At 45.4% G+C, this 144,179-nt stretch overlaps 3 protein-coding genes across 10 annotated transcripts in view; 1 reads left to right on the top strand and 2 right to left on the bottom strand.

Annotated features, from left to right (window-relative positions):
- specc1 (sperm antigen with calponin homology and coiled-coil domains 1) overlaps positions 1 to 20,472 on the bottom strand; it is a 64,511-nt gene extending 44,039 nt beyond the window's left edge. For 2 of the 5 annotated variants that reach the window (XM_034549569.1, XM_034549573.1), the window contains exons 1-3: positions 20,350 to 20,472; positions 7,321 to 7,505; positions 7,040 to 7,175 (exon numbers count right to left, since the gene is read on the bottom strand). In XM_034549569.1, the coding sequence (XP_034405460.1) occupies positions 7,040 to 7,175; positions 7,321 to 7,482 (298 nt within the window). In that variant the 5' untranslated portion in view covers positions 7,483 to 7,505; positions 20,350 to 20,472. Of the gene's footprint in view, positions 1 to 7,039; positions 7,176 to 7,320; positions 7,506 to 11,713; positions 11,931 to 13,480; positions 13,591 to 17,916; positions 18,214 to 20,349 lie in introns of those variants that run through there. The other 3 variants (XM_034549572.1, XM_034549571.1, XM_034549570.1) reach the window with 3 other exon arrangements.
- Positions 20,473 to 21,060: 588 nt separating this feature from the next.
- Positions 21,061 to 24,369, top strand: timm22 (translocase of inner mitochondrial membrane 22 homolog (yeast)). Its single transcript, XM_034550224.1, has 4 exons — positions 21,061 to 21,328; positions 21,815 to 22,011; positions 23,839 to 23,911; positions 24,008 to 24,369. The coding sequence occupies exons 1-4, from the start codon at positions 21,070 to 21,072 to the stop codon at positions 24,082 to 24,084; spliced, it is 606 nt and encodes a 201-aa protein (XP_034406115.1). The 5' UTR covers positions 21,061 to 21,069; the 3' UTR covers positions 24,085 to 24,369.
- An 11,805-nt stretch (positions 24,370 to 36,174) lies between these two features.
- On the bottom strand, positions 36,175 to 133,623 carry abr (ABR activator of RhoGEF and GTPase). 4 transcript variants are annotated; one of them, XM_034549560.1, is made up of 24 exons: positions 111,394 to 111,474; positions 111,258 to 111,300; positions 99,511 to 99,692; positions 92,635 to 92,733; positions 90,261 to 90,446; positions 85,800 to 85,907; positions 84,688 to 84,748; positions 81,033 to 81,085; positions 80,127 to 80,267; positions 79,244 to 79,365; positions 77,372 to 77,540; positions 75,445 to 75,564; positions 75,090 to 75,165; positions 74,826 to 74,930; positions 71,833 to 71,907; positions 67,057 to 67,154; positions 66,831 to 66,962; positions 41,261 to 41,320; positions 40,782 to 40,891; positions 40,478 to 40,617; positions 39,799 to 39,933; positions 39,562 to 39,667; positions 38,685 to 38,838; positions 36,175 to 37,683 (listed from the first exon to the last, which is right to left on the bottom strand). In XM_034549560.1, the coding sequence occupies exons 1-24, from the start codon at positions 111,436 to 111,438 to the stop codon at positions 37,594 to 37,596; spliced, it is 2,610 nt and encodes an 869-aa protein (XP_034405451.1). In that variant the 5' UTR covers positions 111,439 to 111,474; the 3' UTR covers positions 36,175 to 37,593. The 4 variants fall into 4 exon arrangements, with proteins under 4 accessions (XP_034405451.1, XP_034405450.1, XP_034405452.1 ...); XM_034549559.1 differs by lacking the exons at positions 111,258 to 111,300; positions 111,394 to 111,474 and adding an exon at positions 132,529 to 133,623; XM_034549561.1 differs by lacking the exons at positions 99,511 to 99,692; positions 111,258 to 111,300; positions 111,394 to 111,474 and adding an exon at positions 95,652 to 96,020.
- Between the last annotated feature and the right edge of the window lie 10,556 nt (positions 133,624 to 144,179).

Genomic DNA, 144,179 nt, shown 5'->3' with positions numbered 1-144,179 from the left:
TGTTGCGCCGACACATTATCGCTAAAAACCAGCATGCAACCAAAACAACGTAAAAACTGGCAGCTGCTCGTGTTTCTAAATCTGCAAGCTCTTATCAAAAGCTGAACATGTTTGTTCTCAACTTGAAGGCAGAAAGTGATACTAAAAACATACACAAGAGGAACAAGGATACATTATGATATAAGGCTAAAGAAAATATGATTAGAGCAAAGAAGATTTCTTTCTGGCTCAACCAGAAAATACAGAAAGTCCAGTTTAAGACATTAAAAATGGTCCCTTTTAGGTTCCAATTGAATTTAGTATGATACACTTTGGTCCTTTATTATGGTTTTGTATTCTATATGCGATGATGGGCTCAAAATGTATCACATAGATGCTGTAAAGCTTGACATCATCATAGTCATTCAAATATATCATTTGAGGTACAACTACTGAAATAACAAGTAGCATTATAAGTCCCACAAATTCAGGCCGTGAGGGATATTTTAAACACGTCAGTTAAAGATCTTGGGAATCACAAATGTGAAAAAGGTTCTTCAAAACCTTTTGTTGCTGAAGAGGGAGCTAAACAATCTCTGGTACATTTACTTAAGTGATGTCACTTGAGTCAGCGGTGGGAGCTGAAGAACTTAAAAATGTGGGTGTGTGGAGAAAGAAAGAAATTAATGTTACCAGACATCTGTAGCCTGCTCCTCCTCTCTGCTTGAGGCTCGTGGCTCGAGGCTACATTAGCTGCTACTAGCATACCCCAATCTCCATCAAGAGTTTGACGATGTTATACTAATGCGATGCTAAATCTGTAGAGCAGAATTAATGCTAAAGCAGTCCTTTAGTGAATCAGACAAGGAAAAGACTCACTGGAAGACACTTATGTGAAACCCAACTCCCCTCACCGAAACGTTATCGATCAATGTGAGCGCATTGAAGTGCCCATTTGTAAAGTTATGCCCTGCAGTCACCCCCACCTACCAGGCTTGTTATTTATAGAGCAGGACAGTGTTACCTCCTTCTGTCTCTACGCCTTGCACACCCCACAGGGACTCCTCTCCAAGTGAAAGCTTTACTGAATTATTGATGAGACGTTTTAAATAAGTCATCAGGAGGAGGCTGGGTTTTAACCCGTTGTCTGGCAGCACGGTAGAGTTGGTTAAGTGCCAAGTGGGATAGGGGGAAAGACTCCATTAGCAAAAATAACAGTTTTGACTCATTAGCACGGCCTGCTGTGAGGGCAGACAAGGGTGGGGTCAAACGGTCAGCCAGCTGACCCTTTTAGCCAATACTGTGTGTGTGTGTGTGTGTGTGTGTGTGTGTGTGTGTGTGTGTGTGTGTGTGTGTGTGTGTGTGTGTGTGTGTGTGTGTGTGTGTGTGTGTGTGTGTGTGTGTCATGAACGTTATTTTCCAAGGGACCCTTGCTGGTTTACAGCCTTTATGCCTACTGTGATCCGAATGCAATCTACTAACGCCTAATAAATATATAGCTACCGGGCTTGTATCTAGTGTGAAATGATATTAGAGATCATAGTAATTACTGTGGCTGTCTTGGTTGATTACATCCAGGTGAAATCCAATTTCATGACTGATGACAGACTGTTGCTTCTTCTTCTCATGTCTGTTCCCGTAAGGCAGACCTGGGCATAGCACGTTGACCGGCCCCTCAACTTCGCTTTATTACTGAACTGCGACTGGTTACTGCCGGCCCTAACCACGGCAACAGAAATAATATATGCATTCCGCTTAACCCAGCTCTCCACGCCATCCGTTCTGACACGGACACAATCACGACATGCGTGTCCTTCACCACATGCCTGACTCAGTTCTGAAACACATTCAATGTCACACGAACAGTAGGGAATTACAGGCATCTGCACAGTACAGCAGAGTTGTTATGTTAGTCTACTTTTTTTATTTTTTATTTAGACGTTTTCTTAAGCGTATCGAATGACACGATATGTATCGTAAGTCATTTTGTGATGAGACGAGTGATTGACGTTACCTGACATTACCTTGTCACAAGATAGCCAAAAATGTCCGCTCATGCTAAAAAAAGAAAGGTTGATGCCGAATGCAACAAAACATGGACTGTGAAGTATTTATTTACTGAAATCAGAGGTAAAGTCGTGTGTTTAGTTTGCGGAGAGCAGATTGCCGTTTTTAAGGAATACAATTTGAATCGACATTACGATACGAAACATGTGGGGAAATACAAAAACTTGGACATCAGAAGCTTTGCTAGTTAAGCTACAGAGGCAACAAGGCTGTTTTACCAAGCTTCACACATCCAGTGATGCAGCAACCAAGACCAGCTTTGTGATATCCCACAAAATCGCTAAAATCAGCAAGTCATTCTCGGAGGGGGAGTTCATTAAAGAGTGCTTGTTGGACTCTGCGGTGCTAATATGCCCCGAAAAAAAAAAGAAGCATTTCAGAAAGTCCCACTTTCCAGGCGAACCGTGACGAGAAAGATCGAGGACATGGCGGGGAATCTGGAGCTTCAGCTGCAACGTGAGGTGGCACATTTTGACTTTCTCCTTAGCTTTGGACGAGAGCTGTGATGTCCGTGACCCAGTTACTTTTTCCGTGGGATAACGAAAGACTTCAAGATTATAGAGGAGCTGGCAGCACTGCGGCCAATGAGAGGGACGACGACAGGGAGCGATCGGTTTACGGAGGTAACTGCAGGGACGAGCTGGGATCGTAAGGGATCGCCACAGCGGATCATCTATTTCCATCTAGTTGGCATCCTAGGCCTCGACAATACAAAATGGAAATCAGATTTTTAGATCGCCATATTTTGATTTGCTTTCACGCCAGATGAGAAGGGGGAAACGCCCTTACACAAGGATGCTATATTGCTGGTGTATTTGCTTTTCCCTGTATGCACAGTTTATCAGGCACATCTGACCCAGTTCTGATTAAAAAAACTAATATATTATGCATGTAGCCACTGCGGTCCTCCTTCCTACAATTAATCAGCAATGATTTGCTAAATGAATTGTACAATTACAGTTTGAAACAAGATACAAAACTAAAATACAAATGATGGTGCATTCCTTAACAACCTATACGAGTCCATGCAACTAAAGTAAAACTAAAGTAAAAGTATGTCCACTAGTCACAAACTGTACTACTGCGGCCCGAGAAAAGACTGAATTAGTGCCTGACAGGTACGATGACAGTTCTGCTGCAGTGTCCCTGAGAACCGAGTCAGTCCCGATTGCATCTCGTCAGTGTGTAATGTCACACATCGACGAGGAAGAGCCCGATCTGTGTACGAGCGACCAGACGACACTGATGGGAGACAATATTACTAAGAAAAGCCTGAAGACACGTCTCCGTATTCGAGTGAATGTGTTTATCCCAAAATGTCAGAGCAAACTCTGAATTTTTGTTATCTTCTCTTCACCCAAAAACAGATTTCACTTCAGAGACTTCCTGTCCACATTAACCAATGCAAACACTCAAGACATTTGAGAGCATTACATCAATATCAATGAGTTAAAAATACCACAGATCACCACCCCAATCTATATTCAAATCATGGCATTTCCCCATGTGTGGATATTTCAGCATAACTCTCAGTTCAAGCTCAGTGACTTGCGATTGAGAGCAGGAGGCTAAACGATGGTTTTCAGGGCATGCATGAATAGTTAACCATTGCTGCTCTTTCAGGTGTCAGATTTGATTTTCCACTTGCTGATTAGCTTGATTTTTTAGACCTGTTTGACGTGTCTGTCGTCATATGTCTTGACGTGCACCGATGTGAGGCCCAGCCCAGGTGCAGAACAATAAAGCGTGCCTTATGAGAACATTATTTAAATTAACCATCTTTAATTGAGCGCATAAAACAAAATAAAGTTGGTTTCTTTTGAAGCTAAAAAGCAGAGAACTGTCGGACTGATAAGTTTATTTTACATAAAGGATAAAGGATGCCACTCTCGCCGATGCAAATGGCAGCAACATAATAACATCACGACTCTGCCCTATTTCATTTTTTTACCAAGAATGTTATAAATTATTAATATTCTCTGGTTGGCTAGCGGAGATTGGCTAGTACAACTAGTGCAAAAGAAGTATGTGTAAAGTAAAGAATGTATCATGAATATGTTCTTGTCCTTGTGTGTGAAAACACTTAGAGCCCAATCCAATGAAAGCTGGGTGAAATCAGGGTCTAATTGTGTTTGAAGAACCGAGAGCGTCACTTGGCCTTGGTTTCTGAGCTCCTCTGGAGCCATTTGTAAAGTAGAAAATCAATTATCTTTCCTTTAGTCCAACAACCCTTTGAAGGAGGATTTCACGGAAGCACAGCATCTACACAATGTGTAGGTGGGCCACCAAAACAAAGACAGCTATCTCCTCTCAGGGGATTTTTCAATGATGTGCTGGGAACAACATTAATTACGACAAACAAATCCCTGTCATAATCCACCACCATATTCCTCCTGTGTAATACATGTTTTGTTTTATCAGGTTTATTTGTTGTTGCTGTGCTTATCCAGTGACACGCCCCAAAGTACAATACCGACACACAATTTAAAAGATAATAAAAATGCCTTAGACACAGAGTTTATCCTGTTGATAATGTAGCCAACACTATTTCCAGTGACTAGGAAAGCTGATTAAAATACAGTGTGTGATTCACTCGCAGGAAATGAAAATGGATGGCATGGACAACGAATCTACGACAACAGCAGTGTGTTCAAAAACAAGAGGCGGCAGTATCTATACCATATGTTTCTAACCATCAGCATCTGAGGAAATCATCAAACAGCTTAAGACTGTCCGGTATCTCAACAATTCTTCTGGCGTTCTCATCCGAAACCAGAGCCGCAACAGAGCTACGTGCATGCATATCGTTACTTGGGATGTTTGCTGGATTCATTTACATGTTTACTGTGGACCTGCATTTACAAATTGCTTTGTGAACTGCATTTGTGTGTGGATTATTGAGAATCCCCTGACGTCACTCAATTCACTAAGGTTTTTTGTCGCCAGTCATATCTCTCCTTCCTTTTCATCCAATCACATGAGCGTCCCCCAACAAGGGTATGATTTACGCCATGGTGAGCGGTGTGGAAAGGAATCTCCCGGGAACTAGTCAGACAGCTAGCTTCGGCGAAGTGGTGCAAACATTGACAGATACATCTGTAAGGACACCCAAAATAATCCAAACAATGGGATACAGAAACTGGATTGAAGGTTACGTCCACAATGTTAAAGGAAAGACAACTTGCACCCAGCGTTGGCTATGGTTAGCTAACGTTGGTAATGCTAGCTGGCAGACACTAACTAACTATGTGTTTCTTTGCCAAGTGTTGTAAGAGAAGCGTAGGTCATCTGGAGAATAGTAGAGAGAGTGCATAGTGTTTGGGTGTGGTCGGGAAGTGAGTGATGAAGAGAGAGAGAGAGAGAGAGAGAGAGAGAGAGAGAGAGAGAGAGAGAGAGAGAGAGAGAGAGAGAGGGAGTAATGTAAGACACATTCAAATTCCTTCTTTTGTGAAGAAGAGCCAGTTAACATGAGGCAGGGAGTGATTCAAGTGGCATAGGAGGCCACCTGGCAGAGTTTTTTTAAGGACAAACCCAATTGTTGATGCTGATAGGGAAAGCTACTATTTGCAAGACAGAGTGCTCGGCATAGAGAGCAGAGACCAAGGCAGCCATGAGCATAACCACCAAACTCATTAACCAATAAGGATGCGAAACACGGTTATGCCACTGGCTGTTGAAACATTGCAACAACCCATGCAAACACTTTTTCCTAGAACACACCAGTCCCCTGTTATCACCCATATGCTGGCACCACGGGTTGGAAAGATTGTATACACCGGTTTGAGAGCTGTGCTAAAGCTAATAGCTGGTCAGAAAAGACAAAGGCAGTCCAGTTCAGGTTATGCTTGGTTGGTACAGCAAGGGCAAGCATCCACAGAAAATCCACGGTCTTCTCAGTGAGACTACTGCTGCCTGGGGGAGGAGATGGAGATGCCGCAGTGGCCATTAAACTGAGGCAGAGGGTGCACAAATTGGGTGAGGCTCTTCATGTTTTTTGGACGACATTTATGGAAAAGGTGTCAGTAGCCTGCAGCGACAAAACTATAGGGAATGCAGACATTTGACAGAATCTGCTAGAACAGCACTCTGCACACTGTCTCAAGCTTATGACACCATCCGTCATCATGAAAGCTCCAAGGGGGCAGCGTCATACGTCAACAGATTCATGCACTCTCAACTTCGTGATGTTGGGCAGGGAAGTGAGTGAGACAGTGGACCCGGTAGCCGGCCTGCTTCTGGACTCTGCCACAGTTCCTTTGGCCCATGAGCACGTTCAGCATCTCAAGTAGTGAAGTTACATTTGCTACAGATTGCCACATTAGAGGTCAGATTAAGTCTGCCACTCGACGTAACAATAACAATAAACATAGTTCAATTGTAACGTGCAAGCCAAGGCATGGATTTCTTATGACAACTTAAGCCAGTAAGTAAGCTACTTGTCCACTTAAGCTGGTGTTAAATAGCAACAAGCCAGGTGCCTTTGGTCTTTCCTCTCTCTTGTCTTTTTTAATTTTTCCTAATTTGTCAACTAACACATAGCCTGCTGTTCACACGGCTGAGCAGATGTTGTGTGAGAGGCAGACTATGAGTGAGCCCAGTGTCTCAGTTTTGGATGAAAATCCTGAGAACCGTATTCCTCAGCCACCTGCATCCTATCAATGCCAACCAGACAAGACTAAAGAGACACATGAAATACTTAGAGGGGTGTCACAATACAGCAAAGAGCAGCATTTCTCAAGCTTTCTTCGAGTTACAACCAGCAGCCTTGGAGCTGAGACAGGCAGCTTCAGTGGTGTGCTGTGGCCCTCTAGTGGTCATATGTGGTTAGTTACACTACTTTCATACTGAAATGTGATGATCTCTGAAAGACAGATCACATCCATAAATTGTGACGATAACATCTTTCAAGCATCATATTGCTTTTGTTGTACATTAAACCAAGTCTCTGAAATTAGTTATTTCAAGATATCTGATAAGAGTGGTAGTTTCTTACCAGACAGGCTGCGAGGGCGGGCCTCCGTGAGATCTGAGATGGCTCCAGTGGTCACAGTCTTCTTCATCCGGGAGCCAGAGGCAGCAGCTCCCAGGGTAGGCTTTGTCAAGGCATCATCGCTGCTGGCTCTTTTCAGCTAGAAACACATCTGCTGTTAGTATCAACAATATAGGTTGAATGATGTTACAATAAAGTTCTGAAATGTTTTAGTCTGTTTCATCCCTTGTGTAAAGGTATCATCATGTTAGCTTGTGGTAAATTGTAGTATGCTTGTGACCCACCCGGCTGTGGCGTTGGTCTGAGGCCAGCGTATTAGAGGATCTGGAGGTCTTCATGGCTGTGGAGGTGGTGGTGGAGGAAGATGGGGCCATGGAGGCTGGCTTGGTCCGCTCCTGGAGTCCCGACTTGGGCAGCCCCACCTTCGTGGCGCCCGATTTCATCATGGCTGTGCGTCAGCTAACTAGACCTGAGAGAGAGATCCAGAGAAGGAAGTTGTTCGGTAACAAACTCCTTGAATGATTTATCCTCAAGCATTAATGTGCCTGTGTATTCAGCTCCCCTGGAGCTGGTGGGGAGATTCTTACAGATCAGATGCTCAGTAGGCTTTTGTCTCATTGAAGGTTACTCTCCTCAACCACTATGCCAAAGGCACCAGAAAGCACTGCTGAAATATGAACACATGATCTTCCATTCACTAAAAAAGCACTTTGAACAAACAACAAACAAACAAAAGTCTCTAAAAACAACACAAGTGACACTGTGCGAAACTGGCCTTTGACTTGTAACATTGCTGTTTTTGACCGCAACCAACATATAATAAAAATGTATAACTTTATAAATACTTTGTTGGTAACTTGATTTTTTGCCTTAACTACATGTAATTTGCAGAGTACAATCTATCCATTAATTAAAACTACATATCAATATTGGAATTGCAAATTATTCATTTTAAATAAAGCTGTTTTGTCTGCCCCTTTCCGTTATCTGGCAGTAACTAAATCTACTTAAGGAATTACCACTACTGCAGAAGAAAATATACAAAACAAATATATCAACATCAGCAAAAATCCTGTGATGAATAAAAACAGTTTTAGCAATGCACTAGCTATAGATGTGAGTCAAAATTAGAATTTCTCCGAGACAGATGCATACAATTTAATATGTCCACAACAGTCAATATGTTCAAATAGAAAGACAATAATGGCTTCAAAGGTGTGCATTTGATGTCCAGAATGAAATGACTCATCTGGGCGAAGACGAGCTGTAGGAAATGGAAGGAGGTAGGAGTGCACTTAACCAAGGAGAGTGTGAACTGGTAAAGAGCTCTGAGTCATTGATCTGGGTTGTGGTAACCTGATCCTCTGCCTCCGAGAGGAACATTGCCGTTAATGGGGATAGCCTCTAATCTAGGGAAGCGAGGGAAGACAGTTTCCCCCTCTGCTCCAAGCTGATATACATATTTAATTTACTGCAGCAACTGAATTGATGCATGTGCCGCACAAAAAGAGTGATGCTGCAAAAAAAAATTATTCTGCAGTAACTGTCCTATATATACACTGTATATATATATATATATATATATAAATGATATGATGCGTAATAGGAGCAGTGCACACTAACCACTAGAGACAGTAACAATACAGGGGATCCACATCAGTAAAATGTTCAGACATCCAATTTGGTAGATTTTACTTTGCTTTTTTATTAAGGGATGTTTCTGGGTGCTTAGAGACATATTTGACGAGGAACACATTGCATGTACTTTTTTATGTTTTTGCCCATATAATAACTTGTCTATCCCCCTGCTGGCCCATCATATGATACTAAGACCTCTCTAGGCAAGATCTTGTGACTAACTCCTGCCTGGCCTGGTAATCTAACATCTCACCTCATTTTAGAGCAGTTTACAAGGATAGGGCACCACTCATTGCCCAGCACACATTGATATGCTGCCTGTGTAGGATTAATGAGGAAGTGAGGCAAATTGAGGATGTTCCCCCTCAAGGTTATATCAGTTTATTCTTTTTTTTCTTCTTTTTATGAGGGGGAAATAAGCAACAAGCAACCAAATAAATCAGGCAATTGTGAAACAATAATGTAATGTTTGAAAACTGCAAAACATTGGTACAGCAAAATCCTGTCCAGTTTAAGTTGAATATACTTAGTTTTCACCTTCTTTGGACCACTGCAGGACTCATTACTGCAAATATGACCTCCCCATATTTCTGTGCAGAGATCTGATCCTCAGGAGCCAGAACGGTGTCCCACTTACTTTACAATGGCCTAGTTAGGAACAGGAGACCTAAATGTCTTTGAGGGACAGACAGCGGGTTGCAAATCTGAACATGAGCCAAGAGTGTGAGTTGGGCATCTTCCTGTAAAAGCAACCACGCCAACAAAGATGGCTACAGTTTGCACGGTCTGACAGAACAAACACGTAGGATGATGACATCGTGGCTTATACAAGGCTGGTAAAAAGCTAAATATGGACCAAATCAGAAAACCAAGTATAACTTGTAGTCACCACACAGTCATAAGTAATGGGTTGTCATCTGCCTTAATTATATTGCTTCCAAAAACAGGAAGATGAATGTCAAGGCTTAAATATGGGACAACGTGGTGTCGGAGCCTCTCAAGTTATTTCTGACAGTTGCTGTTGGACTGGACTGCTAAAAGGAGATAAAGAGAAAGCTCCAGCTGTTATCAGCCTGGTCCTGCTGTCCCCATCTCTCACACATTATCTGATCTGATACAAACCTGAGGGAGTAAACAGGGTGCTTTAATCACACAAGCAAGATCCACACTATGTAAATAGCTCACCAAATCAAATCAAAACAAGATAGGTCAACAAATGATTGTACATTTACAAGCTATTACAGCAGCTATTCTCAACCACAACAATCGTCAGGTAGAGACCAACGTGTGATGCCACTTTTAGCAGAATATTCATTGTTGTCATTGCATCATAGTTAAAGGCCGATTTATTTATGTTGTGTTCCTTTTTTGTCCCGTGTCATGTTTATTTGGGCAAGTGGTCCTCTTTTTAACAATCAGAAAGAAAAAAGGTAAACCCTGCATTACAACACACTCTTAATTGCTTCATCAATATATCAGTATGTCATTTGAGTTTCTCCACGGCTCAATCCCCTATATTCAGCCCATTCGTTTGGCAAAAGTGAATATCTCATACATTAAGATCACATTCATAAAGCATCTTGCAATGGGATCACACCGGCAGCGACGCCAAATCAGTCCAGTGGTGTAAAGTCGGGGAGCCACTGACCCCGTCCCCACTACCTACCCGGCTTCCTTATTTATCCTTATATTTATGTATACGCATAAATACAGATCCAGCATTTAGAATCCACGTTATTTATATTGTTAATTAAAAACATCCACTTGTATAAACATTTTAAAGGTGCAACCAGCAGTAGAACTGCTGTTCAGCAAAAATAGGGCAGCTGTTGAGACATAACCAATAATTACCCTCTACTGCACTGACACAATGCTATGTAACAGTTACCGAGGAAATCCCTTCTTGCATGCACACATTCATGCACATATTCATGCACACATTCATGCACACGTGTGTAACTAGGCTGACGAGGGAAATCCGAGCTAACCAGTCCTAACCATACTGTGACACTAAATGCAGGTCGACCTGGTACGGTGCAGGACAGACCACGTGAACTACACTTCAATTATTCAGTCTGTGTGTTTGTCTAGAAGAGAGTGACACGCTTCGTCCCATCACCAGGAACTGTGCATAAGTGCGAACATCCTGTCACGGATACTTTTTTTAAACGTCTGTTTAAATGGTGATCAACAAACCGCCGTGCTGCAGAGATGTGGCGGAAAAACCTGCTGCCTGCTTGTGGTGGCCTTTAATTGGGCAACGTGCATTCAGGTGGACTGTGCTGCTTTGCTTCAATCAATATCATTTATTCTATTCCATCTACAGAGAATAACTTTTAAAAGATTCAAGCATTGTAACACTCAACAAAGCATAACTGAACAACGTTGAACTGAGGAATTGCTTTACCATCATGTCGGTTTTATCACATATTTATGCTGACCTACACCGGACATTCAAAAGCAGCATTGTGAGTGATCTAACTAATATGCATCTTATATGCTCCTAACTGCATTTGGAAACATAAAAAAGGTATTTAAGATGCTAGGTTGAACGTGGTTCCTCCTGCCTGACTCATTGGGTAGCTTTTAAAAGGCCAGCATAAACCTCAATATAACATGCTAAGCATAACATAGGCTTACAAATAGCAAGCTCTGGTTAGCTACGGTTGTAAAAACGTGAATAAATACTACTCCTGCATAGACGCAGAGTTTAGCCCTGGCCACATTTCCCTTTGAGCAATTTACTTTCAGTGGTTGACAGAAATGTGATAAACCTGGCAGAAGAAATATTGGCAGCAGATGTTCCCACTTTACTTTCTTCCTAACTTATCATACAAAATTACTTTTTCCTATTCAAAACTTTTCGACACTAATCACATCTTCAGGCCCAAGCAAACGCGATTGTCCCTTTAAAGCTGTAAAACAGTGCCGAAAGATTTTTTTTTTTTTTAAAAACATGTCCAAATATTGTCTCAGAGCTTTAAAAAAGTGAGTCAAGAAAAAGAGGGTGGCGTCAAACAAGTGGTGCAGTTCACTCACGTGTTCGGTTCTCGACGCTGTCCTAGAGCCTGCCCTCTGCCAGGGAGCCCCGAAGCAAAACAGACCAAAATATTGGTCCTTTGCTGAGCTCTTCGAAGAGACTCTGAGTGCCAGTTCGAAGGGTCACGAGCAACGGCTGTATGCCTCAACGCGGCAGACAGGATGAGGAAGTACCGCAGGCTGCCAACCGCTGTGCTGTGTGTGCCGTTGCCTCTTTCACTCTCGCTCATAGAAAGAGGAGGAGATGGACAGACTCTCAGCCATGGGCATGTTTTTCTCCTCTCACCGGTTGCTCCAGACTTTTTCTTACTTGAGAAGAACACACGGCAGGAAAGGGATGGCTTTGAGCCTACTGGGCCATGAATCAGGGAAACAGCTTTTTATTATGATCACACAGCCCAAACCGCTGTTGTTAGAAATGCAGGTGTCTGCACTTTGTTCTCAGGGCAGTGGCTTGTAATTTGATTTAACATGGGACCATGTGTGTTTGTGGTTTGTGGGTTACACACAACTGTTTCATTGTATTCTTAAATGAAAGAAAAAAAACAGCCGTGTAAAGCAAGTACTTGTGGTACCACAGTAACATTTCTGTGCACAATGTCCAACTCATGTCTCTTTGCAATAGAGTGTGAACAATATTATTCATGACATTGTTATGAGCTTGTACTTTCCTAAGTGAACCGTGGGCTGTTAGCGGCTGCCGACACTGACAAAGCCAATCTCTGTGTGAGAAACGCTTCCTAATGTGAGGGTGGATCATTTACGGAGGGGTCTGCATTTCACGCTCTACCATACTGGTCAGATTTGGATCCCACAACGTACGGCATGCCAACGCCGTGAAGCATGTGGGTAGAAAGTGTACTGCACTCCGGGATGAAACAGGCTTCAGTTTTGTGGCAAGTGGTAAACGGAGGAACTCGGTCTGACCACACCCCTACACCACCACAAAAACAGCGCTTTAAAAAAGGATGCTGCAAAGGGTTGAGAGTTCAGAAGTTTTTTCTGAGGCACTGCAGGCTGCTGTGCTGCTGCAGATATAGATGTCGAGAGTGATTTGACATATGCTGCATGCTTTCGACGACACTGATTCTGTAGTGTTGCGGCTGGCAGTGGTCACATATGTCTTTGTGGCAACTGTGGATGGCCACGGAAAATACTTTCTAATGTTTAGAAGTTGTCTTTTAAAATGACGTATCATGACACGTACATATTAGCTCTAATAAAGTCATCTGTCGAGATATAGTGCAAATAGGACTTTGTATGCTCTTGCAGTGTACCGTTTATGGATGGCACCTTATTGAACAAACATGCCTGAGGGCATATCATTATTAATGTGTGGAGAGCCTGCTGAAGCAATGCAATAGCTGTGGAGACATTTCACCCAAAAGCACGCTACATGACATTTCCAGTGCCGTGAGGTTGGCGCTAAAAGAAAAGTCCCGACCAACTTGTAGGAGTGCAGCCGACAGTACATCACTTTTCCATTGGTAAGTGTCCATAGTTTAAGAACAATAACACAGTCCAAGGTGTCCCAATATAGGACATGAACTTGGAGGAAAAGCTTACCACTAGAAACTCATAATTTCCAGTAACTGGACCATTTTTCAAAAACCTGAAATACACTTCCTTACTGCCAGGTTCCTTTGTGTGAATTAAAGCCGAACACTTACAGAAAGGAAACAGGAAATAGCAAAGCCCCAGAGTATGAAACTGGCCAAACATTAATAAATAATGTTGGAACATAGAGCGATGTGACTGGATACTCACTAGATGAGGTGGCAGGAGACACCGAAGAGCCGCCTGCTTCTCATTCTCTTCCTTTTTCCTCCCTCCGTCCACAGGAAAAAGCCCTGAGTCAGACTCTCTACATAGACACAACACTGTCGCAAAGGATGTGAAAACAAATGTATAATGCAGTGGTGGCGAGTGTATGTTTAAAATATTGCTTTTTCCAAGATCATTGAAAGTAAAGTCAAATTCTAAACACAAACTAACTTTGTGTTTAGTTACTGACATACATCTTTGCTTCTTCTATGTCATATTTTCCTCTTTTTAACCGACTTATAACTGCATACTTTCTTAACTCAAAATATGAGGTGACTAAAAAAGGCAACCATTCAATCACAAGCAGATATTGCCGTTGCTTCCGTTTCTGTTGGTGTGATATTGACATGTTGCTACTGCTGCTGCTCATACCAGGAAGCAGCTGCACATCTAACATCAGCACTAGAGATAATGAAGCAGAACAGAGCACTTGCTGTACAAATATATCCTGTATGATAATTAACTTTGTGTGCTTACATACATGCATTAATGTATTAATTGACCACGTCGGCAGCTCTGAAGCATCTGTACAGCACCTGGGCTGAAGGAAGCGGTGTGTGCAAAGTCAGCTAAAGTGAAACAGGAAGTGAGTGTGGGATTTGTCTGAATCTCATGCTGTGATACGGTCTCTGCTCTCCCTCTGGGTTTCCCCTGTAGTCTGAAGGGATCTGAAACTAGTACGTGACAGAACGCAAACCTCCTTCCCAAAAGCACTACATGGGGAGTGGAAGCCTAGTTTTTACACAAAACAGCGCCTCAAATGTGAGACATTTTCTGCAGTCGCACTTTGTGAGAGTTTAACGTGGAGCAAAACCAAGACGCCAAACACACTAGAAATCCTACAGCTGTAAAAATATTAACACACATTAAATGGTTCAAATTGCACTCCTGGGAATGGAGCCCTGAACCTTCGCCCAGGAAGCAACGGTTCACAAGTGGTATGCATGCATGTATGTATGCGTTTGAGGCAACTGATTACTGAGCCAACAGCCTTTGTGTGGAGACTTTGATGTGAATTATTGCTAGAAAGAGTAAATAGCTAGAAAGAGTAAAGCCTTCCAGTATGATACTATAATTTCTCGACCAAAGCACAGAACTCCTCTACTTTGAAATAGTACTACTTTGAGCTGCTGCTTAAATCAGCATCATTTAGTTCAAGAAGAGATGAGATGAAAGCAGTGCTGAGTTGATGATTTCCTTTGATATGGATATAAATCAATAGGTTGTTGGGCTGGCTTTTGGGCCTCGACAACACGGGTTCCCAAACTTTTAAAATATGAAGTGCTTACTATGGGATCCTGGCTCTTTACTTGTGACAGTTCATACCCAAGAGGAGGGGCTTCTTTACATCCTGAACTCAAATTTAACTTTTAAAAATGTATTTCCTCAATGCTAGCTTATATAGAAATTCTGCTATTATTTCATAATAAGAAATAACTTTAATTAATAAATTAATAAATGCCAATTAATTAGAAAGCACCAACTCCAACAGAATAGATATGAAGAATAAGTATTTTTAGGTAAGGCTGCAACTGATTATTTGAATTAAGTTAGTTTGCCAATTATTTGATCAATTCAATGTTTTGTCTTTGAAATGAACAGTGATGTATAAACATCCTGTATACCAAATAAACACAGCATCTTCAAATGTAGTAATATTTCTGTGATATCGCTGAATCTTGAGGAATTCTCTTAACTTAACGGACGCAAACAAAAGGAATCAATAAAGAATTGGATAAAGCATGCACAGCTGAACTGTGCCACCTTGCAGCAGTTACAGCCATTCATTAGCTGAATTCACCAGGCATAAAGTAGTAGGAGTTGATAAAGTTACAGTCATCTTGCATAATTCATCTACTTCATCTTCCGTTTCTTCTCCCTCGAGGGTTAAACTTCCTGCTCTGATAGTGTCAAAGTTCTTGTCTGATAAACAGTCAGCCAGAGCCCCCCTGCAGAAACCTCTGGCCGGCTGGCTCCATGTACAGCGAGTGGGCGGGTTCCATAGAAACACAGCATAGCATCCACGAGGGAATAAAAACACAACCACTCAACAGAGCTCAGTGGTTTTCCACAATGGAACATCACGGTATGAGTGCCACTGAGTATAATTACTGTCCAACCTAAAAGGGCCGATCCCTGCTCCATCTTTTGAGTTTAAGACAGCACACAGACTGGTGGCATGCGAGCTATTTGATGTGCACTGTGGGTGTGTTCAATGTGACCTGTATAAGAGACTTCAAAGAGACAACAATGGGGCGGACCTCTTTCAGCTTCCAAGCAAACATTTTAAAAGACGACGACACTCCCCATGCAAGTCACACTTGTAAACCTGCATAACCTGTTTTTTTTTGGATTGGATAACTCAATAAGTTATCAAATCATCTGTCTAATTACCTCCTGCAAGACACTGTTCTATAGTGGAGGCAAAAGAAAGCCATATATTTGACCTCAGATGTGGCCCAGATGACCCATTTACAGAAACGCTAGCATTCCTTAGAGCCAGTGAGTTAGACTGTGATGCTTGTCAAGTATGCAGACTGTTTCCTGGACGTCCTTGAACTAAAAAGAGAGCCAGAGGAAGAAGATGCTTGGCCGATACCTTCCTTGACAGCTTATGCAGCTAATATATAGTATACCTCTCAGAAAGAAAACATTGCTGCGCCAGTGCAATGTTTTTCTCCCCTAGCCTTTTGGCAGAAGAAGCTTGAGAAGAAACTGAGAAAAGGAAGCCTGGCAAATACTGTGGAGGCTGGGAGCCATCTGTGTCTTTGCAAGGCAAAAGCACAGAGTTAAAATATATTATGCTAAATATTTGTAACCTGCTGACAGCATACTGAGCAGCCTCACATTCTCTCAGGGTGCTTTTATTTATCCAACTGACCAAATGCCAGATCCGTGTTCATTCCTCCACCAATCAGTCCATCTCCTCTTATCTCCTCAATTAAAGCCCCCTCCACCGCAGTAAAGGACGTGCCACTCCAACTGTATGCAGACCAGACCTCGCCTCTCGAGGACAGATTACAACTCTTTCCTCTCAGATTACACTGAGTTATTTCCCCTGAATGTGTGTGGAAGAGAGTGTTTCTGGCCGTGTTAGTTTCAGTTGTGTTTCATGAACTATTCCCCGTCAGCCCCTCTCTCTGGTACCACATCTACAACCAACCAGGCTCGGGCATATTGACGTATTATCTATTCACCGCTCACTTTTTATCCGCACACTAAATCTTGGGCTTCATTTATATTTTAATCTTAAATACAATAGCTCATTTCAAGAAAGCAACTCGCCTTCTAAGCAACACACTGCACTCAACCGCATATTCCTAATGGCTTTACCTGATAATATATGCCGGGGAAATTGTTGTCATGTTGATCCGTTTCTGAACCAGGACACAGTGTGCACTTGCTGACCTGCACATGCTTCCAAAACTGCTCTGCTCTGACAAAGCCAGCAGGAAATCCACCATCTGGTCATGAATTTGTTGAGATATAGAAGTTTTACCTCAAACTTACGCTGCCCCCTTTTAGTCGATTTCAACTATGATGCTTGTTTACACGATTAATCACTAATTTCCAAGAAACGTATGCGTACATCGCTGGTGAACACAATACTTATCTTGGTGCTTATGTGTGATTATTTGTGGGGAACTCAGTTTTAAAGATACATCAGTTAAATCAACAGATTATCCAAATTGGTCCAAGTCGACAAATTGTTTGAGTGTCAGTCGACATTGATGTTTCTTTGGTTGAGGGCAACCCTACCTCAAACTACATTTCTGAAAATAGTGCTCGTCATTACTAAAGATGAAATCTCACAAACACATTTGCCATAAATATATCGGGGTTGCTGGATGCTTGATAAGGGGGCATATTAGTTTAGTTAGCTGACGCCTTAGCGGCCGCTAATCTTCCTGGGGTCCACAGAAAGGACAACATGTAATACATACAAAACGTGCAAATGTGAAACAGATACATAGTGCAGTCGAGGACCATGATGTATATTGTGCAGTACATCAGTAATTTATACAAAGAAGGATCAGATGACTACAAAAGTGATTTCAAGTAGTTAATGTCAAGTGGTTAATGGCCCGAGGTGCACCTTTAATTGTTTTTTTTAAATGACACCTGTATGAGATATATGACGAGGTAGTAAATTCCAAGCAGTAATTGCACAAAAAAAATAACTGCACATTTGAGGAGGTTTGTTCTTGGGGTTGGAGGTATCAAGTGAACACGACTACATCACTGCAGTATCTGCCTTTCTTCCCACAGCTGGACAAGGTCATGATAAATGCTGTTACCCAACCCCCACCCTTACTCACATATGTCAGTTACAGCGTGTCGGTGAAAGAAGCCGGTGCCGCTGCTAATTTTCTACTCACATTTCCTTTGGTGTTAACACAAATGAATCCAGGACACCAGCACTAGAATAACTCAATTGATGTTCCTGAGTGTGTGGGACAGCAATGAGAGGAGAACATGAATTTCCTTCAGAGCGTCACACATTGAATTCTTCCCATCGAGCGAAGGAGATCACCGGGTATCGTTTTCTGTCTAACAAAACAAGCCACACCGCAACGCTGTGCCAGCGGTGCTCCCCACATAACCCCTGGCTATAAATAGCAATCCAATGACAGGAACTGCATGGATAATGCGTTGAACAGAGGATGTGAGCAGTTCTAGAAGAAAGAAAAAAAAACAAACAGGGAGATTCAGTGTTTCAGGCTCTACAACGACAACAGATCCTTCTACCTCCATCAATGACAAGAAGGTCATGAAATCAATAAGAAATCTAAATACACATTGACAGATGTGTTCATGCAGTTTCCCTCTGACACCAGACATCACTGCAGTCAGTGCTACCTTATGAATAGCCATCATTACATTGACACAAGCCTCATTTGGTGATTTCTGTGTCCAGCACCGCCTGTCCTGAACACAACACAGACACCAAAGACCAACTATTTCCCCTTCTTGGATGGTTAACCATGAGGAAAACAAAGGGTATAATTACCAACAAACAACATTCACATTGACCGCCTCATAAATGACTGGTGCACCGCTCATGTTTGAACTCTCCTTTCTCCCGGCATAATCAAAAGGAACAGAGGAAAGTGAAAGCTGTCATTTGTTGCCCATTTGGTTTTCCCAAAAGAACACATACCCATTTCATCGCAAGGCTGGCCTCTTCTATAAACACAAGACTGCAACGTAAGCTCTGCAATTAGGATATCTTACAACTTTACTTTCCCTTTTGTCATTTTTTTAGATGTCCAATTTTGCCGCACAATAAGCCATGATCAAAATAGAAAAAGGTTTATTATTCAAACGTCACTCATTTACACAGTGACCTGATGTTTCTGGAACACTCTGGTAATGTAGGTCACAGGTGTAATGTTACGTGGTGGGAATTACACACATGAGTTTAATCAGAATAGTTTGCTAGAATTAAGGTGCTATTAAAGACATCAACCACCTAACTTTTTTCACAACAGGGCCTTGTTTGACTGCTTTACATGGCACCGATCTAATGAGGAACAAATGGCTGACTGATCACGGGAAGAGAAACGGCTTGCAGCGCACAAGTGGTTCCAAAGGAAACTCGCCATTGGCAGGAACAATTTAAAATGTACATAAAAACACAGGAATACCTAAGCAGTACAGCTACTTTGGTAAATTAATTTGTATTTTAGGAAGCAAAGTATGATAACCCCGTGAAAAAAGCAGGTGCTAAACAGTCCCTTGCTACCATTAGCTAACTTTAGTTGACTAAAATCCTTGAACTTGAATGATGAAAGACAATAGTTGTATTATTAAAGCACTTGAGTTCAGGGCACTGTCCTCTGTATTTCTGGGGAGAAGTTGAAGGTTTTATCAACCCGAGGCGACTTTACATTTTAAAAACATACACATGGGTAGTCTAAAAACCAATTCCAACATTTTAAATTTAAAGTTTAGGCCCAAAGAAATAAACAAATCAGTAAAAGCCACAGCATCTCTCCGGCATACATTAGAGGCTATTTCTGGCTGTGTGGGGCTTTGAAGCAATATTTAGACTTCCACGTCTTCTTACTCTTTAAATACGATTTAAAGAAAATATAGCAACGCATCTTAATGTTATTTCTTAACAACTTATGTTGTTTCTGAATTTTACAAGGATGGTATGTGTATCTTCAATGGCATGTCAGATAGATACAATAACGGATACGTCCCTGCACGGGACAGCACAGCGTGACAGTAGACGGGTAAACACGACACCAGCATCCCCGTGGGATGACTTCTACTGACGCGGATGAAGAACCGAGCCAACAGACAGCGGGTGAAGCAGATGTGGTATCGATCCGGTCCCCCGCTGAGCCCGCGTCGTCGCGCTTGTGCGGCGGTGGCGAGAGAACCGGACCCGGTAACGAGGAGCCCCGTCACGGCGTCACGTCCCGTGTGTCCGTCGGTGTGTTTGACGAGCGGCGCAGTCGTACGGTGACACGTTCAATTAGCCAGGCGACAACCTGTCCTGCGGCTATTATGTGACGGTCGTCGTCGCACAGGAAAGACTCGTCTGCTCCGGTCGTTAAAGGAACGGACCCGGTGGCGCTGCTAACAGACAGCTGCCATCGGGTCCGGTTGGCGTCGCTCTCAACTGACACCGAGCGGCTCTCAACTGACACCGAGCGGCTCTCAACTGACACCGAGCGGCTCTCTTTGACCGCTTCGTGTCCACCGACCACCGCGTCCACGAGGAAGTTTACACATTTTAACTCAAGAAGAGATGCTGTCATTCAGAAGTTAATGAGTACGAGCCATTAGCTTAAACTCACCTGTTCAGTATTGCGGCTGCTGTCGTTTGGTCGGGATGATGATGCCGCCGCCGCCGCCTCGCGCACGCGAGTCATTAAAGTGTCCCCTCCAGCTCGCGCTGGAGCCAGTAGGTGGAGCGCGTGAAGCGAGTTTGGCGCAGTGCTCGGGTAGATTTCTGGGACATGTAGTCTTTTCCACTCAACGCCTATCGGACACAGTTTCAACAATAATGTTCAATTCAAGCTGTATAAATAGGATTCATCGTCGGGATGAGATGTATTAAAAACTGTAATATTTCTGGAAAAATACTTATTTTAGTCTACCCTTATTAATATAGCTAAGTGAGGTGGAACACATGGCAGAAGCGCACGTGTCACACAATACAGTTGAACAACAGAAGCTACTGCCTTCATAATAACCACCAGGTGTCAACAAAAACCTTGTTTTAACTTCAATGGAGGTATAATTCACTGCAGGGCTGAAGTCTTGTGTCGAAAGTGCTGACACGAATTTAGATCAATCGGTAAAATTGTTTTAGCTTTTCAATATATATATAAATATGACTTCACTGCTTCTAATTAATGTACATAAAAGAAATATATGCTTAAACTGTGTCCATATTATTTATATTTCCCGACATCAGCCACAGACTGCATCAGCAGGCGTTACAAAAGTGACGAATCTGCAAACCCCTCGTCGTCGACTTCATTTACCAACACCGCTGCCTGTCATTGAGAAACATGGCTGCCTCCACGGGTGCTGCAAACGCCGCTGGCTCCGACTTACAAGGTCCAGCTTCGGCTGGCTCGAGTATGGAGGCCCCGCCGATTCAGTACAGCATGATTCTGGAGCATCTCGTCGGGGACAAGAGGCCCGTGAAGGACCTGAGCCCCGGCGTCATGGGGGGACTGCCGGTGCCTGCTAAAAGCGACGAGCAGAAGATGATCGAGAGGGGAATGGAGAGCTGCGCCTTCAAGTCGGTTCTGGCCTGTGTGGGAGGTAAGCCACGACACTGACATCCCAGTGTCAGTGAGCGTCTCTTTGCCCGTCCAGCTTCAGGTGACAGGCGGAGATCGCAGCACAGCAACAGAAAACAGAACCGGTGTCAGAGCTCCGAGCTCTCCTGCTTATGTGGAAGTGGATTTGAAGGGGTCACTGGGTTTGGGATTGTAGTCTTTGGTTTCCGTCATGTAGGGCGATTAACTGACAGAAAGCAACATTCCTCTGAAGCAATTTAAAGATGACACCTTGGGCATCTGTTGGGAATCTGCGATAATGATGATTGTGATTAATTATTCACTGTAAACTTGTCCGTTTGCAGTGGTTCCCTTACCTCAGTGTTACCTGTGCATTACACATGCATGATCGATAGTACTTATGAGACCCCAGGAGAGCTGTGTCTTGGATTCATCTTTTAGCTTGTCAATATTGTTGAGATTTCTTGTGCAGGCACTCAGGTGTTTTTGTTGTTGTTGTTCTCCGCAGGGTTCGTCCTAGGAGGAGCTTTTGGTATTTTCACAGCAGGCATCGATACCAATGTTGGCTTCGACCCAAAAGACCCACTGAAAACTCCATCGGCACGGGAAGTCCTCAAAGACATGGGCCAGAGGGGGATGTCATACGCCAAGAACTTCGCCATCGTGGGCGCCATGTTCTCCTGCTCAGAGTGCATCATTGAATCAGTAGGTCACCATCAGACATTGTGTGAATATGTTGAATATGTCAGCTTTTGGAATTTGACTCTGGTAACACGTACGCACATTTAAATTACATATTTAAATGACAAATGACAGGATAAATATAAAAAATACATTAAATACAACTGAGTAGCAACATGTATGTTCAATATATAAACAACAACAGTGAAATGGGGATGTAGTGCAGAAAGTGGTGATGGAGCAGATGGAGGTGTCTGATTAATTGTTCATCAGAGTGACGGCCAGAGGGAAGAAGCTGTTCCCGTGGTTTTGGCGTACAGTGCTCTGTAGCGCCTACCAGAGGGGAGGAGTTGGAACAGCTTGTGTCCAGGGTGTGAAGGTCTGCAGTGATCTTACCAGCCCGCTTTCTGACTCTGGAGGTGTACAAGTCCAGGATGGAGAGCAGGCTGGAACCAATAGTTCTCTCTGTAGACCTGATTATCCGTTGTAGTCTGTCTCGGTCCTGTTTGGTGGCCGATCCAAACCACACAGTGATGGAAGAACAGAGAACAGACTGGATGATGGCGGAGTAGAACAGTATCAGCAGCTCCTGAGGCAGGTTGTACTTCCTGAGCTGGCACAGGAAGTACAACCTCTGCTGGGCCTTTTTCCAGATGGTGTTAATGTTGGAGGCCCACTTCAGGTCCTGGGAGATTGTGGATCCCAGACACCTGAAGGTCTCCATCGCAGACACAGTGCTGTTGAGTATGATGAGGGGGGGTATTGTGTTGGGGAGCTCCTCCTAGTCCATTGTCATCTCCACAGTGTTGGGCTTGTTCAGCTCCAGGATGTTCTGACCACACCAGAGGACCAGCTGTTCAACCTCCCGTCTGTACGCAGACTCATCACCGTTCCTGATGAGGCCGATGACCGTTGAGTCGTCTGCGAACTTCAAATAATTAAATCACATTGCATTATATTTAAGACAAGGTAACTAAATTGAACGGATTAACTGGCAGGAGCTCGAAACAAATAAATAAATCAGTTCCCAGTTGTCTGTAGCAAAACAGGGAATAGACAAAATAATGTGAATGCTTTAGTGAACACAGATTTAATCTCCAACTTTATTACTCACGTGTGTTTTTGTTTTTTTACAATCACAAACACAGCCGGGTCACATTAGGTGTGATGAGTTTTATTTTACATTTTTTACTTAATAGTTGCACGATTTTACTAACACAGCACCCATTACGAACCACCTTCACTTACTCGCTCATCTTTCAGGAATTGTTTCATAGCCGGGTTTCAAACCCTCTCTAATGGCGAGTCGACCGAACAATTATTTTAGTTATTGTATTGATCGTTCAACATCCCTGTGTAGAGTGTTTGAGATATTTTGGGAACCTCATGGTATTAGAGTTTAACAATAATTGATTTATTACAATTGCATATATTTGAATAGTGCAAAGTCTTTGGCGATTGGACTCCATCCTGAATTAGGATAAGCAAGGGGTAGTGATGCTGATATCTGCGAAGGCAGAATCCCCTGTGATTGGCTTACAGAAACTGCGCCGAATCCGATTGGTTCATTCATCGTACACGGCCCCATTCAGCTGATGGCAAGTAATCCCTGCAAGACGTAGACTGCTTATAAATGAACAGGGGTGTAAAGAGTGTCTTCCTCACTGAACTTCCACTTGAGCTTCATTTGTGTTCCACTTCCTCTTCAAAATGGTGCAACAGCGCCCTCTAGTGCTCAACGGGGATCTCTGCTCGCTCATCATTCTTAATTGGAAACTCTTCCCCCCCCCCCCCCCCCAACTCTGGCTCAATTTACTAACTTCTGTCTTGTGTCTTTTTTTTCATCCGCAGCACCGAGGTGTATCTGACTGGAAGAACGCGGTGTACAGCGGCTGTGTTACGGGCGGCGCCATTGGATTTCGTGGTATGTCAACTGGTAGATTGAACTTTTGACGTTTCTTTTGACGTTTCTTTTGACGTTTCTTTTGTCCTCACGCGTGTTGCTTGTTCTGTTTTGTAGCTGGTCTGAAGGCCGGGGTGCTGGGATGTGGAGGCTTCGCCGCATTCTCCGCTGCCATCGAATATTATTTACGGTGAACCACAGAAGAGGGATTCTATTAGGACTTTGTGGATGCGCCCTGTGGGAAATCCAAACTGGTCCATATTTACCTGCACATGGAGGATTGCTGATGTTTTCCGGTGGAAGAAGTGATGGGTTCCTATTTGTGTACAGCGGGCGGAGACTCATTACTTTTGCCAGATGGACAGTTTGAGCAGAGTGGATCTGCGTCTGTGTTGAATGATGATTACATGAAACATGTTCTTGTTAATAGAATATTAATGTGTCTAAATAATTTTTATTAAACGTGTTTTTTTTGTTAACTTGTTCAGAACTTTTCTTCTTTAAGTTTACAAGTGTCCATGACAATAACATCTTGAACTGCCTTTTTAATATTATTCTTGGCCAATTGAAGTCCAAAGTACCTGAATAGTAGAGATGAGTTGAGTGCCAGTGAGCCTTATGTGCTGGAACATCTTGGTTAGAAGATATATCAACACACTGTTGTCTGAGGTGCAGAGAAATGTGTCAAAAATACACCACACTGTTGTATGAGGATATTAAAAAATAGCGGTTATCCCAGTTTTAAGTCTCCACATTAGTGTTTTTGCTCAAGACTTTCAGGTGTGAAAGAACATCACAGTGAATGAGAGCTACAATGTTTTTTTTAGCATATACATTAATCAAAATTATATAAATACATGAACAACAAAGTGACTATATATCCTGCCTGGATCACATTCTTGTAAAGATTAAAATATTAATTTCCACTGATATTAGTAAAAATCACCACAAATATGAATAAAAAACACTTGTAATTCTAACTGCTGTGGTAGATAATTATGGTCGACAGTAGGGTTTAAAGTTGAGGGGAATTTTATTCACAATTTATGTCAGAAAAAGTACATTCAGCATTTCTCAAAGATACAATAATGTAAACATTTCAACTTTAAAATAGATGAGCACTCACACACAGTTGTGACCGTGGCCCCTCACACACACACAGTTGTGACCGTGGCCCCTCACACACACAGTTGTGACCGTGACTCCTCACACACACAGTTGTGACCGTGACTCCTCACACACACAGTTGTGACCGTGGCCCCTCACACACACAGTTGTGACCGTGGCCCCTCACACACACACAGTTGTGACCGTGGCCCCTCACACACACACACACAGTTGTGACCGTGGCCCCTCACACACACACAGTTGTGACCGTGGCCCCTCACACACACACAGTTGTGACCGTGGCCCCTCACACACACAGTTGTGACCGTGGCCCCTCACACACAGACAGTTGTGACCGTGGCCCCTCACACACACACAGTTGTGACCGTGGCCCCTCACACACAGACAGTTGTGACCGTGGCCCCTCACACACACACAGTTGTGACCGTGGCCCCTCACACACAGTTGTGACCGTGGCCCCTCACACACACACAGTTGTGACCGTGGCCCCTCACACACAAACAGTTGTGACCGTGACTCCTCACACACACACACAGTTGTGACCGTGGCCCCTCACACACACAGTTGTGACCGTGACTCCTCACACACACACACAGTTGTGACCGTGGCCCCTCACACACAGTTGTGACCGTGGCCCCTCACACACACACAGTTGTGACCGTGACTCCTCACACACACACAGTTGTGACCGTGGCCCCTCACACACAGTTGTGACCGTGGCCCCTCACACACACACAGTTGTGACCGTGACTCCTCACACACACAGTTGTGACCGTGACTCCTCACACACACACACACAGTTGTGACCGTGGCCCCTCACACACACACAGTTGTGACCGTGGCCCCTCACACACACAGTTGTGACCGTGGCCCCTCACACACAGACAGTTGTGACCGTGGCCCCTCACACACACAGACAGTTGTGACCGTGGCCCCTCACACACACAGTTGTGACCGTGGCCCCTCACACACAGACAGTTGTGACCGTGGCCCCTCACACACACAGTTGTGACCGTGGCCCCTCACACACACAGTTGTGACCGTGACTCCTCACACACACACACAGACAGTTGTGAACGTGGCCCCTCACACACACAGTTGTGACCGTGGCCCCTCACACACACAATTGTGACCGTGACTCCTCACACACACACACACACACAGTTGTGACCGTGGCCCCTCACACACACACAGTTGTGACCGTGACTCCTCACACACACAGTTGTGACCGTGACTCCTCACACACACACACAGTTGTGACCGTGGCCCCTCACACACACACAGTTGTGACCGTGGCCCCTCACACACAAACAGTTGTGACCGTGACTCCTCACACACACACACAGTTGTGACCGTGGCCCCTCACACACACACAGTTGTGACCGTGGCCCCTCACACACAAACAGTTGTGACCGTGACTCCTCACACACACACACAGTTGTGACCGTGGCCCCTCACACACACAGTTGTGACCGTGACTCCTCACACACACACACAGTTGTGACCGTGGCCCCTCACACACAGTTGTGACCGTGGCCCCTCACACACACACAGTTGTGACCGTGACTCCTCACACACACACACAGTTGTGACCGTGACTCCTCACACACACAGTTGTGACCGTGGCCCCTCACACACACACAGTTGTGACCGTGGCCCCTCACACACAGACAGTTGTGACCGTGACTCCTCACACACACACAGTTGTGACCGTGACTCCTCACACACACAGTTGTGACCGTGACTCCTCACACACACACACACAGTTGTGACCGTGGCCCCTCACACACACAGTTGTGAACGTGGCCCCTCACACACACACAGTTGTGAACGTGGCCCCTAACACACACAGTTGTGACCGTGGCCCCTCACACACACACAGTTGTGAACGTGGCCCCTAACACACACAGTTGTGATCGTGGCCCCTCACCCACACAGTTGTGACCTTGGCCCCTCACACACACACAGTTGTGAACGTGGCCCCTAACACACACACAGTTGTGACCGTGGCCCCTCACACACACACAGTTGTGACCGTGGCCCCTCACACACACAGTTGTGAACGTGGCCCCTCACACACACAGTTGTGAACGTGGCCCCTCACACACACACAGTTGTGAACGTGGCCCCTAACACACACAGTTGTGACCGTGGCCCCTCACCCACACAGTTGTGACCTTGGCCCCTCACACACACACACACAGTTGTGAACGTGGCCCCTAACACACACAGTTGTGACCGTGGCCCCTCACCCACACAGTTGTGACCTTGGCCCCTCACACACACACACACAGTTGTGACCGTGGCCCCTCACACACACACAGTTGTGACCGTGGCCCCTCACACACAAACAGTTGTGACCGTGACTCCTCACACACACACACAGTTGTGACCGTGGCCCCTCACACACACAGTTGTGACCGTGGCCCCTCACACACACAGTTGTGACCGTGGCCCCTCACACACAGACAGTTGTGACCGTGGCCCCTCACACACACACAGTTGTGACCGTGGCCCCTCACACACAGACAGTTGTGACCGTGGCCCCTCACACACACACAGTTGTGACCGTGGCCCCTCACACACAGACAGTTGTGACCGTGGCCCCTCACACACACACAGTTGTGACCGTGACTCCTCACACACAGACAGTTGTGACCGTGGCCCCTCACACACACAGTTGTGACCGTGGCCCCTCACACACACACAGTTGTGACCGTGACTCCTCACACACACAGTTGTGACCGTGACTCCTCACACACACACACAGTTGTGACCGTGGCCCCTCACACACACACAGTTGTGACCGTGGCCCCTCACACACAAACAGTTGTGACCGTGACTCCTCACACACACACACAGTTGTGACCGTGGCCCCTCACACACACAGTTGTGACCGTGACTCCTCACACACACACACAGTTGTGACCGTGGCCCCTCACACACAGTTGTGACCGTGGCCCCTCACACACACACAGTTGTGACCGTGACTCCTCACACACACACAGTTGTGACCGTGGCCCCTCACACACAGTTGTGACCGTGGCCCCTCACACACACACAGTTGTGACCGTGACTCCTCACACACACAGTTGTGACCGTGACTCCTCACACACACACACACAGTTGTGACCGTGGCCCCTCACACACACACAGTTGTGACCGTGGCCCCTCACACACACAGTTGTGACCGTGGCCCCTCACACACAGACAGTTGTGACCGTGGCCCCTCACACACACAGACAGTTGTGACCGTGGCCCCTCACACACACAGTTGTGACCGTGGCCCCTCACACACAGACAGTTGTGACCGTGGCCCCTCACACACACAGTTGTGACCGTGGCCCCTCACACACACAGTTGTGACCGTGACTCCTCACACACACACACAGACAGTTGTGAACGTGGCCCCTCACACACACAGTTGTGACCGTGGCCCCTCACACACACAATTGTGACCGTGACTCCTCACACACACACACACACACAGTTGTGACCGTGGCCCCTCACACACACACAGTTGTGACCGTGACTCCTCACACACACAGTTGTGACCGTGACTCCTCACACACACACACAGTTGTGACCGTGGCCCCTCACACACACACAGTTGTGACCGTGGCCCCTCACACACAAACAGTTGTGACCGTGACTCCTCACACACACACACAGTTGTGACCGTGGCCCCTCACACACACACAGTTGTGACCGTGGCCCCTCACACACAAACAGTTGTGACCGTGACTCCTCACACACACACACAGTTGTGACCGTGGCCCCTCACACACACAGTTGTGACCGTGACTCCTCACACACACACACAGTTGTGACTGTGGCCCCTTACACACAGTTGTGACCGTGGCCCCTCACACACACACAGTTGTGACCGTGACTCCTCACACACACACACAGTTGTGACCGTGACTCCTCACACACACAGTTGTGACCGTGACTCCTCACACACACACACAGTTGTGACCGTGGCCCCTCACACACACACAGTTGTGACCGTGGCCCCTCACACACAGACAGTTGTGACCGTGACTCCTCACACACACACAGTTGTGACCGTGACTCCTCACACACACAGTTGTGACCGTGACTCCTCACACACACACACAGTTGTGACCGTGGCCCCTCACACACACAGTTGTGAACGTGGCCCCTCACACACACACAGTTGTGAACGTGGCCCCTAACACACACAGTTGTGACCGTGGCCCCTCACACACACACAGTTGTGAACGTGGCCCCTAACACACACAGTTGTGACCGTGGCCCCTCACCCACACAGTTGTGACCTTGGCCCCTCACACACACACAGTTGTGAACGTGGCCCCTAACACACACACAGTTGTGACCGTGGCCCCTCACACACACACAGTTGTGAACGTGGCCCCTCACACACACAGTTGTGAACGTGGCCCCTCACACACACAGTTGTGAACGTGGCCCCTCACACACACACAGTTGTGAACGTGGCCCCTAACACACACAGTTGTGACCGTGGCCCCTCACCCACACAGTTGTGACCTTGGCCCCTCACACACACACACACACAGTTGTGACCGTGGCCCCTCACACACACACAGTTGTGACCGTGACTCCTCACACACACACACAGTTGTGACCGTGGCCCCTCACACACAAACAGTTGTGACCGTGACTCCTCACACACACACACAGTTGTGACCGTGGCCCCTCACACACACAGTTGTGACCGTGACTCCTCACACACACACACAGTTGTGACCGTGGCCCCTCACACACAGTTGTGACCGTGGCCCCTCACACACACACAGTTGTGACCGTGACTCCTCACACACACACAGTTGTGACCGTGACTCCTCACACACACAGTTGTGACCGTGACTCCTCACACACACACACAGTTGTGACCGTGGCCCCTCACACACACACAGTTGTGACCGTGGCCCCTCACACACAGACAGTTGTGACCGTGACTCCTCACACACACACAGTTGTGACCGTGACTCCTCACACACACAGTTGTGACCGTGACTCCTCACACACACACACAGTTGTGACCGTGGCCCCTCACACACACAGTTGTGAACGTGGCCCCTCACACACACACAGTTGTGAACGTGGCCCCTAACACACACAGTTGTGACCGTGGCCCCTCACACACACACAGTTGTGAACGTGGCCCCTAACACACACAGTTGTGACCGTGGCCCCTCACCCACACAGTTGTGACCTTGGCCCCTCACACACACACAGTTGTGAACGTGGCCCCTAACACACACAGTTGTGACCGTGGCCCCTCACACACACACAGTTGTGAACGTGGCCCCTCACACACACAGTTGTGAACGTGGCCCCTCACACACACACAGTTGTGAACGTGGCCCCTAACACACACAGTTGTGACCGTGGCCCCTCACCCACACAGTTGTGACCGTGGCCCCTCACCCACACAGTTGTGAACGTGGCCCCTAACACACACAGTTGTGACCGTGGCCCCTCACACACACAGTTGTGAACGTGGCCCCTCACACACACACACACAGTTGTGAACGTGGCCCCTAACACACACAGTTGTGACCGTGGCCCCTCACCCACACAGTTGTGACCTTGGCCCCTCACACACACACACACAGTTGTGAACGTGGCCCCTAACACACACAGTTGTGACCGTGGCCCCTCACCTACACAGTTGTGACCTTGGCCCCTCACACACACACACACAGTTGTGAACGTGGCCCCTCACACACACAGTTGTGAACGTGGCCCCTCACACACACAGTTGTGACCGTGGAGATGCCTGACACCTTTGATGGGTTGTTTGGATAACTGCTGGGCTCATCAGGACAAACAAAATGAATTATTTTTCATGCCATTGTCCATCACATTTGATCCTTTACAGAAGTAATATGCAACTCCTCACTCCTCATATCCTCTATTCTTTGCAATCTTGTAGTTAAACCCAGAATATTACTAAATACAATCCTCCTTGACATTCCTAGATAGTTTAGCTTATTGAAAGATGCAACAAACCTTTCTGAAACAAACTTTCTTATCTCGGCTCGCCAACAGAATTATGAACATTTATACAGACACAAAAACGTTGTTTCATAATGCAATTTTTGGACGGTCCAAGTTAATTTCTTATTGTCATCATATATTCTGGAAACGGATGTGGTAATTTTTTAGGCTGTACATTTGAGACGCATCACGTAATCAATACATGATAATCATTCAAGACGCATCACTCATGTGTTGACAGGAAGTCCAACAATGACACGTGCGTGAGCAACAACACACACTGGGAGCTGCGCGGAGACCCTGGATTCAGTAAAATGGACTTTCCCGTGTTGAGGTGACCTCTGGATCGAACCAAACCTCTTCACGACAACTTCTCATCAAGAGGGAAGTATGAAACCGCTGAGACCAGCCCCCAAGTGTCCTGACCTGCTCAACACGGACTTCCTGCTTCCTCTTTCAGGACTGAAGCAGAGCGTATAAAACATCTGTTGGCTTTGTTTCTTCTTTTTAGGGCACATTTTTCTCTTATTGTCATAACTGTAATTAACAAAGTGTCAGTGTAAAGCATCATATCATGTTCTGTTGTATCTCATCATTTACCAACGTGCCTTTTTATTGCAGTGCCTCACCCCATCAACTGCTGTAGCAGTTACGCAAAAACACTTTTATTCTAGAGACTTTAAAAACTTGTTTGGATGATGTTCATAAGATATGTTGACTTCACTGGAGAGGAGAGGATCGCAGTTGGAAGTGAACGTGTTGAAAAGGATTTTGATCAGATGTTCTGAGCTTGTTATAAGTCATAAAGTCATAGGGATGTGGATAATGTTTATCAATGAGGAAAATGACTAATACTCCCATGTTCAAAGAGATAATAAACTGTACGATGGATGGACAAGTTATGGTATGTCTCACTTTGTTTTTAGCATAAGGCACAATTAAGTTTGCTTGTTTCACTCACTGCCACAAAGGAGTTTCTCCCAAAGCTCATTAAAAAGTGTCCCTCTTTTAAGACCATTCTAAGTGAAAGAGCGTTAGTGGTGTAAGGAATTTAGTTCACGTTAAAGCAACACAGGAAACCAGCAAACCTTCCCAAAACTGTTTGCTGTTGAAATAATGTTTGTGATGTATAATATGTTGGACACCAATCAAGACGATTAAAAGCACATAGGACAGTAATATTTTTTTTGAAATTAATTTTGTATTTTATTTGTTATATTTAATTTCCCAATTATCCAGTCGATTATTATTGTTATTATTACGGTTATCTTTTCACAACTGTCAAGACCGGCGAGACGGACAAAGAAAAGTGTTTGTTTTTTTCAAGCCGAATCTCCACAAAGAAGACGACCAGGACCGAAGATACTGGAACCAGAGCCGGAGATGGAAGAATAAGAATCCAACAAACTACTTTCAGACAACTAGATCCAAGATGCAGAGATACAGAGAAACTGCGGCCACAATATGATTCTTGTTTTTCGTTTTTATGTGGACCATAGTTATTCACTCTTCATCATAGTCTTAATTAATTCCATTAATTTAGTTTATGTTATTGTCTTCTTCATTTATTTTCTGTTCAGTAGTTTAGTTGTGCAGTTCGTCCAATAAATATGTTGTCTATAAAGAACTTGAATCTTTATTTGATTTGTCTGTATATGAAATAATGTCACTGTACACCTTGACAAGAACTCTGTAGGAACCAATATTTAGATTGAGATTTTTATTTGTCTCAAGTTCTCCCTCATCACCTCTGCATCTACTGCCTCATCTTCCTCAAGATCTTCTCTAAGGGAGGCAGGTATTTCTCTGGGATGAGCCGCCCTCTGCTGGGCAAGTCCCTGGATCATCACCCGTCCATAGTGTCCGTACAAAAAACATTTCCCATTTAGAAATGTAGTGTACAAGCGCAATGCCAAGAAGGTTATGGAGTTCTATCTAAAATTGAAGAAACAAATATCAATTTTCCCAGACGTCTCATACTATGAGACTCTGTAGAACTCGCCAACCCAATCCAACTGCCATCCTGCTGACGGCAGTGAGGAACCGCTCTGTGAACATCTTCCCTGACGTCAAGAGGTGACTGCGGAAAGACAAACGCACGAGAATGTGAGACGCATTCCTATGACTCTGTCTCATTTAAGTTCATGTACTTTAATGCCCGCTGCCACTACACTGAGTTCTTACCGTAGCCCTGTATTGAATAGGACGCTCATGACTCCTCCAGGGCAGCAGAGCTCCACCAGTGCATCCAGGGCTGAGGTTAGCCCGCTGGTGAATGAAGATATTGGTTGTTGTAGCCAACTTCTGCAGCAGGGCCCGGCCCGTCCACTCTGCCTTGGTGTCCATGGCTCTCCCCAAGTGAACATGGAGCTCTCTTATGTAGTCCAATGCAGAACAGGCTACAGGAGAGCGCAGGTTATTCACCTATAGGTGGTAAATAAGAACATCATTCAATACTTCAGTACAGTTACACAAGTAGGCAAACGAGAACTTCATGCAACATACAGACAACAAGAAAGAGGAAAACGTCCACAATACCCCTTTTATTAGAAGCAGGCAGACTTCATGAAGCTTGGTCTTCAGGAGTGCTGGATGATGTCGTGCCAGAGCTTGAACAGATTTCAAGCCATCCAGTTTTTTTCTCCCTGTGTTTAGATGACAACATGATTGAATTATGTTGGCCACTACGTTGGAGAAAAAACAGAGTGCCGTGTCCCTGTGTGTTGATGTCTTACCATTCATCTGAGGGACAGACTCTCTGCAGGGTTGACCAAGGCCTGGAGGTCTTCCTGACCTGCTGTTGCAGCGCAGAGTTTTGGCCCAATGTGAAGTCCTCTTTTGTTGGGTGGGACAGGAGGGGCTGGAACCTTGGGTTTCACCTCCAGGAACCCACGGTGACGTTGTCCTATGTAGGGTAGGGAGGGAGGGGCTTGGACCTTGGCTGTCCCTGCCTGGGCCCTCCTTCTGGCTGCTAGTGGTGGAGGATGGTGGAGGAGATGGAACTTGTCCAGTCTTTCCACAAAGTTATCCACCTTACTCTGAGCTGTCTGGAGCTTGCATCCATCAGCTACATATTTTTCTGTTCATATTAACAGGAGAAGCATGCTTAGACATAGTTCTTGTTAACTGTATTCCCATCTCCACCAATGTCAGTTCAAGTTCTCATAGATAAAGTCATCATCACTCAACGGTACATACCTGCTTGTCCATGCTTTACATCCAACACTGGGAGACGAGTCGGTCTTCTGGTTGCTGCTGTTGGAGGAGTACTAGGGAGGAATTGGCCGATGGCCCTCAGCTCTCTGGGAGTTTGCATGTCTACCGAGCTGAGGAAGGAATCTGGACTTGAGCTCCTGTATGCTTCTGTAAACTTAGCCAATTTACAGGTAATTATCGCCATCTGACTGCCCAGATGCAGCTTCTTCTCAAAGAAGGGCTCCTCTTCTTGCAAAGTCTGGTTGGTCCTGGACTTCCAATCCCCTTTGTCGTCCTCTGAAATGGGCCTGATCCTCCTTCGTCGCAGAGAAGGTCTAGGGCTCTTTTTGGGAAAAGCTTGATGCTGAGGTGAAGGTCCAGTGTCATCTGGGACGTTGAATCCCAGTCTCTTCAGAACAGCGTCGGTTTGGGCTTTCTGGGTAGCACAGAACCTCTCTGTGTGTTGCCCATTTAGCACGTTCAGCTCTCTCAATGTCCAGGATCCTGAGCTGCCAGCTGGAGGCACGGTGGCTCTCTGGTGGCTGTAACAAAGACACATTTGAATTTTCTTCGTTGTTATTTTTGAACTTCATGTAGTATGATTTGAAAGAGGACTGGACGATATGGTGAAAAACTAATTTCATGATTGCACACTGCATTATTGGCAAAATGCGGTTATTTATAAATAATAATACTAATCAGTGGTCTAGATTTAATGAATAAGTGGGTGGATGCAAATAATACAACAGCTTGAACAGTCTGGCAAATTCAGAACATTTTAACTTCTAACTTAAAAGGAAAGTCAGCACTCGCCATATTACGATTTAATTTACGACGATATCTAGTCTTACATCACAAAATCAATACCTATGTATTGCTTAGCAGTAATTTTGAAATGTTTTTGCTCATATCCAACAGTAGGTTGATAGTTATTTACTCACATCAATGTCTCCATTGAAGTTTGTCTTTTTCCGTTTCAGGAATTTACTTAATGCCTCGCAAATAGACATGACTAACAGAACAATGAAATGAAATAGTCAAAACTATGTTCTGTCAACAGGATCAATGTTAGTCCGGATATGAACTCTCCTCTGGTCGACCTGAGCATGTTCTAAGTGATGTCATGGAACATTCGAATGGAATCCATGATGCAGATGAGAGACAATGATATTCAATGATATTCTGTGTAAATCACTGTATCCATATCTATAAAACACCACATACTATCAATTAATGATTGAATGAGGAAGTTTATGAAGAAGCTAAAGAGGCTACAGAATTCAAAATGTTTTTTTCAATACTTCAACATTAACCACAATGATGAAACAAGAACATCCGCCCTCAGAGAGTCAGCACAGAGAAGATGTCTCCGTTCTGTGTAACTTCCTCTCCTTCCAACACGTCGTCCATCGAGGCCACAGATCTACCGGGTATAACAAATAAAAGCAGCAGTCTGAACATGCAGCATAATAACACACTTTCATAGAACGTTTAGTTATATTCAAAGCAAGCAACGACCCCATCAGAATAATGTAAACTACATACTCCAGTACGGTAGGTGGCGCTCTTCGCTTACAAGTTGGCATTGCAATCTACCAATGCAGACTGAAAATGATGAATTGTAGATGCACATTACAATGCAGTGGAGAATTACCATTCAATTTATACATTTTATTCGTCATATGCTTCATATCTCCACTATTTAAACAATTTCATATCCTATGTTTTGGTTTCTTGTAAACCACGTTATGAGTTTGTTTTAAAAGGTGCTATGTAAATACATATTTAATCAGAATTAACATTGATATGAAAATGTTACGTTGTCATTATTAGCTGTTATTGATTCATCGTTTGCACAGAGACAGTATTATTGAAACAGACAGACACAAAGTGAGAGTGTTTTGGTAACTTTTATTTTACAAAAAAAAAAAAAGGGGGGGGGGGGGGGGGGGGGGACTTCACATCGACATTTAGTCTCAATATTACAGTATATTGGAATTCTTCTCCACGGAAGTAAAATACAACATTATTTATTTCATTTTAATCTTATATTAAAAATATCAAATAGTACTCATCTAGCAGTGCTTACAGTATTTTAAGATATGTCGCAGGCTTGATAGCAGAAAGGTTGGCTCTGTACAGACACGACCTACCTTTGTGTTACCGGGGCCTGGTTTGATTGACAAGCTGAACATGCAATGAGGGCAACTACACAAATCAAGTCTATATATTATAACGGTGCAGTAAGACACTTGGAACAGGCTTGCAATGAAACAACAAGAAAAAGAAAAGAAAAAGAAAGAAGCTAAATGTTCCTTGTGTGTATTCCCCTAACAACCCTCATGTCACAGAGTGCCCTTTCTCCTCTACAAAGTGAGCTAAAATTAACTGCCAGACTTCCTGTTGATCTGTGTTTTTTTTTACATTTTATTTTTTTAAGTACAGCTTACCAACCATGGACGTGGTGAATGAGAAAAGTCAGCCTAAAATAACATCACTACCTGAATAAACTTCAAAAAACAGACTCCTTAGAGCATTCATCTAGTTGCACAGAACTGTACAGGCACACATATCATATATATTTAAAATAAATAGGGCTAATTTGGCCAAGACTCACTGCGGAGGGCGGTTCTCTCTGGTTTGTCAGTAGAGAGGTGCATCACTAGCCATTTCTATCAGGATGGCTTCCCAGCCACTTCTGAACCTCACAAGTTCTCGTAGTCCCTTAAACACTCTCTCAAGTAGGACCACATCGTCGCTCACACCGCCCGGCCTCCTCCACCACATGCACAAAGCCAGAAAGACGGGAAAAGGAAACATAACAGCTGTTGAACAGAACTATTGAACATTTTTCTGGAATGCCTCTGATCAGGAAAAGAAGAAGCTGGAGGCTGAGTCGACTGGTTTCAGAGATCGACATGCGCACGCGCTTTTGATCCTGAGCCCCCGCGCCGCGCCGTGCCCCCCCCCCCGTCTTGTCCAAGAATGCCCTGTCGTCTTTACGGTGGGAGGCGCCCGACGGCTCTGCTCTTCTCACATTACAAACAGGACATGACATGTGACGAGTAGACGACCGGGACATCTCCATCGCCATCTCGGCTACATCTCTTTCCAGGACTGGGGGGGTGCGGGTGTGTGTGTGTGTGTGTGGAGTGAGGTTGAGGTCGGGGTGCAGGCAGGAGGGGTGTGTGTGTGGGTGTCTGTGTGTGTGAGAGAGAGAGAGGGAATGGGGGGGTGGGGCTGTACAGTCGACATGAGCTGCCTGCTTGGGAGGAGAGGTGAGGCAGGAGGACCGAGCGGCGAAGGACCGGGGTTATGGAGTTTCTCACTCTCTCCTCTCCAGATGGCGCCCTGAGGGAGGTGGGTAGGGCTTAAACGTCAGTGGAAAAGTAGAGCGTGTTGCGCTTCAGTTCGGCAAAGGAGATGGGAGGATGCTGCAGGTAATACAGCAACACCTGGACCTGGGAAGAGAGAAAACAAGTTTGTTTGATTAGAAATTCCTTTTATTTCAATCCAAATTAACCTGATTATTGAAGTCTGCCATGCGGGGGGCTTTCAAAGTCTGACACTGTGGGCCCCTCAGTCTGACTGTATTTATTCATCTTTTATGAAGGAGTACACTTCATAAATAGTTGTGTCTCTGAGATCCTCATTACTTTTGTTCCTAAACCGTACCACATGATGGGAATCAGACAGACATGAAGCTTATTGCAGAAAGGTCTCTTTTCGTGTTTTTTTAAAAACACTTTTGATGGTTTAAATTGCTGAGAAATATTTCCCTTTTAGTTCATATTTAAGTAGGTTTGGCTGCTTTGATGTTGGTCATTCTGCACTTTTCTCAGCACTCTGTATTTAACCTTTGTTCATTGCAGTTTATGTTTAACTCCCATGAAAATACTTCAGTGTCGTATATCGGCTTTATTAAATCATGTGAATCAGTCTCATCAGACGGGCATATGACATTTGATTTGTTTGTTGGACTTGATTGTATCCTCTGAAACATGCCCAGGAATGTCTTTATTATTGCTAGATTGGTTCTTTTAATAACAAGAGGGAGAATCAATCATGTCCCCATTATGAGATTATATTCAGGATATGGCAGCGGAAGCCTCTTTCTTTGGTGGTTGACGTTTTGTATACTTCTGCAATAAACATTTAGAATTTAAAGAAGCCCCAATACAAACACCCGGCTTCACTGTAATGGACAGACGGGGGCGTCCTCGCATGTGCACGCCGCCCCATTTATGATGATTGACTCCGGATATTGTTTATTCTGTCAAGGAAAGACATTTGTGCACAGGAAACCGATCCCTCGGTCGAGATGAAGGGACGGCCTGCAGCCCAAATACAGCTGGGATGAGTCGAGCGCGGTGACACGGGTCACCGAGCGACGTGGGAGTGAAAATCATCCAGAAAAAACATCTGCACTCTACACACCGCCTCGTCTGTGTGAAGAAGGTACCTGCGCCATCACGTCATGTGACCAGATGTCAGAGGCCGAGGTGATGTGTAGCGCCTTCGCGCTCTCCAACTCTGAGGGCCTGAGCAGAGTGGGGCCAAACACGGTGGCCAGGTTGTGGAGCGACATCTTGTTGATGGGCTCCTTCTCTGCCACCCTGCAGGAACGAACACACACACACACACACACACACACACACACACACACACACACACACACACACACACACACACACACACACACACACACACACACACACACACACACACACACACACACACACACACACACACACACACACACACACACACACACACACACACACACACAGGACGGGGTTAACACACGGAAGTTTTCGGGTGGGAACGGGAAGATGCAAAAGACGGTGTTGTGCTGAAGGTTTGAATGAAAGGCTAAATAATATAAAACCTATTCAAGATATACTATATGATAAGACATCAAACATTAGAAAACATAGATTCAAGATTTTTGTATATGCTCTGTAGGACTTTAAGGAATATGTCACTTTAATCAAATGAGTTTCATATTTCAGGACCCCGCTATCTGACTGAAATGAGATGTTTGGGACAATGAGGATTACATAACGGCCTGGTTGACTAACTGAGACTTATTCCGAAAATGAGGCCTGAAGCGGTCTGAAAGATTCCCTCTCTATGATCTGTATCTTGTATTTAAAGGTAGATATTAGGTGGAATAATTGGAGTGGGTTGAACAGGGATAGAGTCAAGAATAATAAGTAATTAAGTAAAGTTTCCTGATTATAGCAATAGATTTGGTTACATTTTTACAGATGTGTGGTCTACACTTTGATGAGTAAGAGTCTGAGGGTTAATGTGTGTGTGTGTGTGTGTGTGTGTACCGTTTGAGGTGCTCCAGCAGAGGGAGGAAGGTCATAAGGTTGGGGTCGGGCAGGGAGCGCAGGAGGTGCATCATGCAGTTCTCCTTGGCTGCCGGGTCTGAGAGCGCTGAGAAGGAGAGGAAAACAAAGGTGTCAGATCCAATTACGGCGAGACAGCTCTTTGACCTTTGCCCTTCTTCTCTTCCAGCTGGGCGAACTGATGACAAACACACACTTCCGGGGGCCTAAAGGTCGCACCTATGCCCTCCATGAAGGCGGGGTAGAGGCGGTCGGTGAGCAGAGGCTCCGGCAGCTCCCTGAAGTACAGCTTCAGTGTCCCTGCGATGGCGTTGATGTCCATGTCGCTCAGCATCACCAGGATGTCTTTGGTATCTACAGGTCGGACACAAACAAAGATCAGAAAAGTGAACACGCAACATTATTACAGGCGAGCAATAACACAGCAGGGCCGATGTAATCTCTCAATAACCCCACGTCCAGGCGACACCAGAAAAGCTGATACCGCACGTCGGGACTTGATGCTGAGAAACTTTGATGCAACGGAAAACAACTTGACAGCTGCTGCTCCTCATCATCATCATCATCATCTGTCCTGGCCTGCCCTAACAGTCAGTTCCCACAAGTCTCCTCTCTACAGAGCGGACCAATCCCCAATGAGAGCGTTGTTAGAGAGGCTTCTGACGTCCGTCACTCTCTCAGAACAGATGCTCCTCCAATTTAATAAACGTATCAATCCACCCTGGCTCTGTGAGGCGCACGTCCTTTTAACTCTTCAAGTATGGAGGGACAAAGGAGGCAAATGCTTTACGACTGACGTGGTATTCTACCATTTGACGAGATACGCCACAGTGCTGGTTAAAAGCTATCGTTAGCCCTCCGGTCATGGTGGTGAGATGAGGCAGTGAGCCGGTCTTACTGGTGTCGAATGCTGCTTTGAGGGCCTGGATGTCAGTGGCCACCCCGGAGATCCTGTAGATTCCCACTTCGTCGATCCCCCTCTTCTCCACTTCCTCAATGCACTGGCGGACAATGTAAGGCACCTTGGAGCGCTCGCGCCTGTGGACGTGGACAGACGTTACACCTCCATGACGGCGAGGGGACCGTTACACATTCACCATCGCGGACATGAAACCCAATCTGGGCCTTTTAGTTGCCGGCGCAGATCGACAACAAAGAATGTGTGAGAACGTTTTGCACATTTATGAAAAAAACACACTTACTTTGTCACCACGTTGATTTTGACTCCAAACACCCCGCTCTGTTTTTTGGACGGCGTTCTCTTCAAGCTGAGGTCCCGACTTGTAAACTTCATGGAGAATTCCACTTTGATCTGACGGGGAACAAACAAACAAACAAACACAGCTGAAGTAAACGGCATCGCTCCGAGAAGCCAGAAGTGAACCCCGGGACCCTCACGAGCCACTTCTCCGTCTTTGTTTGCATTAAGACTTTGAATACATACTTGATATCCAACATCTTCCAGCTAAACATTTAGATCCGACTGTAAACATCATCGCCAAACAGATGTGTATTATTTGTACCAACTAAATTCTTCTTTTAAAATAAATCGTCTTGTACACAAATCGCTGTCCTTGAGAATCCTAAATCTCACTCGGACTTCCTGCAGGGATGTCGGGAGATACCGACCCACGAGCGATGGACGTGCATGTCAGTGTGAGCTGAGCTGCTCGTGTCTTACCCCGTTCATCTCGATGACGTCCATGTGCCAGTTCTTGGACTGCACAGTCTGAGGATCCAGCTGAAAGACACGGAAGAGAAATGATATTAGGTGATTTGGACCAAATCAGGGCGCATGACCTCATTCACACAGGGATTTTCCCTAAAAAGAGAAGAAAAAAAAAAGAAGACAATTGTCACCGTGGACAAGTGACAACAATAAAAAGTCTCCACCTGCACATTCACCACACAAGAAAAAAACCGAGTATTCCAAGTAAGCGCGACAGGGTTTCCTCTGGCGTTCATGCGGGAGTCATAGAACCGTAGTTACATCCGTAACTTTCCTTTTCAACAAAACACTTCCCCGACGTGAATCATTGGGTATATTTATTCCCCTTAAACAAAAAAAGGAAGTTAGGGGGAAAAAAGTGCTGCTCCGGCCCAGTTTTACACCCATAAACGTGATCACCACTACCCACCAAACAAACAACAAAGACAAACACGATCCTGTAGCGTGCACACAGAAGCCCTTCCTGAGGGTCTAGAACCAGACGTGAGCGTGTCCAAGTTGGAACAAGAAGACACAAAGACGAGGCACCTTGAAACTGGGGTTAATATCCACTTTGACCACGTTTTAGCTGCTCCATTTTTCCAACCAGATCAAACTGTGTGGCCCGTCCCCAGATACTGCTGCTCTCCAACAACACAGTCACTAAGTCTACAAACAAGATGCCACTTCAGTTTCCCCACCTATACCTTCTGCAGCCTCCTGGGGGTCCAGCAAGGGCTCCGGATGGGCTCAGACTCTTGGCCGACTTCACCGCAACACATTCTCAAAGTCTGGATCCCCCTGTCCCATGATGCCCTGTGAGACATGATGTTGTCGTTTTAAGTGTGTGTGTGTGTGTCCCCGCTGTGTGAGGCCACAATGACTAATGCCTTTTATTTATTTTTTATAGGCTGTTTGCACCACACACAGCAATGCGAGTACAGCCCTGAGTGCCGATGTGCTCGACTTAGAGGAAAATAATGACTGTTGGATGAGCACGAGGGCAGCACACTTCTCTTATTGTCGGCATTAGGCTGCTTCTGTGAGAGGACTTCATTACCTCGTAAAAAGGCCATTTGGCATTGGTTTCACGGGCTCCCATTATCGTTAAAGCCTGTTCTCCCAGCAGGGTTTGGGTTAGAGACGAGGGACAGGTAATCACTGCAACGGGGTCTTCACACAGCTTCTGCCAAGAGGAGAACTGGGCAACGATGCAGGACTCACTGCTGACGCCTCCAAGTAGACTCACTGAAAAAACACAGGCTGTTCCCTCCCACCTACTTCCTTCCTATTGCTCTCTGCTAATTAAAAAAAAAAAAAAAAACGGATTGAAAATGAATGTACTTCAAAAGGGTTGTACCAACAAAGAGGGCCCTTTACAGGCAGTGAGTACACTCATTGACCCCTCTGGAAACAAAAATCCTCAACTGGGCTCTTTTTTTTTATTAAAAAAATTAATTAAAAACAACTTTTCATTTCCTGGGAAACAAGTTGGTTTAAGGGGATCACTGCCCACACAGTTTGGCTACAGAGGCCTCCGCGAGACTACGACAGACTTCAGTTTATGCTAAATATTACACCCAGAATTAAGAAGGACATGTCAGGAGAAGGGTCACATGACAAGAGACGGCTTTCTTGGGAATGAATTGTGACTTAACGTGGAATGTGTCCAGTCGGCTGGTTTAAGCAACAAGGCGGCAAGAGGATTTGAGGTTTAATCCTGAGTGACAGCAGGAAGAGGGCGGCAGGTGACGGAGCAGGGACTAAATCTGACTGACGGGGGACGGCATGGACAGGGTAGGAAATGACACAAAGAAACGAAGGGTGTTTTTAAGGAAAATAAGGAACGACAAGACTGCTAAGAATACATTTTAAAACCTCACATCATGGCATCGTTCCTTTATGTGCATGGCAACATAACTTTGCTAACTTTGTAAAATAAATAATAATAATAAAAAAATAATAAATCGTACACCGGGCATCTTGGTCACATTTGGCCAAGTGTAAAACTTTCTAATGCAGCAACAAATATGTCATAACTTCAACAGGATTGAAATGCCAGGACCCCCTTTGTTGCCGATACCCGATCCAGCTATTGGAGTCAGATATCTGATCTCGATGCATTTCTAGCACGCGCTGGAAACATTCGAGTACCAAGTAACGCCTATCTACTGGATACTGTGAGACCTTTTAAGACCCTTTGAGGATACCAGCGCTTTAGTCTCACTTTCATCCCACTCCAAAAAGATGAACAGTGCAATGACTGATTTGCGTTCACAGGAATGTTTAAATGTGGCTCTTTTATTACGTTCACACAACACTGTGCCGGGCCTTCTAAACCCAACTCCTGCATGCAAAACAAAAGCACAAAGCAGATGGGATAGGTTCTGCTGTCCAGCTGCCACGTGGTGAACGGTGAACAGGAAGCAGCACCCAGGGTCTTGATATGTCAGAAAGAAAGCGGCCACGCAGGAAACATGCATACGGCCCTGCTGGGGGGCCCCACAGTGACCCCTCCATCAGAAGACTGGACATCAAAGTATTCTTCACTGACCAACACGTAAAAGATGCACACGTGCAATGAGATGTTAACATGTTAATGAGTGTGAATCTTTCATTGCAGATCTAAGAAACAAATTAAACAGCAAAAGAAACTGTGCCAAACAGTCAGTGACTGTTAAATCCTTTAATAATAAAATCCCAACGCACGACAACCGGCGACAATAATCAAAACATAACTAATTAATGAATTTGTTTACCCCCCCCCCCCTTTTTGTTTCTTTGCAGTTTTCCATTGCTGCTCTCTGGCTGATTAAATATTAATTCCACTGCAGAGGGCTTTTTATTAGTCCTCTAATTAGAACGGAGCTCAAACTGCAAGGAAGTGTTTGTGCAGTGATTGAGCCTTACTACCCCCCCCCCCCCCCCATGCTAACACATCATGCTGCAGTGTATCTGCTTCATAGAATACAAGCAGCACAAATGAACCACATTCGCGTGATGTTTTTCATGTGCATCGGCGAAGGTGAGCCTTTTCTTTGCTGATGTCACCGCGGCCGCGTGAGGTCTCTGACTCGGTTGCCATGCCGCCTTCGCCCTCTCACTTCCCTGTTTGAGACAATCGGCGCGGCCTTTTGGGCCGGCAGAGGGTTGTGATTTGCGGAGTAGCCGATGCGTCTCTGCGGGGCAGTGTGTGTGTGTGTGTGTGTGTGTGTGTGTGTGTGTGTGTGTGTGTGTGTACGTGTGTGTACGTGTGTGAGACCCTCTCATGGTGCTTGTAAACAGCAACACACAGACGCGTGCTACACTTACGCATCACGAGCTGCCTGCAGCCTGCACGCAGAATCACGAGCTATCCTACACGTAGGAACAGAGAAAGAGCGAATACGAGTGTGTCCTTCACTCAGTAGTGCTTTTGGATCATTTTTAAAATACTCTGATTTACTCTTCATGATATTGTAGTTTTGTGTGATGTTCAGCTTTCCTGGATTAATACTAACTAATAATTCAAGGCCTTCAGCGATCATCAAAAACAAACCCAGATGGTGAAGTCCCAGATGCGAACACTGCTTTGTTCCATTGTCCTACAGTCTAACCACCAAATATCTGATTTAATTGAGTGCAGCGGTGACAAAGCTCACGTATGCCTTTAAGAGACTGACAGCCAAGTCACATTTTTGTCCTCTGATGAACCCCTGATGTTAGTTTTGGACCGATCCACCGAGATGTGTTTCCACTCGTCGGCCTCCTGGGGACACAGCGTGGTCGTGGGCGAGCTCATTCCCTCACTATTCACGCCATTTGTGATCTTTACCAATAACGGCGCGTACCATTTGTAAGCCATGAGATCATCTCTCCGAACGTGTACTCGGCGGAGTATGATGTCTTGGAGCAGGTGCGATGTCCTGTTGGAACATTCCTCAACTTTCTTGGAGAGAGTTTTGATTACAAAGTTGGAGAACTCACATGAGCTAAACATTTAGATTTTTTTTAAAAAAGCAACAGATTTTCTGGTCAGCCAAAAAGAAAACTGCTGTAAAAAAAAAAAAAAAAAAAGAAAACACAGCGAAAACAAGCCCTGAACCGATTGTCTTTGACTATTTCAGATACATGTTTCACATTCCCTGCGTCAGCGAACCAGAAGCCCAACTCTCACCAACTAATTAGATGATTAATGCCTTGTTATCACCCTGCGAAGATTAAAGCCACCCTGCATACGGCCAGAGGCGATAAGGCCGGGCTCATCCAAGAGGGGGTCATTGTGGGTCTCAACCTGAGACTGCCTTACTGACCTGCCGCTCCCCTCCCGGAGCTCATTAACCAATCGCAGATCCTGCACACGGAGGATGGATTGGGGCCAAAAACAGGGCTTTGCCCTCCGGTGAGGACAGACGGAGATTTATGTGGCCTATATAAAAAAGGCCATTAGGGGACTGGCTGGCATTTTAGGCATGCAGGAGGGATGAAACCCTTTAAATATCTCATCTGCACTAATCAACATACTAAAATGGAAGAGCGTGATTTCGAATGTGGGCTCAAATGCAGCGGGGGCAAGAGGAGGGATGAGCGACTCAGCTCCATTGTTCCTCCCACTAAGCTGGCTGTAACTCGATAAAGAAAATAAAAGCAAGCCCGCCCGGGCAAACAGGTCACCAGCCGAAAGAACAGGTTGTGTACAACCAAGCAGCGGCTTTGTCATCGTTTGTTCTTTTGCTGGGACACAAACGGTACATTAATGTCTGCTTCTGGTCTAATTAGTGTTCCCATCTCGTCGCACCGTGTCTTAATTAGGTGGGCTGAAGGAGTGAGGACAATTCCCCGGTGTGCTCCCCCCTACGCATCCGCTAGCATCCACATTCCTCCCGACACCTTGTTAGGAACACACACACACACACACACACACACACACACACACACACACACACACACACACACACACACACACACACACACACACACACACACACACACACACACACACACACACACACACACACACACACACACACACACACACACACACACACACACACACACACACACACACACACACACACACACACACACACCCCCTGAAGTCGGCTCCCTCCGCCTCCTTTGATCATTATCCGAAAACACAGAATGTCGCTCTTCCTCATAATGAGTATGTGCATGTTTATAAGGACACATTTCAGGGTAGATTTTGCACCATTTTAAAAAGAAAAAAGAAAACCAGCAACTCTAGTTGTGTTCAACCTGCCCCGTCTGAATATAACGCCCCTCCCCCCGAAACATCCGATCTTTACATTTTCAGCTTGTTTTAGAGACCCGCAGGGGGCCCTGTCAGGTTACTGTATCAGATGATGATCTAACGTCTCCGGCTCTCGCCCTCCGTCATAAAGTTCACCCCCATGTGGAGGCAGAGATGCAGGTGAGGGGGAGAAGAAAGGGGGAGTTGTGGGGGAAGCCATAGGATCAAACGGAAAGCGGGCGCAGAGAAACTGCAACACAAGTTTCCTCATACAACCTGCCATTCAACGTCTCATTGGAAATGAGTGATGATGGGGGGGGGTAAGACGTGGAGACGTGTGTTCAGAGGGGAGAAGAACGGATCAATACAGGACCCGCGGGTCGATGAGGTGAAGTCTGGGTTTAGTATGTAATCCCCGTTTCATCCCGCTCAGTGGAACCTGTGGTCAGCCTTCCTGTTGAATAATGGGAAGAACTGAAGCGAAGGTCAAGCCCGCTCTCCACTCGGATTCTTTGTCCCGGACCGGTTCATTATAATACATATTATGCGCACAAATCACAGCTCAAAATGCTGGCGATGCACTCATGATGAGGATGAGGAGGACTGCTGAATAAACATGTGCACAACAAAAAAATACAGAAATGAGTCAGAGTTTTAGCTGCGTGTGCAGAGCTATGCATAGAACAACAACGGGCTCATGGGCTTCTTCGCTATCTTTCATATACAAAAAGCATCTGGAGCAGCAGGGGGGGAAAAAAAACCCATTTCCTGCTCCCACGCTTGAGTCACAATCCAGAACCTGCATTTAAACAATGCCACACCAGGCCGTGTGTGTGTGTGTGTGTGCACTCATCTTGGGGGTAACAGATCCCTCAACACAAGGGTCATTCAGACCAACTTGAATGCTTTAACCAAATGACAACAATGAACCTCAGTCCTATAATTGCCACCCTCATTTGTTTGCATCATTTCAACCACCCAGCTCCTGCCTGAAAAACAGGATCGTGCTTCATACAAACATAACTCAGAAAAAAAGGTAAAGGTTGAATCAAACTTCACCCTTGCAATGCATTTTGGGTAATTGAAATCTGATGCAAATATGCCGGACGCGTGTTCCGCAGGTTATTTGGGATAATGTGACAGTTAATTAGTGGCAGCCGTGCCTGGAATGCCAAAGGTGCGTCAGATCAGCTCAGCCTCAGCAGGACGGTGCTTACAATAGACAGCAGGGGGAGCTGGAAATAACAGGTACTCTTCATCAGAGGCTTTGAACTGGGCATGAAAGAGACCGTGGGACGGAGAAAGGGTGAAAAAAGTGGCAGGAATGAAACAACAGAGAGGAAATCGTAATGGTCTCATCCGTGAAAGCAGTGGTTTTTAAAGTGATGGTGATGTTCACCTCTTGGTAGTTTCATGGTTCAGTCCAACATCCAGGTCAGTAAAGAGCCTTTTGCTAGTGTCAGTGCTATGCATCAATATATTCAGCTGTGCATTACAGTCAGGACCGTCTAATAGTTGTGAGCCGTTAAATAATATCATCATTTAAGGAAGTATGAAAGTAGACATTTTTTTCACTGTGGCTGCTGCCACGCCAGGTCACAGTTTAGCCACCTTTGAATTCGGCACTGCATCACTGCCTCTACTGCAGGCAACAGAGCCGTCAGATAAGAACAATGGCCAACTCGGCACTGAAGGAAAGACACGGACAGAGACAGCACATGGAGAGGCAGATGGAAGAGACACAGATGAACAGGAGAGAACAAAAGAGAAGAGAGGAAACATGGTGCCAATGTCAGCGAGAGACCTTTTGTCTGAGCAGCTTGCTGCGGACGCGGCCCCACAGCTTGGCCCCGGTGTTGGAGTGCCTCTTGAGCACGGGGGTCTGCGGCTGGCTGGACAGATTGTGCTGGTTCTGGTCCACGCAGCAGTGCTGCTCCAGGCGCTCGCACACAGAGTTCAAGTTTACATCCAGGATGTCCGTCATCCCGAAAGCCTTTCAATGCCTCTTCCGCGGGACAACGCCGCTGACGACCACGAGGAGAGGGGTGGATGGATCCCCCGCGAAGCCTTCCACTGACCACCGGACCAGGTGCGGGAGGAACCGCTTCGGGAAGTCACGGGCAGACAAAAAGAAAATAAGAAGAAAAAGAAAAAGTCTCCCGCAGCTGATGCTCACTTCAAAGATATTCACTTCAAACAAGGAAAGAGTGATGAAAGAGAAGAGACCGAGAGGCTGCCATGTTCTCCTTGATAAGCATGAGAATAATTCCTCTGTGAGCTCACTCCACAGTCAGCTGCCAGCATCTCCCCGCTGTGCAAATCTGACTTCCACAACGGCAAACACAGATACGGAGCGCTAGAGCGAGAGAGAGAGAGAGCGAGCGAGAGAGAGAGAGAGAGTGGAGTGAATGAGCTCCCGTTGTAACTGAGCGGCCCTGCTTCTCCAGATGTTGATGGACACACCTCCAAAGAGGGGAGGAGGGAGCAATAAACATACAATGAGAGAGAGAGAGAGAGAGATGGTGATAGAGAGAGAGAGGGGAGGGAGGGACTGCTAAATGCGGCACTGTGTTTTGTTCAGCACTTTGACCCCTTGTCAACCTTTCCCAGAGCTGGTCAACGCACTCAGGAAGTGAGCAAAGAGAGGAATGTGATGAGGAGAAAGAGGGAGGAGAAGGTGTGGAAACTTGGAAGTGACTACAAATCTGTGTCTGAAACAGTGGAAGACATCGCCACGGGAGAAATCGTGGACGCTTTAAAAGCTTCAAGACTGTCATTTTCCTCAAAAGAAGAATGAACAGAGAGCCCCTCCCCTTTCCCCCTCCTCCTCTCCTCCTGTCTGAGTGCCTGTTCTGGACTCCTCACCACGCTCCTCCGCATCCCCATCTGTATTCAACAGGACAGCCGGGGCCGGCTGCTTTTAAAAAGTCGGATTCCTCTGTGTAATGGATCGATGAAATTAGGGGAGGGGCCTTCTCGGCCAACGACATCAATCGATTTAAATCAATAACCAAGAAAACCTTTTTTCCAATACACACACAACATGTTATAGGTTACTGACAATCTAGATGAACATTTAACGATTTGTCCGTTCTACATTCCCCATAAAACCACAGACAACAGCAGAAAAAGTGTAAAGAGAACACATGGCGTCACCACAGAGCCTCAGATAGCACCAGACAGCACGATAGCGTGCTGCGTCTTCTGTGGTGAAGATAAAATTAGGGGACAGATAGGAAGGGTGAGCAGGACAGCCTGTATGTCTGAGGTGTCAGAGACCTCAGCCAACCCTCCCCACAGAGTATTTTAAACTCCGTGTTCGGAACAGAAAGTCGTTCACTCTGCATGCGTCACAACGTGGAAGGAATGTCTGGGAAAACCATGTTCTAGAAACGGGAGGGAAAAGAAAGACGGACAAAAAAAAGAAAACCACAGGGAGACGGGAGATATTTTTGGGTAAGATGAGAGAGAAAGGGAACACAGAAATAGATGGGGTATATTTCGACCGTGTATTTTAAGCGCTATAATATGCGTTTAAGGCGGTTTGTTGCGAGGGAGTTGAGCGACCGCAGCGTGCATCAAAGAGATTAAACAAATCATAATCATCAGGTGTCTTAACATCGGGAGCTCCAGAGTTGAGAGATGTGAAAGCTTTATTGCCTCGGAGGGAAACGTTAGCAATTTAGTCCTGAACATACATAAAGAATAGGAAGCAACGGAGGCCTTTTACTTCCTCGTACGAGTCCTACATTTCCCACAATGCAAACCAATCACATCTTTCTTCCCTTTGAACATTGCTCCGCACACGTTTCTTTGTGCGTTTGAATGAAACAAACGGCAGAGCCCTCGTCGCGCTGCATTGTTTTCCTCGTGCGCACTCGCACAAATCGGAAGCCGCTCGATTTCCAGACGCACGGCGACTCTCCAGAGCACCAGCAGCGACTTGAACCACCGGGTCAAACGGAGTCCATCCCTCTCACAACGCATCACATCAGGACCAAACCACACACACACACACATGCGCTCCCTCCGCCGGAGGAACTGTACATTCATACGTCGCGTGCACCGCTCTCGCCTAGCGTTTGGCTCATGCACTATATACAGGCACGAAAGAAAACATGGCCACATACTGTACATGCAGACGTGCGAGCCCAGAACACTGTGGGCTCACACCGACTCCACACGCATTGAAAACAAACAGTGGTTCCCCAAGAAATCCCAAATTACTGCAAAAAAATAAGAACCGGATAGCAATGTGCGTGGGTAATATTGGTCTTCATCTTGTTGGGAGGCAAACTCTCCGGTTTTCGTCGGCCGGATGTGTTTTGCTGTGGGTGAGAAGAGACGAACAAAGCGCCCTTATTTTCCTAAAAGGCTCTGGCGTAGATAGAAAGTACTGCAGAGATAAATGAATCGTATGAGCGGGTGAACTGTGTGGGGAGACGTGAGAATGATAACAGAAGAACACAACAAAAGTAAAGGAAAGATGCAAGGAGGGGAGCTGGAGGAGGAGGGAGTCCAACAGGGAGATGAGATTAAGAGTTCAGAAACTGGAGACTACATGAAAGAAAAGAAGTAATTAGGAGCAGTGTTAATCCCTGAGATGTCGGCAGTGTTCGTGGGGCTTCAGAGATCACCTGACAATGTGGCCGTTAGCTTGTGGGATGTTCTTTTATGCTCTTTGACTACCCAAATCTTCTTTCATTTTTTCCCTTCATTTCAACAAGCAGCTTTAAATCCCTAATGCGTTGTTGGTCAGAATGACAGACTTTAAACTTTTTTTGTGTGGATTTAAGATGATAATAAAAAAAAGAACACCATTAAAAAGGTGAGGTAGCAGATGATTGAGCCCTGAGTCCCGGCTCTTAATTATAGATGTGCTGTGTGGCACGGCCCCTCATAAAGCCGCTCCAAACGGCCAGGCGAGAGGGGGGAAGGGAGCGCTGGACCGGGTCTTGGTTTACGCTTCCTGACATGGCGCCGCGATCCCCCGACGCTGCCCCGCCGATCACAGAGACCATCGAACTCCGACATGAATATGGATGCGGCAGCTCGGAGTCCACGCCTGGCTAATGTACATGGGACGGTCCCCGATGCTGCAGTCCGTCTGGTAGGGCTCGTCTGGTGGGGCTCGTCATGTGACAGCGACATCCTGGGAACATCGTACAGCTGCGGAAAACATCTGCCTGCAAGTGTTTTGTAGTTGACCTCCACTGTTCTTTCCCTTTTGTACGAAGCGAAGCATTGGGAGTGACGCTAAGCTGTCCAGAGTTTAAGCAACTGAGCCGGAAATTCCACAGTTAATATTTGACATTAATAAGATCCTGTGGACTACAACTCTGGATTCCAATAGGACGCTGTGCAGGGGCCCACCTCACAGAAAGAAGGTCCCGGGCTCAGGTCCAGCTCCCAGCAGGGGTCTTTCTGTGTTTTTATGTTTTATCCTGTCCTGCCTGACCTGCGGTGTGTGGATGGATTCGATTGTTAAAGGAATATTTGGGCATTTTGGGAAATTTGCCTCGCGGAAAAGCTCAACAAATCTGGACAGAACCCCTCTGCTCTAGTCTTAATGCTAAGCTAAGCTAAGATAAGCTAAGCTAATCGGCTCCTGGTTGACATGAGGGTGAACAAGGTCTCATCCAACTCCACAGAGCATTTCAGAGTGTCTCTGTGAGGAGTCTGAACAGTTTGGGGATACATGCATTTGTTTCTGCATTTAAGGGAGGCACATTCAGCAGGGGTTTGTAGTTTGTTCTTTCACAACCTACATGCATGAATAGGATCAACAGTAAGTATTTTGAACTGCAGCCCCAACTCATGCTACACAATCTCTGGACGTGTGTGTGCACATTCATATTGCAGCATTATTACCGTCTGCAAAGAAAATGATGAAATCAAAGGTGAAGTGGCTTCAGGCTTTTTTGACCTACTCGACAGAAATGACAAACTGCTGTGCTTTTATTTTTTTTATTTTTTTTTGTAACCTCGGAGGCCTGTGATTGGCTGACATGACCGTCTGGCTGGCGTCGACAGCCACGAGCTGTGTTGGGAGCAGATAATTAAATCGAACGGTCCATAAAAGTATTTTTACTGGATGACCCACAACACCTCTTTGATCTGTTGGCAAGGGGAAGAGAAAATATGGAGGAAAAAAAAGGAGTGTGTGTGTGGGTGTGTGTGTGTGTGAGGGGGGCTTTCGAGGGAGGGTCCTTCAGGGTACAGTGGGTGTGCTAAAATGGGAGTGCAGAGACGGAAGGGGGTTTGGCAGGGTGGTAAATCACACCCTGAGGGTGCTCTGCAGATTATTCCTGCTTCCCTTTCATCTGAGCTGTTTGGGGGGGGGGGGGGCATCCTCCTCAGATCAACCACTCCATCACTTATTAAGCACTTTGGAATAAAAGTGGCGATGGAGAGCGAGGTTGAAGAAGGGAAAGGGAAAAGGAAAGGAAAGGAAAAGGAAGGTTTCATCAGCGTGTAGCTGCAGTCTGTTGCGTGTTGCTGGGTGTGTGGTGGTGACGAGTAGCATTCAGGGTATGAAAAGATATGAATAGAGCTAAATTCAAATTTACTGTAGCCCCATGACCTTGTTACAACTATCGCTTCCCTAAAGTAAATATTCTGGGCTGCGATCGGTCAATTCGGACAGAGAGAGAGACGGAAGGGAAAAACTGAACCAAAAGCACAAAAAGAGGTGGAGGAGCTGATGATGCAAGAGCTAATGGTGAAGCAGCAACGCTGCAGGTTGTGCATCACCAGCCTCTGTTCAAACAATGAGGTCACACTCTGCACACATGCCGTTCTGCACATGTTGACCTCCCCCTTCTTCTTCCTCTCGATTGGTTCGTAACTGTTAATTGTTCGACGGCCCGATCTTGATTTATTCTCATTTCTATTGTCATAATTGCGATTGGATTATCATTTCCCCGGCGGCGTTGCCACAGCGAGGATCGACACAGCTGATGATCTGCACGCGTAGCAACGAGATTAAAATGCGCCTGCTCCTCGGCTCAAAGTGTGTTTGTTCACCGGCTCCTAACAGCTAAACAACACAGTGCACTTTCTTTAATTAAAACTGATCCACCCACCTCTGGCAAACATAGCATACAATCGGAGCACAGCTGAAACTTGAGTTTGCTTAAAATAAACACCCATGGCTCAAAATAAAGCTGCACAAAGCACATTTTTATTTGGTGATGGTGCAAACACTTTTTTAAGTTACCATAACATCCAGAAATCAGAGTGTCTGTTCCACAGCAGGTTTAGCCTTCACTGCTGTGTGCAGGTCTTTCAGGATACAGCACCCGCTTGCTGTATTTTGCTCTGGGTTTTAGTTTAGCAGGGAAGATACTTGTTATCTGTGTAAATGGGGCAAAGGTCAGACATAAGTTTCTTCCCCGTCTCAGCAACAATTTGCGATGCAGACTGGAGGCTCATACAGTCACCCGGCCCTTTTAGCACATTGCGGATGTGATCCCATTTTGCTGGGGTGGCGGTGTCCGTGCTGCGCCCTCTGCTTCACCGGGCTGTGTTACATCTGAACAGCGTGACCCAGTTCCAGTGATGGAGAGCGTGCAGCTTCACGGGACGACAATGCTGAGCTGCTTGAATAATTCACCCTTAAAAGTGTAAACCCACGGCTGAATGGACGCGGTCACCTTGACGACGGCGTGAGCAGGGAGACGGATGAGGCGATAGGAGGATCTCGAATGACATGAGGTGAGATGCGAAAGTGTTGCGCAACTGGGGGTTACAGGGAAAAGCCCCGAGGGGAAAAATTATTTTACAAGTAGGACCGTCTAAATGTTGGGGGTGCCTCCTGAAAACCCTTTAAACTGCACAGTCTTCAGATTCTTTTCTTCAAATAGTCCAATCACAAAACCCCCACTTCAGGAGTGGCTAGTGGCTAGTAACCTTTAGGATCCTGCTCATAGTCAGGCCAGTCAGTATATTTAAATGCGGGGACCAAAGACCCTCCAGTTCCCCCGAAAAGTCTGGAGCTTTATATTCAACACACAGAAATGTAACATGTAATTAAAATAAATTAACTGCATGGGCTACCAATTCTTTAATTTATTATCAGTGTGACCGAGGCCAACATTAATGAAATCCCCGTCATCAAAGAAATCCGTTTTTTGTAAGCTGACATTTTCTTTTCCATCAAAACGGCGTCAGCTGTTCTGTTCACTAATCAGTTCACAGAGCCCCCCTCCCATCTTTATCTTAGGATCCGTCCAGGCCCAACCCTCATTAGCAGGTGAAGAACCCATCAACTTGAAAGAGGGAAATCAATGGAGGCTCCACCTGCCTGGTGATCGGGTTGTTACGATAACCAATCTCTGTGTTAACAGTGTCAGCACAGTGAACCACCTCGCAGGCTTCCTCTGATGCCTCTCTCTGATATACGCTCACGGACAAAACAAGAGCGTTTCCCCCCCCGTGAGTGAGGCTGGATCAGGCGGTGACTTGTATCTAACCAGAGTTGTACTGGCGGGAGAGGAGAAGAGTAGTGAGGGACGCAGTCAACCCAAACAACTCCTCCGCAGCACGTCGCTCTCCCGGCTATTATTCAATACGCATTACATAATTCATACAGTTTGTGACTGTGAAACAGACTTCTGAGGTAAACACCCACTAAGCTCTTTGAAACGCAGGACCTGCAGAGGGAACAGGTACAACACCCCCGCCGGATCAACGCATTTTATGATTCTGCCAGGGAGGGTTTTGGGAAGAAAAAAAAGAAAAGAAAAAAAACATTGCTCAGATGATTTCAACACGACAAGCTGATTATGCAACATGCCGCTTGAAGCAAAGCAATGCACAGAGAGCGCGAGTCATCTGAGAGACACGGAGTTAAACTGGTACATTTCACTGGTTATTATTTTTTAAAGTGGCTCATTTCAAATTGCACTCTATTTGAGTTTTGCATAAATTGCTGAGATCAGAACAGACATTTTGATCTGCATTTTCCTCCCTAGAGAGGTTTGACATTTCCTTAATGTGTGAGCAAGGCAGCAGATGGAGCTCCCTTACATGTCACATGAGGCAGGATTTGGTCAGGGCCGTAAACACGACGAGCTTAACCGCGCTGGCGATGACCTCGTCTTTCAAACAGCTGACGAAGTTCAAAACATCCTCGCAAAGGAGGACTTTAGAAACATTTCCTCCACATGAAAACAATGACGTCATCCTTCGCCTCGTTTGTGGGGCCGACGCCGAGGTCCCAGGTCAGAATTCAAAGAAGCCGGTATAAATAAAAAGAGCTTTGTTGTCCTCGGCTTGGCAAAACAATAACGTAGAATCCACCTCGTAACCATTATCGCTTTATGTCGACATCATGTTAACTCGTTACAGCGTCTGTCGATCTGCCAAGTGAGGGATGTTTAGTTACATTAGTGAAGGTTAAACACCTGCCAGGGTGGCCAGATGTCAGCTGCATATTTGTAAAGCAAAGCTAGAAAAGCATTGCAATATCAGCAACGATTGCAGACTGTAAAAAACACTACTGCCACGAAACCTAATAACGCCTCAGTTTTGGACCTTCGATAGTGGGAGGGGTTTCCGATACTCACTGATAAAAATAAAAACAAATTAGATGAGGGCATGTGCGATTAGTACGCCTGGCCCAGAGTTCACGCTGCCCCGCACAGGAAATGGGCAGCCTCCCTCCCTCGCCATGGGACAGGAAGTCATAAAGCGGGATCAAACGCCCGGCACTGCCATACGAACAGCGTAGTCACAGACTCGGCAAAGCCTTCAAAGCCTACTGCAATAACTGAAGTTATGAAAACTTGATCCACACTTGACTGGGATTCTGCTGTACGTGGAGCTAAGCATCCCTCACGGATCCGTCTGAAGTCATCCCAGCGTTACGCTGCCGACTGCGTTCACCTTAAACTTGAGGACGGCCTCGCGTCACGCTGAGAAGCGGAGCGGACGGAATGCGGAGAGGTGTCGCTGAAATGCAGAGAGGGTTTAAAAAAAAAAAAAAAACATATCTCCCTCAGCCAGCAGTTTTCATTTTTCCCCTCCGCCTGGCGGGCAAATTCAGAGTGTGTGTGCGTTCGTGGCTGCGGGCTTTCTCTCTCGACTCACCAGTCAACACGGTGCGATCTCTACAGGAGCCGAGCAGATGCCTCTGCAACACTCCGACATGCAAAGAGTGCATGCAGAAACCAGAGCATAACAGCTGCAGTTCCTCAAGCTACTTATTAAGAGTCAGCTACTGTTTTATCGGCATCTGGTGAAGGAGGAAACAAGCTAAACGCTCAATAAACTCTCATTTTGACCACAAAAACACATTTTTCTTACACAATTTAGCAGCAAGCAGGAGGCTCTGTCCTTCATGGGTGAGAGAGCTACTGGGGACGTGGGGACAGGCAAAGGGAGCTGACGGCTTACTGAGGCGTACACACACAGATATATTAGGTACTTCAACAAGGACTGTGGGGCTCGAGGACGAGGAGCACGGGCGCACACTCACAGCTCTTGGCGGACAGCAGGGGTGGAGCTCATCTTTCAAAAATTATTGGAATTTTCAATGGGGATTGTCAGCGAACAATAAGATGTGAAACGGGACTCGAAAGCTCCTGTGACCGCGACGGTCGAACCAGCCGTCGTTGTTTTCTGCCATCTTGTTGGGAAAAAGGTCACCGGCCTTTTGTCTGTTAGACGTGAACCACAAGATCATGGAAGGACGGGAAAAGCCAGGATGTCAGTAATCCCCCCCCCCTCCCCCGACACTGCAGAACTCTGCGAGACGCTTCTGGGGAGAGCGTTTATGGTGAAACGCGAGACCGCAGACAGGAGGCAGTAAGGGAAGTGTGGTGAACAGAGAGATCGGGCTGCAACACAAGTACCCGCCCGTCCTTCTCAAGCGTTTAAACCAAGACACCGACTTCAGACCAGCTTTACAGACATTAAGTTCCCAAGGCTGCACAATTAATTTTTAAATGGAAGGAGGTCGAAGTGTGTCAAAATATCTTTTAAAATGTGATACCGTTGTGCTGCAATGAGACGTCTTCACTCCAGCAAAAGCATCTCACCATAATCATTTCAATATGTTTTTTGGGAGTGATGACGTAAAAATGATCACTTATCGCAAATGCTCTCAGAGTTGCAAAATCTGTCAAAAATAATTGAGTAGATATTTTGTTTTTCGGACGACTCGCTACCAAGATCGAGCATTCCTGGAGCCGACCACCGTCCTCCCCGCCACACATCTCCAATTCCTGGAAGGAAACCTCAAACCGGCCCCACGGCAGGTCTACCGTTCTGCATAATGAGGTGCAGGACCACGCTGGGCAGATACTTGCTCAATCCCAGACCCCATGTGGAGAGCATCAACGTGTCTGCCCAATAACCACGTCTAAACAAACCCGCCGAGGAGAGCATTCAAACTAAGTAGCATTCGAGTGAACGCTCCAGCTTCGTAGCTGTCAAACTCCTTCACAGGCTTCCCTGAAGCTCAAAAACCAAACAATATCAGCCCGGAGCAAACGTCAGCTGCAGATGGATATCCATCCAGTCTTACTGCTCTGGTCCCCCGACTGGCCACTTGAAAGCCAGAACGGGCTTTCCATGCTGGGACACAGTGTGCTGCTGAGGCCCATTCACTTTAATATGGGCCAGAAGGTTGCCAACGACAACAAGAGGAAAGAGGGGATGCAGAGAGGGAGAACGTATTCGGGTCTCACTGGGTTTTTGTGGGGATTAAAGAAGACAGAGTCGCATCTGGTAGTCAGAGACTTGGTTCGTTCAGGGATGTGAAATCTGATCAAGAAAAGAAAAAGAAGACAGAGAGACACCGAGGGGTCCAACCAGTCGACCAAGGATGAAGGAGGACCGCGTGTTCGCTTCAGATGAGGAAATCCACTCTCATAGTCGTCACTAGAAAATAACCGTTGTGTGAATCAAACAAACAAGATGTAATGTGTTAGTTACCGAGCTTTAGCGGCGCTGGTGGGCAGCTTCACTTATCCTTGGACAGAGCCAGAATAGCTGAAGCCCCCCGTTTCAGTCCTGATGCTAAGCTAAGCCAACCGGGTGTCGGCTAGAGCTTCACATTCAATACAGAGTGGAATCGGTCTTCTCATCGGCGTCTCGGAAATAAAGCGGCCAAGAAAAAGGTCAAATGGACGGTTACGGTTTGGCTGAAACAACGACGTGGTGAGGGAAAGATGGGGCCGTTGTGGTTTGGGTGCGAATGAAAGCACTTTGTTAAGGTTAAGGGACCTTTGCTGTCATGGCTCTAATAATAACCACTTGGTTACAGGAAGAGAACAACCATGATTTGGACAAACCCACATTGACCAATAATTGGACGTTTTCTTAGCTCAACCAACCCGTCCATTCATCTGCCTTCCCCCTTTGCTCCACAATTACTACGGCCGCTAAAGGGTTCGAGGACTTAAACGTAAGCATATGTCAGTTTGGGGATTATGATGAAATGACTGATGCTGCCCCGATACTACTTTCTGTGAAGTTCTTATCATAAAGATTTAAATATCAGCCTAAAACGATACATAAACCCAGGTAATAGACAGAGGACAGAGCAAGAACAAAGGGCACATCTCGAGGAACACACACACACACACACACACACACATACACACACTCGCCACCCAGGGATTTCACAGACCCGAGTCAATCCATGAGTTGAGCCTCTCAGAGTGCTGGCAGGCAGAGCCGAGCATGAAATGAGCTTTGCCCCTCAGAAAGTCCGACTGGGACCACGAAGAGAGGGATGAGGTGAATCTCTTTCCCCAATGTCATCTGCCGTTTATAAATCCACAGCTTGAGAGCAGCCGGGGAATGTGTGAATGTGACGTTTATGTGTGAATTAGAAGAAGAAGATTACTGCACCGAGGGGGTGAGAAAAAAGAGAATTACATTTGGAATGTCCCCGGAAAAGCTGAGAGAGAGACAGACAGAGAGAGAGACAGACAGAGAGAGAGACAGAGAGAGAGAGACAGAGAGAGAGACAGAGAGACAGAGAGAGAGAGAGACAGACAGAGAGAGAGAGAGACAGAGAGAGAGACAGAGAGACAGAGAGAGAGACAGACAGAGAGAGAGAGAGACAGAGAGAGACAGACAGAGAGAGAGACAGACAAAGAGAGAGAGACAGACAGAGAGAGAGACAGACAGAGAGAGACACAGACTGAGAGAGACAGACAGAAAGAGAGACATAGAGAGACAGACAGAGAGAGAGAGAGAGAGACAGACAGAGACAGAGAGACAGACAGAGAGAGAGAGACAGAGAGAGAGAGAGAGAGAGAGAGACAGACAGAGAGAGACAGACTGAAAGACAGAGAGAGACCACCAAAGAGGGTTTAATAAATTAAAAAACAATATATTTCACCCTGCTATGAAAACTGGATGAGAGCGGATCGTGTTAAACACAGCAGGGTTAAACAAAGACAGCGAGAGGTCCGGGGCGTTAACGAAAGGCCTACATTGTCGTTATTAATGACCCCTTATTATGTCTGTGCTCGTGTCTCAAACTGCAGAGCCTCCGCATTTCTCTCTTTCAAGGTTGCAGAGCTACAGAGACACAATACAAGAGGCCCTGGGAGACGTTAGTAACAGCCGAGTTAACTGGTCCCGAACGGTGAACACGGAGAACTCGGGCTCTTACGGCCGGGCCTCCGAGCGCGGACATTGACAGCCCTCGTGCCCCCCCCCTTCCAATTATTTCTGAACCCCGATTCTCGAAAGGGCAGCAGTGAATGTGTCTTTTTCATTTCCAGGGCTGCGATGAGCCCCTTTGTTCTCCCCTTAACTCTCAGCATCACATAATTGGCCCTCGTTCCTATTCCCGTCCTCCGTCTCTTCCTCGCCTGCGTCCACGTGCGGCACACGTTGAGAGCGCCGCTCCGCTCGTGGTCGGAAATGCATCTGTTGTCAATCTTTTACACTCGCCTGAAACATTATGTAATGTTATAATAAATGAGGGCCGGCTCGCGTTGGACATCTGAGGTCCGCTGGGGATCAGTGCGTATGCATTGTCTGACATGGAGAGATAGATGGTGTGGCGAGAGAAAAAGAGACGCAGAGATGTGAAGGAGGCCTCAGAGATGAGCCTTTACATTTCCACTTGCTTTGCTCTTCCTCCACGGTTCAAAGTTCACTCTTTATACTCGGCTGAATCAAAATTCTGTCCAACGTCTCCGACTTGCAGAGCGGCGGCAGACATTTTAAACACTTCTGCCATCCTTCTCCTCATAACTGGTTACATTCAGAATCTGAATTTCCCTGTCAAAGCTGAACTGTAGCTCTATGAGTGGCTCTATGGACGGCAATGTGGGTCAGTCCAGAGTGAAATAAAGGATGGGTTGCTGGGAAATCCCCCGTGGACGAAGGACTTTCGTGACACCCTGACTTCACCACTTGTGTCACCGCGAGTTCAGTCTGGCTTCCATCGGATGGATGGTCGTGAAGGTTGGTTCAGACATTGACCACACAGACGGAAAAGCAGGACCTCGGGTCAAAGGGCAGCCCGCTCTCGCACACAATACAAATGCATTTAGGCTACTCGCTCAACATGATTAACATCATTGCGTTGAAGTTTAAGCGCATGTTGGCTTCATCAGACTGTGACAGTCCAACACACCCACATTGGGTTTTGCTGCTGTCCTCCTCACATTGTTATCTAGAAGAGGACGGCATCATAAAAATACATTTCCTCATTCTCACCAGCAGGGAAACATCTGACCGACAAGAAAACCCCCCCAAAAAAGCATCCAGCTGGATGACAGATGTTGATCAAACGTGTCGGTTTTGTCTTCGTTTTGTACGCATCAAGAGACTCGGCAGGTGTGGGGCTTTTCCTATTCCACCCACAAAGAGGGAAACAGTGGGTATCTGCGTGTTTGCATGATCTAAGAATGCGTACAGCGGTGCGTGTACTTATTTAGGGCATGCACATCCCAAGTGGCGGGGAGTGGATGTTTCAAGTGGGAACAAAGGCCATCTAAGTGGGGGTTGTGACAGAGGAGCTGCTTTGTGGGAAGATGATGGGGAAAGACTAGAAATCCATCAAAACACTGCTATCAGCTCCACTGATCAGGGATCGTCTGATGAGGAAGTCGGCTTAATTGGAACTCATCAATAAAAAAGTACCATCTGCTCAAACACAGACAGACTAGAAGGGATGAGCCTCATTAAAAAAAAATAAACTAAAGGGAACATAAAAGCAGGAAATAAGTGGGTTTATGGAGGAAAAGATCAATGAGGACTTGGGCGAGCCTTTATAATGCACATATACACACTGCATCCACCTACAACCCCCATCCCAACATACAGCCAGACAAAGGGGACTAATAAATACCAGGTAATGTAGCAGACTGAAGTTATAGATATCATTTACAATATCACCCATTTGTGTGTGTATGCGTGTCTGGTTTGTCCCGAGGGGGAACTGAACACACACAGCAGAGCCCCATCTGTTAATGTTGTTGACAGCTCTGTGTGTATGTGTGTGTGTGTGTTTGACCGCGGGGGGTGTGTCGCATGGAAACATGACAGATCACAGCCCTAAATGACAGCGGGGCGCAGAAACAAAATAAATGACACCATGTATTAGACACTCATTTACACACACACACACACACACACACACACACACACACACACACACACACACACACACACACACACACACACACACACACACACACACACACACACACACACACACACACACACACACACACACACACACACACACGTGGCTGAGCTCCATGTTCAAAACAAATACCACATGAAATACCACCATCCTGCATGCCCCAGAGGCAAAGACATTTTCACCAGAAAAATACAAAGAGAAAAAATAGTCTCAGATCGGAGTTGTGGGAAGTTTCCATGAAAAGCAAAAGACACACAAAAAGTAATTTAGTTCCCATTAGTGTACATTCAGTGCTGCACTGCTATAGTTTTATTTAGTTCACTATTAAATGTAAAGAATCCAAAATATGTTAATTTCCAACTCCCACTTTCTCCATCTGCTTCCAAGTCTAATGGCACTGTTTAAACATACTGCACTCACCGGGCTGTATTTCATTCTCGTGACAGCCTGACGTTTGATCGAGTGCTGAGAGATAAGATCAGAGTTTGAGGCCGGCACTTTCTGCACGGGCTGAGTGCCGCTGGTCCACAAGCTCCACCGCTAAATCTCTAGATGGCCGGCCTGCTATTAGCCCAAACACCGGCGCTCTCCCCGATAAACCCGTCACGGGGCATGTAAATGTCAAACTTTGCATCTAATGCCTCGTGCGGAGGAAAGCGTTCCGACTCCTTAAGTGGGAGTGAGAGTGCAGCTGGATGCTGGATGCTCGCCCTCAAACTTTACAACCCCTCTGCACCCGTACTTTTACAGGAACTCCCGGCTAATGCGTGCACCCCCTGTCCAGCTCCTCGGCTTCTGAGAGGGAGCTAAGAGCTGCCGGGAACGCATCGCCCCCTTTCTCTGTCCGCTCCTAATGCCCAACTTCTCTGGCTCGCATTATCTCCGGGAAGTCGTACAAAACTTTCAGGTTACTGCGAGGCCCTGTCACACTGTTGGAATGGGGAAACGAAAACAACCCCAGTGTCGCGCAGAGTGATGGGAGGAGGAGGAGGAGGAGGAGGAGGGGGGGGGGTTCTCTTTGTTGGGGACATCACATGACTCACAAGGAATAAAAGGATCATCCGATGCTGATGCTGCAGCAACGAGCAACTTGAAGGACGGGACACTGCAGAGGACATGCTGTTCCTCTGCACACAAACAGTACGAGATAAGCTGTGAGCAGGACCTTCAGTACCTCTCTGAAGGGGATGACTCACAACAATGTGGATAGCAGCAATGTGATCTACCACTCGAGCTGTGAGCTTGTGGCAGATTGGCACCATTAAACGTCCCGTTTACAGTGCGCCCCCATGTGCCTTCAGACCACTGGATCACTCGGGGACTGAAGGAAACTTTTTAAAAAAACATGCTGATTATCATGCAGGTTCTGTGGTTACAAGGAAGCGTCTTCCTGCTGTGATTTCCATAAATCTAGAGCCTTGAGAAGCACGTTAAGTACAGTGGATCCACCATTTTCTCGCTCTCTCTTCCTCAACAGGGCGACAGACTATACGAACGGAGGCTGCTGGGTGGGTGCATCAAAGACAACGCTCTCATCCCCTGATAAGACAAGTGATGAAAGCCCTGAGAGGTGGTACCCAGGGGGCTGGGACGGGGCGCATGAGGCCCGGATTACCAGATGAAAGCACGGTGATATGACGCATACCTAAACTGTTGCATTACTGGTCCTCTGAAGACAAGTACTGGTAGCCGCAGCCGACCCACGGAGCGGCACACAGGGAATGGAATCAGAAACATTATAACCACAGTTTACTGTAACGATTTGTAACTGAAGTCTCATTGTTCGTCGGCGAAAAGTTTGTTTCGCCACAGGACAATTAACGGTTACGGAGCCAAAAACACATCAGTGAAGAAAAAACACACCGGAGGCAGCGGCTCTATAAACCGGCGACTTCAGGGAGCAGATACTAATCAATTTTGCAAATCGCCTGCTCGTACATATTTTAGAATCCATTTGCATTGCCAGTTTGAGAGACAAACGCTAACGTTGTTGCCGTTTATTGGAAGATTAGCAACGTGACCTTTGGGATCAGAGGTTATCTGCTGGGGAGGGCCCGTCTGGAAACAAATGGTGGTATTTCCCCCCCCCCACCTGAGGACAAGCAGCTCAATCAAGCTAACATAAGTGTGCCGCTGTCGGCTTTCTGGGTTTGTGCCTCAAAGAGTCATAAACGTTTAACAGAAAACACTGCATCAAAAAAATGATCCTACAGGTCTCATTTTCACTACATATAAAAACCTCTGACCCGAAGCACAACATCCTCCGATGACAGAGTGACAACGTATCAAAGTGAAGTAACAGCGGTGGAAAAAAAAGAAAGAAAGAAAACTTCCAGCCAGGAATGCCCTTTTACGGTCCGTCAGTCCTCCACGAGCTTGTTAAATAAATCAGAGGGTCTCCAGAGAGGAAAGCAAAAACATTGAAGGCTCCTTCTCCACTGGGCTTCGCCAGGAAAGCAAACAGCTCGGGCCCGAGTGAAAGTCTCTCTCGGTATGCACTCTGGACTGTGGAGCAGGCCGACGTGCCTCCAGCTAATTACTTTTCTTAAATGTACAGTACTCAGGTTCCCCGGCGGCCATAACCACCTGACATGAGGCCTCTGCTGCCATGTGAGGAACCATCAGTGGGAACAGAAACGTGTCACCTGGCTCAGACGGCATCGCGGTTCAGTGACGGTAAACCCTGAGAATCCAAACTAGACATGTTGGATATTACGGTGCGGTTGGTAATTGGTACTGGTTTTCATTATCGTTTCATTATTTTCTCGATGTATTGATGATTGTTTTGTTTATGAAATGGCTGTTATAAATCAACATATCCCTAAAGTGATATCTACAAATCTTCGACCAACAGTCTAAAAAAACACAAATATATCTTCATATCATATATGGCGAAGAAAAGCATCACATATTCACATTTAGGAAAACGTAATTGGTCTTTTTTTGCTTTAATAATGAGTTATTCGACTATCCAAATAGTCACACATTTATCTGTCAATCGACTAATTCATCAATTAACAAATTGTTGTTATTCAGTAGAGACTGAAAAAAAAAAAAACTGCTACACAGCCCCTCTTTTAGTCCACACTCACAACAACATTCCCACCCTTTCAGACTCTGGGATAGAATCTCTCTCTCTCTCTCTCTCTCTCTTTCTCTCTCTCTTCTCTCTCTCTCTTCTCTCTCTCTCTTCTCTCTCTCATTTTCCCCTCCACACAGCCAGCCAGAGCATGGGGTGTATTTATTTGTTTTATTTGGCTGTTGTTGGCTGAAGTGGATGTTCCCAGCAGCAGCAGTGTTTGTCTCTCTGGCAGTCGTACCAGAACGGGTTTTATTGTCAAATATAACACACAACGCTGAACCGCTGTCCCCTGTATGGGGGGACAGGATAGACCACTTTAACAGATGAAAGAGAATCAAATAGTATTATTAGTCATCTGTAAGATTCTTCTTGAAAAAAAAGGAAATAAGAGGTAGAACCTGTTGGAAAAACAGATGCAAACTAACTAAACGTCCTTTTCCTGCTAATTGCTTTCCACACACAGAATAAAATGTGCACTCATACTTTTTCTTAATCCTCTCATAGGTCAGCCAATCATCATTCAGTTTCATCAGGAGGCGTCTCCTGACCCAATTAACCCAAATCGCACATGCAGGGTTTAACTATCTTCTACCACACGTTCATTGATGCACATCGTCTCCATAGAGTAGGTCTTTCTGTTCATTATTTTAGTAGCATCAAAGTTCATAAAAAGAATAAATCCAATGCATGTGGATCTGAAAGATCTTAAGAACAAAAACAAAATAAGAAGTACGCTTGTGTGGCAAACACTCGTTCCCATTTGCTCTTTAGAAGAAATCAAAGACAACACAAGTCATCACACTGAATGAGAAAAGCGTGCAAAGTGCTGTGTCTTCATCCCCCATAGATCTCAACATATGATTTAGAAGATATTTTTTCGAGATGCGTCCTTCCCTTAAAAATGCAACGCGCCGTGAATGATTCATGTCTGCCCCACTTTTCTCTCCATGTTAGACAGGAGATTTGTATTCCCACTGCAACCTGTCACTGATATTGCTTTTACCTGCGACAACAAATGTTATTCTGTGTGCAGCAGCAGCAGCAAACAAGTCTTGAAAAGTTTCAACAGATTGAGAACTTGTCAAGTTTTGGAGGGTTTAGAAATAACCTGCTTCAAGCTCACCTCTGGCACCACTAGAGAAACACATGAGGACGCTAACTGGTGAAGAGCTACTGAGACCCCTCACAGTTGACCTGGATTCACACAGCGAGCAACGGCAGTCAAGCTTCACTTGACCAAACAGATTTTCCAAAGAAGATCTGGATAAATGGAAAAAATGACTCCTCTTGCTCATGCAAAACTTAAACACCGTCGCACTGGAGTGGAGAGCGGCGTCTCCCCTTACGACCAAGGAACCACAGATTCCACTGCGTAGGCAGGATCCACTTAACAAGACTGGGAGAGGTTTTTATGGCAACGTTTCTCACAACAAGACTCACTTAGACTGGCGTTCAAACTAATAATCCACCCAGCGTCATTAGAGGCCACCAAGACAAAACCACTCCACTCCACCTCAAGGCTAGACGGCATTCTGGGGAACGCCCACCCCCCAAGAGGACAGAGACGTCCCCCTTTGCCTATTGGTTGGTTCCGTGACGGCCCTCTTACCTGGACTTGCCCTTTGCCCATGATCTTGTCCACGATCTCGTTGTCGTCCTTGTTGAGCATGCTCTTGTCGTAGCAGTTCTCGTAGCACAGGATCCGCAGGTACTGGGAGCCCTCCAGCTCGATCTCAAACTCCTGTTCACACAGAAAAGAGGAGAATTACATTTTTTTGGAATCGCGAAGCGGCCACAAAATGCAGCGATTCAACGTAAAAAGAGGGGCGACTGACTTCGTTCCAATGTGGCTCCGTGGTGTCTCTGAAGACCCGGGTCTTGGCCTTGCTGACAAAGTACCCATACGAGTCCACTTCAAGGGTGCAGTACAGATCTAGGAGGGAACACAGATCCATCAGACACTGAAAAACACGGGGTGGACATTGAGGTGTCAAAGTCATGTCTCTGTTAATCTTATTGTCAACCTGCAGTAAAAGTGCTGCTATTAAATAGTTCTTACAGCCTTTAAAACAGACCGTTAGTGGGCAATGACTCTTTTCATTAATAGTTAGCATAATTACAGGCCAAAACTACTTCTCGTTAATTAGCATTTGAGCCATGTATTAACATTGTGTAGGACAATAAAAAATAGTGTATAATCTACCAATTATTTTCGGGAATTGTCAGCAAATACCCCTAAAATACCCACAGGTTTGGCGAGGGCTTGAGTGGTTACTTTTCCTCACTAACAGGTTGATGCGTCTTAGAGAACGTCACAGCCAATCAAACGGCTTCTGCGCGGCATTGATATCTGCGTCGCTCAAGGCGTCGCTCTGTAGCGCGTGCATCCGCATCCAAAGTTCAGCAGCAGTCGGAATCATCTCGGAAAAAATATACGGATACAAAAAGACACAACTCCTCTTTCAAAAAGGTGTCATCCTCGAGTAGACACGCTTTGAAGTGAGACTTCTAAAGACGGATTTCAGCGTGAAAGTAGGCGAGCGTTGGTGTCAGATTCGTAATGAATGTGCATTTAAAAAGGTTCCACCAGTCGATATGTTGACAGACATCAATCTCCTGCCTGTGTGCACGCTCTTCTGCTACATCCTCGTATGCCACGGCACACCATCCCCCCCCCTCTTGGGATCGGCTCGCACTCAATTCTTACACGGAGCAATTAAATCTGTTAATGTGTTTCTTTAAATGCTGCTGTGGCGGTTCCTGCAGACCTCGCTGCCGGCTGTCTGTTAAGTGTCAATAGCATGGACCGGGTCCCTCGGGTCAGCCCCCATCTGACAGCATGATGGATGGACAAACTGCTGACCTTTCACCACGAGGTTTAGAGGGAGGGATGGGGGGGGGGGGGGGTTGTGCTGCTGCTTTGGTTAACGTTATGGGGCGATGTCAAGTGCGACGCCATACAACTATCACTGGCAGGACGACACAGTGTGATGGGACCCCATCCCATCTGGTCTCATTCCTCCTTTTGTTTGTTTTGCACCCCGAAAGGCTCCGGCATCATTTGTCCCAATGAGGAGGAGATTAGCGTGCTTTGGTATGAGGGAAGTTCGGCGGTGGGGAATTCAGTGCGACACATCTGGGGGACATTTATATAAATGAGGCAGTTGTCGTACACTTCCGACGATATACTGAAGCACAAAGACGCTTTTTTTCTTGACGTCGACAAAACCAGCTGTTGGTTTTGTTGGAGGGTCATTCCTGCGAGGCACGGCCGTGATCTTTCATCTGGCCTGCAGAGAAGAGGAGTGAGCATTCACTCCCACTTTTCTCTGGAAGTACATTTCCTCTCCCTCTGAAATGGGGTTATGTGGTTTAAAAGGCCAGCAAGCATATTTAGAGAGGTATTTCTGGGTCCTCGCAGCGGATCCAGGAGGGCAACTCGATGAAGGCCTGGATCTCAATGCGTTTTTTATTTTTATTTTCTTGGCAGGTCACCACCAGGCTCAAAGTATGATGGGGGGGGATAAACCGATCAGTGTGGGGTCTCCGACCCCCAAAATGCCCGAGGTTAATGAATACCATCCTCTTCCATCTCAATTAACTGCAGCCCTTGTGGTGCGCGTGTGTTTAGATACAGGAGGCCAATCTTCGCCCGAGGCTGTGTTGAACGAAGGTTCGGACGGCGAGTTCACAGAATCAGGAGAGAAGCGATAATCAGTTAAACTGATCAGTGTCACCACAGCTTACGAGTCCCCGCCGCCGGAGCAGCTGTGTGCCGGCCGGAGGAGGAGGAGGGGCATAATCAAATTGTTTTGTCATAGAATCCAGAAGGAGAAAACTAATAAAAGCACGGCGAGAACAATGAAGGGGAAAAAGTGCAGCTGCGGCTGCATTTGATTACATGCAGAAGATCACAAGCGCCATGAGAACACCTTCTCTTTTTAATGGAAGTGACGGAAACGTTGGTTCTGATTGCAGCGCAAAAAAGGACTGTTGTCCGGTGGCAGCTGCACGATTATTCCATTATTAGTGACATATATCAAATATGAATTACGTTTTGCTGATTACTGGAGCTGTGATCACTTGAAAGGCCTCCGTGAAGTTGTTTTGCAGTTCTATTTGGATCACTCTTATGGAGCACGGGTTCCAGCAGCTGCTGAATGAAGGAAGATGGATGTCACTTGTTGACGCGCATACTTCAAAATAAATCCGAGAACAAAGTGAACATGTTTTCCACTGTTGCTGCTTTCTTCTTTTTATTCTGCAACAGAGTTTTTTTTGGAGATACTCAACTCCCAGCGCTTTCCTTCTGTGACCCAGTTTGACTACTTTGCCCTGGGCTGAATTTCAAGCCCTTTCCCACTGGTGGTTGTGTGTGTGTGTGTGTGTGTGTGTGTGTGTGTGTGTGTGTGTGTGTGTGTGTGTGTGTTTGTGTGGGAGCGTGGGGGGTTCCAATAAGATATTCTGATACATGCCTGTGACTTTTCAATCTAAACAGGAACAAAATGAGGCTATTGTTGATGATTACATAATCTGAACCACTCACTGACTGCCTTTTTCAAGTCATTACACATTTCACATCACCAAATGCATCAACAGAAAACACACACACACACACACACACACAATTTTGCAACAGGGCAGCAAATTCCCTTTAAACTTCTTGGACAGAACGCACGGCTTGCAGGGGAAATCAAACACAATGAGGAATGTCAAAATGAAGGATAGCAATACAACTAAAACCACATAGAACACACACACACACACACAGGCTGAATTACACAACAAAATGACCCCACAACGTCGACATGAAAAGGCACATTTGATCCCATCATTTCGCCACATCTGGAGGATACGGTGCCATTTTAGTCATTTGTGGCATTAGGGGGAATTACAGAGGCAGCACTCTCTCTATTTTGAAGACAATGTCTCCCATCAGCTCTCGGAGGACAGAGTCGTTGCAGTGGTAAGTAGTGCCAGCGCTGGACAGGTTTCATAAGCGGGATATTAAGAAATATTACAAACCTCTCTGAAAGATGTAAAAACATCTCTGAAAGATGTAAAGACAACGCGCTGCTGACACAACTGCCTCATAACCGTAACAGCCAATGCAATTAGAAGTCAGGGTTTCCAACGAGACGCCACTGAGGACGAGATAGTTGTCAGAATACGGTGTTTGATCTTGATAAGTGAACCGACTTTAAAATAACTCAGACGGCGCGAGGCTGACGTGACCAAAAAAGCACGGAGCGATCGAGCAGAACCATTAGAATGCAGTAAGTGGGTGAAAGTAAAACGTTTGCGCATATAAAATGTATTAATTGCATGATAATAGCGTCAATAAAGTCTTTTACACTTTGCAATAAATGTCGAACTGATGATGAACAGGTGTGGTTGTGAATAAAAGGCCGGGTAAACTTGCTTGTTTCAGCATCATGGGGCGCAGCCAGTCTGCTCCCACCAATATAAACACGGAGGCTCCCACACAGCAAATTCCTGACCTCACAACACAGGTGCATTGTGGGTGCAGCGGCATGCGGCTCTTTTACAGAGCAACGGAAGGAGCTGCAGAGCGGCGTTGTGTGAACTAGAATTCCTGATGGCGAGTCTGACACCGGGCACAAGAGGGCGATCCCAGGATCCAGGTGTGTAAAACCTGCCCTGCCCCCCCCCCCTCCCCTCCCCTCTCCACCACAACCCAGATAAGTACGTTTCGTAACTTTATTTTGGCAAATTATTAATCCTTTGCCCAATAAAGAGAGTGCGCAACATTCATCTGTTTGAAAGATAAGCTCCTCTGTAACGGCCATCATCATCATCATCATCACCCACCCCACACTAGCTCTAATGCCCCACCCTGCCTCGGTACGCTTCACTGGACACCCCGACATCAAACGGCATCTGAGGAACTACCAAACGTCCACGTACACACGAACGCACCGCCTTCATTTTAAACCCCCTCAGCTTCATCGAGGATCAAACGGGCTTTCAGAGGAGAGAGCTTTCCAATCCATTAAACGGGAAATTCTAGCCGGCCAGCTTTCATATTCTAAAGGCTGTCATGGCAACAGAGGAAATCACATTTCTTCATCTCTGTCTCCTTTCCAGATATTTGATATTTGAACTAGTGCAACGGGGCATAAAAAGTAAGGCTGCAGCAGCAGCTGTCCGCTACGGACTCACAGATGTATCCGCACACATTGTTAGACAAAGGAGCATTTGTGAGGTATGCGATATCGGAGGCAACTGGCATTATTTTTGCCAGCAGTTCAGTTTCAAAATGATCTCCCTCTTCCTTTTCATGTCTCGAGTGTTTTTATGGAGTCTGCGCAAATGAAAACGACCGCGGGAATTCCACCGTGGCCCTCACTTCTCCCCTGAGAGTCTCTCTCTCTCTCTCTTCTATGCTCTTCTATGCTCCCTCTCATCCATCCATCCATCCATCTGGCCGTCTCTGCGTCGGGATGGAAACTGCATGTGCACACTGCAGCGACCGACTGGATCACGCGTTATTCGCTGGCCGACGCCGATCTGCACGGCAGCCATGCTCGAGGGGATGAAAGGAACTAAAAGAAAAAGTAGAAGAAGAATGGCGTCTCTGGCCGACTTACTGGCTGACTCCTTGAATCCTTTGGCAGAGTGGACGATCACATGCAGAAAGCCGTACAGGCCAGGGCTCTCCTCATCTGGAAAACAAGCACACACAAACATGCATCTATAAAGTCATTCAGAATCAGAGTTTGTGCAGGAAAAAAAAGAAGCAATTTCCCACTGACCACTACTGTATCATCTCAATCGCAAAACTGCAGCAGATCTCATACACCCATGAAACACCCTTCAGTTAGGAAACAGATGCTGCCCTGTATCATCTTCTGTTGCCATGACAGTGTGACATCACCTACTGCCGGCTTTAGTATGACTTCATAACAAAGCATTCCCTCTTTTTCACTCTTTTGTCCTTCTCTCTCACATTTCTGTAGATTAATCCACAAATGCAGCAGAGCATGCAGCCTTATAAGGCCATGTTGGATGGTCCTTTCTGCTAATGATCACATCTCCTCAGAAACGCGTGGGATTGGTCGGGCTGAAACGAGGGATTTACAGACAAGTTGGGTGAATCCAACTCGTCACCAACTTAACTTCCACCTTTCCTCGTTTTAAAACACATGATTGCACGTGTGCTTTCCATTCATTTCAGGTTGGGTGGTCTGAACGCCGCATTAAAGTATCATCATCATATCCAGTGACGGTTCTCACCCCTTCCGACACCAAGTCACCAACTTCTGTTATCGTACGACAGCCTTTTTCCTCCAATCGGTATCGGGCCTCACATCAACAAGCACAGTCCGCTGCCATGACAACGGAGCTGGCTGCCGAGAGGAGCTCCGTGGGTGGATGTTTGTTGGGGCGCCTCTTGCTTTGGTTGATGCCTGTGAAGCCTGGTAAATAAACCACGGCAGAGGGGCGGCAGGACTGTTTGGAGCTACACTGTAGGTGGCTGAGAGGACAGCAGGCGAACTGTGTGTGTGTGTGTGTTGTATATATACGCAACAGGGGAGTTTCGCGGGGAGAAGGTTCAAAGGTTCAGCTTCGAGGTGGCCTGTGCTGCTGTTAGAGCCAAACTCAGATCCATTTCTCTCAATTAGAATCAAACTTGGGCAATAAACTGTGAAGTAATGTGTGATAATTGTTCACAATATCACAATAAAAGAGTTACAATAAACCAGCGTTTAATGTTCTCTGCAACATCGCCTCCATTCTACTCCCACTGTGCTCCCTGCTTCACGTGTCACTGAGGTGTGTGTTTCTGTTTGCTTTACAATGAGGAGTGTTTCAAACGTCTGGGACAGGACGTGGGGCCCGAGCTCTGTTTTAACACATCCTCCTTGTGAGAGGAGAAGGAAAATATCATGTGGACCTGAAACTCAATGACAGGCCTGTTACATGGCAGAGGTGAGGGTTTAACGTGGAGGTACACACCTCCCGAAGCCCGCCCGGGTTTGGGGTTATGGGAGACCTTTCCTAAAGATCAGTTTTTATTGTAATATTCCTTTTATTTGCCTTTTGATTGTAGAATCAGCGTGTAAACTCCTTGATGAGATAGGTAGGTAGGTAGGTAGGTGTGTGTGCGTGTGTGTGTGTGTAACCCACAGCTGACTGAGTTCATCTGAATGAATGAATGTTTGATTGGACACAGCCTCATAAACCTTAGTTCACACACACACACACACACACACACACACACACACACACACACACACACACACACACACACACACACACACACACACACACACACACACACACACACACACACACACACACACACACACACACACACACACACACACACACACACACACACACACACACATCTGAAAACAGGTGAAACAATGGTTTAATTAAACTTAACGGCGGGTTTAAGTGTTAGACTGGACGTCCGTGGTTTAATCAGTTGGGTCGAGACGCCCTGAAGGGACGCTTTACAAACTATTTCCATCAGCAGAGCGTTGCACATGGAGGCCTTGTACACTTAACGAGGCCCCATTTTGCTGAAATATATATGTGCGCATGTGATTGATGTGATAATAAGTTAAAGACCAGAGGAGCGGAGCGCTGGCTCCAATAAATAAATGCAATTAGGAACCTTCAGTAACGTTTTACATACTTATTGTTTGATTGTTTCAGTTTATTTTTCAGAGTACATCTCCACTTCATGAAAAAACCTTTAAAGCATTATTCTGAACCGAAACCTTTGCGGTCCCAAGAGCAGCTGATTTTACAGCATGCTGACACATCATATCTGACCCGTTTTCAGTTTTTTTTAGCTTGTAATCTGAAAACATAGATATAAAATCACATATTGTCTGGTCCCTACCTGGAATTGATATGCTTTACATTGGTACTTTATTTTTTGAATAATAAAAGAAGGAAGCAGGTTATCAACATGAGCACAGAGTCACAGTACTATGCTGGCAATTGACGAGTTTCCATCAAAATTTCTCCAGAATGCAAAATGAAAATAAAAAGCCAGGCCTACTCGCACAGAGATACCATTGTACAAGAAGCAAACACGGGTCTCTTTTTCTGCCCGAAGCCAGAGCGATATAGACAGTGTGCCCTTCAGCGCGTTGAAGCCCCTCTGTGAGCTCTGTGGCTGGACGTGTGTATTGTGCGTGCACGTGAAAGCAGAGACCCTCGTGCCATTTTTGGGAGATCAGAGTCGGTCGGCCAGATGGCTTTAATGTCACCACCAGCCTCTGAAAGTGGTGCAATGTGGAGATCTGGAGCAAAAACAAACACATAGGAGCTGAGGGCGCAGGCCACCGCCGGCACACTGCGTGGCATTGACTGCTGAGAGCTAGATGAGAAACATATTTTAACCTAGATTCTCTCCTGCAAGGCCCCCCCCCACCCCCTCTGATTATGTGGCTGCGTGTTGTGCTGAGAGTGTAACAGGCTCTTTTGTGTGAATTTAAACTCAAAACCGGAGCGATGGGTGACTGGCGTGTTTATGATTGCGGCTAAAAAAGGAGACAGCAACCGAGACATGCAGAGCATAAGAGGGCGAGAATACAGAAGATATGGTCGTGGAGAGGCTTACCGTCTTTGTTACTTGTGACAGGAATGTTGTGGACAGTTCGGAGTTTGAAACAGGAGCTGGTCAGGACCTGGAGCTCCACAGAACTTAACACGCACGCCTGGAGATCTGACAAACACACAGCGAAACACACCGCGACGGTCACACTTTCAATTTCCTGGAGGTCCAGTGAGTTGAAGAAGGGGTTTTAAAACCGCCTCGCGATGAAGCACACAGTGTTTTCTAACGACATAAATGGCCTTCAGGACAATCCAAGGCCAGCGTTACCTTTCTTCTGGAGTTTCTGGATGCTTTCCCTCCACTCTGACCTCTCGTAATCGGAGGAGATGAGGAAGTGGTAGCTCTGGATACACACAGAAAAAAATCTATGTGAAACACATCAAGAACCTGCACTGAAATCAGTATTGAGAGAAACTGTTAATTCACATTTTTGCATACGGGGAAATGCATTTCCGAATCACTAAAAGCCACAATGTGACATTATCTCACGCTGTCACAAGATTTTTTTTATTATGGAAACCTCCATCTAATCCATCAAAGTGCTGTTTTGAAAGGGACGTGTCTCCCTCTAGTGGTGGGTCTTGAGCGCTGCAGGGAACGACAGGATTGGACGAACGCGTACCTTTCCGTGCCTGTTGTGGATGCGGAAGGGGATGGTGGGAGAGTGCAGGAGCAGCCACGACTCCTGTTCGTTCATCTTCTTTCTCAGACGCTCCACGCGACTCTGACCCTTTGGCGCTTTCTAGAAACACACACACACACGCAAAAACAAGCACGCAGACGCAGAGAATCTCTTTTAGTCCTGAAACTGAGACGACGGTTGAGAGGGAGAAACAGTCGTCACGCCAACGACTCATCTGTTGCTATGCAGCCTCTAACACAGAGAGAGTTGTGAGGCAAAGATATGATCGGTGAACGAGTCCATAACTCAAATCTTAACACCAAACATACACGTATTTGTAGATTCAGTGTGACTCCGTAAATACCACCATCTACCAATGTCTGTCACAAATAAAGCCTCAGACTTTACACCTTATGTTTCCCTCACTATGTGATATCTGTGTGGACATTCAGGGCTACACGGCAAACAGGAAATGCTAGTTGATAATTAACTTTTAAATAACTTTTAATGGGGTCAATTGGCCAAAATACTAACAAACATGGGCTTAATAAACGGGCTTAGGTTGTAGCACCACGGCTAACTAACTGACGGCAGCAATATACAAAATTATGTTTATTTGTTTGTTTATTGTCGGTAAAAACTCAAATTGAAAAGATAATCTGTAGATTAAGTAGAATTGGTTTCATTTCGCCATAAACATACAGAATTAAACTGTAGTTATAATTTCTGGGAAAAAAATAAATGAAACTATTTTCATATCAATTTGATATTTGACTTTGACGTTGTTTCCAAAAGGTTTATCAACATCAGTATAAATGTTTCTCCCATGATCTTAAATCATAACAGGAGACTGAAATATTGGTGCATCCACGACTGTGGATCGTTGGATGATACCAAAACGTATTGAAATTAAATAAAACTTTAAATAGTTATCCAACAGGGAACAACTTAAAGTCAATATGACGGAGAAGTACACCGACTACAAAACACCAGTACATTCTGAGAACTATGGATTATGATAATGACCTATTCAAATAGACTAAATGACTTATGACTAATGTGTCATCACTCTTATCAGCGTGGTATCGGTTTAACGACATACTTTCTATTTTTCAGAGAAAAACGACGCCCCTGAAAATGAGCGCCGCGCTGCGAGAGTCCTTTTATATAATTAATAAGGATCTGGGCTTGGAGTCAGTATTGAAGGAAAACAAACATCCTCCAGGAAGCCGTGAGTCAGAGCCTGGATACAATCAGCTGGTCCTAACAACAGGAACTCTCTGCTCCTGAAGCCTTCGGTGGGACTTGGAACTGTTCGAGGATTGTATTGTATTTTATTTGTATTTATTTGTTTAAACCTCTGCCACTGACTGAAGGTTTCTGAGAGGCGGACATTTTTATATGTGCCGTTACCATTGCAAAGGGACCCGTTGAGGCGGGCATTTCCTTTTGAACTAGTCAAATGCCCACGGCAAACAAGTCCAGGTCCGTTCTAGTCTCATTCTACTTCGATGGTTTTCCACACTGAACAGAAAGAAAAGGTCATTTCAACATTTCCCCAAATTTTAAGATCTATTTTATTCATATTTCCTGGATGTCACAACTTTTTTTTTTTTCCATGCACTCACAAGAGATTCCCCACCTCACGTGACCTCCGTCAAAGACAAACAACCACAGAGTTAAAAGGAAGGTGCAGCACTTCCAGTCAGGAATCACTGAGTCTTCCATGATAAATAAATAGATGGCTATCAAAGTTTCACAGAACTCATTAGTCGAAACTTCCCCCATGAGTCACATGTATGTGTTTGTGTTTCTTAGGAACCCAGCTATTAACTCATTGTAAGGTACCCTGGGAAAAAATCCTGCCAAGAAAGGATGGAAACAAATAACAATAATTGACATGGCGGTAGAAACCCAACAGGATTACCTTCTCTTTCTGTATCTCACTCTTTAAGACTGAGATCTTGATCTTCATCTCCTCGATCTCGTGCTCGGGGAGGACCTGGATGCTGGGGCAAGGGTCGGAGTCGTCCAGGGTCTGGAAAGTCAAGTCCGCCAGAGGGAGGTACCACTTGCACTCATACTGCTGATGGCGACTGCAGATGGACAGGGAGGGCAAGACGGACGGGGTTAGGGGAATATGGGAAGTACGAAACGTACAAGTCAAAGAACCGTGCAACAAATCAGTGGAGGAGACCAAAAGCTCGACAGAACAAAAAGGCAGAGAAAAAACAGCAACAACAACATCTGCAAATGAATAAAACATTCTCCAAGTCCGTCCAGATGGCCGCTTACCAGACATCACAATCTCTGGGTAAATGTGACAAAGCATTATGAGCAAGAGATGATTTAATTTGCCACTGTGTGGTGGTGTTAAGCCATTACTGTGATGAATACGCACAATCATCATCACAATACAGTTTCCAAGAGGAAGAGAGAGAGAAGAGAAACACATCCGATAATAATTGGCCAATTCAGAGAACATAAATGTAGAGCCATCATCTTTTTCTTGTTCGAAAGCACGCTCATGTTACCTGAGGACTAACTGGATCTGAACGCATCAAAATAAGGAATTATGTTCAGCCTGTTGGTGGAGCTTCCACTTCCACTAGAGTGGAGAGAAGATCCATCTGCATCGTCTCTAATGAGACCGCCAGTCGCATTCCTGGGTGCTGCACACACGACTCATTACGGCTCCATCGGAAGTGAGAAAAACGAGCAGCTAATGAGGATCCACACTTTGGAGAAAAATATCAGATGCGAAAACTTTCATCTATAATAGATTGTTGTAAATTTCCGATGGACATGCGAACACAAACGGAGGTGTTTTTCTTTTTTACACCTTTCGAAAGACCCGTGTGTGCGTGTGTGTGTGTGTGTGTGTGTGTGTATATGTGTGTGTGTGTGTGTGTGTGTGTGTGTGTATCTCTCTTCCTTTTACAGACCGCCCATGCATTTTCTTTCCACGCGCACTTAAACTCGGCCTTGAAGACACTGCACACAGATCCGTGAACAAAAGGGTGGTGCTCAGTTCGATGCTTAACTGAATAGAGTATGAAGACATCCATATAATCCAATCCACGAGCCCTTGAGTAACAATAGCAAGTCGATATTTATAGATAAAGAAAATGATTAAATATATATTCTGGAACAGAATCAATGGAAATATATAAAGATCCTCAGGGACTTCAACCAAGGTGACAGTTTCTAGATGGATCTGCTGCTATAACTGTGTGTGTGTGTGTGTGTGTGTGTGTGTGTGTGTGTGTGTGTGTGTGTGTGTGTGCGTCCTGTAGGCGGCACACAGAGATGCTCCAGACCATAACAATTCACAAGTCTGGTAGTTATGGCTTAACGCTGTGTGTTTCTTCAAGCTGCGGATGATGCAGGACAAAAAGGTGAATGTCAACCAAAATAAGATCCAATCAGGCTAAAAGCGTCAAGCAATCCCCGTACATGTGGCCGCTTAATACGTGTAAATGTGTCAAGCCGTCCCCTCTCTTGACTTCGCCTTCGTCTCCTCCGCTCTCCAACAAATGCCTGAGGCACAATCCCTGCTCGCCTCTCTCGTTGTTAGCGCGGCCTCAAGAGGCCCCCGTGTTCATCCAGGAACAGGAAGAGACGGCATCTTCTATAAAGTGACGGTGTCATCCTTTCGGATTCGCTGTTGGGGGACGGGGAGGTGATGCTGACGTGGAAGGCAGAATGAACGGCACAGAGAGGGTAACCCTCAGAGGAGAGGAGGGGAGGGGGGGGGGGGGCCCTCTGCACCGGAGAGGAAAAGGTCAAGTGGACTCACCCCACAGCCGTCTTCTTCATCTTGGCACAGAGCAGCAGGTCCGTGAAGAGGAAGACGTGCCGAAGCTTCCTGGAGCTTTCCGACACCTCCACCAGGAAGCCATCCTTCACCAGCTGACGGGCCTAGAAGAACAGCTGATGTCACTCCTCGTTGTCACGCCGACGCGTACACAAAGCTGATGAACTTCAACGCGCCGCGGGTCAAACAAAGTTGAGATCAACACGTTTTGAGATTGTATCCACCTGGATTTTAACTGCTGCCTTGCTCGAATTATGGATGAATGGGATATAGGGGACCCCCTGGACCCCCCCAGGATGAAGTGAGTTTCCCAGACCTGTCGCCCGCTCTAATATTCAAAACTCTGGCCACAATTTCAACTGCCAACAGTTTGTTCAGTGAAGTTTTAAAAGGGAGGAAGAATTAGCAGAACGTGTTCTGCTGCATCGATTTAGTTTGGTTGATATCGACCATACGGGTCCGACAGTGTTACAGTGAGTGTATCGACAAATCGGTTCATTGGTAAATCTGACACACACACTTTTTTAATAAACTCGGTCACAATTGTATTTGCCACTCGAAGTTATATTTAGTTTATTTTTCTTCTAATTTAATTTTTAATGTTCGTTATAAGGTCTAAAAATGTTACCAAAAACCAAACACAAAGTGCAATACTTGCAATACTCTCAGTCATATAGAGTATCACTGACTGCCTTTCTACAGATGTTTCCTCCATCCAGGATCACTCTTCTCTCCTTGCACCAAATGACAACGCATCTAACTTCAAAGTCAATTAACCATACATTAGGCTCATTTATACCGAGATAAAATGAAAAGTACTCCTCTACAAATAAATAAGCACACACACACACACACACGCACACACCTCTCCCTTAGGCGTGGTGACGGCAGTCCTGCGAGGGTCGATCTCCTCGTTGATGGACGAGAGGAAGTTCTGAGATATCCGCAGCGCGTCCTGCAGGAGCGGGAAGTCCGGGTGGTCCTTGGGAGTGTGTTTCAGCAAGTCCTGCAACACGTGCACAAACCAGCATGGTTACGCACACAACTAATAACTAAGAATTATTGGTGCAATGACTTTTCTCCTGTATATCGTTAGAAATCCAATCTGTTCACAAAAATCCATCCAAGCATTAGCAGGAGTCCTGATTGAATGTTTCCTTCTTAATTAAAACCATAATTGTGCTGCGAATGCACAGCTTTCCGATTGAAACCTGACGTAATCTCGTTTTAGTTATTGAAGCTGCTCTCGTCAGCACAACAGAGGACTCCTCTTCCTTCCATAACAAACACCTCTGGTTATGCATGACATGGCTTTGGAAACACACACACTCGTCCTGGTGAACTGGTCACGCTGTTGCTCTGAGACACATCTAGGCATCTCTCTGCCTTATTATTATTATTACTCATCCAAAGAGGTTGGCCTGCTGATGAACAACACAAAGCAGGCTCTGATTGGTCCGCTCTTGGGCTGCTGCTGCCCCTAACCCTTGTTAAACCAAAACTAAGGTATTATAGTTTGACAACTGCTGGTTTAGTCTGTATGCAAACTATTAGTAAAGAGTATTATATTGACATAGTATGAGTATAATGTAGCATGAAAATCAAATATTAAAGTAAAGTACAAGCACCTCTAAATTGTACTTAAATATATAAATAGTAACTGTGCTTCGTTACTTCCACCACTGGTTTATTTGTCTTAAGATATCTCTCTCCACACTGGTTCTGGAGAAATGATCCTCTAAAGTCGTGGGCGTGTCAGCAGTGCACTCACATGGAGAACCAGGGTGCTTCTGGTCACTCGGTCGATGGGCTTGTAAAGGAGAGCTGTGGGGAGAGAAGAGCTGGGGTCTGAGTCAGCGTCACACACACACACACACACACACACACACACACGTATACATCTAGAGCAGAGCAACACAGCCTGTGTTCATATCTCGACATCACAGTTGAAGACGTGGCTGGTTGCCCCCGTGGATGGCTTTGCTGTTGAGCTGAGGTGCTGTGAACAGCTGGAGGTCTGACACACATGATAGCTCTAGATGAGAAACTCCCACAGACAGGACAGAGGGAAAATTAAGGGGGAAAAAAAACATGACACAAAAGAGACAGGCGGCAGGCAAGGTGACAGATGTGAGAACCCCCTACGGAGAGACAAATAGAAAAGAGGAGAGGAGAGGGAGGGAGGGAGGTTGAAGGAAAAACCCTTTCATTCCTCCCTCCGTCACACCTGGATTCAGGCAGCCTTGTAATGAAATGCCAAAGAAATGTTTCAAGGTCTCAAAATAATAATGCCACTGGTGTCACAAAGCGAAAAAGAAAATAATAATGTCGCTCTGCAGTTGTTCTCAGGGAGGAAGAAAAGGACGCATGGGTGGTGTATGCAATACAAACAATCCAGATCCGCAAGGGCACAGAAATCTGGAAAGCAGCTGACGGCGTTCCACCCGCTGATCTTCATTTATTATAGCGCAGACTTAAAGCAACTGATTATTAGAGAAGACACAGCCTTCTGGATGCGGGGCGGGTCGTCCTAGAAAGGCAGAAACAGTGCTACACTTCTCCGTTTATCCCATTGAACACTGCGTGCCCATCGACTCGACAGCGGCGCACGGCGTCACTCTCTTCTTCTCTGCCTCGGATACTTTGAAGCGCTCGCCCTCCTTTCTTCTCGCCTCCTCCTTCAACTAAAAAGAAATGAAGCGGGCACCTCTAGGGAGCAATGTGCAGATCTACCGATCGGACTCGTCAGACGAAACTTTACACACTTTACATGCTCACACATACGTACACGCATACACTGAGCGACCGCGTCAGACCAAAGGGAATCTTCTCGAGGGCTTCGCTGATGCTCTTTGAAGTTTCTCCGCCCTGCGGCCATTAATAATGCGGCCGCCGTCAATGTTCACTGAACCAATACCGCTACCTCCCGGAGGATTTGCTCCGTGACCTGCACGGACTACAAGGGGCTGCCGGAAAAAAAATGATCATGTTCAACCGGTTCGGCATGTTAACGCTTGCTAATTAGCACTAAACACATATTACAACTGATGAGGATGTCGGTTTTGGTTAAAAAAACAAAGTGTTGGACACATTTTTTTACTTGATGATGGCGCTAGATGGAAAGTTAAGGGATCACCAAAGTCAGTAGGATTCATGCCCTGAGGACCACGAATGTCCAAATCAAATCAAATCTACCAGACAGAAGTGGAGATATTCTAGTCTGGACGAGGTCCCGTTGCGCTCACAGAAAGATCAATAACACCTTCCACAGTGAAAGTTCAAAGTCCAGTGGAGAAGGCCGAGAGAATCAGAGCGGCGGAGGATTATTGGAAGTCGATGACTCGTCTCTGCGAGGTGCGGCCTGATTGGTCCTGTTCTCAAGGTCGCCTTGACGACCTGGCGGGCGGATAGACAGTTCAGCGTTGTCAAAGGAGGGGATGGACCATGTGGGGCAAGGTCTTTGAACGACAACACAGCGCACGGTTCCTCCACTAGGACGCAGGGAGACCTGCCAGCTTTACTTGGCGAGACGTTCAGCCGCCACTGTTAGGGCAGGACGACGAGGACAGAGCGATAGAGAGAGGGAAGAAAGAAGGTAGAGGGATGGAGAGGGAGGCGGGCGTACGGATTAAGAAAATAGAGAGAGCAAGAGTCCCAATTTACATGTAAAACATGTTTGATTTAACACTTGTGTTGCTATTTGAATCCATTCATCGGGAGGTGGCTGGCAGATGAAACAGTGAGCTCTGACAAAGTCTGACAAATTGATTAATTTCTACGGAGAAAATATGCAAAAGCTGCGGGGAAGGCTGGGGTCTACTTTAATCACATGGAAGGCGAGAAGGATGGAAGCATGAGGACAGGGAGGAAAGGCAGGTGGGAGGAAAGCATGATGAAAGAGGGAGCGGTAGTTCCGGAGTTGAGCTGGAGAAATCCCTGGACCACTTGGCCAGGTAATTAAGCAGCCGCAATACAAAGAGTAATCAAAGCAAACGCCCTACCTGGGTGCTGACGAACGCTGACTTTTGAGGGAATATGACGCGAGCGTGGAACACAATGGTACCGCAGACCGATCGTAAGGCGGTTCAGTATAGTTATTGTAAAGAGAAACTAATGTGACAATAACAGCATGTTTGGGTCGCTCCTCATTGACGGCGCAGAAATGAACAGACATTTCACAGGTACACAAACCAAGACACACACACACACACACACACACACACACACACACACACACTCTCTCTCTCTCTCAGCCGGACAAAGCCACACCGTTTGCTCATCGGGTCTATTACTGCATAACAATCTGACAACGTTTCATTATTCCCCCCTGCAGCAGCAAGAGGTTTACCCCCCTTGGCCCCAAACAGCTTAACTTAAGCAATCCACCAGCAGAGCACAGGCAAATGCACACACTCACTAACTGGCGATGAGTATCCTCTCCGAGGAGCAGTGTAAGGCAGTCCTCATACAGACTAAACGTGTCTTGCCTTTAAACAAACACAGGCCAACACACAAGCTGCTGTCCTCCTGTATATTATTCTGTATGAAAAGGCATGGAGTCGGCCAGTGAGCTGCATATTCTCAGAGGTCACTCAGCAAGAGCACAAAAGCTCCGGCGCTTCGAAAAAAGACTTCATCACCTCGTTACGCTACGGCACACACACACACACACACACACACACACACACACACACACACACACACACACACACACACACAGAGGAATAATCAGCAGCAGCAGACAGATACTAATTGTGCATCATTCAGTCAGTCCCCAGATCAGTCTGACAGCTAGTCCCAACTTCCCTGCAAACACGGCGCACAACTCATCTACTGTAGAATCAATAATGACGCCGACGCCGACACCCGGACTCACGGGGGGGGGGGGGAGACGACGAAGAAAAAAGGAAAAACACTCCAAGTGGCCCCCATCGAAACGGCGGCGGGTCATAACATGCAGTCGTTACCGTATGTGCAGTTGCAACACAGTCTGAGGACCAGAAGCACCTCCATATCCATCATCTCCTCTCCTCACTCTGTTCTCCTGCTCACCGCCTCCTTTCTCAGCCAGAGACAGGCAGAGAGAGAGAGGCAGAGAGAGAGAGAGGCAGAGAGAGAGAGGCAGAGAGAGGGAGGCAGAGAGAGAGAGAGAGGCAGAGAGAGAGAGGCAGAGAGAGAGAGAGGCAGAGAGAGAGAGAGGCAGAGAGAGAGAGAGGCAGAGAGAGAGAGGCAGAGAGAGAGAGAGGCAGAGAGAGAGAGGCAGAGAGAGAGAGAGGCAGAGAGAGAGAGGCGGAGAGAGAGAGAGAGAGCTCACACATGTGCATGTTTGCCTCCCAAAGCCCAACACTGCATACATGAGTAGAAGGGACAGATGCACATGCACACTCACAAATAGACACATATAGATGAGACAGACCAACACTTACCCTCCATCGAGACAGTTGTGCTACAATCTTTGGAGTCTTTAGGACCTTTTACTTTGAGGTTCTGAAAAAAACCACAACAGAGGAGTGAGATGATCAATTGAATTAACCACGTCGCTCCCACACCCACACTAACTAACACACGTGCGCACGCACATGCACAGCCCTCTACTTGCTCGGCTGAGGCTGATGGAAGTAATGAAGGCGTATATGGTCACTGCAGCAGACTGAGAAAGCTTAAGAAGATTGGTGCCTTGAATACTTAAAGAAAACGTAGTTTTCTCACATGCCCCCATGGTGAACAGAGAATAAAAGAGTCTTGTTGAACCATTTGTTTAATTTCATAAAGACTTTTCTCAATTTTTGTGATTCTCGTCCACCGTGGAGGCAAAGAAAAACAAAGTTTCCTTCAGATACTCGAGTTGAGTAATTAATGTCCAAACGGGCATTTTGTGGATGAAGGATTCCTTTAAGATGTTAATTAAAAAAAGAAATACTAAAACTCCAGTTGAGTAATCTGATGTACATTGTACCACATTATAATCTACTGTTAAATGCTCAACAGGAAACGGAGGGTTTTCTATTTAGAAACTAAACCTGACCATCTACACAGCATTAAAGTGTATTCAACGTCCAGGACGTTGACCAAGAAATGGGATCTAACTATTCCTTGCGTAAAGCTAGCATGGAAATGAGGGAGTGGGAGTAGGATTGAGATAACCAGCGTTATCACTTCTGTCACAGTTCATCTGCCCAAAAACACTAACAAGCTTTACGTGTGCTCATACACTGGAGCATATTTTAACATCAGTGTATCTGTCAATTGTGTTTTGAGCTGGTGTTCCTCAAAATAAGATCACGTTTGCCGTAAACACTGTTGCTTCCAGTCCAAAAGAGGATGTTTCGACCCGCCTTGCTTACCCTCTGCTGTCGTTCGACGTACATTTGACTCCTTCACTTTATCGAAGAGGATTAACGTGATGGTTTAAGACACTTGAGGCCAAATAATGGATTATGTGACAAGAGAAAGACAGCGACTCCTCATATTACAAAAATCAAACGGCTCATGGCTTTCTTACATCCTTGCAACCGCCCCTCGAATCAGTGAATCTTACCTCAGATATCTTCTGGAACTGTCCGTTGGCCAGGCTGCATTTCTCTGCCGTCTCTAGCGCCACCTTGTAGTTGTCCACAAAGGCCTTGTACACTCCCAACTGGCTGGCCTGTGGAACACGAGAGAGAGAGAGAGACGTTATGGGGGACAGGAGACAACGACAGTGGCATGAACTGTTCATGACTGGCATGAATTGTTTAAAAAAAAAGGACAATTCAGACCCATTGAGCAACGTGTTTACTGTCTGATACATTTACTACTGCAACACAGTGAGAGTCTGGCGTGACAGGAAACCAAAACATAGGGAACCAAGTGCAACTTTCATTCACCTTCAGATAACATTTCTATATATACTTACATCCATAGTGTCATGCGTTTGTATTCAAATTCATATAGGGCTCTGGCAGATGAATTAATTGACATTCCCATCAGGACTTTTGCCTGGATTAAGGAGGGGGTGTTGAAAAGAGTGCTGCAGTCCCTCTTTGGCTCTATCTGCATATATAAAAGGATCCCCCCCCCGTACAGTAAAGCCAATGCACACAGGCTAATCACATTCCCGTAGCGCTGCTCTGTGCAGAGCTGCCGCCTGAGACAGATTCACTTTCTCTTTCATGAACAGCCCCTCTCTGCTGCGCTGTATGTGCATTGTAACACAAGCTGCAGACCAGCAGTGCATGAATATGCATCCTGCTACAGCCACGCTTGAATGGCCGGGCTGAAGAGCTGACTGCACCGTATTAAAGCAATGAGATTGGTTTCAATTGAATAGAGTGAATGAGTAAGACTTCTTACTTTTGTCCTTAAAGCCCCCCCTTCTTTCTATTTTCATTTTAATGTCCTCTTCTCTACTTCCCCTCAGAGTGTGAAAACCATCCAGCCTCATATGACACCTCGAAGATGATGTTGGAGATCAATAGTCGTCATAGGAACAGACGACAGAGGAAATAAAACTATTAGCCAACAGTTATAGGGGAGGCAGCAGTAGAAATAGACATTTTCTTGCACTTCAAAATGCCTTTCAGATGCCTTACATCCTCACAGCCGAACGCTGCGGGGCCAAACCATGTTTCTAACAATATCTCCTGCATGATTGTATAGCTCTGAATGCAACACACAGAACATAGTCCACTCTGGATGTTTCCCTTTAGAGGATGCAGAGGACTCATATATATATATATATATATATATATATATATATATATATATATATATATATATATATATATATATATATATATATATATATATATATATATACACACACACACATTATGTATATTGGCTATATAGGGAAAGATTGAATGCAGCCAACTACTCAACGCTTGTATTCCAATTGTTATGCAGACATCAGCATGATGACTATTTAGCAATGAGCAATATCTGTATTCTGAACAGCTTGACGACAGCCGACTGACTTGCATATCCAAATCCGAGTAAACAATTAACTGCAAAATTAAATGTTTCACAAGCAGCACTCTGTTGTCTACAACAGCCACAGTTCCTTCTGTTGCCCAAATACATTGTTCCTCCTTGATCTTTAACACTCAAATGTCAGTCAATCGATCAAATGTCATGTAACCAACATATGTTGCCAGTTACCATCAAACCAGGGAGATATCACCACAACACTGCCTCTCAAATGACCAGCATCACAGTGTGGCCCACAGACCAATACATGAAGCATAATGTCACGGTGAAATAACCCCGACCCTAAAATGAGCGCGAGGTCATTTCATGCGACCTCAATAACGCGCAATAATCCCGGAACAAGACGACGCAGCAGACGTTCGAGTCCTGAAAACGCGAATAAACACGACGAGCAACCACATCTCGTGGAAATCCATCCAATAGTAGTTGACAAAAATGTCAACCAAATGTCTGACCATAACGTGTGTACGTACAATTCCATTGCAATGCATCCAATGGCCGAAGACCCTTCCACTTCAAATGTAGTCTTGTACAATCGAGGCAGTCACAGGCCGCCACTCGGCCCCTTTCCTGTCTGAGAAAGGTGAGCAAAGCTTGAACTGTGGCTGGCTTTCATGACAGTTTTCTGCAACTCTGTCCCTCTTTGTTGCTTCAGTGGCCTCCACGCCGCTGACGAGCACCGGTAGGAAGTGGACCAGCTAATTACGCTGCCATCTGTACTCTCACACTGCCACTCTGACTAAATGTTTCGCCGCCTCATGACACGCTGATGTACGCAGCACAGATGGGAGCTGATGACTACACTGATACGTGTCACTTGGTGGTGCGACTCCTGGAGGTCCAGAGAGAGGAAGTAGTTATCAAACCACTGAAAAGGATTCAGTTTCTTCATTTCCTCTGCTTGTAAATAGAAGCTAACGTAGCATTGCCAATCAATCCGCTAAAACATTTCAACGCCGTTGAAAACATCTAAATTAACACAATTGTGATTTGAAGAAGGAAATATCACCACAAAGAATAAGTGACAAGATAAAGACATATCAAAGCTACATTTTTAGTGGTTACTAAAGAGTATTACAGTTTGATAGCCAGCACCAATTATCTGTTTGTGCTGTTCACATAAACTGAACAGCAACGTAACTGGACATGGTTAATTTCTGTACTGTAAATTATTAATTTACTGCTACAGCTTGTCAATTTTGGGTGAAAAAGGGCGAACTAGCTAACCTTAGTTTCTTTGGTCACTGACTTGTTGTGAACACATATGAGTTATGTACTGGACAGAAGTACAGTAGCTAGTAGTTACAGATGCAGTTGTTCAGCTAAGCTAGCTAGCTAGCTGCGCCACCAGCTAGCTAGCTTAGCTGGTCTCTAAACAGATGCTAGTTAACAAGAGTGCTAAAGGGAGAAGAAACTTCTCGAGGAAAGTCTGTTTCATTTGTTTCCTTCTCTAAACTTCACCTGCAATCCTTGACAGTGCGTTACTAATGATAACCTTTGCTGACCTGAAACCTTTTGTGAGATGTTGAAAATCAAAAGCGAAAGCTGTCAATATGGCAGAAAGCCCCATTTCATGTTAGAACAAGAGAGACATGCTCGTCAGGTTCCTCATAACGGACGCTGTTGTGATATACATCTGTCAAACCCACAGGCTGGTTACAATCTGAACAGAGCAGAAGCATGTACGTGTACCTTTACTTTCAACCTTATAACAAACTGTGGGACACATTTATGGTGACAAACTGTAATTGATAAAAAGATCAGACCTGCAGTCTAACTGTACGCTCAGATATTGTTCACAACTTCATACGTTAACTAGAAGTTAAAGTCTTGGCCGTGAGGAGTGTGTCCGTCTGAGCTGGCGTGACCTTTATTCTCGTGCTCGAAACAAAACAGCAGCTCCTGATTTGGCAAAATGGATCTCTCATAATGGGACATCTGATTAACACGTAAGACTAAATTACGTCCCCTAAGATCCAAACACATGGTGCTATCTGAATACGGGACATGTTCAACTACTGGAATAATGTTAGGGAAAGCCATCATTTATAACTTGTAAGTTATTAACAAGAGTTTATTGTCTATTATCTTTTAAAAAGCAGATGTCAAAGAGAGGCTGTAAAAGTCACAATAATAAGGATGGCAAAAAAAGATGATAATTTGGACAAAAAGAAAGAAAGTTAACTTTGTTAATGGCTTATATATGTCCATAATAAAAAATATTAAGATCATCATTGTATTCTCCATCTTCAGTAGTTTTGTTCCGAGGTTGCTGACTGTGGAGAAAGCCCCGTCGTTTCCGTAGAAGAGGCTCACAGATGTCCGCCAACACTTTCTCTAAATAGAGAATTTGTTTGCCCGTCTAGTTTCCAGTCCAGGAAAATTACAAACCACAATATTCTGTCACCACAGTGGTACGTAGTCAGGGTGAACTAACAGGACACAGTGTGCCAAGGTTTATTTACACTACTGCTCTCAACTCCAATGGCCAGTTGGAACAATTTAGTACTCACAACTTTGACTGATGACTGCTTCTGCATTTTAAACACCGAATGGACACATAACCTTGCAAATGTCCTCTCTGTGTGGAGTCATAGTCCCCCACTCGAAGTCCAGTTTCTTACATTCAGGCAGAAAGCGTCCATTGCAGCACGTGGTGTCAGCCTGCCTACAGTATGCCAATCAGATGTAATGAGCATCTAAAAAGAGTCACGCGCACACTCTGCATGCACTCGCGCTTACAGTATGTTATGTGCCGAGAAGCCCTGTTCAAAATGCATTATCCACTCACTGAAGATGTGACAACTTAATGATGTAACACAGAGGGGGTTCTGGCCGAGGCCTGCACACACAGACACACACACTGACCGAGAGCGCCTGGTTAAGAAACATAATCCAGCGCAAATATGACGGTGTTATGGATCGGAGGCTGCAACGCTTCTGCTAATGCACCCAGACCACAGATAAGGGAGAATACGTACACATACACGTACACACACACACACACTTTCTGGGCCCTCGTCACACTCACCAGCTTTTGGAACAAATGTCCCACGGTCACCTTCTCGTCCCACTGCTGGATGTTGGGTAAGAGGGCGTCGTAGAACTCCTTGTGGATCTCAAAAATGTCCTGTATTTTGTAGAAGATGGTCTCCACTTGCTGGATGGTCAGGACGGGCTGCGAGGTCGTGGCCGTGGCTTTCAGAGGACGCATGGGCTGGAGAGTCGGAGACAGACAGACTCAGTGAGACAACCGAGGACCAACCGTGATATACCTCTACCTACAGTGAAATAAATATGGAACTAGAAAGCAAGACATCAGACCTTTCATTTTATGTTTTTTCTTTATCAAGATACGTTGTATAAAGCATTTCACCATGGCATCATGTTCTGATAAAAATGTGTGTGTGCACGGCGGGTGGGCAGGGAACCTGAACTACAGTGAAAACAAAAACACTTTCACGTCACGGAAACAAACTGATGCTGACGGGACAGCCTCATCCTGGCTCGTCATCATTATCATCATCATCATCATCATCATCATCATCATCATCATCATCGGGTTTGACAACAGTGTTTTCTCCATTCATCTTCCCATGTTACGGGTGAAGACAACAGCATGTGATTATGGAGGCTGCACAAAAATAACATTTTAGTCGTTCCAAATGTTACTTATTAAGTTTAAAACTAAAGACAATGTACTGCTCCACATTAACATGATGGGAAACACAATAATAATAATAATAATAATAATAATAATAATAATCCATTTAATTTATATAGTGCTTGTCAAGATACTCAAAGACACTTTACATTATACACCGTAGACACAGCTACGGGGAGCAATGCAGAGATAAGTGTCTTGCTCAAGGACACATCGACTAGGGCAGGGATTGAACTGCCAACCCCTTGATTGAAAGACGGGCATGTTAACCACTGACCCATAGTCGCCCCACCACAATATATAAACAGTTACTAATAATAGCAGATCTGTATGAGTGTGTAAAAAGGGGAATGAGGTCTGAGGCCATGCTGGGGAAGTGTGTGTTAACAAATCCGCTCATTCTCAGCTCAGTACAGCTCACTGTGTGGCATCATTGCTATTGATATGTTGTAAATAAGAGCACCTGAACACTGTGATATTCAAGGCTTGTAGCCCCTTCTCATATCTATATCATCTGGTTTATTGACACACGAGATGTTGATGAACCAGGAGGAATGGAAATGAAAGGAGCTTTCTAGAGATACCCTTTTAGCCTAAAAGTTACGTTCCCAGACAGACATGATGCCAAAGTTCTCGAGCTCTTCTTGAGGTCTATTAGTCCTTTAATGTGGGCTATCTGGCAGGTGAGACACATTATATTTCTTCTCCATCTCTTTGAAGCACATTGAGGTGGTTTGTTGTGTTTGTGTCTGAAACAGCAAGCTATTAAAATGGACTGGTCCGTTCTCCTTGCCATGAGTTGCCTCTTGTGGTATTAAAGGGTGACCTGGATCGCATTTCCCCATGTTTTCATGTTTATGGGACTAATGGAGAGATTTTTTTATATTGGTCCAGCATCCGCTAAACAGGCTGGAATGTCGTCGCTCGGGGCAGCTCCTCGCTGTAAATGTAAGTGCACTAAGAGTGCTTGTTTTTGCCACAGATCAGACTGTTAGTGTAAGTGTCTGACAACATTATGAAAAAGACCCTACAGAGAGATAAAATGTTTGTTATGGGTCATCGACTGACAACGCAAGTTTGAGAGTGAGTGGAGAGCGGAGTACAGAAAGGGTTAGCTTTGTGTTTGATTTCGCCGATTTAAACGATGTGGTGAATGTTGTCTGACACTAATAACAATAACAACTAGTTCCCCCGAGCCGTTTAGCGGCTACCGTCTGCAGCGTCCTCCCTCAATACCGGACCAATGTTAAGAATGGTTGTCCCCATTAGACACAGAAATATGGCAAAATAGGATCCAGGTTAAAGGTTTGCCTCCTGACTACAGCGTTTTATATTGCAGTCTTTACAGTTTGCCGTCAAACTGACTCGATGCTGGTCAAAGGGCGTCACGTGGCAGGATATGACATCGAGCGGCTGAGCATTGGGGAAGCACGCTCTGTGAGCGCTGCATGACACTGCAGCGACTGTGGTCTTGCTTTCAGTTTGACTTCTAACCCCTTATAACAGTTGCCACCGCTCCGCTGCAGCACGCTGGGTGACGTGACGCTTTCCCCCCCTGAAAACAAGCTCCATCAGTGTCGGAAAGGGAGATTATCTTCACTCCAGCTGTTTCATTTGCACACACTGTCCAGCTCAAAACAATGTGGGCCTTTTTGTTGTTGTTGCAACGTGTGTGTGTGTGTGTGTGTGTGTGTGTGTGTGTGTGTGTGTGTGTGTGTGTGTGTGTGTGTGTGTGCCTCACCAGTAGCAGGGCCTCCAGCTGGTTAATGTAGATCTCCTCGCTGGCCAAGAAACCAGACAGCACCAGTTTCTTCATCTCCAGTCCTTTCTCTCCGTCTCCCTGCAGGAGAAAAACAGACCCCGAATGTAATAACGCAATAATGACACGTGTAGTTATGCATCGAATACAAACAAGGGTCCTTTTGGTAAACTACTTGCATCCAGGATTGATTTCATCACAGTGACTCAAGTTCATTTCCTGCATGATGCCACAGCAGTTACCCCATTAGGTAAACACGCAAAGTGTGTCGGAATGAGCGGCGGCTGTTTATTAGCCTGAACACATGTAAATAGATGCTTCCTCTGTGGGGAAATCTTACTCCTGGGGCTTCCAGGCAGTTGTTGTATTTTGACTTTAATATCGAGGGGGGGGGGGTCATGGAGCGAGGGCCAAACAGGATGCACAGCACGTTTAGTCCTTTGCTGAGGGAAAACACGGGTGGGAGTGAGACTTGTTCAACAGGTTAAAAAAGGTGAGAGATGCAGCTGCAAGCAGTGAGCAGGAACAATTAAACTGAGGTACCCGACTCACACGTCTGTAATTCATCTATTGTGGGTGGAACTGTAGACCATAAAAGGGTCCAAAAGTACTGCAGTTCTAAACAAAGCAAAGTATATACTGGATTTTAAAAGTATTTCAAATGATGTACTTATTTGGCCATATTTTAGTTATTCAGAAGCTGAGCCTAATTCAAAGCGCTTTAAATAAAACATCAAAAGACAACATGATTAACATTCATGTAAATACAATTTGAAAATTAAATAAAAAACAACAGAAACCTGTCAATAAAGAGCCAATAGAATAATGGAATAGAACAATGCAGTGGAAGAAAATATGGAATAAAAGGCAGCAGCAAACAAACAAACAAGTATACAGCCTTTATTTAAATAAATGATCTCTATATTGGAGGATGTGAACTTATTCAGCGATGTTTTAAGTTTATTCATCGTGCGACTGAAGAGTCAAAAAGATAAATTAAATTATATCCATCTTCAATTTATGTAAGAACATGAACTGTGTTAAAGTCTGCAGATCAGCACGCGGACTCACTGGTTTTGGTCTCACCATCTCATCTCGTTAGCAAGCCATTGATAAAAAACTACGCACCATGTGATATATAGATATAGATAATAACAACGATATAGTAACACCTACTGCATGAGTCACACTATACTGTAAACAGAACAGTGGTGTTAATATAACCTAAACAAGTGAGTTTCACTTTATTTATGACGCTTGTTAAAACACGTGTCGACTAAAGCTACACAAGCAATCCTCATTTCAATAATCCTTCATAGTAAAAGTGGATATACTTGATAGCGAATCAACCGGCTGTCATTCACTGCCCCCCCCCCCCCCAACCCCAAGAAAGTGGAGAGTGAAGTGTCATATGTACTTAAAGGGAGGTCAAAGAACAGCCATAAGTACAGAAAGGAAGATTAATTATTAACACGACCAGATCCTTAAAATGATATCGGCACCGCCAGCGCTGAGTGATAAGACGAGGAAGGAGCCATGACCTCATTGTTGTATTAACCCAAACACCGCTGACGTCCACCTTCTGACACTGAAGTTTGAAATAACAGCAGAGGTCTAGCAGACAATATTACCTCGTCCCACTTTTAGATATTTACATGTGAATCACACGACACACAGCACATATGAGAAATAGTCAGTCATGTTTTCACAAATGCAAAGTCACATATTCAAACTCTGGAGTCACCGCGACGAATTAGAAGAAGAACGAGGAGCGAGCGCGTCTCTTCTAGTTATTTGCGGAAGGTTTCCAGTGTTTGAGCCGACGACACGGAGCACCGGATGGTTTTATTGCTGGAATATTTATTTACTTCATGACAAACATGAAGAAAAATCTCCCTTCGGATTCAAACCCAACGCCAAAGAAGAAGAAGCTAGAAGTGAGCTGCATTTCCTCTGAGATGCTTCTGAGATGCTTCTGATATGCGAGTGCAGCTGCAGGCTCATCATATTTATATTAAGCGCCGCCAACCACATGCGTGTGTCCACATCTCCAGACAACTTTGTTTTAATTAATCTCGTGGTGTTGTGGTTGAAATGACGTCCCAGGGCAACTCCTAACAAGATTTCTGAGACACGAGGATCTGTGCACTCTTCCCGACTCTTGACTGTCAAAGTATGAAAGAGCTTAACTCCTTCAGTGACTAACAGGTCACAGCCAGATGAGAAAAAGGAAAACAAAACAATAAAAGGAAAGGATAGGAAAGGAAAGGGAAAATCATTTTTCCCCCCCAACAGTGGGAATATTTTCCCTCGACTGTACAAAGAGCTACTGTGTGGCGAGAGGGCAGCATGAGAAATACATGAGCGCTGAAAGGACTTTCTTTTCTTTTTTCCCATGGCAACCTGCTTCTGTTTCCTGCACTTTTTAGTAATTGTTTTTCTTTCAAAAGAAAATAGCCGCATGCTTTTGTTTTGTTCTATTATTTAAATGATTGTATTGTGCCCTCTGTTCTTATTCTGTGTGATAAAGGATAAGCTGCTATCAAGAATTACCTGGGAACAACACACTGCAGGCAGCCCTGCCATTTGATAATTCATCTAGTGGGAGGAGTACACACACATACACACACACACGCGCGCGCGCGCACACGCGCACACACACACACACACACACTTCTTAGCAGAAAGAAGTTACTATTAGAAACGGAGCAGCCACCCTTACAAAGCAGCAGAGTGAGAAGACATGTGCTCCAGAGTAGCGTCTTCAAGCCCCGCTGTCACACGCATACACACACACACTTGCACACACACGCGCGCGCGCACACGCACGTTGCACGCAGAACAGTAGCAGCACAGTAGCAAAAAAGCACCAGCAAGACTTTCCACTTTGCTAAATATAGCCGAGCATTCATGTCCGGTCAGGGTGTGAGTCGCAGAAGTGTGTAATGTGTGCGAGTGTGTGTATCCCCCTGCACCCAGCTGTCCAGCCGCTGTCTCACCTTGAACTGTCTATGTGTCGAAGTGATGGGATCCAGCTCCCCATCTCCATATTCAAACACCCCCTCCCCCTCCTCCTCCTCCTCCTCCAGCACCCTGTCCAAGTAGCACAGCACCTCTTCCTCCTCCATGATTCTCTCTTTGTTTTCTTCCTTCCTTCCCTCCTCTTTCTGCCTGAGATCCCCTCTCTTCAGGGCCTGCCTGGACACATCAGTGTTTTCCCTTCAGATCAAGTCGTCTGGACGCCGAGAGAAAGAGAGAGAGAGAGACAGAAAAAGAGAGAGAGAGAAAGAGAGTGGACCCCGCCTACACAACCCCACCCCCTTCCTCTTCTGGGCTTCCTGGTGCGAGTGTGTGTGCGCGTGTGTGTGCGCGTGTACCGCTGGTCCACCTCGGTCGATGAGGTCTGCCCCCCCCACCCTCCCTCCCTCCCTCCAAGCCCCGCCCCTCCCCTCACAGCCACTTCCTCGATGATGTCCGCTCCTCACTGGGAGAGCCGCTCGGCGTCACCCTCCGCGTATCTCCGGGCAAGAGGCACTTCCTTCGGACACAGTCTCTCTCTCTCACCGCTCTCCTCTCCCTCCATTGTGTGTGTATTGATCTGCTGAGAGCCGAGACCAGCTAACGTGCCGCTAGTGCGGCTGAGTCTAATTACAGGTCACGTGGCGCACCGGTCAAACCGCAGTTTAGCTCCGGGATGGAAAAATAGTGAGAAGCAAGAAGAAGAAAAAGACACGTGCGTGTGCGTGTGCGTGTGCACCGAGACGAGCGGGAAATCAATAGCTCTGGATGCAAGAAAAAGGAAGTGATCGACTTCAAGTCCCGATCAAGATGTGATGATTCAGCCATGAGCTCGTGTGTGATCGGTGAATGGATGCGGTTCAGACACCACTGCCCCCCTCCCCCCTGACCCTGAGATAGCACTTGACAGGAAGTCCGCCTCCCAGCTGCTTGTCAGCCTCTTCAGGGTGTCCCCACATCATCTGCGCGCGGGCCATTTCCGAGAAATTAAGCTTGCAAAAAATCTGTGCGCGCTCCTCAGGTTGCACAACGGCCGAGCCCATAATGTACACGTGCAGGTCTAAACGGATTGTAGCAGCACAGGAATTAGGACGGAAACGTACATTGATGCTCGTGGCTGGAATGTCATTCCAAACCACCAATAAGGGCCGAGAAAGAAACACAGAAGAAAGAGGACAGGGGAAAGAAACAACCTACAAATAATACATTTAACACAAAGGATAAATAAGGAATATGGAGAAAACAAAAGCATAAAACTAGTCCATTATATATATATAAATGTATGGCTCCAAATCACCAATTTGCCCTCTTTCCTTCAACCCTCCATCCAAACAAGAAAAGTCCTTTAAAATGAGTTAACGGCAGATAAACTATGGTTCTAAAGCAAATAAAAACCTCTCAAGAGTTAATTGAAATCTCATTCTTGAGATTTACAAACGCGCTGCCCATGCCGAGTGCCTGATTCCTGGCACGGTGGTGTCAGCGTTGGCTGCCCCATGTCAGCAGATGGAGAGCAAACTCAGCGGAAAGAGAGGCCGACTTAACAAGGCGGTGAGGGGATGGACCACTTCAGTGGAAATAGACTGTTATAGTCCACGTGGCTGCAGCGCCTGACGAATCCTCCAAGCAGCTGGGACTCTGAAGTGCTCTGACTCACTTTGCTGTAAGCGGAGTGGGCAGAGTGGGTGAATACACACAGAATATGGAACCAGAGATTATCTAGATCCACATTTTTCACTCTTTTTAACATTCTGCATATTTCTACAGAAACCAAACCACCATAACAAAACTGTCCAGCGCTTCCTTTTTGTATTCAGATATATTGCACATAGTATTTTATAGTATTTTTCTTCTATTCTATACTTCTATTCCTTCTACATTTCTTTATTGTTTCTTTGTTTTTGCAATACTTGCTTTTGTGTTGTAATTTAAAATGTATATTTTGTTTCATATTATTTACGTTATGCACCAATACATCAATGCCAATTCACTATGTGGAAAATCTACTTGGCAATAAATCTGATTTTGTTGTTTAATCTCTGCCATGAGGTTAAAAAACAAACAAAAACAAGGTTGGCATTTTTAACCGCAGTCAACAAGCAGTAAAAACACTTTTTCACTCCCCCAAAAATGCCTTCTGCAACCAAGTTATTCAATAATTTAAGAACAACCTTTCTTTATAGTGGTTTGTATAAACCAAATGAACATTATATCCCATCAAGGATACTTAATTGTAGCGATTGAATCCTTTAACTTTAGAAATGGTTTCATCAGGTGGAGATGTCTTACCCCACATGTCCACTAGATGGAGACACATTCTTACTTACAGGAGTGGACACCCAGCACAGCGTGACTTGCAATGAATTCAAGAGAACAATAAACTTAATCATTCATAAATCACCGCTACAAGATCAAGGTCAATAATCAAGGCCACATTGTATTTACACTATAATAATAATAATAATACTTTGATTTTATATAGCAATTTTCTAGGTACTCAAGACGCTTTACATAAGGCAGAGACAAACAGAACAAAACACAAATAGAAAGACAAAGGAGCAAACAAACAAACAAACATTTTGGGTAAAAAAAGAAAAACTGGAGAGTTTAGAGTCATGTAGTGGAGGGTTAGGGGTTCAGGGGTTAGCAGGTGAAGGCGAGTTTGAAAAGGTGAAAATACTGTGATAACAGCACCGCTTGGAGAAGAGATACAACATAAAGAGCCAATGGGCGAGAGCAGGCTGACGTAAAGAGCACACAGAGCAAGAGGGAGCCGTGAAAAAAGATGATCCTGAGGCATTTCTACAAAAAGCGTCCAAAGAGAGGGAAGGGAGCCTTTTACCGGGAAAACTCCCATTTCTGTTTAATGTGGAAGTGTGACACAAAAGTCTGATCCATAACTATCAGGTTGTTTTCATGCTGCATGTCAAAGCTGCTGTGTGGCGGGAACGCCTTCTCTCTCTCTCTCTGTGTGTGTTTGAGGGAGGGTCGGTTCAGGTCAGGCTTAACATGACACACACACACACACACACACACACACACACACACACACACAAAACAATACGGAAGTACATTCCCATATATATATACGCTGAAATAATTATTGGTCCCTGGTTTTGCTTCTCCTGTCAATAGCCTGGGTAGAAGAAGTAGGCGGAGTCACTGTAAAGTCAGCCATTGGTTTGTGGACTGTGGTTAAGAGTTTGACGTTTTGGACATTGCCATCTTGGTTTTAGGTTGTCGCCCTCTTGGGAGTTCATCAAGCACTGGATAAGACATTACTAGGCAACATAAACAGTTACAATTAACGTTCACGCACTGTTAAAGGGAAAACACGGACAACGCTGTGGTAGCCACCTGTCAACCCCAAGGTAGCCACAATTTATGGGACCATAACTTACTGAATTCTGTATTGACGAAGACTTGAATCGGAATTGAGACCATAAACTCGTGCTTACAATGTTTAATGAGGTAATAAATCAAGTGTCCAGAGGGGCATTTGGTCATGGACCATGGATCAACAAAATCACAACAGTGACCAGTGAATAAACAAGCGAAGCAGTGTAGGAATTCAGATAAGAACTTCTGGCCTTTCAGGATTTTCACACACTCTCCTTTAGAAACTGGCCTGGAGGAGAACTGCACCTGAGCTCATCAGTCATCTGGCGTGCGATGAAACCTGAAACTTCCAGCTTGTGATTTACGTTGTTGCCCGCCCCCCCCCCCCGCCCCATCTGTCCCATTACTCCATTGTCTAAAAATACAAAGCTGTGTGTAGCGCGGAGGACGGCTACTGGCTCGTACCTGCCTCTGCAGAGAAGTGTGTGTGCGTGCTCTCACCCCTGTCAGCACGCCCTCCGGTGGTGTGGGGGACACCGCCTCTCCGTCGGGCCCTTGCGGCGCGCACAGCTGGGGCGACATGGTGGGCGATTCGTCGATGTAGGGCAGCGTCTCCGAGCCGTCCTGAGACTTGCCGTCCTCCGCTCCGTCCCCCTCGTAGCCATCTGTGTTGTAGTTGAAGTCTGGAGGGCAGATAGAGAGAGAGAGAGAGAGAGAGAGAGAGAAAAGAAGAGAGATGTCGATTAGCAGTTCACCACAGAGAAGAAGGCCACGACCACCACCACTACACGTGTCACCAAAAAAAACCTAAATAAAAATAACCTGGGTGAAACGAAAGCAGCCGTTTCTGCAGACAATGTATACACGCAGTTTAACAACGTAACAAATAGTTAAAAAGGAAGATTAAACTTCACACTTCAGATTGTTGAAGCTGGTCTGAAGCTCAACAACAAGCTGACAGCTCAGCATGAAACTGGTCTCTAGGCCAAACAATAGAATATACATATACATTTTTTCTCCGATCATGTAGCACCAATTAAAAAAATGTGAGCCTTTCCCACCACACAGACAGCCTAGTTTTATTTGTTTTAAAGGTGCTTCTTTAAAAGATGGACATGTAATCCCCCTGAGCTGAGGCTCCGCATGTAACTCTCTTCCTTTAAGTTGAACTCTGTGCCTATGTATCAGTCTTTGGGGTTTTATACATTATTAGGCTTAGTATCAGTATTGAGGTCGATATTCAAGGCCAGTGACAACGCTGGCGTTCAGGCCTGAGTAACATCGACAGCTCCAGTGGAAGGGAAGAGCGCCGACAGCCCGACGAACACAGTGAAGAAAACAGTGGGACAACAACAAGGCGTGAGGAGATATAAAAAGCCTGTAAGAGACATAAAAATGTTTGGTTGACGCCTTTTCAAGAATCTGATGTCTTATTGGAGACATGGTTAAAAGATTGTTCTCACAACTAACACCCCTGTAAACACACTTGTACTTTGAGTATGTATTCGTGGATGTATCTGTGGATGAATTTTCTTATTTTCTCTTCTTTTTTTTTTAAAAAAGGAGAAAAAAAAGGCTCCTGTAGACAGGTGTTGTAAATTAGCGTTTCGCTACAAGCACTTAATACGGTGCATCTAGTTATTGTGCAAATTCTAATGCCACTGATGTCCATATCAAATAAAGTCAAGTCGAGGTGTCTCAGGGACGATGAAAACCAAACATACCGTAATGAAAGATGTGTGCGTATGCTTACACACTTATTACAGATTGTCCAACATCCGTCTGATACAGTGGAACAGGAGTGCATGCGCCAAAGATTGTGTAACTTTAAAAAAAAAAAAAAAAAGCCGTACAGCCGTTAGCTGGTTGGGAAAGCACAACGGACTGCTGGGAAAGGCAAAGTGTGTGGGAGGTGTGTGGGTGAGCCTCTCTGAGCTCAAGCAGCGCTTTAGAAAGTCCAAACGCGCGTGAAGGGGAGCGCTCAACGGCCGCGGAGCGACGCGCGCCATTACGCTGATAAAAAAAAATCTCCTCCGTCTGTTGGTCGCATGCGAGTATGTACGTGGACCGTGGAGAGTCACAGCTACCATATTTTTGGTTTGGAGCCGTTGGGCAAATGGTGCGCTTGGGCCCACTGAAGACACACGTAGAACACGAAAGCGTGGAGGTCAAGACGGAGGGGGTTAAAACACTGAGGTGAGGACATTAGTCCAACTCCAAGTGCGCTGTGATCGTTCTGTAGAGAAGATCTGTGTGTGTGTGTGTGTGTGTGTGTGTGTGTGTGTGTGTGTGTTTTCTCACTCTCTTCCATCTGTTCCCTCTCTGACTTGTCTGGCATCCTGACAGGCTAGTTTGTCCCAATCTGTTATATGCGTGTGTGTGTGTGTGTGTGTGTGTGTGTGTGTGTGTCTGTGTGCGAGAGAAAAACAAACAGAACTGTTCTTAGTTAAGATATTTACCCGATGTTATAAAACTCAACCCTCACGTTTCCTCCCAGCACACGGCCCATGTTTTGTCAACTCAACTGTGAGCCAGAAGGATGGACAGACAGCACAGAAAGACTTGCACGGTGCACCCAGCAAGGCACCGGCGTGTAGACGGAGCACCCAGGTCTGGTGCCTCCGCCATGAGGTCTTTTCTATTTGCAGAAACATCAATAGGCAGCAGGAATCATTCAGGAACCCAGAGTCCAGAGCAGAGAGCCAGTCCATTACAGAGGACCGAGTTGGAACATCGAAGGACACAGCAGAGAAACTGGCCTATAGCGCACGCACACACACACACACACACACACACACACACACACACACACACACACACACACACACACACACACACACACACACACACACACACACACACACACACACACACACACACACACACACACACACACACACACACACACACACACACACACACACACACACACACACACACACACACACACACACACACACACACACACACACACACACACACACACACACACTTCGAGACTCAGAGACAAGCGAGACGGGCTGATTGTGAAAATGTGTCCATCGACTGGCTGCTCGGCCCCTCGAGAGACGAGATCGAGAAAAACAAAACAACTCTCAAACTAAAAAGGGGGCCATTACAAGGCTGAACGATAAATGACTACACACACACAATTATTGCTCATGGGCTATAAAAGAAATGGGTGAAATTCTAGTCACACGTGTGCTTCCTCTTTGGACTCGAAGAAGCAGTTCACTTCTGCAGATTGGATTGGGCTTCACTGAACGAGCCATCAGATAACAAAGAGAGCTACATAGAGGAGGAGGAAATGCTATAGTTCAGCTAGCTTATTGTTTTCTCGAAGAATTCAGAGGTAATTGATGATTGTTTTTTTGTGTGTTTTTCCTATCCTGTGAATAATTTTTGGACCATTGAGCTGCGACTCCTTTGGGATGTACCCACCCGTATGTCTCTAAATGTCCCTTTACCACCGGTGTAAAGAATATTTTAGCGTCCGATTGGGAGTCCTGTTATCCATGTCCGTCAAAGCAAAGTCCGTTCACACTCCTTTTAAAGCGCTGCTCCCAGTAATCCATAAATAAGTTGAAAATTACAGTCGTAATTCTTCCTCTCTGCTCTTCAGATGCCTTTGGTTCAACAAGACAGCTTTTACAAAGACGAGACGCAAATGCACACTAAAATGAAAATGAAAACCTCGGCATCACTCGTCTGCGGACAACAAGAGCGACTTGGAAACTGGTCTTTGGAGCCGCTTCCCTTTTCGGACATCGCTCATTTAAATTAGGGCCACAACGCCCCATTGAGAAACAGAGCCGCAGCCCGAGAGGAAGCAATAAACACGGTGTACAAAGTGTACAAAGTGTACTGTATGCACCGACGTCGTTTCTCTTTTCACTGAATGTTGTCACGCCGCTTCACAGCTGGCCGAGAAAAGACGGCCCTGTTGTGGTTTACGGGTCACTTTGCCTTTCAAACATCAATAGTGCGGGTGCGTGTGCAGGATTTATTTTTAGGTACACCACGTGGTGCTGTGCCACTGGACCAGTTTTCACATTTGGAAATTATTCAAATCATGTCGTTGCAGAGCCTATGACTCCCAACAAACACCTCCCAGTGCGCTGTTTTTCAAATGGGGAACCAGCTACACTACAACCACAGACTCATTTGTGATTGTAAAAAAAAAAGGTTATACTGTCCGTTAAATACTTTTTTTAAAAAAAAGGAGACGTGTGTTCTCGATCTCATCACTGAGAGAACATGCGACTGTATAACGTATGTCAGCTGGAGATGGAGCCGAAGGAGGTGAACAGAACTTTAAACATTAAAAAAGGTCATGTTGAGTGAATATACACGGGTTCAGTATCTAACCTACATGGCTGACTCACTTAGAACACAGGAAAACATGTCCCTTCAGTGAGAGGCCACCACTTAGGACGCACATGTTCAGATTTAAATGGAGCTGTAACGTCGAGGAGGGTTCGACCCAGATGCTGCAGATGCACCACGTTGTGTGTGCTGAAGATCACAATGCAGGGGTCACGATTCAACATGTCTCGATACTGTAAGCAAGGCAGCGTCGGAAATACACAAGGGCAAATTTCCTCTAATAATTATGATAATTGAATGAACTTGTCAAAAACATCGTAGCCCTGACCCGGTCCAGTTGCCATATCATGTTTTGGATTTTCGCCTCGTTGTTGCGTGTGCGTGATGAACCGAGTGGAGCTTCTTGAGCGGACTTCATCAAGGGGAGCGACAACGTCAAGAAATACGTGGCCATCGCCTCCGGTGAGTAACTAGTAGTCATTATTTTGAACTTATTTTGAACTTATTTAGTTCGCTTTAGCCAGAGTGCAGCCACAGCCTCATAAGTTACTGCCATCTTGTGGTTCACAACAATCCTCTATTTGGGGATAAATACAATTAGTTGAGACTGCAGTTGACTGGGGGTTTCAAGGGTTACATGTTTAGATGCAGTCCCTTATCACATGTAACATACTATTGTTGTTTTTGTTTGTTCCATCTCAACACAGTGGAAGACCTCATGATGATCTCACTGGAGGGACCAGAAGAAGAAGATGCAGCATGTGTAGAATCTGCTGTGAGAAGAAAGCCAGGCGGCCTCCCATAAAACCCTCTGAGCAAGGCAGCAGGTCAGACCAGCAATTTCTCCAATGGCTGACAGTGACACAGATGACAATGATGAACTGATGCTCTTTTACAAATAAGCCACTCATATGTATATGTACATATTTCTTATTTGTCTACACTGTACATATAATTTAATATTTGTTTTCATTTTCTGAAAAATTGGTTGTAAATTGAATTGAATTAATCTATGCATAGCCCTTTTATTACATTTTAAAAAAAAATGTTATGTATGTTATAATATATAAAAAAAAAATGTATAATTGTTAATAGTTGTTTAACATTTTTTATAACAATAAATAACCACAAAGAAATAAGAATAACATTTAATATGATTGTCTGATTTCTGTGTTAAAAAAAATCTAAGAAAACACTTTGAATCTGTAGACTACTGCCTAATAGTCTTCTTATTGTCATTTGATGACATATACTGTAAGCCTAAATAAGTATATTTATTATTTTGAACAAAGGTTGAATGTTATTTCACAAGTTTCAAAAAGTGCCCCCAATTTTTTTATAAATGCCCCTGGATTTCAGTCAGTGGGGACACAAATGTTGTACCTCCACTGCTGTAGATTTCGTCAAAAGTCGGTGAAATGTCAGCGAAAAACACAGAGATTGATTCTGAGGGATTGACTGCAAAACCACCGTTATTTTATTACACTGAAATACTGAAAAGGTCACATTCTGAAAATGGTGACGTAACGTAATCTCCACATGGCCAGTTACTCACGGGAACGGGATTAAAATAAAAAAACAAAAACACCAACAAACAACAAAACAGATGCAGAAATTACTAATTCATCCCCAAGATTAGAGGGATTTTCCTCCCACCTCTATTAAAAGCAAACCCACCATCACGTGTCACGTGTTTGATGCCGTTCTCTCACTTTGTGCTCCGCATAATGCTCAGGGAAATTAGTGCTTCCCATGAGGCCACACAGTCACTCTCTCCGTCTCCCTCACATCACAGAAACATGTCGTACACAATTACTCGTAGGCTCTGTGTGTGTTACTAAGGAACAGCTTGCACACACACACACACACTTCTGCCATTGCAGAATTGCTCACTTCACTGACTGCACGAGTCACAGCGTGCGAGTGGAAATCTAGCTCAGCTGTTTCAGAGCAACAGGTTCAAGGGAGCGAAGTGAACGCAGAGAAACAAATCGGAGTAACGATTAAACTGGCGAAATGCTAGTGACGTACTTCCATATACGGCGGAGTTATTCCCTTGAGAGGGAGCTGCCAAACAATGACCTCTTTAATTGAAATGCAAATAAACCAAACTTGCTTCGTCCTGCAGGTTAGACTTTTACACTTTGCAGCAGACTAAATGCTCTCAGAGATCGATCGTCTGTGACGAGCAAGTACACCTGCAATTATGTTTTCATATACTGACACGTAAAGTGTAGTCCCGGTCTAAAACCTAAAAAAAAAAAACTGAATTAATTGTGATATGCTTTGGATAATGGTTGGAATTATTGTTATTTTTTGGAAAATTCTCCTCTGTGGTCCTGTAAAGTGGTTAGAGGTGAAGGGCTGAAAGCAGAGCTGCTGCTCGGAGAGCATCGTTCGACCGAGGAACACACGAGGAAGTGCATGTAGCCATTATTAGATTTTGTGCAGCAGAGACCAGCCGAGTCCAGATGTTCACCTGAGCATCACTGCTGTGGTGAGTCGTGGTCCGCCACGGCTGCAGAGATCAAATCTATTTGAATAACCATCTCTCAGACCCCCCCCCCCCCGGTGACCTCCGCCCAATGTCACTTACGGCTAACCGCTACTGACGGACGGCTCTAAATACACCTGCCACTCTCAATCACCTGCCCTCGTTTCCATTGGGGGGGGGGGGAAAGAGGCTGTCGTGGCCAGGATGGAGGCTGGCCACAACACTTTCCTGCTCGCCAGTAAGCTGCTCTTTCGCGTCTGCACTGTTTACACCGGAAGTGCTTTACAAATAAAATACATTATCATTATTATTATTATCGTTTCAAACTCGACGGTCATAAACACAGAGAGAGAATACATTGATCAGAGAAGCTGCCATGTGGATCTACTGTACGCCATCACGCTCCCAGCCCCCTCCCATGTCCATCTGTAGGAGCTTTGGGCCGGCCGAGCAAAAAATGCAAACTAATAAAAAGTTGCTGCTGCAGTGTGAGAATTCAATCCGGGAGCTTTGCTGCCTCGCTCAGCATTTTTGTAATTCTTTTGCATCGAAGCAGGCGAGGGATTACATCATCACCTGCAGCAAGCGAACACCAAGACACTGCCTCTGCACGGCGAGCAGCGACCGAACAAGCACACGCACGCATCATTACAGGAGAGGTGTGTTTACAAGCAGGCGCTGCGGTTCTTTAGGGAGGCCTTTGATAGAACGTGTGTGTACGAGAGGCTCAACATGTCTGTACATGTTTATTATTCTGCCGTCTTTACTGTATACCTACCGTGTGTGTGTGCGCGTGCGTGTGTGTGTGTGTGTGTGTGTGTGTGTGTGTGTGTGTGTGTGCATTCTGTGTTGTTGACAAGACCGTAACAGATCCAATTCTCCCGAGACCAGATAAAAGATGGGAAAGGAAAAACCTAAAGAGAGAGACTAGAGTGTTGCCTCCTGGAGTCTCCTGCTCAACAACTAGTCCTCCTGGACCCGGGGAGCCATGACAGCATGACAGCACATCAGTGGTTTGACGGATGTGTGGGTCAGTGTGTGTGTGTGTGTGTGTGTGTGTGTGTTGACAGAGTACATGTAGGCTTTTACACCTCCCTGTCCTGCGGTCATGAATCAGAAGGCAACGCTGGGGAAATTAAAAGCCTTTATGAAGGTCTATGTTTACAGCCCGGGACCCGATCGTCCAGTCGTCATCAACATGAAGTATCTCAGCGACAGCGAACACGACGCGAGACTCTTGAGGACGGAACCAGTGGCGATATAGCATCACTGGAAACCAATTTCATTCCACCGTTTGCAAATTAAACAAATTTTTAAAAAGCTATTAAGTGAAGAATTGGCCAGCTGGTGCGAGTTTAAGATGCTCGGAAACTCTGAAGAATCAGTCCTCTGAAATGTAATAATTTTTAATTAGAATTGCTGCTTCAGTTAGCTTTTAATGGATGCTTAAAAAAAAAAAATGGTATCCACGAACCAGACCACCAAGAATCACCCGGTGATCAGAGGTCTTTCTCTACATACGATTTCTTTCATACATTTTTTCTTTTAAAAACGTACAGAAACCAAACAAACAGCTGCTAGCCAGAGAGGCAGATGTGCAGCGGCTGACGTTTTGTTCTTTACCGCGTGCTGCTTCTCCACCCGGGAGCCGTCACAACCGTAAGCAATCCGGCTGAGGTAGGGATCAATATGCAGACACGCCCACCTTCTTACACACGCCCACCTTCTTACACACACACACACACACACACACACACACACACACACACACACACACACACACACACACACACACACACACACACACACACACACACACACACACACACACACACACACACACACACACACACACACACACACACACACACACACACACACACACACACACACACACACACACACACCGCAGGTGTTCAGAGGGAAGTCTCGCTGCACAACGACAGCTTTGAATCTAGCCTGCAGTTTGAGCCTTAAATTGGGATTTTGTCTGACAAGGACGCCATTAGCGTCGAAGGAGAAGCATCCTATAAGAGGACTGTACAGTATACAGTTGGACCGCAGCTGTATTGTAATGAAATATTTATTATAATTTTAATAAAATATCAGCTTCAGTTTGCATGGCTCTCTCTGCTCCACACAAAGGGACGTTTTGTGGGACATTAGTTGGCGGTGAAGACATTTCAGTATGCTGCATCTTGGTTTGGAGTTTACAATAGAAACACAACCATAAAAAGGTCCCAAAGCATCGAAACAAACCCTCATGCTTTTTTTCCCACGAATAAACATATTTTTAACTGCGATTAACGAGGAGCCAGCCGGGCCGCGTGATCAAACTGATGATCACCAGCGCACGGTAGGTACAAGCAGCGCATACTAATGATGTCGCCAATGCTGGATGCAAGCGGAGAGCTTTCAGTGCTTATTGCTCTAAAAATAACTACTGCCAACTGCATGAATTTCACATAAGCGCAGAACATGGCAGCCAGGTAGGAAGAGCAGTGAGAACAGGAGTTGGGAATGTCACCTTCATCACACCTTCAGCGAAATGGGCGCGTGGCTGAATTCTATTGAATTCATTCAGATCACTTCCAGGAATAAGTGTAATCCAATTTGACCGCTTATGAATACTGATTTAGCTCCAGAGGTATTCATTCATACATTCATACTCTCTTCATTGAGCTTACTCCCATTCTATTGCACAGACACGATCCGTAGATTACTTGACTGCCTGAGATGAAGAAAGAACGGCGGCCTTTCTAGTCATTCACACCCAAACCTACGGTTCAAATTTCAGTGTGTGCGCCTTCCGTTTCAACAAATAAGACCTGCGCCCACGACTTTCTACCGGCTTGGTGTTAAATGCTGCTAACTACGCCGGTGTCAAGAGCGGTGAGGCGCCGCGGTCTGAGTCTGTGAGTCATCCAGTTGGGCTTTAAGGTCTTTGTTCCCCTCTTTGCCTCATCCTGCCTGATCAAGGCGATAATGTGGCGGGAGCTCCTCGGACTGTGTGTGTGTGTGTGTGTGGGGGGGGAGGGGGTCTCCCATAAAGCTTTATGGGAGACAACAGGAAAGCTCCAAATCCACTATCAAAAACCATAACGGCATGAAAACACAGGTGGACAGACGACTCTTTAAATATTTGATGCTGCATATGCATTCCACGGCAGAAGCACAGCGGTGCTGAAGAGGCGCCCACTACCCGCTCGACACCCTACAGCACAACCCCGCCAGAGAAGAGCTTATGCCTCAAGTGAATGACAGCTACACTGCAGCTGCATATCTTCCTGTGCCATATGCCTGTAGGCAGCGAAAGATTCGAACCCCCCCCCGCCCCCCGAATCAAACCAACCGACGTTACCATGGCAGCCAGCCACTATAAATTGTAATTAGCTGGCCTGAAATCCCCACGGCTCGGACTGGTTGGATACAACCCACTGCGTCCATAGATTAAAGCAACCCCTGTCGAACACGGGGGCCCGAAGCCGTGTCTGTCTGACACACACAGACACACAAGAGGTCACAATCAAGTGCAAACGCACCTATGCACAAGCACAAAAAGACACAAACCCTGACTAATTATGCCCAACATTTTAGATCCCACATTGTACCCCCCTGCTCCCTCTTCGCAGATGAAACAGGAAGAGCTACAGCGGGTTAAGATAGTAAAAAATGCGAGCGGCTGCCGGTGGCCCCCGCAACAACCCTGCAGCGTCTTTGTGTCGCGCTCCCCAATTAGGAGGACAAGTTGCCGATTAGAGGCAATGGGTCTGATGCACTGCAGGTGTGCCAGACACAAGGCGTGTCTCCTACTGAGGGGCGACTCTCGAGACGCTCTCACTCCGAGTGTGAACACGTAAAAGCTCAACACGAACGGGGACACGTTTATGATTCATTTAATTACTGCGGGGGACATTTTTGAAGGCAGTTTTCAGAGAGATTATCCGACTCATCGAGAACGCGGGGCCCCCAGAGAGTCGTGGAAAAGGTGCTGCTGAACGATCCAAAATGTTAAAAGTGTAAATCCGCTGATGGTCTGCCACATCAGAGTGCGTATAGAACGGCCCGAGTGAAAAACTATTGCACAGGATTGCACCATACCAAGCTAGATCCGTGTGCACTTCTTTTTTATACTTACAAACCCTGGGGGACAAACGCGTACTGCATCTGCAACCAGAGGCCGCTGGCGTCAACAGAACACTTTAGTGGTGTCAAGTAAAACCCATCTGAGTGCACAATTGTAATAACGGCACACTTTTAAAAAGACATTTGGCTGTCAACGAGACTCGATCGGAGAGAAAACAGAGAGGAAAAACCTTTCCGTTCAGAAAAAGAGAGCTGAAGACAATCCCATGTTGTCCCCGAAGCACTGATGGCAGGAGTGCAGTTATAAAAGAGAAGCGCCTGCTGCTTCTGCAGACTCTACTCTGATGCGTTGACACATTGTAAAGAGTGACAAAAGAGTAACACACACACACACACACACACACAGGACCTTGTAGATATCATGCCATTGATTTTGATCCGTCGACAAAGGGTGACAGTTAAGTGCAGAATAAAAACTGGACAGCTGTTTATAAGAGTTGTCATCCTAGTCTATAGTGGTGGAGAGGGAGAGAGAGCGAGAGAAACAACAGTGAGCATGCATGAATAAATAAAGTTAATTAAGTATCCCTTACATTTACAGGACTAGCGCATGTATCTCTCTGCTACCACTCACCGTCACTGCGAGCTTTCACCCAGTCCATTACACTGTATAGGTTACAAGATCACTCGAGCATCCCCTGGAAATTTCCCCCACACTATCTTCCTTTACTATTGTTCTTGCTGCTTACCCTCCTTCTCTGCAGCACAAGTCGACTTGTTTGAAGAAATGATGCCATCAGAGCTCCGCCCCACCTTTTATTTTGCTATCGAAATAAGGAAAAGCTGCTACGTCACACATTTGTGGCCCTTTGCAGGTCTATCCAACTGCGTCCAGAGGCCTTCTGGTCAGCGCTTACGACACTGATGAAGCATAATGGAAATCCCAAATTAACTCAGAGGCACCAGACTAATTTGCATCTGCTTTGGTTGAAACTACATCCCACCGCCTCGCCTGAAACCTCTCAGAGAAAGATGTACCAACCCTTCCACCTGCACGGACGTTTCCATTTCTTCTCCTCTTTTTTCTTCTTTCTTCTCCCCTCTCTCACTGAGGGTCTCTTATAATGTCAAGAGGAAAACCAGGGTGAATGTGAACATCCATTTAGATCCCAGCGGAAAGACGACCTACTGAGACCAGAGCGCCATACCCCTTACAGGGACCATCAATCTTTAATGATTCACCCACAAAAACACGGGTGCAAACATCTACACACACACACACACACACACACACACACACACACACACACACACACAGAGAGCGAGAGAGAGAGAGGCCTACCTGCAGCTTGACGGCTTCTCGGTGTGACAGCTTCTAATACGGCCTGCGAACATGCGAACAAACATTTATAGTCAAGATTTACACCCACGACTTCGGAGTCAGAAAGTCCATTTAAGGAAACCTGAGGTTCGTTCACCTGAGTCTGTCGGGGAGAGACTGGCCGTTGCTCGAGTGCATCCATCAACCCTCTCAACTCATAATGGCCTTATCTCCCTTTCCTGTCCCCCCCCCCACTCTACTCCCCACTTTCTCCTCTCTTCCGCTCGACTAGCCTGAATGCTTAATGGCGGCCCCTGCCTTCCGGGAGCACGTAAACACGGCAGCCGCACCATTGGCCCGTAAAAGTGGCGTTAGTCCGTGCCGATTGGCTGAAGGGAAGGGGGCATGGGTGGCAGAAGAAGAAGAAGATGAGGGTTGGTGGTTACCATAGCGCCGCAGGATGACTGCTGTCCATAGTAACATACCACAGACACCCCCACACACAGCTCTCGCCCCTGAGGGCATGGTAAAGGTCCCCACAGACTCACAGAACACAAACACACTCAGACATATGACACACCCTCTAACATCAAGCACAACAAAGGATTTTCAGAGTTTCACCCACTTGAAGACGGCAAGACATTTGGCATCGAAAGAAGAGTGCGGCTGACGCTGCGATTGTTGGTATTCGAGGCAGATCGCTGGGCACACGCTCCCATGTTGACCCCGTTTACATACATTCCTTCATTGCTATGCAGAACACTGTCTGAGCGGTTGATTTGGGGTCAAACAGACAACAAAAGATGCATCAACAAAGCACAAACATAGCATGTGCTGTCTGTATTATTTACTGTGTGTGTGTGTGTGTGTGTGTGTGTGTGTGTATTTGTGTGCGCTCAAAAGATGGTTTCCTCAAGAATTTCTGTATCCTGTGATATATGAATTGTCTTTTAGCGTAAAAAATAAATTAAAAAAAGACCAAAACATGAGAGTTATTGTCGATGCAAACGATCCAACTAACACCGTATCATTTTCAGACACAGCGGGGTTGTTTTTCTTCAGAAATAAGCATATTTATCGAGCATATTTATGCTGAGTGCAAGAATTAAAAGTGTAAAATCCCCTCAATGGTTTATTATCAAATTAATATGGAGAGACAGGTATGGCTGTACCCAATGTCAATGTTTACACCTTTTATTGAGGTTTTTGTTATTGTGATTATGTAAATATAACGTATGGTGCTGTTAGATTGCTGCTCGACCACCCTGTTATTACAGGTGCGTGCCTTCCATTTTTGTGTGTGGCACAAAAGAGAAATACATTTTTTATATTTTGTTGTATTAAAAATATGTTGAGAAATTTGCAAACGATGACATCCATCTTCTTTCAACACATAGAGTGAGTGACTAGAACAAGTTTCGATCATCATTATTGTTATCAAAATGACAATTTCTGCGGCGTTGGATTTAATTTATATAAAAATAGTCGCCCTTCCTGTACAAACTGCAATATTGGTCAGGAAATTGTTCGGCCGCGGAAAAACATGAGGCCGTCGCTCCGGCTGAACTGCGGTGTGAGAAAGAGCCACAACAACATACTCCGCTGAGCCAAAAGCTTCATCCATTATTCACAAGGTCGTCATTGACTGAACACCCAGCCGGCCGTGGCACAGAGAGGGACCGTGGCAGGACTTAGTGCCGGATCTTCAGCTGCGTTCACTCACTCGGAACGACGAGAAATGGAACATTTACAACGTTTCCTGTGTGCAGCTGTATGAAGTTTCCACAATAAAAGAATTGGGGAAAAAACCCAATATGTAACGGGTGTTGTTTGGTTTTTTTTTAAGCAGTGTACCATCCTGACATTCTCTCCATCTGTGACTCTCTAACGCTCCCTCTCTCCCTAGAAAGATGCTTAAACACAAAAGTAGAGAGGTGTCGCATGGAAGAGGCAGTAGAGAGGGTGGTATTACATAACAGGACTGTTGTGGGCGTGTGTGTGTGTGTGTGTGTGTGTGTGTGTGTGTGTGTGTGTGTGTGTGTGTGTGTGTGTGTGTGAAGACAGATTTGAATGTCTGTTTCTATAGCTACAGCACAGAGCGGGAAGAGCTATTGATCAGCGTAATGGAGTCACTTTTCCATTCAACACTTGACATACAGCACAGATTACATCACACGTCACACGTTTCATTCCTACATTTTATAGTGACTGTGCCACAGTTAATAAATGGTATAGCGACTGAAGAGATGCTGGGTTTTGGAGCCCAGTTAATGGTTAGTCTAAAGGTTTCATTGTCGTCGTGGCATCAAGCGACTCCTACGACAATATCTCAGAAAAAAAAAGAAAAAAAAAGTTCTGTCTCCTCCAGTGGAATAAATACAACCTTCTGACCCGGTAACCACAATTCAACAGAGGTTCAAGTGGACTTTTTGTCTCGTGTTGCGTTCTGCTCCGTGGTCAAGCCACAAACGACATGTTTGGAAAACCTTCCCATTGATCCGGACATGTTTCTGCTGGAGCTGAGCGTGGAGCCACCGGCTACTGAAACATGATAGATGAGACATCCCTCGTCGTATGAAACTCCCCTACGACTCTGCTGGGAAGCCCTCCTGAATCACTCTGCCGTGCCCTTGTTTGCTGAAGCAGGCCGCGCGACAGCCAAATAACCACCATTAAACACTTAAAAGACAGAACTGGGACTGGATTGAAGGAGCATCTACAGCCAGCAGTGATGACAGCTCCATCCCTCACGGCTGCAGAGGAGAACTAGAACAGTCGACAGCCACTGTGTGGCCAAATGTGGAGGCATCACCAGAAAACTGTGAGCATCGGTTTCACTTTCATGTCTTTACATCATTTTAATCAAGGAGCCTCAAGCACTAACTGTCACATTAAAACAACTTCTAACGCTCAAAGATCTCCGCTTCAACAGTAGCAGACTTGGATGAGTGGTGGGGCCAGTGTGTCTCATAACCAAGCAATCAAAGTGTCTCTATCCTGTGTTCACAAGGCTTTAATAGCCAATGAAATCTATTTTTACAATGAGACGATCAATGGCTATTTGTTTGGAGGCATATTTGCCTTGATTGACAGGTATCTCACACTTACGTCTTGTTTGCCCCGCCCCCCAACCAAAGCTCTGACTCATCCACACTACATGTATGTTTTTCAGACAGTTTATGATTAGAGCGCGCTAATAGATGGATGGCACCAGGATAGAGAGAAGATTACTTCTCAACAAAAACATGTTGTTCCATATTACTCTCTGCTGCACTGGCGGAGGAAAGTAGCACATATTAACTCTTTCCAACCTGCTAAATGGCCCGCCCTCACTCCCACAGTGGTACTTTAGCATGGCTTGGCTGAACTCCAGTGGTGCGCAACACACTGACAGGATGTACAGAAAAGATCTCTCCCTCTCTCTCCCTCTCTCCCTCTCTCTCTCCCTCTCTCCCTCTCTCTCTCTCCCTCACTGCGACTCGGATTAGGGGAAATCGTTTTGACATACGTGCACGCGCATGTCTCTGTGCACGTGCCACCCCGGCTCTGCCATGCCAAAACGGCCATATTCTGCCTCTTACATAATCTGGCTGTCCTTTGATGTTGCTTTAGCGTCACATGGCACTGAAGCGAGCCAGAGAGGAGGCTGGCTAATTCTCTGAAGGTTACGACGGCCACTGCCAGAGTCTGAAGTCAGCCTGCCACTCTGGAGGTGGCAATAGAGCCGCAGTTTAGGCTCAGAAACTATGGGCTGAGAGCTCATGGGCTCCCTGAGTCTTTGAAAATAAGGGGAACAAAATGCTGGTGTGAGTGATGCAGGGATTTCAACCAGTAAAAACTAGCTTAAACACAACGTGTGCTAAAATGCAAGAGGTTTGAAAAGACCAATGCACATTCTGTTGTTTTCAACTTCGGCTACCAGTGTGCAGCGCCATATTAAAAAACGAATGCCCATCCCATAATAATAACCTATTAATTCACTGTTCAATGTGAACAAAAGGAGAAATGAAAAACGATTAAATATGTTACTAAGAAAGAAGATTTTTGAGGGCCGCTAATAAGCTCATGTTAGCTACAGAAATCCAAACGCATTGTACCTTAGTGATGGCAACTTGGCCCTAGCATCATGTTCCTACTATTTGAAACTCATGTTCAACACTGACCACGTTATTAATGCCTTTCCGACCATCCGGACAGCCCATTCAGCCTGAGAAAAGGTTCTGTATCAAAGAGTCTCAGGTCAGGAGTCCGGTTTATGGTACAATTAGACAAAACTGCTGGGTCATCACATATGGGAGCTTGAAAACAACCGTTTTCATATCTGATATTTTAGAAAGAAAAGGACGAATACTGGACCAACATGTCAACGTGATACATCAAAATGTGGTACAAACCACATCAATCTAATTAACACGTTTTCATCAGCGAAGTCCACAAACACACAAAGTGTCTGTTGAAGATAATTCCCAGTGTACACAAACCACTGAAAGAACAGAGAAGCAGAGGATGAGAGGGAAAATAAGAGGGTTTTGAGGAAGAAGTATTTGTAACTGACTGACTGACACACACACACACGCACACACACACGCACGCACACACACACACACACACACACACACACAAACACTAATAGCCGCCTGGGAGTCTACCACTTATGCTGCTGACTGGACAAATGGGGCAGAGGATGAGTGATGAGAGGTCTGGGCCAGTGAATTGTATTCCTTTTTTTTAAGAACGTACTAATGTGCAGTGTTTCATTTTATTTTAAACAAATATATTTTGTTGTAGTTTGCATGCGTTTTGTGACCTTTGAGACTACCGTCGGTACAACCAACACAGTGCATTGAGAAGATGACGCGCAAGCTCGAGGAGACGGCCGAACAGCAGGGCTGAGCAGAAAGACTTCAGCCTCTTGGGGGAACGAGGCAGCTGTGGGCTTTGAGCGTCCACTCCCCCCACTTTACTCAGCGAGTGGAGGATGTGTGGTCACCGCTTCACATTGAGCCAATAACACAGTTACAGTGGCTGGAGAGAAAGGATGCAATTACAGCCCCGTGTTTGGTAGTCCACTACATTACACTAGACGACACTGGAGGAAGGGTGGGACTGGGTCTGCTGTGTGCTGAGGTGTGAACCGGTTTCAGGGTCAGCGTAGGGGTACCGAGGGAGCGGACAACTGGTAAAGCAGACCTCAAAAAGCTCAACATGGTGACGCTGTATTTTTATTCCCCTGAGTGGAAGGAGGTGGCATCTTCAGCAACCCTTGATATACCCATTTACCCATCCAAGACACACACACACACACACAGGCAGACGCACGATGGGAAATCAAAAGGCTGATGAAATGACAGGTGCATAAAAGGATTGTGCCCTTTTCCCTCAGAAGAGCTCACATAAAGCCTGGATGGAGCCTGTTGTGATGTTAATAGTCTCCGGTTGGACACATCCAGCCTCTCATAATGTGTTTAAGGGCCGCATAAATAAAGACGATTGAATTTGATTTATGGTATGATGAGTTTCATTTCTGCTCATAGCAATGTTACAACTCAAATAGCAATATTAAAGTAGTACACCGACTAGTTTACAGTGCCTGGAGATAGGAAATCATTACCACACAGTTACACATGACCTGATCCAGTTTAGAAAAGTGGACCAGTGACAGATAGATAGATTAGTGTGCTCTATGAAGCATTCACGGTTACTAGCAAAAAGTCTTTGATGAAAAGGCCAATATCATAAAATGTTGCCACAGAATCAGACAGAGAAGAAAAAAAAGAGTCCCAACGCTAAACCCAGAGAGTCCTAATTCGGACTCTTATTTGGAGACTATGGGGTGTAAAAGGTTAATATAGTTTGACATCTTGCAAAAATGCTCAGATTCACTTCCTTGTCTGGGGTTAGATGTATGCAAGCTTAGCTTAGTTAGCATAAAGACGTAAAGAGGAGACCGACAACTTGCAAGATGAGGAGTCACGTGACCAACGAGGGCAGTCAAGCTAGCAGCGCCGCTAGTCAGCTAATCTGCATGCTGAACAGGGTTGGCTGAAGACAGCGTTATCTAACAGATTGTTTTATATATATATATATATATATATATATATATATATATATATATATATATATATATATATATAGCATTAAAATGGTTTCTGGTGGGCAAATTCCATTATCCATCTGTATGCTAAGCTAAGGCTAATCGCTGGCTCTAGTTTCATACTTAGCGTAAAGACATTACATTACATTTCATGTAGCTGACTCTTTTATCCAAAGCGACTTACAATCATACACCGTACACACAGCCACGGGAAGCCATTCAGGGTTATCGACTAGGACTAGCACAGCCGGGGATTGAACCACCGATCCTCTGATTGACAGACGGACCTGCTAACTACTGACCCACAGTCGTCAGAGGGTGGTATAAACCTCCTCGTGCAACTCTCTGCAGGAAAGCCAACTGGCCGAGCTATTCCTTTAAAAACAGCCAATCACCAACATACAATGTGCGGCTACTACAAACCACACTTACAGATATAATAATGTTCTGAATCAGACTGATCATGACATTATCCCTCCTGTGTCTTTGTGAACTAGAGTAACAGCTGCCCACACTTCTGACAGCTTGAACATTGGGTTTCTGTCTCTCCGTCACTCTGAATCACAAAAATCCCTAAACAACCACCACCCGGTCCCCCTCTTCTTCTTCCTCTCCCCTCTCTCTCTGCAGATGAAGGCATGGCAACAGTGGTGACACAACCGAGCTAATCCCAAAAGGCTGTGTCATGTGCCCGAAACTGCCAACACAAACATGCAGCATCTCAACGGAGGCACGAACGGAGAATCACAGCTGCGACACGACGGGACGCGGTGGACGCGCTCACGGCTCTGAATTAACCCATGAAAGAAAACCTTTGTTCTTATTCTGGTCCATGTAAATCATTCTCCTGATATATAATATAATATAATATTTATTTTGTAGGAAAAGTTGCACAAATATACAGTTGGAAACTGAATGAAGTCTGGGTAATTTAAAAAGGAAATCAATGGGGATTTTTCCAAACCCGTTGTTGTTGTTTCGTAACCCGAGAGCGCTGCGAACACCTGACCTGAAAACCGCGCCAAAGTGACAGTACAGTACGACATGTCCGACCGTGTCCACAGCAGAGCACGAAGACCACAACAAAGAGCGGATTAAAAATTCAACATCAGGCAGTTGGTGTCCTTTATAGGATGGAACATAAAGTGCTCCCTCCCGGTAGTAAGCATGACTCACGCTCTCCCTCACTGGGGTTTCTCCAGCTTTGCCCCTTGCTTCTGTGCCCACTGGCCAGCAGCAAGACCCCCCACAACAGCAGACACAAGTTGTTACCCCAATGGGGGAATGAAATGGGGGGTGGGGGGGTTGAATGTCTTGTTATGGACAGCCACGCTGATGCACGCTAATTGGAAGTTCTGAGTAGAGTGTGTTCCCCTGTTGTGCATGTAGCTCAGTTTGTAGCGCGAAGAGGCAGCGAGATGGAGATGGAGATGGAGATGGAGATGGAGATGGAGATGGAGATGGAGATGGAGATGGAGATGGAGATGGGGGGGGGGGGGGGGGGGGGGGGGGGGCTGGGTAATATGGCTCGAGGTAAAGACGAGCGCACAGACAAACGTGAAGCGGTTGAGCGGGGAGGAGCGAATAGACGGGATACGTACTGCTGTAGAGGGTGTCGATCCAGGAGAGCCGGGGCAGGCCACGGGCACTGAGGGGCTCCATCCTCCTTCACGCTCCCCGTCTCAGTCACTCTACTTCCCTTTCTTGTTTCTTCCGTCCTTTCCCCCCCCCCACCCCCCAACCCCCGTCGCTGGCTTTTGCGGTTGGCTCTCTTTTTCTTGTCCTTATCCTCGAAAAACAGCCTTCATCTCGCAGGGAGAAGCTTAAAGAATCATTTGGAATGAATGTCCCAAAAAAAACAGAAGAAGACACCTCCGGGGTCCAACTGGCGAGCGAGTCGTAGAGGAAGTGTATGGGTGAGCGGTGTGTACGGGAGGGAGATTAAACAACTGGCTGGAGACGACCACCGCGCACCGTTGCTAGGGGAAGGGAGAAACACTCCCTCTCTCTCTGTTTGGCTTGCTCGCTCATTCCCATCAACCCCTCCTCTCTCTTCTCTCTCTCTCTCTCTCTCTCTCTCTCTCTCTGTGCAAATGGCTCTTCAGCATCTCTCTCCCTCCCTCCCTCCCTCCCTCCTCGCAGTAACTCTGAAGCGATGAATGATGACGGTGTACCAATGAGGCTCGTGTCAAATGTGAATTATTTTTTTCTCGGCTTAACTTAAGCTAATGAATGGATTCCACATCCAAAGTTACTTCCACCGTCTCCTTCTCTTTTAAGTGAACAGCATTGTTTCCTTCCAGTATTCAAAACTCAAATGCTTTAACTCGACCTCTTGTAAGGTACCTTTAAAAAAAACAAAAAAACATCTTGAGCTTAAAATCTCCATCTTGGTCTCGAGCCACCACCTTTCCTCTCTGTTGCTTATTGTAAAAGAATTGCGTGTGTGTGTGTGTCAGTCACGCACGCACGCAATTTTTTTTGACACACACACACACACAGGGTGTCAGTCCTTCGGCGAGAAAGTGACCTGTTCCGATGTCATCGTGTTTTAAGCTACTCCCATCCTCTTCACCACTCACACACTACTGCCGCGCCCCCCCCCTCCCCCCTCCAGAGGCACATGAATGTGTGTGTACACATGGAGCAACTGTGGCAAGTGTGGAAGCTGACACAATAATGAATAATACTGGTAAAATGACAACAATGGAGCTAAAAAATGTCTTCTAAAATTAAATTGATTTTATGACAGATATAGAAATTAAGTTACAGCACAACCGTCATCGGTTAACTAACGCAGACAAGTCGACATTCTCGTTACACAATTTAGAAATTTCATAGACTGCTTTATTGATTTTCAAACGATCGCTCTGTCAGATTTTAATGGGAGCATTAGCTGGTGGAGCTCCTGTTGCGTCCTGCTGCCAGAAACAGAGCTGACAGCTGATCACCACGCAGTCAGCCTGTCTTTCCACCCGAAACAACTCGCTGTGTCTTTGGAACGCATGTGCTACAGAGGCGAGACATTAAAGACGAGCAGCGCGCCAACGGCAACAAAGCCCGATATGAAGCCCTCCCCTCAAACCCCTGTCGGGTCCACTCCCCCCCCCCCCACCCTCTGTCATCCTCCTCTAACCAGCATGGGGGAGGAGAGACGAGAGGGTTGAGAGGCAGAAAAACTTCAATTAGGCCACAAAGGCTGACAGGAGCCCCCCCCCCCCCCCTCTCCTCCTGCACCCTCAGCAGGAAGAGCACCGGGCCCCGAGCATCGCTCTTTGTCTGGCTACACATCTCGTATGTGCCAGCCGGAGGAAACACACATACATTTAACCACAGGGTTGTGTGTGTGTGCCCCCTGCCCAGAGGTTACATATATGTGTGTGTGCTGGTGTGTCAAGGCATTTAATGTAAGCCTGCATGTGTTAATGTATGTCAGGGTAATATTAATGAATATAAATGTGTCTTTGTGGAGGAAAATGACACTGGCATGCACACCCTCAAGGTTTTGATACACACACAGGTTCATGGAAAGCCAACACAGGGTTGGTGAGTGGCACTTCATCAAAAATAGATTCACCTACTGTACAGCCTCACACATCCTTTGTCTTCAATCTGGGACAAAAGACACACACACACAGGTTTTTGGACGAACCACCACCCCCCTCCTAAATGTCTCATCATAGAGGGGGGCAGAGCCAAACAAAGAAAAGAAGACACATGTGCCATGCTAACACACACTCTCTCTCTCTCTCTCTCTCTCTCACACAAATGTACGTTTATCAAATATTAATGGGCAGTCACGCTGTGTAGTGAAAAGGGCCATTAAGAACTGTCTCTACAACCCGTTGACACACAGATACAGAAACAGAAAACCCACACACAGAGCAGCTTGCACAGGTGAGAGCAGTTGAAGTATCTGTCTCGTTGCAGATGTTTGGGGGGGGGCCTTGCTCTTTCTAGGACAACAACAAAGCTTAGCACATCAGCAATGGTTCGTTCTCCATAAAGGTCAACAGTCCTCCTGTGTGTGTGTGTGTGTGTGTGTGTGTGTGTGTAGCTATCATCCTTAGTGAGTAGGTGTAAAGTGGGAGTAACTAAAAAAAACAGAAAGCCAAAACACAATTCCTCATTACAGCAAGAAATATGCACAAAAAAAAAAAAGGGCCAAAAATCCATACCTCCCTTTGTAATGCCCCTGTGTGCGACCCACTGTACTCCATGAGGCTCAGAGGCATCGTTAGACCTCACAAAGTCAAATGGGAGTCAGATGTCTTCTGTCCTGACTCGGATCAATCACTGCAGCTGAAAAACTGTTCAACAAGCCACCTAATAAGCCTCATTCTATGCACCTAAAATAAAATAAATTGTCATATAGTCCTGTCATATAGTCAGGAGGGAGGTGGTGGTCCATCTCCAGGCCAGTGTGTGTGTGTGTGTGTGTGTGTGTGTGTGTGTGTGTGTGTGTAAGCGTAGCAGCCCACCAGCCAATCAGACTGCCACCCACCACTCTGCTACCCAGATACCCACCCCAATTACTTTTCTCCAACATTTCGACCCAAACCCCCAGGCCTGGTGTTAGTGTTGATGGCACTAATTTCACAGTCACCACCCCAACTCTCAGGGGCAGCATCCACAGAGCGGTGGCAGCACGTGTGTTGATGTGTGCCCCTCTGACCCATAACCCTCCCCCCTTCCCTTGGCACTGCAAAACTAACTGGTTGATGAGAATGAAGTTAATTGGAAATGTGTGTATGTGTGTGTGTGTGTGTGTGTGTGTGTGTGTCTGTGTGTTACGTGAGAGTGAGAGAGTGGGGCTGCACATACAGCAGGTGTTTCCATATGAGTGGCTTAAAAAAAAAAAGAATTCAGAGAAGTACAAATAATTGAGGCTGAAATGTATCTCGCCAAAGCGAGAGGCTGGAAGGAAGTCATCAGTTGAATTAATAATTACTATTATAAATGCAAAAGAAAAGTAGGAAATTATATGATTCTTTCTAAATACTTTATCGTTTTTTTATTTTATTTTAAGGTGGAAATAGTGTCGAGTCCAAAATGTATCGTCAGAAGATAAATGACAGGATGAGTCTATATTCCCGTCAGTGGCTCTGAGAGTAATTAAAGCCATCGTGCTGTGAACTAAATGTTAAATGTCACAGAGATCCAGAACAGCTGTTGTACCAAACCACTGCTAGTGTTAACATAGCTCTTATACCATGAATCTTATACCAGCGTAACATTCTTTGCAACATTTGGCATTGAAAGGATTTCAATATTCTCTGATTATTCCAGAAGGAAACTAAAACTGAAAACACGTCTGTACTCGACTTGTTGTTGGTGTATACGATTGGCCCTGAACATCCGTTTAATTCACAATGTCAACACGGCGGCGAATGCCAACAAAAGGACAATATATCATGAAATTCTCTAGCTACATGTTTTTTTAGACACGTCCCTTTGTTTTTTTGTGTGTGGTGTGGTGTGGTGTGGGGGGGGGGGATGGTGGCAGGGACGAGCACCGAGGACGATGCATTATTAAAAAGCCCAGAGTGCACCAGTGATTAACGTCGGCTTGTTAAATGGGAATGCCTGAAATCATCTGGGGCGTTTGTTATTGACTGCTAGATTCTATTGTATTTTTAAGTGAAACGGTGATGAGCCCCGCGGGTTCTCAAATAAGTCATTTGTTCATCTGTGTTCGTCAGTCACTGTATTCTCCATCAAGTCCAGGTTCTATCACTGAGGAGTCAGTCATTCAGCCAACAATTCCTTCTTTGATACCACCATTCCTTCTTCATCTACTCCAGTGTGTGTGTGTGTGTGTGTGTGTGTCGTATCACAGTATGTGCTCTGGCAGTGAGATCCTCCCTCACCTCATTTGCCCTGAACCCCCCCACCAACTCCTTCACCGTCCAATTATCTGGAACGGACCCGTCTGGCCGACCACTGTGTGTGTGTGTGTGTGTGTGTGTGTGTGTGTGTGTGTGTGTCTGCTGTTTCAATATTAAAAGGCAGCCTCGGATTTATGAGATGATGGATTGTTAAATACAATCCTGCACCCGTTTTTGTCAAAGAGAAAGACTGAAGAAGGGACAAAGAGATTGTGTGTGTGTGTGTGTGTGTGTGTGTGAGAATGAGAGAGAGAGTATTCATCCCATGCCAGATGAATTCACTTTGATCTATTGAGGTCAATGTGGAAATCATCTGAATCATGCTGTGATTGGACAGACACCAGATAAGACACACACACACACACACACACACACACTTTGTGGTACAGATCAGCTTCGCTTCCCCTCTTGCAGGGAGCTTGTCTCTCGATGCAGTTGCTGTGCAGTTGCTGCATTTGTTTGTGAGCGTAAGTGCGTCCACTCAACAAATTGACTTCTGATCGCAGACTGAGCGCCTGCCCTGAAGCACAAACACACAAGCCATTAATGAGGTGGCCGATGTCTGGATGAAGACCTACTGCACCCTAGTGTTGAGTTCCTGTCAACACTAGGACTCAAGTAGAGACCTCGAGTAAAGGAATGGATGAGTAGGGATGGTCTGCAACAATTTTGCTCGCGTTTTACTTCATTTTAAACTTCAAGTGTATTTTCTTTTGCTTCTACATGTGTAACATCAACAGGTTGTGTGTTGGACTACTACCTGAGGGCTAAGAGCGAGTGAACCTAGAATCATAAACTGTGCCTGAACGCTTCATGTGTGGGAAGAACAAGTGTGCTGAAGCTGCTGCTCACGTTACACATCCAGTGTAAACACGGTGTGACACTACTCACAAACATGAGAGAGGATGAAGATGGGGAATAATTTCATCGCTCTACAGAATTATATTTGTGTAAGCACTTATTACCAACGCAGTCCCTAACATTGGAATAATCAAAACAAAAAAACAGACCCTGAAAACACGACAAAATGGAAACAACCGGTGAAACTGCCATTGTTACAGATGTCCACACGAGGGTGCTGTGTCCCCTGCATCCCACAATCCCAATGGAGCCCCTCCAGTTAGGGTCTGCTCTCACTTGCAACTGTTTAGTCTGACAGCATGTGACTGCAGTGCAGTGATAAAGTGTGGCACAGGTGAGTGAGCTTCATGCTGGAGCTGCAGAGGGATTGGTCAGGCAGCCGTCAGGTCGCCTGCGTCGTCGGGACAGGGTACAGCGCACGCCACCACGCGACGGAGAGCGAATAAGCATCCGCGACGGCTTGGAGTCACTCTGACAGCTATTTCTGGCCCCTGCAGAGTTAATGCATTCACACAGCATCGCCCTCATTCAGTGCAGAGCGAAACCCACAGGTGACCGCCGAGAGGGCGGAGAGGTTGCGATCGGAATCCACGATGAGCCATGAAACCCTCTTTGCACGGCGCCAAAACCACACGCCATGAAACAAAGGCAGTGCTCTGAGAAAGATGCAGAATTAGTGGCCTAAGGAGGTAATCCTGAGCGCAAACAGTCGTTTGCCAAGACCCGAACCTGCGGCTGGAAAGAGACAAACCAACAAAGCCACACGGGGAGTTTCTCAACACTGTAGCTTGAACACAATGAACGGAAGACGACTTTCTACTGAAGGGATCTTCCTCCAGGTATAATGCCTTTACCTTTAATCCAAGACCTGCAGGCTCAGATTAGCTGGTTTCCTACACAGGATCACTCACACACACACTCTCTCACACACACACACACACACACACACACACACACACACACACACAGCTAACCTGAAACCTTTCTCTGAGCCTGGACATCGACTCAGTCAAATAACCGGTACGGTAGCTTTCACAGCCTGATTGTCCCATAGTGCATAATTACCTATTATGATAATATACTGTTGCAGCGGCACTGGAGCACCAAGTGGTTGTTCTAATATCAGTTCACCCATCTGTGTATATGTTTTCTATTCCAACCTAGCGCTCAGAGGAAGTGAAAGTGATGAGCACAGCAAAGGAAGTCCTCAAGACATTAACCCTCAAGACATTAACCAGCGCACACTGGGACAGAGAACTGAGAATGCCAGAACAGGTGCGTTAAAGACATGAAGGCCGACGTTTCATCGATTCCTCTGGTGTGCAGCCGACAACAAAAATAGCTTTCTACGTGACAAGAGCTGGCAAGACATTATATCTTAATTTACTGAGAAAGAATAACTTGGTGTTCAGGGAGGCGGGTCTTGAGAAGGTGTCTTGCTGTAACATCTATGAAAGCCAAAGGTCGGCGCCAAGTCTCCTAAAAGCTTTTCCAGGGAAAGCAGCTCGCAGCTCGAGCTCCAAAAGTCATGACCGAATGCAAATGGATACAGATGAAACAACAAGTTTTAGGAAATAAAGCTCAATCTAGTGAGAAAAGTAGCCAAGTCAGCAACACTGACAGGTGTTACAATTTTCAGTGTAAATGGTAACATATCATTCTCACTTGTCGGCGGTTAGTCTCATGTTGTGCAATTAAGGTTTAATCTAAAAACATATCTTGATTGTGAATGATATTAATAAAACTTATTCGTACAACACACAGCAAAGTGTTTCCCAGGCAGAACCAAAGGTGCGCATACAATGCCAGATACGCGCACATTTCCACATACACGCGCGCGCGCGCACACGCGCACGCACGCACACACACACACACACACACACACACACACACACACACACACGAGTAAATCCGAGCGAGTTCTGCTAACTACAAGTCAGATGGGATCTAACAGGATGTAACTGTTTCTTTGACTTCCTGACGCACAATGAGTGCATGTGCAGAATGCTGAGGCGGGTAAACGGGCAGGTAGCCAGTCCAATCATTACATTCAGGTCAAATTGAATGATTGGACGGGCTCATTTTAGTTCCACGACAGCCACGGACACCAGATTTTTTCTCTCTCTTTTTTTTTTTTTAAACAAATGTTTAAAACAGTTCAAGATCCAGACTCTATTCGCCACGACTGCCATCTGACACGGTAACAAGCATTAGGAACTCGTGGCTACTGAATGTCAACGTCAAGTCTCCTCAAACCCGTGAACCCATAGGAGACAGCTGAATGAGACAGACCATGATTTTAAGACCCAACCCAACAAGTCAGCATGGTGACCACTGGCCGGCCAACACTTAACTTCCTTCTGCAACGAGGAAGACACAGAAAATACAACTTGTATTGTGTATACAGGCAGGAAAAATGTTTCTTAATAAGCATTTACATAATTTCCTTCTCTTTCTGATGTGGAATATATATTTATAAAAATCTATGAATAAATTTAAATTAAATTAAAAGAAATTAATAATTATATAATACATAAAGTATATTTTTTATATATATATATATATATATATATATATTAATTAAATACTTTTTTTTTTTTAACTGGCTTTAAGCCCTACATTATAGAGATCCAAAGTGTTCAGTATAAAATAGATATTAGTTATTATCAAATAAATAGTCATATGAACAAATCGTGTAAAGAATATAATGAATACTTTTTTTGAGGTTGCATGATCAAAAGGTTGCATTCAGACCACCCTCCAGTCAAAGTGGGAGTAGCTGCATGAATTATTTGGGAGTAATGAACTGATATATGCGGCCGTGCACGGCCACTGTGTCTGAGAAGAACACACACACACACACACACACACACACACACAGTCTCCATGGCAGCCATAGCAGTCAGCCAATCAGAGGAGGCCTGGTGTTTTCTCTAATTTCAGACAGAGAGGAAAGTTTAAATCTAAATGTCACTTTTTTTTTTTTAAAAAGGAGCGTGTGCAAACAAGCTGTGCCGTTATTATTTTCATAATATCCTTCTAGCTAACGTGCTTTGCCTTCACTTACAAATCAACAGTAACGGGATCAATTCATTGACGTCTCTTTCACGTAGAGCTCACCAGCGGTCACTCCGTGAGTCAGTTAACTGACAGGAAACCCACCAATCTCTGCCGCCCCTGTATCGTGCGGCTGCTCATCTCAGTCTGAGGGACTCTCATATGAGGAATGAGTTTGCGTTGTACTTTCCTGTACCCCCCCCCCCTCCCCCCCCTCCCCACTCCACCCAAGCCTCAATCTGATAGGCGGGGTGACTGTGGGTCAGTGGTTAGCAGGTCCGTCTTTCAATCAGGGAGTTGGCGGTTCAATCCCTGCCCTAGTCAATGTGTCCTTGAGCTAGACACTTAACCCTGAATTGCTCCCTGTAGCTGTGTCTACGGTGTATGAATGTAACACGATTGTAAGTCGCTTTGGATAAAAGCGTCAGCTAAATGAAATGTAATAATGTAATGTAATAATAATGTAATGAAATGCGGCGAGTGAGAAAGCTGGGTCAGTTTGTTTGGCTGGTTTTTGTTTATAGGATGGAAGGAAGACTCAGAGCAAGTGAGGGGAAATCCAGCTCAGCCCTGTCTCGAGGGAAATCAGAACAGCAGCACGGGAATGAGGGGAGAGGGGGCGGGGGGTTATGCTTCAAGTCCAGTTGACCAGAACCCTTGGCTGCTCCTCTTAATGTGAAAACCAGGGTAGTCTTGAAACGAAAACCCCTGGGAGGCCCACGCCTTTGTTGGTTGGAGGACAGTGTGCCGATGTCCCTTTAAAACAGAGAGCTGGTGGGAACTCAGGTACCATTAGCAAAGGCTCCACTATGAAGCCCCTAACTTGGTGGAAACAATATATTTTTTTCTCCATTTCAACTGCTTTCATTGCTCGTCAGTCTCGGGAGTTGGTGGTCGTGGCTGCTGACGTCAGCAGACTGCAGGTGGAGAACGCGTCACACGGTTTCATGTGGGGTGACAGAATCTACACCGAATGTTATTTTGAAACTGAAGCAAATCATGAGAAGATGAAAGAAAAAAAAAAACACACTTCTGTTAGTCACATGAAGTGTATTACTGTTGATTGCTATCACAAACATAACGAGTCACGCAGGATTTAGAGCAAACTGAGGACAAAGGTATATATATTTATAACATGCAATAAACTGAGACACAGCTCTAGAATGGATTTTTTTTTGTACGTGTGCATGTGCCTTTGTATGTGCTGTGCTAGCTATAAATGTAGATATGAGAGCACCAGGCAATATTAAAGTTTTACCCTTGCATTTCTCACCTACGATAGAACTGAGGTCAACTCCTGCATCCCTCTCAGAAAACAAGCAATGATGCTGCAATACCCACACCTCCTACTCTATTGCAGAGACATCCGGTCTGCCCGCCCGCCTGCACTACGACGACACACTCATCACCAAGGTAACACTGAGACAAGTCAGACCATAAATAGTACTTTAGTTGTGAAGATTTAAAAGGATTTCACTTTGAAAAGATATTTGAATGTGAAAAACCTGTCCCATTGTTGCCATCGCTGTGTTGCTGAAGTTTATAGGGTAGCTGTTAAACAGTAACAGCAGCCATATATTTACACACATACATTTGGATTACAAAACACATGGAAGGAGAGTGGAATGGAATGAGCCACGGGAGGAGGTCAACAGGAAGCCGACCTGCTGCAGCAGCAGCCACATATCTACCTGAGCTCCGCAGCAGCTGTTGCCTGGGAAATATCTCAGCTCAGCCAGAGTTTTGGGAGAGATTTACCCTGCTTGGTGTTTTTTTCTTCTTCTTGCCTACATTCTCAGAGGGCCGCCTGCCGCGGCGTAAAAGGCCTTCACTTTGCAGTAAGACGCTGCAGTAACCCGAGCTGCCCGCTGAACCAGCACACGAGGCCTCAAAAGCATGAACAACTTTAATTCACCAATGAAATAGTCCGAGCTGCCATTCACACCACAGAGTGTTAAAATGGAAACAATATGACAGGCCCACAGTCCCCTTCTTGTGCGCATGCTATTCAGGACGGGCCTGGACAAGCCCTGCTTATCTGAGGGAAAAACGAGCCAACCCTGAGGAGCGGAGGATTATGTGTCATATTCCGCAATCAGTGACAAGAACAGGTTTGTCCTCCATTTTTTCCCCCCTTTTTGAGCAGCACCTCCGGTGATCAACAGCAGCCATTAACCGGTGTTCTTTTATTAATACGCCAAAGGTACCCAGAGACATGAAAACTAAACCCTACTAGCAGGATGACATCATGTGCCTGGTGAGGGTTTTACTCATCACTTTACAGAAGCAATTCGTCGTGCCTAAAACAGCAACACTGGAGGAAGAATAATGACCTAATATTGTGAGATAATCACTGTGAAAATAATCAGGTGATATTATTTTAAAGCAACTAAAAAGCGTGACTCCTCAGCGCTAACATTAAAACATGTTGTTCCCTAGTTGTATGTTTTGGCAGGGCCCTCACGCCAGACTTTAATTCCAAAATGATACGTCCACAGTCCAGCACCTGAATATCAGGTACTAGTATTTATGTAATGATTTATGTAATGACTCATTGCCCTCAAGGTTGTTTTTTAATAATTACTAAACACTTTTTATTAATTTAACATGGAATTTTAAATTCAGAGCACATCTATTATGATACACTGCCAGTAGTTTTGAATGTAGCACCTTTAAAAAGTTGTGAAGTGTACTGTGTGTTTTTTGTTCTTGCTCTGCTGCTTTCTGAGCTACCAGCTGAGAGAGAAGTGTGGTAAGGGAAGCAGGAAACTGTGCTCTACTTTTGGCTGAAACCGCGTGGCCAAATCAACGGCGAGTCGTCACACTTTACTGGGAGGAGTGCAGAAATAGAAACACAATTCTCTGCGCAGATCAAAGTTGCAGTGGGCTGAAAATATAAACAATGCATTACGATTGCTCCCTCATTCTACCTTGAGCTGGCTGGCACTCTCCATAGAAAGCTTTAAATCGTTAGGAGAGCTGATAGCTGCCTGCTGCATGCTGGCACTACTGGACTGAGCCGAACCAAAACAAACGGCAGTTTGGCATGAGTCACCTCTGACTCATGCCTTAGAGAGGCCTGACCTATGGCTCAGACACACATGAACCGATGGATGACCTCTTCCCAGCAAACGCGCGTCACACAAAGGCCTCGGCGTGAGCAAGACTTTTGCTCAACATCGTTTCAACATCTAAATCAAACAAACAGAGAGAGCCTTCATCCATCAATTTGATACAAAGACAGAGCTTTAGCTTCAGTATTGCACTGGTGTCTAGTTGTTACAGAGACGATGCTATGGACCTGAAGGTCTCACTCTGCTCCGGCTAATAATACTTCTATATTTTGGGCTTCCGGCTTCAAATACTGAAGCCAGACATGTTCCGATATCCTTTTATATAACTCAGAACAGTTCAAATGCAGCAAATCGCTTTAGTTATCATTAAATACCATTGACGGAACCGCAAAAAAAAGGGAAGAAATGTGCGAACAATTAGTACTAAGCCACGAATAATCCTCAAACAGTAAAGGGACGGACAGACTGGGAAGACTGTGTCACAAAAGATTTAGTCTGCTCAAAGAGCCTTCCGCAATCTATTCTCATGCTCAAGTCATTGAATCTCGACTCATGACATGCAGACAATCTACGTCTATGTTGCCACACTTTATTGAGGAAGTTTCAAAGGAGTGCCTCAGCATCGTTTGTGTGAGTCCTGCATCCTGGATTAGCCTTCACATTGTTAGCACTGGGGTATCCCCCCCACCCCATCGTCCTATAAAACTACAAATACTAACAAAACATTGGCAATGCTTTGATTTCGGTTCCAAAGCGACGGGAGTATTCCCGATGAGCTGACGCTTTAAAGAGAGCAGTTAGATGAAAGCTAACATAGCTTAGCACAAAACACTGGGAACCGGGGAAAACAGCCAGCAGCGTTCTGTCTGAAGGTTAAAAAAAAAAAGCAGTAACTTCCTGGAGTTTTGCTGGTTGCCTGGCAACCTCACAGTCACGACAAGACTCAAGAAAGCAGCAAGATGATTTGAAACCATAAGACAATCAGGTTTGCCGTACTTTCATAAATCTTGTCCAGAAAGCGAATAAGCGTGTTTTCCAAAATGTCAAACTATTCCTGAAGACCACCTTGTAACCCAAAGCTCGTCAGGGAGCTTTGAGATACATTTTATCAACCTTATTATTTACATTTAAGAAGTGACAGATTATCAGATTTTGTGTTGTGGCTGTGATATTCATAATGTAACTACATTATTGGCTCTGATGTTAATTATGCAGGAACCTTCATCACCTTACTAATGCAAAAAGAAAATGAAGCAGTATGATAGTACTAGGACTAGGATGTTTTAGCATTATTGATATCAATAACAATTTTTTTAATTATCTATAAAAAAAGAAACAAGACAATCTTGTGGCTGGTTTACATCGCGGTTCTCTTTATTACTTGAACCCGTGGATTTAAGGATTATCTCAGGTGTCAACAATACCCTTATCTTCCAATCCCAACTGCACTGCAGCTCCCATGGGGCTGATCTGACACCACTACAGACCTCTTCATGTTTTGGCCCTGAAACCAGTTCCCAAAGGTCAGACCCCAGGTCCCAAAGGTCAGTCTCCTGGAGAGACAACTAAATGTGGACTGTGTCACAGAAGACTTAGTGCACACTAATAGAGCAGCATATGGACTCTTGAATCATCCCAAAGCACATAGACAGACTACTCAGGCCCAGTCAGAGGTGAACCACAATACCTACATGATTCAAAAACACCACAGGGATGCTGGAGCATTGGTTTTACACAGGAGATAACACCGTGGTCAGTATGGTGGTTGTTTATTTGTCCCCGTTTACCTTGAAAATGTTATGTTGCAGCAGACTTTGTGGTTCAAGGTATTAGCTCCCTTAGTCAGGAGCCGGTCCTGAGCCAAACTCCGGCACAGTCTCTTGTTTCCTGGTGTCTGCACCAAATAAAAGAGCTGTCTGGTGATGGCAGGAGGAAACAACGACCAGAAATTAATAAAAACCACATACCACTGTTGATTAAATCGTAAGTCACAGTGGAGTGTGGGACAGTGAATGGGGCTGTGCTAAAATAGTGACCAGCTGGTCAGACTGTGCACATCGATGGTGATCAAAGTCTTTTTTGATAGAGCACATTGACTCAAACTGACCCTGCCATCTGTGAAGATGCTTTAGTTCCCTCATGTCTTGCCTTGCCGCCCCCCCTCCCCTCAAATTAAATTAGCTCCACTTAAACCAGATCCCCACCCAGACGTCTCAAGAATCAAGACTTGGTGTTTTACTACCGTGTCTTTACGCCCTGACGTCTCGTTGCATCGCCGGCAATAAGTCCAACGGGGGCCGTGACGTCACGGTGCTCACCTACAGAAGAGGAGTCGTCATGCTCCGAGCTCAGGTAACCGTCACTCCGCCGGTCAGGGGTGCTGCACCCGGAGCCGCGCGACGCTCTGCGCTGAATCTGCGGGAAGGACGGGGACAGCCGGCCGTCGTCGCCGGAGTCGAAGTCCCTGCTGTGGCGGAAAGGCCGCCGGGCGTCCCGGTAGCCGCCGGACGTCCTCTGGTTGTCCCTCGCCGCGGCCTTTGGTGCCAGCAAGTTATTCCTGACGAAGTTCTCATTCAGCTCCCCATCTTCGTATTCCCGGTCGCCGTCCGCCTCGTTATCGTTCGGTTGACGCACGGTAGCAGGGGTCGGGTCCCTCTGCTGAAAGCTGGGTTTCCGCGGAGGCACCGGGGTGGGGACGGGCTTGCCCGGCTTGAACCTGCTTCGCTCCCAGCCGAAGGAGCTCAGGACGCCCGGCGCGTTACCTGCCGCGTGGAGCTTCACGCCCCCGGGCTCGGGCACCTTGGTCCTCTGCCCGTCGCCCTCGTCCTCGCGCCGCGTCAGTCCCCGAGCATCCCCCGTCTTGCAAAAGCCAAACGCGTTCGCGTTTAAGTTTTCATCTTTTCCGCGAAACCTCAGCGGGTCGTGTCTCTTCTGTCGGGCCATGGTGGTCTGCAGGTAAATCACCTTGAATTTCTCCTCCGCCAGCGCCTTCTGGAGCCTCTTCAGGTTGGTCTTACTCGTCTCCAGCTCCGACTCGATGTCCTCCACCGAGTTCAAGTCCATGTGAGGGACTTTACCGTCGGGGAACTCGTTCCTCCAGTGTTTTGCAAATTCCTCCTGTTCCCACATATCGATGTTCAAATCGGGCTTTCCGCCAGCCGCACTCCCGTAGAGAAACTGTTCTGTGTCTGCGCCTCTTCTCCGACAGTTAGCGGGGTGTCTGTCGCATTTGTCCACCTTTCTCTGCTTCTAACCAAAAATATAAAATAAAAAACAGTCTGTCAATATTAACTGGACCGTTTTCTGACCATCTTCCACCTCCCACGCGGACAAACAGCGGGCGCGCACAGTGAGTGATGCGGATAACAAGTTTGCCACTCCGCTGAAAAGTTTCGAGACTTCCTGGATTGAGACGTGCTGCCTTCAGGTGCTGCTCGGGCAAGAGTGTTATCTATATAATTGTATGTTGGTACAAGCATATGTGTTTGGCTTTCTTTTAAGAAAAAATTAAAACAAAAGCACATTGTTCCTTTAACTTCAGGATTTAACAATCCCCCACAGATACATGTTCTACTTTCTGCTAGAATGCCAAATGTGTTGTAGGTCAAGTTTGTAATACTAGAATAAATGAGAAAAAGCAGGTTGAAATGCAAACGACACAATCGATCAGGGGTGAGCAATTATTTTTCCCAGGGGGTCACATGAGGAACAGAAAATATTGTGGAGGGCCGGGCCAATAGCCTGAAATCATTCACATTCATTTAGTTTTTCTTTGTAAAAAGAGGTAAATTGCATTGTTTTGACAAGCTGTGACTGCTTAGAGTAGATGTTATGATTATTAAGCAATGAAAAAGTGAGATTGCCTTACAAGAAATGTCATTTATTCAATCACATTTTCAAAAAACAATGGTACACAAAATAAGAATGTTTTTACCATTTGTGACTTGCTCTAGGGCTGGGCCCTCTAACGGTAAAACACCACGACACAACAGTTTGTTACACAGAAACAATTTGTAACACTAATAATTGTACATTTATAAAATTACACCTGCCGAACTGCGTGCTGGGTACAGCTCGCTATCACAACAAGAATAAACTCCTTCGCTACATTAAAAAACGGAAAAGAGCGATGCAGGAGGAGGAACGAGAGACGGAGATGCACCAATACAACTTGTCCCAAGAGAGGAGCTGCGTCTACCGTCTGCAGGGTTTCACTTATTTTTTTCTTGTTCAGTGACAGAAATCTAGTCTCTGTTGGGCTTTAACAAGTGTATCAGAGTCAGGCTGAATGTCTGAGGTGGCTATGCGAAGCACAGCTGACAGATGATCATCAGTGAGCGAGGATCTATATACTTGGATTTGTTAAACTTCATCACATGTTTGTTCACATATGTAGGTCGAACCAAAGAGAACCAACATTTTCTGGGCGTGTCTCCTCATGTTTGGAAACTTCTCCTCCTTGAGAGAGAAGTAAAAATCCATCAGTGACTGACTTGAAGTGGTCGGCCAGTACATCAGACTGCAGGTCAACGAGTTCCAGCTGAACATCACTGGGTGCATTATCCACACTGCAGGTAAAGGGAGAGGCGACCATGTGCCTTTCATCCTCCACTGTTTTGAAGTCTTCAAATCGCCTTGAAAACTCACCATGCAGTGCTAACTTGGATGAGTACTTGCGGAGGCGATCAGCTGATGGTGTGACTTCTTTCGGGGTTTGCATGTGAGTGAGAGTGTTGCTCTCAAGTTGGCTTGAAAGAACCTGCAGCGTTGTCATGAAAGCCTTCACCAGGCTGTGCATCTCATGATGCACAGCCTGCCTTAGTGTTCAGTTCATTCATCAGTAATAATAATAATAATAATAATACATTTATTTATATAGCACCTTTAAAAACAGAGTTTACAAAGTGCTCTACATATAAGCAAGGTAAAAAAATAACATCAATACAAGTAAACATTTCAGAAAATACATGAGGCTATGAACACAATAGAGGAATAGAAAATTACAAATACAAAATAAAGCAGCACAGACAAACTAAAATAGGGGAAACAAGGAGAAACTGCATAAAAGGACGACATCACTTAAAAGCAGTTCTATAAAAATGGGTTTTAAGAAGTGATTTAAAAGAAGCTACTGATTCTGCTAGTCTTATCCCCTCAGGTAGGTCGTTCCAAAGTCGAGGGGCTCTGATAGCAACCAGTGCAGTCACATCCACAGCAAATGCTACATCTGCCATCCAGTCCCCATCCGAGAGCTCTGGGATGTCTTTGCCTTTCTTTTCACAAAACTCCTGAATCTCTGCTTTCAGGTCCCAACATGTTTTCAGCACTTTGCCCAGGCTGAGCCATCTGACAGTTGAATGGTAACCAATGTCTCCATGTTCAGAGTCATGCTCCTCCAAAAGCAAAACAAACTGCCTGTGATTTAATGCTCGTGCCCAGAGGAAATTTACTATTTTAGTTACATCGGTAACACGGCTCACTTTTAGCACTGACTTGCACAACACATGCTGATGTATAATACAATGTAGAAAATACACATTTCTGCTCTCGGTTGATTTAAGTAACTTTGTCTTGCATCCGTTTCAAAAGTCCAACCCTTTTCCCCTTTCAGATTTGGACATCCATCGGTTGTGACACCTGCCAGTCTGTCCCATCTCAGTCCAGCTCGTCCCTGCAGTTACCTCCGTAAACCGATCGCTCCCCGTCGTCGTCCCTCTCATTGGCCGCAGTGCTGCCAGCTCCTCTATAATCTTGAAGTCTTTCGTTATCCCACGGAAAAAGTAACTGGGTCACGGACATCACAGCTCTCGTCCAAAGCTAAGGAGAAAGTCAAAATGTGCCACCTCACGTTGCAGCTGAAGCTCCAGATACCTCGCCATGTCCTCGATCTTTCTCGTCACGGTTCGTCAAATGCATCTTTTTTTTCAGGGCATATTAGCACCGCAGAGTCCAACAAGCACTCTTTAATGAACTCCCCCTCCGAGAATGACTTGCTGTTTTTAGCGATTTTGTGGGATATCACAAAGCTGGTCTTGGTTGCTGCATCACTGGATGTGTGAAGCTTGGTAAAACAGCCTAAAACAAACCTGCAGCTTCACCTTCAGCTCGTCTTCTGTTGGTTTCCTCGATGTTAAAGGAGCCTGGCAGGTCTTCAGGGCCATCCGACCTCTGCAGCTCCTCCAGAATGCAGCTGCTCGACTGGTCTTCAACCTAAATTCACCCACACTACTCCACTCCCTTCACTGGTTACGAGTGGCTGCCCGCATCCGCTTCAAAACATTAGTACTAGCGTACCGTGCTGCGAACAGATCGGGTCCAGTCTACACCCAGGACATGGTCCAACCTTACACCAGGACATGGTCCAACCTTACACCCAGGACATGGTCTAACCTCACACCCAGGACATGGTCCAACCTTACACCCAGGACATGGTCTAACCTCACACCCAGGACATGGTCCAACCTCACACCCAGGACATGGTCCAACCTCACACCCAGGACATGGTCCAACCTTACACCCAGGACATGGTCCAACCTAACACCAGGACATGGTCCAACCTTACACCCAGCACACGGTCCAACCTAACACCAGGACATGGTCCAACCTTACACCAAGAACATGGTCTAACCTTACACCCAGCACACGGTCCAACCTAACACCAGGACATGGTCCAACCTTACACCAAGAACATGGTCTAACCTTACACCAAGAACATGGTCTAACCTTACACCCAGAACATGGTCCAACCTAACACTAGGACATGGTCTAACCTTACACCCAGAACATGGTCTAACCTTACACCCAGAACATGGTCTAGCCTTACACCCAGGACATGGTCCAACCTAACACTAGGACATGGTCCAACCTTACACCCAGCACACGGTCCAACCTAACACCCAGAACATGGTCTAACCTTACACCCAGGACATGGTCTACCCTTACACCCAGGACATGGTCCAACCTTACACCCAGAACATGGTCTAACCTTACACCCAGAACATGGTCTAGCCTTACATCCAGGACATGGTCTAACCTAACACTAGGACATGGTCTAACCTTACACCCAGCACACGGTCCAACCTTACACCCAGGACATGGTCTAACCTTACACCCAGGACATGGTCTAACCTAACACTAGGACATGGTCCAACCTTACACCCAGGACATGGTCTAGCCTTATACCCAGGACATGGTCTAACCTAACACTAGGACATGGTCCAACCTTACACCCAGCACACGGTCCAACCTTACACCCAGGACATGGTCTAACCTTACACCCAGGACATGGTCTAACCTAACACTAGGACATGGTCTAACCTTACACCCAGCACATGGTCCAACCTTACACCCAGGACATGGTCTAGCCTTACACCCAGGACATGGTCTAACCTTACACCCAACACACGGTCCAACCTAACACCAGGACATGGTCTAACCTTACACCCAGAACATGGTCTAACCTTACACCCAGCACATGGTCTAACCTTACACCCAGAACATGGTCTAGCCTTACACCCAGGACATGGTCTAACCTAACACTAGGACATGGTCCAACCTTACACCCAGCACACGGTCCAACCTTACACCCAGGACATGGTCTAACCTTACACCCAGGACATGGTCTAACCTAACACTAGGACATGGTCTAACCTTACACCCAGCACATGGTCCAACCTTACACCCAGGACATGGTCTAGCCTTACACCCAGGACATGGTCTAACCTAACACTAGGACATGGTCTAACCTTACACCCAGGACATGGTCTAACCTTACACCCAGCACATGGTCCAACCTAACACCCAGGACATGGTCCAACCTTACACCCAGGACATGGTCTAACCTTACACCCAGGACATGGTCTAACCTTACACCCAACACACGGTCCAACCTAACACCAGGACATGGTCTAACCTTACACCCAGAACATGGTCTAACCTTACACCCAGCACATGGTCTAACCTTACACCCAGAACATGGTCTAACCTTACACCCAGCACATGGTCTAACCTAACACTAGGACATGGTCCAACCTTACACCCAGCACACGGTCCAACCTTACACCAGGACATGGTCTAACCTTAAACCAGGACATGTACCAACCTTACACCCAGGACATGGTCTAACCTTACACCCAGGACATGGTCTAACCTTACACCCCAGCCCGTTGACTCCGCTCGGCATCTAACAATGAACTTGTGACTCTGTCACTTCGAGCTAATCACTCGACAAAATCAGACTGTTTGCTGTCCTGGCTCCTCATTGGTGAAACAAGCTCCTCACTGACATCAGGACATCAGGAAGCCTCTACATCTTCCGTAGGAAACTAAAAACACATCTTTTCCGACTATACCTTGAATAAAAACAGATTAGCACTTCAGTGGCACTTGAATGGTACTTACTTATGGTATTACTTATGGTATTTTGTAGCTTTCTTGAAGAAATGTTACTTTCTTGAATCTTGTTGTTCAGAGTTTGTACTCGCGGTTGAATGAACTTATTGTAAGTCGCTCTAATATGTAATGAGCCGGTTCACCCACGTTAAGTAAAAAAACAACAACATACAATCTTTATCTCGAGAACACACATATATATTTATATAGCAATTATAAACAAGACATGAATCTTTATCAGTCTTAATGTTAATAATGTTCCAACAAAGAGATTAAATACTGTAGATATGTTATCAGTTAATAGACAGAAGGTATCGCAGAGCCTGAAATGAGCCATCAGAATAATTTAATAAGACTTTTTGAACTATAATAAAACTGATGAGATTAAAAACATAATGATGTCATTTAGAGATTTTCCAGCGGTGTCACACCTCAAGATGAATATATATTTAAATCTAAACAGCAGCAGCAGCTGTTTTTAATCTAAAAAGGTAACCTTTGGAGTTTTTGACCACTTGTAGCGCTTTGGACAAAAGTTTTCAGTTGGTGGCAGAAAATTACCAACAAAGTCAGGAAGCAAGAGTAAACAATGCACAATAAAAATAAAGAAAACGGTGATGGTCCCTTAGGAGTAGGAACGAGGCATCTTGACGATTAGGAGGACTCTTCAGCTGAGGTTGAACTTCACTAATACTTCCTCTTCCACTTTCCAAAAGCTACACAGTGGTAAATGATTAGCACTGTAGTAGCACTGGCAACATTCACTTTAGGCTCTTGGAAACTCTAAATGATCATCTCCAATTAGTCCTAATAGTGTTGGATTTTCTCCTGGTGCTCAGGTTATCCCAATTAAAAAAAACATTAAAAACATTTTCTATGTTCCTGCCTCTCTGATTAAATATAAACAGTATTAATACAAATGTATGACATGATGGTGACTTTAAAGAAGAAGTGCTGGTAGCTGTTTAAGTTGTGATTTTATTAAACTGAAGCTGATCAATAAAATGATTAATGTTATGAAATCTGCTTTTGAGGTTAACGACATATGCTGGTTCTGTAATAAATGATTATATTGTACACATTATGAAATCAACATGTCATTCTAATTTACTCACATTTTAGTTTAACAACTAAAATGTTAGCAACAGCAGCAATAACAGCTTTAGGTCAAACAAAAGAACCCAGAACACTTCCAGGGCGAAAAGGGAAAAGCCCCTTGTAATTCAATAAATAAAACACATTCAATAAATAAAAAAAGTCACACTGAACCTTCCCGACGGGAGCTTTGCATTTCAAACCAGCGATGCTAAGCGCTAAGAGCCAAGCTAACGGGAAGCTAAATGATGGGCCAGCTGCCATTTATTTATCTTCCCAGACCAGAACTCAACTCTGCCTGCAGAGGATCTTAACAAGAAACATTGCTCACGTTACCCTGCCGTCCGGCACAATTGCACACAAATCACAACAGGACCTGGCATAACCCGGATATGTATGTGGGTCGGCAGTCCGGGTTTGTTGCTTAATCTAAGATTATACAAATCAGAAAGACAATACACTCTATTAGAGTCATTTTCAACCTGTATCATTGCCCTTTTTATCCCAACTTTTTACACACGAAATCAGCCACATGCAGCCTTGATTTTATTCCTACTAAATTTCTCAAAGAGGTTATTGGCACTGTAGGGCCCAGTATTTTATTAATTATAAATGATTTCCCATCGATTTTTAAACATGCAATCGTACAACCTCTATTAAAGAAACCTAAGCTTGATCCTTCTGTTGTTTCCAATTTTAGGCCAATTTCAAAACTTCCATTTTTATCAAAAGTTTTTAAAAAAGTGGCCTCAACATAACTCCTAGAGTTTATGAATCATAATAACATATTTGAGAAATTTCAGTCAGGTTTTAGAGCACTTCATAGCACAGAAACTGTCCTCCTCAAGGTAACTAATGACATCCTTTTAGCAGCAGACAGGGGGGAGAGCGCTGTTTAAAAAAAAATTATTTATTTTTTAAACTTTTTAGTTATAGATTTTATAGATTAGTTAAAGAACTCGACAAAACATTGTAAATGACAAAAAAGAAGATTAAAATAAATAAATAGATAAATAAATTAAAAACAAATAGGGGGTAAACAATCGCTCTTTACACTATTTAGGACCATTTTTTTCTGGTCACTTAATCCCTTGAATGCAATCCACTTCTCCCAGCGCTGCTCATGGGTGGGAGAGCGCCGTTTTAATTCTTTTAGACCTTAGTGCAGCTTTTGATACTGTAGATCACGCCATTTTAATCAATCGCCTCAAAACCTGGCTTGGCATCAAGGACACTGCACTTGGCTGGTTTTATTCTTACCTTTTAGAAAGATTGGTCACCATAGGTAATCACTCATCTTCCACGACTCACATTGCCTGTGGTGTACCACAAGGTTCAATTTTATTTTCTATCTACATGCTTCCACTCGGCCAAATACTCCAGCGACACAACATATCTTTTCATTGCTATGCAGACGACACACAGATATACCTTCCGCTGAGACCTGGGGCCGGTATTTCAAAATGATCCCACAGAATTAATCCTCTTGGATTGGATTAAATTTTGACCAGATCCCAAAAAACAGGTATTTCAAAGCAAATCTGATCCTGAAGATTCAGATTCAGATTTGGTAATCCAATCGTGCCTTTGATCCGGATTAAACACTGATGTTGAGTATTTCAAAGCTTTAGTGGGAAATCTGGATCATTTTGATCCTAAAAATCAGGATTACCCTGATCCCACCTCAGAGTTGGATTTAAGGGAGATTACATATAAAGGTTTGAACAGCCTAAGTGTAACTGCTCCCAAAGTTCCTTGTTTTATACAGATATAGCTACTCTTCACTGCTGTTTGAACAATATTTATTATCTTTGCTGTGAAAAACTGAAGTAAAAAAAACATACAACGTATTCGTCGCCAAAAAACAATACACATCAACATAATCAAAATTAAAACATACGACATACAGACGCTAGCCTATTAGCTAACTTGTTAGCTCCTTAACACAGAAGTCAATGGAGCAGCGTTAGCTCGCATTAGCGCGAACTGGGCGTTATTTTACTTCGCCGAGCTCTTCTTTCAACCTTGTGCTGATTTACGTACTTTGTTAACTCAATATAACGATTGGCTTTCATCGAGTCTTAGGACGCATCAACACTGACCAAGATCATACTTGGATTTAGAGACAATAGTTGCGCCAGCTTCTCCTTTTTTCGGTCAAATGTTCGCTCCATTTCCGGTTTCTTGTCCGTGATGCAGGGGGCGGGGCGGGGCGGATCTGGATTACACGTTTTGAAATACCGGCCCCCGGTGACCCAGAGAGCCTGGCTGCTGTCTTAGATTGTCTCTCTGACGTTAACTGCTGGATGGGTCAACATTTTCTTCAGCTCAATAACTCCAAATTTCGAAGTCATATTATTCAGTTCCCTAAACAATAACACCAGTCTCATCAAGAGTCAACTTGGTCCCCTGGCTGCTTATTTAAAACCTGCTGCCAGAAATATGGGTGTAATGTTTGACTTTAATTAAATTTTGAATCACAGATCCAAAAAAGTGTCCAGTCCTGCTTCTTTCAATTAAGAATAATCTCAAAAATCAAACCCATACTGTCACGCTCAGATCTGGAAAAAGTCATTCATGCACTCATTTTCTCCCGACTCGACTAGCTATTGCAACTCCCTCCTTTCCGGCCTAAGGTCTCCTTTGCCTCCTGTATTTCATGAAATGTGTTTGCCTTGCTTCTAGAGCACTTTGTAAACCCTATTTTTAAAAGGTGCTATATAAATAAAGTTATTATTATTATTATTATTACTCTGAAACGGTCCCAAAATGTTCCTAAACTTGAATAATGATGACATGAAAACTGTGCTACCTATCAGAATGCCCATTTAGCCGAATAAAGTCCAGAGTTTTGTTAACGTTTGAAACTTTAAATAATTTTTCTACGTTAAAGTATGGCGAATCACTGTGGGCCCAAAGTTGAGTGTGCACAGCACCATGTTGTATCCATGGAAATGGAATGCATCATGTGATTCCCTTGATGACATCACGAGCAGTGACAGAGTTCTACACCAAAGGCAAAATTAAAGGCAGGCTTCGAGCTGAATATAAGTCTAAATAACCAACTGCCAGGGAAATATTCAACCTTTCGGATTTACATCTTCATTACTACAGCAGGACTTTACTTTTACCAATGGATACCATGGATATAAAAAACAACCTGGGAAACCAGGTTGCCGGACCTCAGGAGCATTCAGAAGAGCTCGATCTGAAAACCGCTCTGAATCGTGCCAACGAAGAGATCCAAAATCTGACTAAGAAGCTAAGCGACATGGAGAAATTTCAGAGAGGATCTGAGATTGAAAAATGTCATTACTGTCAACATTCTGAAGGTGAAACAGAAGCCAGTCATCTGGAGAGGATTCAAGAGGTGTCTGAAAGGATATTAGAGCATTTAAAGGGGCTACAAGAGATCGCAGAACTTTCCCACCTTCTCAAACATCATCTGCTCCTCAACCAGGAGGATTGCAACACAATTGCAAAGTATGAAGCAGAGACACAGAAACTCTCTGAGTCAAACCGTGATCTCTGCAAGCAGAACGAGGATTTGTCTCTGAGACTTATAGAGACACAAAACCAGCTCTTTAGGGAGAAAGCTGAACGGCTGCAGAATGATGAGGCTAAAATCAACTCTCTGGTAGACGAGGCAGCCAAAGACCAGGACCTGAAGCAACAGGACTTAACACAACATCAGGCTGAGCACCAGACAGAAGTTAAAGAGTTGGAGGATAATTTGTTGAAGCTCAACAACATTAATGAGAATCTCCTTTTAAAGCTCAGTGATGCGAACAATGAGCTGAGCAGCAAAGAAGAGGGCTGGCAGAAACAATACGTCGCTATGGACAACAGACACAAAAAGAACGTGAAACTGACCATACAGTCCATTTCAAAAGCTTACCAGGAAACCCAGAAAGTTTTAGATAACAAATTTAAGAAGGCGCTACAGAAAACATGTGGCTTGCAAGAGAAACTTGAAGATATGAAAGTCGAACGCAAGCTCCTGGAGGACATCTGTCTCAAATTGAAAAAGCAGAATAGGGGCGTCTTTGGCCGGAGGATGCAGGAAAGAGAGATCGAGTTGGAAAAGATGAAGAGGAAAATGCAGGTGACGGAGACAGGTTTCTTCGGCACAATCTTCCGTAGGACTACACCTGTGGCTGATGCTGCACCCTTCTCCCTTATGAGTAGGATGCATCTTGATGATAACTACAGTAGTCTTCAGTAATACCTCTCTCTTCCTCTTGCTCTTTCCAAAAAACACAGAGCTACACAGTGGTAAATGAGTCGTAGTGTTGGGTTTTCTCCTGGTGCTCAGGTTATCCCAATAAAAAAAAAAAAGCGTCCAAAGTTGAAATATTTTAACTTTTCCGCCGACGTCGTGCCGTTGGTGAATCTAACTGGCTGCTGCTACTCCAGTAGAGCTGGAAGCGGCAGTTATCCAGACGTAGTCGGTGAAATTCACCGAGCTGTGTGAGCCCACGGG

The sequence above is a fragment of the Cyclopterus lumpus genome, chromosome 14 (assembly GCF_009769545.1).
Source record: "Cyclopterus lumpus isolate fCycLum1 chromosome 14, fCycLum1.pri, whole genome shotgun sequence".
Classification (NCBI taxonomy): Eukaryota; Metazoa; Chordata; class Actinopteri; order Perciformes; family Cyclopteridae; genus Cyclopterus; species Cyclopterus lumpus.
The sequence above is the reverse complement of the archived record's forward strand: the minus strand, read 5'-3'. Positions and strand labels throughout refer to the sequence as shown.

Coding starts and splice junctions, on each gene's coding strand:
- timm22 (XM_034550224.1), top strand. CDS start 21,070: ATGGCTGCCTCCACGGGTGCTGCAAACGCCGCTGGCTCCGACTTACAA. Junction 21,329..21,814: donor GGTTCTGGCCTGTGTGGGAG/GTAAGCCACGAC, acceptor TGTTCTCCGCAG/GGTTCGTCCTAGGAGGAGCT. Junction 22,012..23,838: donor CAGAGTGCATCATTGAATCA/GTAGGTCACCAT, acceptor TTTCATCCGCAG/CACCGAGGTGTATCTGACTG.
- abr (XM_034549559.1), bottom strand. CDS start 133,339: ATGTGGGAACAGGAGGAATTTGCAAAACACTGGAGGAACGAGTTCCCC. Junction 99,693..132,528: donor TGACGACTCCTCTTCTGTAG/GTGAGCACCGTG, acceptor TCTGCCCTCCAG/ACTTCAACTACAACACAGAT. Junction 40,618..40,781: donor AAAATCAACGTGGTGACAAA/GTAAGTGTGTTT, acceptor CCACGTCCACAG/GCGCGAGCGCTCCAAGGTGC.